Source organism: Rhinatrema bivittatum, chromosome 8, assembly GCF_901001135.1.
Source record: "Rhinatrema bivittatum chromosome 8, aRhiBiv1.1, whole genome shotgun sequence".
Lineage (NCBI taxonomy): Eukaryota > Metazoa > Chordata > Amphibia > Gymnophiona > Rhinatrematidae > Rhinatrema > Rhinatrema bivittatum.
In genome coordinates this window covers 28,301,924-28,428,552 of record NC_042622.1, presented here as the reverse complement: position 1 = coordinate 28,428,552, position 126,629 = coordinate 28,301,924, and the positions used below count along the sequence as shown (strand labels likewise).

Genomic DNA, 126,629 nt, shown 5'->3' with positions numbered 1-126,629 from the left:
AACTTACCGTTCGACTGCAGACCAAAGAAATCGATAAGGGGACCCCTGTGGGGTAAACTTTTTTGAAATTTTCAAACAAAGTTGAGGAAAATTCCTATCAGGAATCTCTGAAGAGCTCCTTAACCTGCGTGGCTACTCCTGCGTGGAAAAAAGAAGACTGAAGGGGGACCCCTGCTGGCTGCAGGGTTGATGCTATGCTGGGCATGCCCAGTAGGTGCCAGTCAAAGTTCTGGAAACTTTGACAAAAGTGTTCCGTGATTGAGCTCCATCCTGATGTCACCCATATGTGAGAACTACCGTATTTTCCGGCGTATAAGACGACTTTTTAACCCAAGAAAATCTTCTCAAAAGTCGGGGGTCGTCTTATACGCCGGGCACAGCTGCTCTCTGACCAGTTTCTCTCAATCACACACACATGCTCTCAATCAAATGCATTCTCGCACTTACACACAGGCAGGCTGCTTCTCTCTCTCTCTCACTTCCACCCCCACCCCCGAGCACAAATAGTAGCTGCATCCCCTCCTCCTCCAGCCCCCGCAGGCCAAGAAAGAAGAAACCCATCGGCCGCGGGAGGCTCACGCTGCTGTCTCCTTTCCCGATTACCAGCTCCTTCGACTGCTCGAGGCCGTTCCTGCTGTCGCCGCTGCAATTTTTTCATTCGGCACGGCTTTCTCCTTCCCGCGCACCGCACTGCCGTTGCCGCTGGGCTAAAAGCACGTTCAAGCCCAGCGGGAACGGCAGCGGTGCAAAAAAAAAAAAAAAAAGCTGTGGCATCCGCGGCTGGCCTTGTCTTCTTCCCGCCCCCCCCCCCCTTTGAACCGGAACAGGAAGTGATGCGCGGGAAGAAAGAGCCGTGCCGCGTGAAAAAATAGCAGCGGCGCAGCAGCATCGGCCCCCGAGCAGTCGAAGGAGCTGGTAATCGGGAAAGGAGACAGCAGCATGAGCCTCCCGCGGCCGATGGGTTTCTTCTTTCTTGGCCTGCGGGGGCTGGAGGAGGAAGCTGCTGCAGCTACTATTTGTGCTGGGGGGGGGGGGCGTGGAAGTGAGAGAGAGAGAGAGAGAGAGAAGCAGCCAGCCTGTGTGTGAGAGAGAGAGAGAGAGAGAGAGAAGCAGCCAGCCTGTGTGTGAGAGAGAGAGAGAGAGAGAAGCAGCCAGCCTGTGTGTGAGAGAGAGAGAGAGAGAGAAGCAGCCAGCCTGTGTGTGAGAGAGAGAGAGAGAGAGAGAGAAGCAGCCAGCCTGTGTGAGAGAGAGAGAGAGAGAGAAGCAGCCAGCCTGTGTGTGAGAGAGAGAGAGAGAGAAGCAGCCAGCCTGTGTGTGAGAGAGAGAAGCAGCCACCCTGCCTGTGTGTAAGTGAGAGAGAGAGAGAGAGAGAGAAGCAGCCAGCCTGTGTGTGAGAGAGAGAGAGAGAGAGAAGCAGCCAGCCTGTGTGTGAGAGAGAGAGAGAGAGAGAAGCAGCCAGCCTGTGTGTGAGAGAGAGAGAGAGAGAGAGAAGCAGCCAGCCTGTGTGTGAGAGAGAGAGAGAGAAGCAGCCAGCCTGTGTGTGAGAGAGAGAGAGAAGCAGCCAGCCTGTGTGTGAGAGAGAGAGAGAAGCAGCCAGCCTGTGTGTGAGAGAGAGAGAGAGAGAAGCAGCCAGCCTGTGTGAGAGAGAGAGAGAGAGAGAGAAGCAGCCAGCCTGTGTGAGAGAGAGAGAGAGAGAGAGAAGCAGCCAGCCTGTGTGTAAGTGAGAGAGAGAGAGAGAGAGAAGCAGCCAGCCTGTGTGTAAGTGAGAGAATGCATTTGATTGAGAGCATGTGTGTGATTGAGAGAAACTGGTCAGCGAGCTCATGTGTGTGAGAGACAATGAAAGTGACTGCTCAGAGAGATGACTGATGTGTATGTGAGTGTGAGAGAGAGAAAAAGCATGGAAGTGAGAAATCTGGGTATGTGAGAAAGCATGGGAGTAAGAAGCCTGATTATGTGAGAGAGAGCATGGGAGCGGGAGGACTGGCTGTGTGTGTGTGTGTGCATGAGAGAGAGACTGGTTGATAAGGTGACGGTGTGTGTGAGAGAAAGAGACTGCTGTGTGTGAATGTGAGAGAAAGAATGTGATTCAGGGAATGAGAAGCCTGTGCACGTGGAGAGTGAGCATGGAAATGAGAGAGAGACTGGTGTGTGTGTGTGAGACAGAGAAAGTGATTATGAGAGTGAGAAGCCCGTATATGTACGGTAAGCAGAACACAGGAGTGGGAAGCCTGTGTGTGTGTATGGCATGAGAGAAACTGTTCAGGAAGGTGTCTGGTGTGTGTGTCAAAGACTGTTTGGGAAATGATTGGTGCGTGAGAGACAGAAACTGGTCATGGGGGCATGACTGGTATGGTGTGTGTGTGAGAGACATGGGCCCTAAGGAAGAGGAAGAGGAATAGGAGAGCTGCTGGAGGGGGTAAGGAAAGGTGGCTTTTTAAGTTTATTTTTCTTGATTGACTGCCATTTTAATTATTTAATATTATGTGATGTATCTGCTTTTTTGAAATATTTTATTGGTGTTTGGAGAATGTTTAATAGTTTTTATGAGTTTTTAATTGTTGGATGTTATTCTGTTCATAGCTGTTTTGAAACATTTATTCTGCTTATTAGTATAGTTTTACAATTATTTATGTGTGGGGATCTATAGCTGCTTGCTAGTTCTGTTTTCCTAATAAGAGGTATATTGGTTTTTAGGGCCTGATATACGGTATTTGTAGTGTTGCCTTTTCATAGATAGGGTTGCTCCTGTTTGAGTGTAAAATTATTTTTTTTCTTAAAAATATGTATAAAAAAGGGGGGGTCGTCTTATACGCCCAGTCGTCTTATACACCGGAAAATACGGTACCATCCTGCTTGTCCTGTGAGAACACCAATGCCTCTGTACAAATAATTGGTGATAACTCTTCTGGAGTTCTGTGACTAGCTCTACAGACTATTTTCAATAGACCGTGAAGCAGCAGTGTAGAGAAGGGCTACCAAAACACATAAGAACGTGCACCATAAGTCCTCAGAAATCAGAGAAAAGAATGTAAATTTGCACCTCTAAGGACAGGAAGGACCTAAACAGCAGAGCTTCCAAACCCCACAACTAACTGGAGTTTCAGAGAACCCACAATGAATATGCATGAGATCAACTTGCACATCAATCTCATGCATATTCATTGTGCTTGTTCTGAAAACTCAACTGATTAGAGGTTTCTCAGAACAGTTTTGGGAAGCCATAAGAACATAAGAAAATGCCATACTGGGTCAGACCAAGGGTCCATCAAGCCCAGCATCCTGTTTCCAACAGTGGCCAATCCAGGTCATAAGAACCTGGCAAGTACCCAAAAACTAAGTCTATTCCATGTTACCATTGCTAATGGCAGTGGCTATTCTCTAAGTGAACTTATTAGCAGGTAATGGACTTCTCCCTCCAAGAACTTATCCAATCCTTTTTTAAACACAGTTATACTAACTGCACTAACCACATCCTCTGGCAACAAATTCCAGAGTTTAATTGTGCATTGAGTAAAAAAGAACTTTCTCCGATTAGTTTTAAATGTGCCCCATGCTAACTTCATGGAGTGCCCCCTAGTCTTTCTACTATCCGAAAGAGTAAATAACCGATTCACATCTACCCGTTCTAGACCTCTCATGATTTTAAACACCTCTATCATATCCCCCTCTCAGTCGTCTCTTCTCCAAGCTGAAAAGTCCTAACCTCTTTAGTCTTTCCTCATAGGGGAGTTGTTCCATTCCCTTATCGTTTTGATAGCCATTCTCTGTACCTTCTCCATCGCAATTATATCTTTTTTGAGATGCGGCGACCAGAATTGTACACAGTATTCAAGGTGCGGTCTCACCATGGAGCAATACAGAGGCATTATGACATTTTCTGTTTTATTTACCATTCCCTTTCCAATAATTCCAAACATTCAGTTTGCTTTTTTGACTGCCGCAGCACACTGAACCGACGATTTCAATGTGTTATCCACTATGACACCTAGATCTCTTTCTTGGGTTGTAGCACCTAATATGGAACCCAACATTGTGTAATTATAGCATGGGTTATTTTTCCCTATATGCGTCACCTTGCACTTAGCCACATTAAATTTCATCTGCCATTTGGATGCCCAATTTTCCAGTCCCACAAGGTTTTCCTGCAATTTATCACAATCTGCTTGTGATTTAACTACTCTGAACAATTTTGTGTCATCTGCAAATTTGATTATCTCACTCGTCGCATTTCTTTCCAGATCATTTATAAATATATTGAAAAGTAAGGGTCCCAATACAGATCCCTGAGGCACTCCACTGTCCACTCCCTTCCACTGAGAAAATTGTCCATTTAATCCTACTCTCTGTTTCCTGTCTTTTAGCCAGTTTGCAATCCACGAAAGGACATCGCCACCTATCCCATGACTTTTTACTTTTCCTAGAAGCCTCTCATGAGGAACTTTGTCAAACGCCTTCTGAAAATCCAAGTATACTATATCTACCGGTTCACCTTTATCCACATGTTTATTAAGTCCTTCAAAAAAGTGAAGCAGATTTGTGAGGCAAGACTTGCCCTGGGTAAAGCCATGCTGACTTTGTTCCAGTTCTAATGGTCATTTAATATCTTACAAGTAAACTAATGTACCAATCAAGCATTTCAGTAGAAATTAAACTCTAGATCAGAGATCCCCAAACTTTTCAAGAAAAGGGTCACAAACATTTCAGATTTGAGGGCCATGCAAGTTGGAGAGAGGGAAGGAAAGAGAGGTGGAGAGCCACCTCAGAGTTTGCTGAGTATTTAAGTGGGGACCACATCTGGCCCTTGATTTGAAATGCCAGGGAAATGGTGCAGCAAATAGAAATATTGCTGACCCTATTTTTCTCCAAAAGTTGGTAACCCTACTACTCCCCCAGCAACTTTGCCCCCTGCCTCCCTTCCTTATCCAATATCTGTCAGTCAAGGGGAATGGGGGCAGGGAACAATGTGGGATGGGGGATTTGTGTGGTGCACTCACACCCAGATAATCTTGCTTCCCCCTACTTTCTGCCCTTTCTCCCATCCCTTCTCGCAACATGCCAAATTTGTGGTACAAGTAAAGCCACCCCCCCCTGCCCCGCCTGGAGACTGTAAACCCAGGAACACTCAAATTTGGTATTTGGGTTATAATGAGGATTTAAGAACATAAGAAAATGCCATACTGGGTCAGACCAAGGGACCATCAAGCCCAGAATCCTGTTTCCAACAGTGGCCAATCCAGGCCAAAAAAACCTGGCAAGTACCCAAAAACTAAGTCTATTCCATTTCTGCACTCTGCACCTTCAAAGACTGCAGCCTTAGGGTGTAATGTTCATACCCCCCTTCCCCTACTCCTCCCCAAAAGATAATGGCATGATCAGGAGCTCCAGAAACCATCATCTATTTCCCCTGGTAGCCCCATGGCTCAGTATTGTCAGTGCCTTCCTCAGTGTAGGCTGCACTTCCAGAGACTGAAAACTCCTTGTGGCTATACTGCAGCCTTTCTTCCTGTTTTCAGACCCAGGGCCTCAACCTGCATAAGCAGTATTAAACAGTGGTAATGCATAACATAACCATTCAGCAATAGCCTTGCACCAGCATGCCCTGCCCACATAGCTCTGCCATGCTGATACTTGCTCTTATCTAAGCTGGTGAGAGTGACAGAGCACATTTCTGCTGTTGCCATTATAGGCCAAATCAAGTTTCTTTTGTCATCACTGCTGCAGGCTAGATGAAGCTTTCTGCTAGATGAAATTCAGGCAAGGTGCACATGTGGTCTGTGAGCCCTACTCTAGCTCAAAAGGCCATGCTACAAGATTCTAAAGAGAGTAGACAATAACAACCTGAGGAAATATTTATTCACAGAAAATATAGTGGATGCATGAATGCAAAAACAGTAATGGAATTCAAGAAAGGAAAGTAGCACACTAAGAATGAGGGAAGCCAGAGTTTGAACCCTATTTCTCCCACTGCCACCCCTTGACCTTGGACAAATTTCATCTGCATTAGCTTAGTCTATAAACCCTCTGGAGCAGGGTCCTACCTATTATAACTTAATTGTACCCTGCCTTGCATCAGATTTAGAAAGGTAATTAAATACAAATTCAAGAAAGAACAAGATAGTGACAATCTTTGCTTCAGAGAAGACAAAGCCAGAGCTCAGGTACACTAGGAGCTATTACAGCCAGAAAAGATAATAGACAGTAAATGAGTATGCATTTTTACTATCCTCTTCTAGGCTTCTATGTATTCTCACTTTCCAAGCTAACAGCTGGCCTGGGCTAGTCACTGGATGGTAAGGACCCTTTCCCTCTACAACTTTTTTTTTTTTTAGTGCTATAAAGGGCCTTTTGTAGACCTCCTCAAGCCATGCAAATTCAGCTGGGTGAAAAAAAAAAAAAACCAAGCACAGGTGCGCTCTACAACAGAGCCATTGCTACACAGCAAGTTATAAATTCCCTTCTCCAAGAGTAGCAAGCACACAACTTTGCAAATATGTTAATTTGTGCCCTTAATAAACTAGTTTAATTTACTCTTCTACGGAAGAGGTGTAGATATACTTGTGATTCTTTACCATTGAACAACCATTACCACTTTTGAAGACAGTGGTGCATTTTTCATGATCAAACTGAGAAGAGATAATGTAGTATTTGCCATGCAGCCATCTCTCCCACCTTATCCACCCTGATGAACACACACTTATACTATTACCAGATTTTTCCAAAGAATTAAAGTATACAAACAACTGAAATGTAAATAAAACTATATTGACATTTTGCACCTAAAGAAAATCTGTTCTATGGTCTTACATCTACTAGTTGGATCCACCAAAAACATCTTTATATGGTTCTCTGATACACAGGGCATTAAGAGAGGCAATATTTAGAGTTCAATATGATGTAGTAGAAAAATGCTCCCCATTCCCCCATCGAGCTATTGTGAAATCACTACCAACTTTCTGAAAATACTTTTAACAGAATGAACTCACAATTAGACTAGTCAAGCAATTTAGCTCATAGAAATACAAAACATTCTTTTAAAAAGGCTCACACTAGGATAAAAACAATTTTAAAGACATCCTACAGCAATGTAGAATATTTTGAAATTATGTATATTTTGTTTTCCTTAAAATTTCTTGGCTAGCCCAGTGGCAAATTCTGTGTACATTCATGTCGACTGTTCTTGGTTTGATTCCTAGATTGGGATCCTCCTTATTCCAGGTCAACAGGAGCAAGGGCTGGTGTAGAGGCAGTGTTCACAGCCCTGGGCGGAGTAGGGAACATCAATAAAGGTGACACCTGATGGTCAGATTTACAGCCCATGATCCAGGAAGCAGCCTAGTGCATGGCTACTATCCGCAGGACTACTGCTGCAATCACAGACTAGAAACAATGGAAGGGTCTATAAAAGAAAAGTGAAAAAAATCCCCATATGGGTATGAATTAAAGCTCATGATGTCAAGATTCCAGCCCTTGTTTCAAATGAGCTGGAGAAAAAAAAAAAAAGGAGAAAAGAACCAATGGGCCACCAATTAAAAATGTCTTAAGAATATATATGAATGTGAGAAAACATGCACTTCAACAGCATGCATAAATTATAAATACAAAAATTATGCATATATACATGTAAGTCATCACATAAAATTTCACACTAGAAAAATTATTTTCCCTACATATTAAACTAATTGCACAATTTTAAACAGAGAAGGTATTTTTGAGTTACATGAATACAAATTTTAAAAAGTCATGTTTCACAAGATCATCCAATTAATTTTACTCAATTTTGCCTGTGTTAATTTTCATATGCTTCAACCAGCTCCATTTTCAACCATGACCAACATATTTCTCCTCCTCCCTAGAGGATATTCACAAGATGAAAAGCAGCTTACACATCAATACACTTTTTCCTAAATGCAACATTAGGCAGGCAAAGACTGCTCAATGTCACTACTGTGCACCTTGTAAACAAGGTTCCAAAATATTTGGGTACATCTGCCAAATTTTACTTACAATATAGAGAATTGTTCTGCTTCTAAGACATCTCTTTTGTGCCCTACATTATCTCTTTTGTGCCCCAACCAAAAAGAAAAGTTAATATAGTCTACCATAATGTGCTGTTAAATATGTACATAATTATAGATTTACCATGGCTAATTTTGGCTCCAAAGAACTGTATGGCAGCTATAGATCAACAAGTCACTACTCAGTAACTTTTACTGCACATGCTGATTTAAATGCTTAGCCAAATGTTTTCAAGTGACCAACATATTTTGTAATTCTATTGGCAAAGATAAGGGAGGCTAAGTTCTCTACCTGGTTAGAATTTGTAAAAATTGTATTAGTTCTGTTTTTAAGATCTGTCAATACTACAAAATATATAAATGAATAAAACAAAATTCTCACAAACCCTACGATGGTTAAGAATAATGTTCTTCGACAGGCAAGTTGGACAAGTCAGATTGCTCAGCAGTAACCATGCATAAGATCCAGGCTCTGCTCCTTTGGTCTGCCAGGTCTGAAGATGGGCACAGCTATGAGGCCATTCTAATCAGTGCGAAACACCAAAACCTACTGGCCAGATTTAGGGTACATACAAGGTCCTGGAAGAAACAGCAATCTACGATTCCCGGTCAAGGATTTTTACTGAAATGTCTGTGCTAGGGGACCAAAAGGAGAGATAAGTGAAGGTGGGGGGGGGGGGGAAGGGGTCATGTTCACAGCCCCACAATTCATGGCAAATGAAAACTCATAGCACTCATAGCACTGTAGACACAGCAGATGCCACATTCAAAAAGAAAGAAAAATGCTAAGGCAGAAGTGTTTTTCCAGGAAAATGAATGACAATGGCAAAATATTTTCTAGTCAGTACAAGTCAATACCATCTGAAAGATGTTTACTAGCCTATGAGAAAGGACACTTTACAAATGGCACATGAGTTAGTCTCAGAGATCAAGGGCCACAGTACCAGGGTATTGGCCTGGCCTGTAAAGTCTGTCATACTGCTGCATATAATCTATGAATAAATGGGGACAGCAGTATCCAGTTCAAAAACTATCATGAAAAAAAAATGTGGAGCAGCCTAGTAGCTGAAAACCAGGGTTCAAGTCCCATTGATATTCCTTTGCAACCCTGGGCAAGTTGCTTCACCCACTGGGGCAGACACTGTACCAAACGTGCCTTTAGCTCAAATTTGGAAAGACAGCAATTAACTCTAAAATCTAAATGTAGTACAACTTATTTCCTTTTTAAAATATGGCAAAACTGCTGAAATGGTTATTTTATACAGGAGGGCTAAGTAGAGAACTGCACATTCCTGATTTAAACCTCACGACTTTTCTGTCAAAGAAATTAAATGGCATGACACTGAACTAAACTAAAGGGCTCTAAGAACATGTGTAATAAAGCACATATTTACATTAAGCACAATACAGCAATTTATTTAGATGCTTAAATGAATACAAAGGGAAATAAAGACCACAAAATTATACATACTACAACAGTGTGTCATATTAGATGGTAGAAATGAATACACCATTTTGGTGTTAACTAAAATAAACTAAATTTTCAAAAATGCAGCATTTTGATTTTGTAAGCTGCTTTGAACACATTTTATACAGATTTAAAAGGTGTGAAAATTAGTAGCTGCAAACTTGTTTTCTTGCATGTGATTTTAGCTTACAAGATTCCAGAAAACAGATTATCTGAAACACCAGTTTATCATGTCAAGAATATTCAGAAGAAAATTCTATAATACAAGAGTCCAGGTAAACTTCAAGTTGCTGGCCTCTATTTTGAGATTGTACAGGTTATGTGCAAAAACTAAGTTTGTCAAAAGTCCATACTATAGCAGTTTCAAGCTTTTTGCTAGGTAAACTAAATACAGCATTTATTACACAGCAGGGCAACACTAAAAAAGAGAAACAATTCTATGATGGATACACAAGAACAATATCATAAGCTTCACTTGAATAGGTCTAAAAGACTGTACAAATATACATTTCAGCTATTCAGAATGAATACATGGAAAAAATTATCAATTTTCCCCCCAAAGTGTACTATACACAATGACCTGGTAGCTCATATGTTGGCCCTACACTAACATGTGAAAAAAGATGCTTAAAAAAAAAAGGACATACAATTAACATAAAGAGTGTAAAACAAACAATAAAATGCAGATAAACATCTGCTCTTCTGTGAGTGTATTCTGGAGCCACCAGCATATCCAAATTTTTTCACATTGTTACTGTATTTGTTGCAACAGCAATCTCAAGTAACTCAGCAGACATCTTGTTTAGAAAGAACCACTGGAATAGTAGTGGCCGTGTCAATCGCCAAATGACTTAGCACTCCAAGACAGTACCAATTAGAATTAAGCTTATCAGTCATCATGAAATGAAAAATATTTAGACTGTTACAGATCACAGCATCACATTGATGTTTACAATGAACAGATCATGCTTGCTGGCTACTCAGCCCTACTCCAGTTAAGCTGCTGTGCATGGGCTCCGCGACACTGTTGGTCATTCTGTTAAACTGGTCACCATTTTCACTGTCAATTGTGCTATTTTGCCATGCCATCTGCTGATTTGACAAGCTTTCCTCATTTTCCGATGCATTTTTCCACTGTGGTCGATCTTTAGACCAAAAATCATCTGCTTTTCCATAAGAATTATCATTCCATTTTGAGTGCTCTTCATCAATGTCAAGCTTTGCCCCTTTTCTTCCTGCAGCTTGCTTGCTTTTACAACCATCTTTGCTACGGGATGAATCATTTGTCCAAGTTTCTGGTTTTAACTCTGATGAATTGTCTTCAACGTCAGATGCCTGCTGTGAACCTGGTCCACTTTCAGACTGAGATACTTCATCTTTCCATTCGGTAGGGTCTTCTTGATCACCTTCACTATTTGAGCCATCAAACATTGGTTTTGGTTTCTCAGCTGGTTCAGTTTCTTCTTTTTGGTCTTTTTCCAGGGACTCAACAGAACTTTCTTCAGTAACCTCCTTGTTTATGCATTCTTCTGGATTCTTTTTCAAAGTATCACCAGGAGTCTTAAGATCAGCACTAGAATTTTGCTCTCCAGCACTCTCATTTGATTCCTCTTCCACATTTTCATAGCAGTCTGAGGAGCTATCATCTTCATTGTCTAGGTTAATTTTCTTATCAACAGTCTTGCTAGCATTGACTCTAGAATTCTTCTCATCATGGTTTTCAAACATCCACTCGGCACCAAACTCCATTCGATGTTTCACTTTGTTCAGTTCTTTCATGTTAAAGCCAAGCAAGACTCCAGGTTTGTATTTTTCACAATCTCTGATACATTTCTTCCTTTTGTTACTAAAATGTGAAGCAATGTCATTCTTCCATAACCATAAACTGGCTGCCAATTTCTCAATTTCTCTTCTACTGGCATATGGCTGCTTATTAAAGTACTTTGTAAGAAATGTTTTTCTTGCTTCATAGGAATCATCTTCATGACCCTTGGGATCTAAAGCCAAAACTACTGGTTCTTCAGGCTTTTCCTCAAAGACAACAGGAGGGTCAATTTCATCTTCTAATTTTCTCTTTTTTGTCATACCAAATTCTACATGCTCGTAGGTACGTTTCAATGGTGCTACTGCTGGAGATGGATTTAGTCTAGCTGGCGCACTGGCTTTGTCCTGCCCATTTTGTGTTTTTCCAACACCTCTGCAATGAACCAGGTGCAAGGTTATAGTTGATGCAGTCATATTACTAGTATACACACCAAGGCAATGTATACATTTGTAGGTGAGCTTTTTCTCAACAGGATGAACAGTTTGGATAACCTGATGCCTCTCCCGTAGGTGATGTGCAAGAGCATCAGATATGGGTCCCTTCAGGATTGAAAAACAAAGGGGACAGAGAGTTTTGCCTACATCTTTTTTGTAGGGAACTGCAGTCTGAGGTGAACTCTTTACCGGTACATCTGATTTCTCCTGAACTTTGGGCTGTGGTTTAGGAGGAAGAGTAGCAGTATTCTGAGCATGATAAGCTACAGACTCAGCTGGAGCATCTCTCAGATTGTATGTTGTTACAAGTAAATGTATGTTAGTGTGACTACCCTGCTGTAAAGTCAAATCAAAAGTCAAAGTGGAATCTGTTTTAGGTCCCATTTCTTCATCAACGTGAACCATTCGCATATGAGCAGCCATCTTTTCGACATCATTGAAAGTTGAGCGGCAATATGGACAAGATAAACCATGGATTAACATATGATTAAGCAGCGTATCAGTGGGTAAATAGCGATTACAGTACAAACATTTGCTAGTAAAATTGTGTATTTTCATTATATAGTTGGCTACTGCAGGCACCTTCTCAGCTTTGTGCTCCTTTTCAAAGTGTACGCTGTACACATTTTCAGGAAACAACTCGTTACATATTGTACAAATTTTCCATTTTTGTGTAGAAGAATTATTTGCACTGTTTGCTGCAGTGGCAGCAGCTGCTGCTGCAGCAGCTGCAGCGACAGCTGCTGATGTAGGTGGTTTTGAGCTAACTTGAGATAATGCTCTTGATGCAGTTTGAGATGGAGTTAATGAAGCTGGTTTTAACTGAGCTGATGAAAGGCCAGCAGATGAATTGGCAGACTGAATTGAGTATCTTACAGGCGCTTGTGATCTTTGCTCTGTTCCAACTGTGTAAGGCCTTCCATTTCCACTTGGTATTAATTGTTTCATAGTTTGTGACTGCTGTGGAATAGAAACGGGAGAACTGCCACTCATACCTAATCTTACTTGCTGCCCAACAGCATAACCTGGCGGCATTGATTTGACACCGTAACTATTTTGTTGCATATGAACACCAGACATCATATTTACCCCTGCAGAATTTAATGTAGGCTTTGGTATAGTGAGTCGATTCACCATTTGCTGCGAGGGAAGAGGGCGCATATTTCCTGAAGACATTGGGCCCATCCTTTGAGGAATCCCTAGCTGTTTCTTCTCTTGTGGTTTAGGAGCAATTAACATCAGTGGTTTTGACCTTGGAACCACAACATTAGTATGCCCTATCATTGCAGTTACCTGATATCCTATGCGTTCATGATCTTCAATAACATGCTGTACTAAAGCTTCATATGACTTAGGCATAAAAAGGCATCGTTTACAGTGAATACTGTTATCATCCCGGGGATTCGAACTTAAAGAAACTGCACCATTGAGAGATTTTTCACCTGCCTTTGCTACATAAGGTGCTGCAACATGCTGAAAATGTTCCCTGTAAATGTGCTTTCTAACTATTTCATAGAGGGGATCTCGGTAAGTGCACTTCTTACAGTAATACACAGCTTGTTCTACACTGTCAGCCTGTTTAGGTTTAAGGCTTTCATGCTTGTTTTTATCTTTAAAAGTGCCCATGCCTCCACTCTGTGCAGCAACATTCGGAGCATGAAATATCTTAATGTGCATTTCCAGAGTCTTTTTGTCCCCGTTAAAAGTACAGTACGGGCAGTTCAGAAGGATTCGATTTTCAAAATCTTCATTATGAACATTCCGGAAGTGACTTTTGTAGGCAGAAAAGAACTTTGAAGAAAATGGACATGCACTGCAGCAGAATGGTTTTGTACGATAGTCCTTTAAAAAGAAAGGGAGACAAGACCATCAGAGTGTGTAAGAAAATGACATGCAACAAAACAAATTCTCCAGCATGCATATTATATATACTGTACACCTCATTTTTGGATTGAGAACATATAAATATTGTAACCATCTTTGGAGAACCATTTTTCAAATACCATAAGACATTAGAAGAAACTGCTACACTTCAAATATTTAAAAAAACAAAAACATTTCTGTAAATTACTACACCCAAAATAGGAGTTGTTAATCAAAGTAGTAATCTTCCAAACCTGATTTTTTGTAAGCGAAGGGTCCCATAAACCTACATCATCCCATGTAGTGTTCTTCATATAAAAGTCATTAGGTTCAAACTGTTTAAAATCCTGAATAAAAATATGGGGAAGAGGGGAAAAAAGTATAAGAGATTTTTCTTTGCCTTTCAAAAACAGATCTCGGGAGCTTAACAGAGAATGTCTAATTTAAGCAGTAGAGTATCTCTTGAAAACACAAGGCAATTGTGGAGGCAATTTAAAAAAAAAAAAAAAGTAGATTACGATTATAAAACCCAAAGCATATCAGAAGCCAGGATACCACTAAAGGAATTGAAAACAGGAGGTATGAAAACTGATATGTATTACCTTTAACAACTTTAGTTGTTTCTCCTTAGAAGAGACAAGGTATCAATCGTGCACACAGGGGAGTCAGATTCAATAAAGTTAGTTGAAAAACAAAATAAAACAAAAACAAAAGTAAAATCAGTAGACTCAAAGATGCAAAAATGTCAAACAAAGTTCAGCTGCTGGTATTTCAATTTGGAAAGCAACAGCAAAGTCACTAAGGTTCTCATGTAGCCAGCACCAAAGAAAGCAATATACAAAGCATACTGCACATTCATTGCTGGGATCAGGGAGACAGCTTATGTGAATTTATAGCTTTCATACAACAGGTTGCTTGATGATGTCTAAATGTAGTCATGAATACATCACATGTTTAGTACCGCACACTTGCTGGAAATACTAATGCAGCTTGCTACTAACCATTTATATAATATAGCGCATTATGTAGATGTACACAGAACTGTACCGATACACAAGACTTTTCTCAACTTTTTCAAGTGCAAGGCACACCTACATTAACAAAAATGTTGTATGGCACACCGACCTCCAGGGAACAAAGTGCAGACACTGAGAGGATTCATATGGCCAAAAGAAGAGCTAGAGAAGCACTGAAAGTCCCACCAGTCTCTCTTTCCAGTTTTAAAATGGAGAGAGGGGGCAGAGACATACGCACTCATCACAATGGATTATCTCCTGTGATATGGGCAGCTGGCTTGTTAGTTACCTTGACTGCTATATGTGGCTGCCAGATCTCTTCCACTGTGCTGTTCCCAATAATCAGCACTGAGCACATCCAGTGCTCAGTGCAAACTCTGCCTCACTCAACTTGGGGTTATATAAAAGAGAGGCTAGAACAATTCAAAGGAAGAAGCTCAGTAAGGGGAGTGTGTAATGTGTATACCGAACAAAGCAGGGTCTTGCTATCCATGCTCTGCATGCTGCCCCTTAATTACCACACTTCAGAGCCCATACTGTAACTAGGAAGAAGTGGTATATGAGATTACATAGGTTCTCAGGAAGGAGCTTCTACACATTTAAGAGCCACTGCTGGTGTTTCTGGTTGAGGCAGTGGTCACGTTTCCATGGCACACCTGATCAGGTCTGAAGGCACACTGGTTGTGAAATGCTAACATAACAATCCCTATTTTGTGAAGCTTACAATCTAGTAAAAAGCAAGATTGGAAGTGTTCTTTATACTGAACAAACATTTTAGTGTGTGCTTACACAAACAAAAAGAGGTCAATTTTGTGTGGAAGTGAAAGAGGCCCAAAGAGTTGTGGTTTGCTTGTGTGAGCATGTGTGAGAAATTGAGGCTATTACTCTGCCTCTCCACTTCAGTCTCCCCATCACCCCCAAATTTCATTTCTCTCTCCCCGGTCATTCCTCCCCTACTTCTTTCTAGAGGGGGAGGCAGCAGCAGCAGCAAGGAATACACAGATCACTTTGTTGGAGTGGCCCCGACCCTTGCTGCAAAAAGGGAAGGACCACACCAATTTCCAGATATGTCTAATGTGTGTGATTTTCCTAACAAAGGAAAATTACATGCAAGCTGAAAAAGGAGACGAAGAGAAATCGGCATCAACTTAAGATGCTCTCCTCGTACCGTAAAGTACGCCTAATAATTTGTAAAAGTAGTAATTTCCTTTAATTTTAAGTTCGATATAGGCATATTTCTGCTTGCTAGAAAACCTATGAATTTCTTGCTGTGCCTCAACTGATGTCTAGACATATTCTCTAACATCTACAGGGTCAGAGCAAAAGATGGGAATTTTTTATTTTTTTAATTCTCATGAAAAGGTGTAATGAAGTATAGCAGAGTTGCTTACCTGTAACAGGTATTCTCCTAGGATAGAAGGATATTAGTCCTCACACATGGGTGACATCAGATGGAGCCCGGCACAGAAAGCTTTGACTGGCACCCTGAGCATGCCCAACATGCCACTATCCACGTGTCCACGTAGGGTCCCTCTTCAGTCTCATAACTTAGAATTACGAAAAATCAAAATAATAAACCTAAGGAAACCCAACTCTGCAGGGTCGCAGGCGGGTTTCATGAGGACTGACATCCTGCTGTCCTAGGAGAACACCTCTTACAGATAGGCAAGTCTGCTTTCTCCTGGGACAAGCAGGATGGTAGTCCTCACACATGGGTGAATCCCTAGCTAAAAGCTGTTCCCGAACAATAAGCAAGACCAACAGGCACCTAAATATAACACAGGTGCTGCTGTTAAAAGTAAGAGGCAAAAGTGTGAAGAGAACTCCATGTCACAGCCTTACAGACCTCATCCATGGGGACCGCTCTCAAGTGAGCCACTGAAGTTGCCATGCCCCTGACAGAATGTCCCACAAGCTGAGGTCCCGCCTGAGCATGGCAGAAGGAAATGCAATCTGCCAGCCAGTTAGACAAGGTCTGCAACTGCAACTCCCAAACTACTCTGTCAAAAGAGATGAAGAGTTGCGTGGACTGCCTTTGGCCTGCCATTCACTTCAAATAGAAGGCTAAGGTTCTCGTGCAATCCAGACTGTATAAAGCCATTTGCCTTTGTGAGAATGAGGTCTGGGGAAAAACGTAGGCAGAATGATTGACTGGTTAAGATGGAAATTTGTCACCACCTTAGGTAGGAATTTAGGGTGTTTGCACAAAATCACTCTATCATGGAAGAATTTCATGTAGGGTGGATACGTCACTAAGGCCTGAAACTCACTGACTCTGAGCGCTAACATGACTGCGACCAAAAGTATGACCCTCCAGGTCAGGTACTTGAGGTCACAAGAACTGGGCCAACACCACATTGAGGTCCCAGTAGAAAGCGGGGGGCCTCAGAGATAGTTTTAGCTGTAGTAACCCCCTCATAAAAACAGCCCACAATGGGTTGCACAGAGATGGGCGAGTCCATCCACACCATGGTGACAGGCACTGATCGCACAGAGGTGTACACGAACAGAGTTGGTCTTTAAGCCAGCACTGCCACGATGCTCACTTCAGGCCATAAGACTTCCTAGTGGAAGGTTTCCTGGAAGTCACCAAGACTTGAGACACATCAGAGAGCTCCAGGGGCTATAGGATTAACTTCTCAACATCCAGGCTGTCATGGACAGAGTCCAGAGACTGGGGTGGCACAGCATTCCATGATCCTGCGTGATGAGGTCTGGGGAAGTCCCCAGACTGATCAGTTCCCGGATGGAGAGATCCCGCAAAAGTGGAAACCAGACCTGCCTCAGCCAGTGCGGAGCTATGAGGATCATAGTTTCCCTGTCCTGTTGAAGCTTCAGGAGAGTCTTCAGAACTAGGGGAAGTGAAGGATAGCATTACAGAAGGCCCTTGCCCCAACGGCGGACCAAGCCATCTGAGGCTGGTTTGCCATCCACCCTGTATAGGGAGCAGAACCGATCCACCTTCCTGTTGCAGGAGGATGCGAACAGATCCACGTCCGGGGTTCCCCAGCGACGGAAGATTCGATTCACCACCTCCTGTTTCAGGGACCACTCGTGGGGCTGGAAGGCACGATTCATCCTGTACGCCCACCACATTCTCCTCCCAGCCACATTCATAGCTTGGAGCACCATACCCTATGACAGAGCCCAAGACCAGATCTGAACAACTTCTTGGCACAGGAGGAACAATCCCATACCTCTCCTGCTTGTTGATGTACCACATTGCCACCTGGTTGTCGGCCTGGACCAAGAGCACTTTGTTGACCAGCCGACCTCTGAATGCCCGGAGCACATACCGGATTGTACAAAGCTCCAGGAAGTTGATCTGGCGATGTGCTTCCTGGGCGGTCCACAAGCCCTTGGTACGGAGCCGTTAGACATGAGCATCCCAACCCAGGTTAGATGCACCCGTAAGTTCACACAATCTGGACCAGAGGACCTTGAAAGGGTACTCCCACCAAGACAAGGAGTTCCGGAGAGGCGAAGTAATGCGAACGAGGGCGTGAAGGTCCTGTGTCACCTGCTGCCACTGGGACCACAAGGTCCACTGAGCTCTGCACATGTGCAAGTGAGCCAAGGGGGTAAAATGGATGGATGCGGCCCCCAATCGAAGGTCCTGCATCAAGGGTACCGGTAGTTGGCTTACGTCCCCTCTCAGCCAGTCAAAATCCTATAACAGTGCCCGACTGGGGCAGTAGCTGAGATTTGGGGGTCCGCTGCTGCCTAGAACAGCCCCTATATCCCTCTCGCTGGGCCCGGGTGCGAAAAGCAGGAGGATAATATTTCCTTTGGTGGTAAAAGAACCTCCTTGGGCCTTGACGCAAGGACTTCCTGGCCGAGGACAGCAGGTATGATATACTGGCAGAGATGCTGCAGGATCTCATTGATGTTCAACTGAGCCACAGCATCCCTCACTTTTGTCATTGAAGAAGTTGTCACCAGTACAGGATAGGTCTGCGTATTTCTCGGTGGAGATCTGAGGCCCTAAGCCAGGCCATCCTGTGGGCACCAATCACTGCGGCCTCCACCCTCATCGCCACCTCAAAACACATCATAGGTGGAGTGTACCTCATGCTTGCCGCATTCCAGCCCTTGCTGGATGACTGCCGCAAAGGCATCCTGCTTTGGGGCAGGTGCTCAGACAGTTCCTGGACTTGCTTCCAGAGATTCCAAGAATACTGTGTCATATACAGTTGGTAGGAGGCAATCGGGGCAATCAGCATTGCGCCCTGAAACACCTTCCTCCCCAGTGCATCCAGCATCCTATGCTCCTGCCCTGGAGGGCCGGAGGCATGGGTACGAGACCGCTTAGCCCTTTAAGAACTGACTCCACCACGACTGACTGGTGCGGGAGTTGACGTTTCTCAAACCCCGTAGCCTGCTGGACCAGGAAGAATGCATCGGCCTTCCTATTGACTGGAGACGGGGTATTCCCAAATTCTAAGCAGCAACTCCCTGAAGATTTTGTGGATGGGAACTGCCACTATCTCCTTTGGAGCATCCACAAACTGGAGAATGTCCAGCATTCTCCTCTGTTAGAAGCTGGAACGGAATGGCCTTAACTATGGCCCGTACAAACCAGGCAAAAGTCAAGTCCTCGGGAAGAGACGGATCAAAGGGAAGGTACGCGGAGTCATTATCACTACTATCGCCTGGAGGGGCCTGTAGGGGAAGCCCTCTCAAGCCCAATGGCTTGGGCACCAACAGCACCAAGAAGCCCCGAAGGACCCAGAACCGGACCAGGCAACGTTAGCTGTGGAACTGAGGGCCTCGATGGCTCCTCCTCCTCCTCAAAGGATCCCAAAAAAGGGATAGCATTGGGAGGAGGCATCCTGACCACCGGCATTGGCTGCGCTGGGAGGATGCCAAGGAGAACTTCTGAATTTAAAAATCTTCCTTATCCCACATACTCAGATCTTACTCCATCTTATAATTGGAATTCATTTGATAAAATTTCAATGGAAACAGTTCAAAAGATACTAAGTAAGCAAAAACCATCCAACTCTCCTTTGAATCCTTGCTCTGGTACTATCTTTAAAAGCTTAGGAGAACACTGTCCCGATACAATATGTTCAATAATAAATCAACAAGCCGTTAAGCCCGTAACAACGGGCTACATTAATTTTTTTTTTTTGGTTCAGTTTTCGGACACTGCACCCATCTACACTTCTTTTCCCTCACCTCCCACTCCCTCCCCCTTCCCCCACTCTCACCTCCCCCCTCATTCTCCCTCCCACTCCCTCCCCCCTTCCCCCACTCTCACCTCCCCCCTCATTCTCCCTCCCCTTCCCCCCTCATTCTCCCTCCTCTTCCCCAAGTCACTCCCCACCCTCTCTCAATCCTATCCCTCACTCTCATCCCCTCCCTTCCCTCTCCCTCTTGTGCTCTTCAGTGCGGCCCGCTCATGGAGACGGGAGGTCTCCGGGGATCCCTCCCCAGCGCGCACCTCAGCTGCTCCTTCCCGCTGCTGCATTTACTCCTGATATAGCTGCCGCTCCTCCCACCTACTGTAGCTCGGCACGCCCGATATCGTCGCCGCCACTCTGCCGCAGCTGCTCCTCCTAGCATCATCTTAGCTCCGCTCTGACCGACATGCTCTCCCGCCCGCGTATGCGCAGTAGAGCTGCTCTCTACTGCGCATTTGCAGGCCGGTCAGAGCCCATTTATAAGGTAGATCTTTAGAATCTGGAAACTGTCCATATCAATTGAAACAAGCCTCCATTACCCCAATTCAAAAGAAAAAATCAACTTCGTTTCTTGATGTTTCTAATCTTAGACCTATTGCTACTCTGACTTCTTTGTCTAAAACAATAGAATCATTCATTTAATATCAACTGAATGAATACTTGCTCGAACATGATATACTACACCCAAATTAACATGGGTTTAGAAAGGACTATTCAACAGAAACACTTCTGCTCTCATTTGACACATACGTTAGAGGATGTGATTCGAACACGGACTTCTTGTTAATATTGCTGGATATTTCCGCTGCGTTTGATACGCTGGACCATAAGATACTATTGTCCAGACTTCAAACGATCGAATTACAAAATACAGTATTCAACTGGTTCAGCAGCTATCTTAGTGACCGCTGCTATCAAGTAAGGCTTAAAGGCAAATCATCACAAATCTATACCCAAGCTACGGGAGTCCTACAAGGGTCTTCTCTGTCTCCAGTATTATTTAACATCTACCTTTTGCCATTGTGTCAAATACTATCAACATTAGATATCCAATTTAAGATCTATGCGGACGATATACAACTCTTTGTTCCGTATAAATCCTCATGGGCCGATACTAATCGCCTTATGTAAAATCTACATTAAGGCAATTGAGCAATGGTTAAGTCATAGTAGACAAACTTAACACCAAAAAAACTGAGTTCTTACTGTTAAGTGTAATAGAAAACCCTGCAAACTGTCCACCTTCATTAATTACATTAGGAAAGTGAGGTGATAGAAATTAAGAGAGTAGCTCGCAATCTAGGAATACAACTGGATACAAATTTATCTTTAACAAGCATTGTTTCAAACTTAGTAAAAAAACTCATTCTTCAAACTTCATACGTTAAAAAGATTAAAACCTCTTTTATTCAAATCCGACTTTCAAACAGTTCTTCAATCTCTCATTTTCTCCGGCTTAGATTACTGTAACAGTCTTTTCTTAGGCTTGCCTGACTCCACTTTGAAACCTACAGCAGATTCAAGATGCTGTAGCCCGTTTACTGACTGGATCACCAATGAGACATCACATTACGCACATTTTATCCAAATTACACTGGCTTCCAATTAAATTCCTAGTCAAATACAAAGTACTATCATTAATTCACTCGTTACTATATAATCCCGATTCAACCTGGTTATGCACCACACTGCGGCTTTATAAACCAACTAGAAGCCTCAGATCTCCTAGTAAAAATCTATTGGATGTTCCCACAATTAGGCTTGCAAGATTAAACATAACCAGAGAAAGAGCCTTCTCTGTAGCGGGCCCCCTACTCTGGAACTCACTCCCAAACGCCCTGAGACAAATCATTAACCACAAAGAATTTAAAAAATCAGTAAAAACATATTTATTCAAAGAAGCATTCGCAGAACAAGAAGGAATGAACACAATGTCCTGAGATCTCATATACTGTTTTTTGACTTCCAGTTATTCATACTACTGTAAACCAGATGAAACTTTTTGCGAAGTTTGGTTTGACATCTTTATTGAGTGATTTCTGACTTTATTCTGTTTTTGTATTAAATCTAGTATAGTTAATTTAAAATCTAAGGAGATTTAATTTAGAAGTAGGGCCTAAAGTATCCATTGTATTTTTTTCTTAACTTTACTATCTTTTGTTTTATATTTGTTTTGGATTTTATATTGTTTTATGTTTATATTTTTATTTACTTAATTAGTTGATATCTATTTTATTTTGAGAATTTTATAAACCATTTTGGTCAACTATTGTTTGTGAAAAGACGGTATAGAAATGTTTTTAAATAAAATAAAATAAATAAGATGCTCCAGGAGCAGTGCCAATATCGACGGGGCAGGCTCTGGCACCGGTGGAAGTGCTGGAGGGGCCAGTGATTCGATACCCTGCTGGGCTCGAACAACCGCCAACTGTACCCTACGCGTAAGCTCCTCCTCAAAAGCCGCCGAGGACAGGACAGCCTGAGTAGGCGGCGGCGTAACCAGATTTCCCTTGGAGCCCCAAGGGAAACTGGTACCCAGCCTCAAAAATCAGTGGGGAATGCCTCAGACCCCCGGCTTCGATGGAAGGCAATATCTCCTTGCTACAGGGTCACTTCTACGGTGCACGGCCTAGTCTTACCCTGGCGCAGAGGATGAAGGAGATGAACCTGAAGTCCTCAAGCAAGAGGAGACAGACAACTGCTGATCCCCAGCATCCCTCTCCACTGGAGGCCCCAGCGGTGGGATGAACACAGAGGGATCGGTGTCCATCGGTTCTCCATATCCTTTTGGCGTCGATGTTCCCAACGCCGGTGTTGAGGGTCAGACTTTTTCGATCCGAACAGCTTCTCTATCTTATCTAGGCAGGCATTCTGGCTCTTGGGGGTCCATCTGGTGGCAAATCGGACAGCCCTGGAGGTCATGTGATGCCCCAGGCATATAAGATATACACCTCGTGCGGATCTGTGAGGGACACAGTCTGAGGACATTGGGGGCATCGACGAAAACCCGACGCCATACAAAAAGAAGACTGGCGCACGTCGATAACCAGCAGACACCGGAGGACAGCACTGCCGGGAATTGACCACACAGAAGGTAAAATAAAATTTACCACACCGCTAACTAAAAAAAACCCAGATGAATCAAGAGGGCCCTGGAAGGGAAAGCTTTCTGGAAAAAAGAGCACAAGCTCCACAACTGCTCCATGGAAAAGAAGAGAGACTGAAGAAGGACCCTACATGGATAGTGGTACACTCAGTGTGCCAGTCAAAATTTCTAGAAAATTTGACCTACGTTTTTGATGCCGGGCTCCATCTGATAATGTCAGCCATGTGTGAGGACTACCATCCTGCTTGTCCTAGGAGAATAACATGATAACCAACTATGCTTAAACTATTTTTAAATATTCTAAATACCTTCAAATTCCAAATTCTTATCAATGTAAAAGGTTAATTACATATGCTAACATCCTGCTCCCAACACTGACAATGCAGTATATTTGCATGTGCTGCAATCTACATGAAAACCTTGAGACATTTTGTCCAAAATCAGACACTGCATGTTTTTTGCGCTCTACAAATAATTCAGCAGCTCAAACTTCTGTCAGCAGCTGTGGAATGCTTCACTAGGCCTTCCAACCTGGCCCCAGGAGTGCAGAGCCCATTGCTCCACTTACTTCTTTAGTAGGACTTAGCAGCTCAAAGGAATTAGCCTAGCACTGGTTCTAGGACGGCTGCTTGGCTGAAGTGCAATTCCATTTCCTTTGGAAAGCCTGGCAAAGCTTTAACAAGGTTTTCTTTATAAAAGCTAAATTTAAAGCAGCAGTGCTGGGTAAATTCTTCAAAATTCTCCTGTTTCAGGGTACACTTGCTTTTCTCCATTTGTTTTATTCTTGCTATAGTATATATTTCTTGAGGTTTATATCAGGGTTTCTCAACAAACCAGATTTTCAGAGTAAACAAGCTATGCAAAAATTAGCTTTGTTCCTACATAAACCAAGTGTATGCAAAAACATCAAATAAACATTCATTCTGGATATCCAGAAAGCCTCACTGAGAATCCACAATCTAGATATCACTACAAGGATGGATTGAAACAACTGTGTGTTTATCTAGTATGGAACAAAGAAGATCAAGGGACTACTTGATAATCTTCAAATACATAAAAGCGAAGTTACAATAAAGATCGGATCCTCTCCATTATTGTCAAATTGCAGCAGTGGAGTTTCAGGTTAACTTTCTGGGAAGGTTGCTGAGCACTGAAATATGTTACCTGCCGGTTGGAGGGTAGAATTTACATTCATGACAGTTCTTAAGAGCGAGTTTGAAAAACATTTATCTGATATGATATACATATCGTGGAGCCTACCTAGAGGCTAGGGTATGGACTAAATGACCAAGTTTTTTTCCAGTCCTATTAATCTGAGTTTGTGCTTCCCACAGATTTATTTAAGAAGTAGATACAGATAAGTAGAAGCTTTAAAATAATTATGTTTAAAAAACACATTTTCCCAGGAATATAAACAAAGGGTTTTAATGATTTTTTTTTCTTAACAAGTACTGCTGCTTTAAGTAACTTTAGAAAATAATTAAAAATCAAAAATGTTATATGAAATTCACTCCTAGACATCTGTTTCTAGTGACTTAATATAAGTTGCTGGGGTTAGGTTTACTGTACCCTCTCTGGCTTGTGTGAAAGTTAAACTGATCCAATCCATACACTGTGATGGAAGAAACTACATTGAAGTGTATTAGGCTTCTAATGCATCAGAGCTCAGTAATCAAAACCTCCATTATGTTGTCTATGGAAGACCAAGCTGCATCACACTACCATCTTGTTTCAATTGTATAGTAAAGATTTACTCTAACAAGATCTATGAATGAAATTCTTGAATTTAATACAGCCTGAATGTTACTAAAATTACTTACTGTCCCATAAAAGAGGCCATATCATTAATCTTTAAATAGCTTAAAATCAAGTTCTAATTAGGATATGGAACTTGGAACAATTATACTGCCAAAAGACTTATGTATTATAAATAAAATAAATTATACCACATTGTGAAAGACTGATTATCAATATAGTTAAAAAACAAAAAAAACAAAAGTAATCTCTACAAATATTTTTTCTAGTTCTAGAGGTGAGCTTTGCTTTCCCCAGATGTTGGGTGGAGGTGGGTCTAAAGGTTGATCAACTATGAAGGAATGCTACAAGCAAAAATACTGCTCAACTGGACAAACACTGAGAAAGTTCAATTGCTCTCCAATTTCAGACATAAAATTAAAAAACAAAAGTTCTGAACTTCGAGCCCAGTTACTGACTTATGTTTATCAATTACCTCCTGGGAATTAAAAAGCAAAGAAAAAACCCCACAGAGAGTAAGGCTCATTGGTCCCAAGGTTGTGAACAAGCACAGTAGTTATTTATTGGAGCCTCCATGAACAGAGAACACACATACACACAAATCAACCCTTGCTTACAAGGTATGAACTTGTGAAAAAAATGAAATTCAAGATTTTATGTTTTTGCAACTTTCCTTTATTTTCTACCTAACACTTACCCCATACCTCAGTAGATCAGTGTTTCCCAACTCTCTCCTGGAGGCACCCATCATAAGCTGGGTTTTCAGGATATTCATAATGAAAGGCTTGGGCTAGATTTCTATACATTAGAGACCCAGGGTATACAAAACTATCATGCATATTTACTATGGAAATCCTGAAAATCAGACTGGATAGGTGGGAAACATCGCAATAGATGACAATGAGGCAAATGGCATTCCTGAAACAGGTGTATATCTGCATAACGATTTTGCCTTGTCTTAAATATATTTGGGCTAGATTATGTACCTACCTCTATATGTTCTTTACAGTATTCCAAACCAATGTCGCTTAATATTTTTTTCACAGTCTTCCGGGCTTTTCTTAAACTGCCAAGGTTGTTGACAGGGAGCTGGAACATAATTTCTACCTGAAAAGCAAAAGAAAAATATGAACTGTTTAGTCTTTCATGAGGTTTGTACTTACCACACCACTTTTATTTGCAGTTTTACAGCACACAGCTTATATGTGCTGCAGCTTTTTTGTGGGTGGAAGCATTTTTTCTTAAAATTTAAGGCAGGCTATCATAAGCACTTAGGGAGCAATATTTAAAGTGTATACAGGGCCTGCAAGCAAATTTCAGTACCCAAAGACTATGCACCTGTTTTACAATATACATCTTGGTCTCCACTGTATGCAACTCTCTCTCATGTATATTCATTACTGATATCCTGAAAACCAGACAAGTTGTGCCTCCAGGAAGAGAGCAATTGTTTAAAATGGGATCATTATTTATTTTAAACTAGAACAAGATAAAATGTTTACAGGACTTTACTATGCCACTGAAGGAGTCCACTATAAATACAGTAATTAGCAATGATAGATTTTAGCTATCAAATTTAAAAAGGGGTTATTAAAATAGTTTATTCTTTTATAAGCAAACAATTTTCTCTTGTAAACTGAGGGCCTATGGTTTCAGAAGATACCATATACTGGACGTTTTTATGGTTTATAAATGCATATTATATAGCTAACCTTTAATACAGTATCCAGAGAAGTATCGTATTGTTCGCTCCATAAGAAGCACTTTTTTTTCCCCCAAAAGTGGGGGGAAAATGTCTGTGCGTCTTATGGATCAAATAAAAACAAACAAAACAAGCAAACAAAAAAAACCTAACTACAACCCCCACCCTCCTGACCCCTCCCCAAGACCTACCAAAAGTCCCAAGTGGTCTGGCGGGGGTCCGGGAGCGATCTCCTGCACTTGGGCCGTCGGCTGCCAGTAATCGAAATGGCGCCGATGGCCCTTTGCCCTTACTATGTCACAGGGGCTACCGGTGCCATGTGCTCCTACTATGTCACAGGGGCTACGGGTGCCATTGGTCGGCCCCTGTCACATGGTAGGAGCACATGGCACCGGTAGCCCCTGTGACATAGTAAGGGCAAAGGGCCATCAGCGCCATTTTGATTACTGGTAGCTGACAGCCCAAGTGCAGGAGATCGCTCCCAGAACCTCGCTGGACCACCAGGGACTTTTGGCAGGTCTTTGGGGGGGGGGGGGGTGTTTGTAGTTAATTAAATATAAAGGGTTGGGATGGGGGGGGGTTGGGTTTTTATTTTCCCCACAGAAAGAGAACGATTAAAGTTTTCTGATCTGGGGAGTGAACTGAAATGGCCCTCCCCAGACCCGAAAACGAAATGGGGGGGGGGGAAAAAAAAAAAAAAAAAAAAAAAAAAGTTATGCACTCCCCTAATTTACTCCAGAAGACATGCAGATGCCCAGGAACAGAGCCAGTTTAGCACACCATTTTTTTTTTTTTTTAAATTTTTCCCCTCTGAATCCTAGGTGCGTCTTATGGAGCGAAAAATATGGTAACTATGCTCCACAGAACAGCACACCTCATCTTGGATAAAACCTATACAAAACTATTCTAGCACAGGATTACCATGAAAGCTCAGAAACCTCCCACAGACGGAACTTCATTTTTCATGCTCCTTGTTAAGTACTGCACAATCTTTATGTAACACAACTGCTACTAGTCAACTATAAGCACAGCACTGCACACAAAATGAAAAATTATTACAAAAAAGGTGCAGTGAACAAGTTCACTTACTATATATAAAAAGTGGTATCAGATCAATCTTTGCACTTAATATAATCTCTCTTTCACCTGCAATGGGCTATAAACTGATTCATCAATAAGCAATTGCCTGAAATCATTTACTACTTTTCATATATCCTCCGTTTACAAATACTGTCCCAATTTCCACTATCAAATTCTAACTTCCATATACATAAAAAAAATCCAAAATACTTATCGATTTGTATTTTCCTTTATGTGCTCTCACACAATAACTCGAAACTGACAGTGTTTTGCAACAGTCTGCCTACATCAAGGATCACATTCCAATGTCTCTTCTTTCAGCAGATCACAAGGCAAAGCAATGAGGGACACTATAGCCCCTGGTGTGGCCAATTTGTATGTAGGTAATTTTGAGAATACATTACATTATGGCATTAATTTATTAATATTTTACATTTGTGGCTAAGAGATGCAGTATTATTACATGCATTTTTGACATGGCTCAACATCTGTGATCAGAATATGTATTTACATCTTCAGTAAGGGAAACAAGTGTTCCTCTGTTGGATATTGAAAATGGGGATACATTTGGGTTTTCTATTGAAAGCCAACAGGCAGAAACTTTCAGGCCGATTCAAAAAATCACGTGGGAGAGCCAGTGCTCCGAGGCGAGCACCCGCTCTCCCAACGCACGCTCAGGCCACTCTCCTGGGTGCGCGATTCAGCAGTTTTTTCTGCTTTTCTGCACACTTTCCTGGTGCCGGACAAAATTAACACCTGCCTTTGGGCAGGCGTTAATTTCTGAGAGTAAAATGTGCGGCTTGGCTGCACATTTTACTTTCTGTATCGAGCGGGACTAATAGGCTCATCAACATGCATTTGCATGTTGAGCGTGCTATTAGTTTCGGGGGGGGGGGGGGGGGGGAAGAGGGGTAATAGCTCGTGGAAAACGCGCATCCAAATGGGATCTAACGGTGCGCTTGGCCTGAGCCAAACCTTTTGTCATCCACAAAAGGTATGTAAAAATCTGTTTAGACAGTTTCTCCATTTACAGAGATTATGTTTGTCTACGGTTGAAGATAAAGTTAGAACTGCTGAAATGAAGGAACAGTTTTGTTGAGAGAGAACATAAGAAATTGCCATGCTGGGCCAGACCAAGGGTCCATTAACCCCAGCATCCTGTTTCCAACAGAGGCCAAACCAGGCCACAAGAAAATAGCAATTACCCAAAAACACTAATTAATAGCAATTAATAGCACTGGCTGTTCCCTAAGTAAACTTGATTAACAGCAGTTAATGGACTTCTCCAAGAACTTCTCCAAATCCTTTTTTGAACCCAGCTACACTAACTGCACTAACCACATCCTCTAGCAACAAATTCCAGAGCTTTACTGTGCATCGAGTCAAAAAGAATTTTCTCCAATTAGTCTTAAATGTGCTACTTGCTAACTTCATGGAATGCCCCCTAGTCCTATTAATCGAAAGTGTAAATAACCAATTCACATCTACTCGTTCAAAACCTCTCATGATCTTAAAGACCTCTATCATATCCTCCTCAGCCATCTCTTCTCCAAGCTGAACAGCCCTAACCTCTTCAGCCTTTCCTCATAGGGGAGCTGTTCCATCCCCTTTATCATTTTGGTTGCCCTTTTCTGTACCTTCTCCATCGCAACTATATCTTTTTTGAGATGCGGCGACCAATCTTCCAGTCTTGCAAGGTCTTCCCATAATGTATCACAATCCGCTTGTGATTTAACTACACTCTGAATAATTTTGTATCATGCAAATTTGATAACCTCACTCGTCATATTCCTTTCCAGATCATATTTTATATTGGGAGAAAGAAACAAGCACTCTCATTAATCAATAAATCATTCCAAAAATATGGTTTTTCTTAAAATTATTGCTGTTTTATTGTGTGCACCTTTCTGTAAAATCAGAATTATTGCTGTTTTATTGTGTGTACCTTTCTGTAAAATCAGAAGCCCACCTCCACGTGTATCAACCATATATTTTTTCGGGATCTCCAAACCCCTTAAATCGCACCTTGTTCCAAGTTGAAATTTCCAATCTTTAAAATGGAGTCACGTATCAAACGCTCAACTAACGCTTCGGTATTGCGCTATGGTGAACAACACGGGGTAAACCTTGTAACGTGCTAGGTTTATTCAAAAACTATCCCGGTTGTCCGCTGCCATTGCCGATTTACACAAATACTTCTCCATCTTGTAACCGTGTGTCTCCGATTTGTGTAAATCGGCAATGGCAGCGGACAACCGGGATAGTTTTTGAATAAACCTAGCACGTTACAAGGTTTACCCCGTGTTGTTCACCATAGCGCAATACCGAAGCGTTAGTTGAGCGTTTGATACGTGACTCCATTTTAAAGATTGGAAATTTCAACTTGGAACAAGGTGCGATTTAAGGGGTTTGGAGATCCCGAAAAAATATATGGTTGATACACGTGGAGGTGGGCTTCTGATTTTACAGAAAGGTGCACACTTGTATTCGGGAGCTTTTGTCAAACAAAACAATAGGAGCTATTGAGCCGGAGTGAATCGAGTGTGCTTTTTCTGATCCACTCCTTTATGTTCAGAAACAAGAGGTGGAAGTGATTATTTTCTGTTGATGTTTGGTCTCATCGAGTGCATTCCCCTGAGGAAGCCAGGTTGGCGAGACGAGGTCCTTGTTGGGATAGAAGATAAAACCATCTGAATGGAATACACTACTAACAAAAGAAGATAGTAATGTGATTTGAAAAGTTTAAGATTTAAAATTACATAATCACAGTGGTGTTTCCAGTATAAAAGACCAACCACAACATTAACATATTTAGGAAATGTAAAGTCCATTCAGGGCAAGATTGAGGTAAGAAGCAGGATAGGGTTGAGGGTTACGATCATTTGGACTTAAAACAAGATTTAGTGATCATGGTTATTAGGAGCAAATAAAATTATCAATGATATATTAGGGATAGATTTCATGAAATATTGACAAATTCATATTTTTATTAAATTTTCAATAAAACAGCAATAATTTTAAGAAAAACCATATTTTTGAATGATTTATTGATTAATGAGAGTGCTTGTTTCTTTCGCCCAAGTTTTATGTTGGGGTTTTTTTTTGTATACAATAGTTATAGCACCGGTGGAGACAATATTGCCTTTCTTTTTTGATATATATATATATGTATGTATGTATGTATGTATGTATTGAAAAGCCCCGGTCCAAGTACAGATCCCTGAGGCACTCCCCTGTTTACCCTTTTCCACTGAGAAAATTGACCAATTAATCCTACTCTGTTTCCAGTCTTTTAACCAATTTTTAATCCACGAAAGGACATCGCCTCCTATACCATGACTTTTTAGTTTTCGTAGAAGCCTCTCATGAGGGACTTTGTCAAACGCCTTCTGAAAATCCAAATACACTACGTCTACCGGTTCACCTTTAACCACGTTTATTAACCCCCTTCAAAAAAAATGAAGCAGATTTGTTAGGCAAGACTTCCTTTGGGTAAATCCATGTTGACTGTGTTACATTAAACCATGTCTTTCTATATGCTCTACGATCTTTATCTTGAGAATAGTTTCCACTATTTTTCCCGGCACTGAAGTCAGGCTCACTGGTCTATAGTTACTCGGATCACCCCTGGAGCCCTTTTTAAATATTGGGGCTACATTGGCCACCCTCCATTCTTCAGGTACAATGGATGATTTTAATGATAGGTTGCAAATTTTAACTAATCAGAAATTTCATTTTTTAGTTCCTTCAGTCTCCCTAGGATGCATACCATCCAGACCAGGTGATTTGCTACTCTTTAGTTTGTCAATTTGGCCTATTACATCTTCCAGGTTCACAGTGATTTCTTCAGTTTGTCTGACTTATCACCCCTGAAAACCATCTCCGGAACTGGTATCTCCCCAACATCCTCATTAGTAAACAAGGAAGCAAAGAATTAATTTAGTCTTTCTGCAATGGCCTTATCTTCCCTAAGAGCCCCTTTAACCCCTTGGTCATCTAACAATCCAACCAACTCCTTCACAGGTTTCTTGCTTCGGATATATTTTTAAAAGTTTTTATTATGAGTTTTTGCCTCTATGGCCAACTTCATTTCAAATTCTCTCTTCTCCTGTCTTATCAATGTTTTACATTTAACTTGACAACGCTTATGTTTTATCCTATTTTCTTCAGATGGATCCTTCCAATTTTTGTATGATTTTTTTTTTTTTGTGGCTAAAATAGCCTCTTTCACCTCACTTTTTAATCATGACAGTAATCGTTTTGCCTTCCTTCCACCTTTCTTAATGTGTGGAATACATATGGACTGCGTCTCTAGGATTGTAATTTTAAACAATGTCCATGCTTGTTGAACACAACCTTTGCAGCTGCACCTTTCAGTTTTTGTCTATTTTCCTCATTTTATCAAAGTTTCCCTTTTGAAAGTTTAGTGTTAGAGCTGCAGATATACTTAGTCCCCCTTCCAGTTATTAGTTTAAATTCAATCATGTTATGATCACTGTTGCTAAGTGGCCCCACCACCGTTACCTCTCTCACCAAATCTTGCATTCCCCTAAGAATTAAATCTAAAATAGCTCCCTCTCTTTTTGGTTCCTGAACCAATTGCTCCTTCAGTCATTAAAGAGAGCTTATACAAGGGCATGGTGGACCAATAAAGAAAATTTTCTCCACCCTCAAGTCTGACATTTGGACTCATGGCTACTCATGCAGATTCAAAGGAACAAATTAGCAAGGCTGCACTCTACCAAAGTATATTTTTATCACGACGAGTGCAGAATAAGTGTCACTTAGTCCACAGGTGTCTTCCAATATATTTATAATATCTTCATAATATTTACATGAGCGGCAGCTCCGTTCTGTGTGTTGTGAACACAGAACGGATTTGCCGCTCATTGCAAATATTATGAAGATATTATAATAAATATATTGGAAGACACCTGTGGACTAAGTGACACTTATTCTGCACTCGTCGTGATAAAAATATACTCATGCAGATTCATCATGCTCACCAAAGCATTAGGAAACATCTGTCAATTCTACAACTATCCAATTTTTCACAATGCACCCCTCTTTTTTGGATTATGTAGATGTAGGAAAATTCATGAGGTTGTACATTCAACATTTGGTAATGGATTTTCACTTGAGAATGGTTGATTATGCCTGTGGACAGTTTCCACCTGCACTACTAGTGGTATGTATCTGATATACGTTGGGAAAACTAAAAGTGTGTTATGGGTGTGCATGATTGAACTTTGGAGTTCTATTCATCAGCAGAGAGTAGAAACTCTTCTAATGGAACACTGCCTTGCTGTCCATCATGTTTCTGAGGATTTGAAATTTTCAGTTCTGGACAAACCTTGGGGTAATATACATAGTGGTTATGATTTAGTACACAAACAAATGGATCTATATATTGCATATAGTCCATCCGGCATGGTTTTAAGGAAATAGACTATTTATATGAACATTTTTTTGTCTAGGAGTTTCTAATTTTCCTGTTGAAATTTTGGTCTTTGGTGGCCTAGTTTGTGATGTCAGATAGACACATAAGGAGGGAGTCTCTTATTGATTCATTTTCAGTAACCAAAAGGCTTGAAATTGAGGAAGAGAATAAAGCATTTTCAAATGGAATTGCCATGCCTGACATGAGATTATGGGTCCAAGTTAAAGAAAAGAATTGATTTGATAGGTTATTTCTTTTTTAATAGCGTTATAGGTTTCAGTAGTATAATTTTTAATAAGCTTTGACTCTTAATGCAGGCAGACCGTTGCCGAAACAGTGTGTCAGAAGTGTGCGAGCACAAAGAAAAAGGGTGATGGGTGAGAGCTCATGAAGGAAAATACATATCTTGAATTTTTTGATGAAATGAAGGTGAATATCAATATTGGAAATTGGGACAGTATTTGTTAAACAAAGAATACATGAAATGATAAATGATTTTAGGCAAGTGCTTATTGATAATTCTATTTATAGCTCATTGAGAGCAAAAGACAGCATATTATATTAAGCGTAAAGATTTTTCTATATGGTCAGTGGATTATTTAGTGCACCTTTTCGTAACAATTTTTCAATCTGTAAACAAGAGCCCCTTCAATGAAAATGAATGTTTTAACAGTATTCTTCCAATGGTTAAATGAAAATTCTTGAAATTCAGCTGACCTGAATATTAAGCACAGTCGCTTACCTGTAACAGGTGTTCTCCTAGGACAGCAGGATGTTAATCCTCACATGTGGGTAACATCATCCAATGGAGCCTGGCACGTAAACCTTCTCAAAGTTTCTAGAAACTTTGGCCAGCAGACTGCATGCCCAGCCTAATATAGCAGAACAAACAAGCGAAAAAAAACCCCCAAAACCAACAAATCAAAGGTGAACCCAACATCGTGGGGAGGCGGGCAGGATTCCCAAGGACTAACATCCTGCTGTCCTAGAACACCTGTTACAGATAAGCAACTGTGCTTTCCCCTAGGACAAGCAGGATGGTAGTCCTCACATGGGGATGAGTACAGAGCTCCAGACTGCCCTTTTTAAGCAGAGAGACCAGCAGTGGTCGAACAAGGTGCCAATGGGCACAAAATTGCGGCGTTGTGGATAAAACAAGGGGCGGTCTTGTCTCACAAGGAGCACGAGTAGAGAGAGTTGGGTTCAGGTTTGGAACAGGTTGTGCGGGACGGACTGACCAGAGGCATTGTCCTGGCGGCTATCCCTGTCAAGGCAGTAGTGAGCTGCAAATGTGTGGCAAGAGCTCCAGGTTGCAGCCCAGCAGATTTCTGTGACAGGGACTGCCCATGGGCCACTAACACTGCCATGGCCCACACAGAGTGAGCTGAAGGCCTGGCTGTGCGTAGAAGGCGATGCAATCCGCTAGCCAGTTCGAAAGGGTTTGCTTATCCACCGCTGCACCCAGTCTGTTGGGGTCAAATGACACGAAGAGCTGGGTGGACTGTATGTAACTCGCTGTATGATCTAGGAAGAAGGCTAGTGCCCGTTTGCAGTCCAGGATATGGACAGCACGTTCCCCAGGGTGGGAATGTGGCCTCAGAAAGGTGGGTAAAACAATCATCTGATTAATGTGACTATCAGTCACCACCTTGGGCAGGAACTTAGGATGCGTACGCAGGACAACACGGTTGTGGAAGAACTTAGTTACGTAACCAGGGCCTGAAGCTCACTAACCCTGCGAGTGGAAATGATCGCCACCAGGAACATGACTTTCCAGGTGAGGAACTTCAGATCACAGGACTGTAGAGGCTCAAAGTCTCACCAAGACAATTTTGAGGTCCCAGGATGCTGCCGGTGGCCAAAGAGGGGGTTTCAGTTGGAGGAGACCCTGCATGAAATGGCCAACGAGGGGCTGGACTGAAACAGTGCGTATCACTGAGGTGCTGTTGGTACGCCAACAGCACTGAGGTGTACCCTGACTGAACTGGTCTAGAACCCAGACTCAGACAAGTGCCACATGTAGTCCACAGCAGTCAGGGAGGGGGCTCGAGAAAGGGTCCAACCCATGTCCTCTGCACGAGATGGAAAAACGTTTCCACTTTAGAGGTGTAGAAATTCCTGGTCTAAGGTTTCCAGGATTCGATCAGGGCCCGGGAAACACAGTCCGAAAGCTGAAAGGGCTAGAGAATCATACGCTCAACATCCAAGCCGTGAAGGCCAGTGCCCAGAGGTTCGGGTTGCACAGGGTACCCGGGTTCTGTGATATGAGGTTGGGCGCACGCACCGATAGGACCTGGAGGAATGGGAACCAAACCTGCCGAGGCCAGGAGGGTGCCACAAGAATCATGGTCCCCCCATCCTCCTGAAGCTTCAACATAATCTTCGAGAGGAGTGGGAGAGACGGGTAAGCATACATGAGGCCCTGTCCCCAGTGAAGGGAGAAGGCATCGCAGGTTGGATGGTCGTTCCCCATTACTAGGGAGCAGAACCTGCTCACCTTGTGGTTGAGAGGGGATGCAAACAGGTTCACATTCGGCGTCCCCCAGTGGCGGAAGAAGCTGGCCACTACCACCAGGGTGAGGGACCACTTGTGCGGCTGGAAAGACCGGCTGAGACGGTCTGCAAGCATGTTGAGATGACCTGGCAGATAGGGCAACCTATCTGCCAGTGTAGGTCTGGAACTGGGCAACTGCTGTTGCGGATGAGGGTAGCCAGCGAGGCGAGGGCAATCGCCTGGTCCTTGGGCAGGAAAGCTTCGCTTGTGCCGTGTCCAACCCGGTGCCTATGAAGTCTAGCTGCAGGGAGGGACAGAGGTGCGATTTTGGGAAGTTGATAACAAACCCCACTGATTGCAGGGTCTGAACTGCCTGGGCCAGAGCTTGCATGGCTCTGGAGCGGGTGTCATTCCTGACCAGCTAGTCGACCAGGTATGGGAACACATAGACCGAGCAATGCCCGAGGTAGGCAGCCACTACCACCAAGCATTTGGTGAAGAGGGGGGGGGGGGGGGGGGGGCTGATGCCAGCTCAAAGGGCAGCACTCTGCATTGAAAATGTGCATTCCCCACCAGGAAGTGGAAGTACTTCCTGTGGTTGGAGACAATTGCAATGTGTGCATATGCCTCTTTCATGTCGAGGGAGCAAAGCCAGTCTTCTCTTCGGAGGAGGGGAATCAGCATGCCCAGAGAGACCATCTTGAATTTTTCTCTTATGAGAAATCTGTTCAGCGCCCTGAGGTCGAGAACGGGGCGCAAGCCACCATTCCTTTTCGGGATGTGGAAATACCTCGAGTAGAACCCTTGGCCCTGTTGTTCGCGAGGGACCAGTTCCACTGCGCCCGCTGCGAGGAGGGCGGAGAGTTCATTTTGAAGAACAAGCAAATGGGCAGATGAACAATGAACATAGGGGAGAGATCTCTGGGAGCTGGCTGAAGTGCAGATGGTACCCCTGGTGGACGATGGAGAGGACCCAGTGGTCTGATGAGATCCCTTCCCAGCGCCAGGCAAAGTTGAGGAGCCTGCTATTGACTGGGAGATCAAGCACCAGAGGAGCTGCCAGCAGACTTAAGCTCCCTCGCCGCCAGTCAAAAGCCCGTGGCTGAGGCTTGCTGGGGTGCTGGTTGGGGTCTGGGGGCCCGCTGTTGGCGGGGAAGACCCCTGGAACTGGTCTGGGATGTGTCAGTTTGAGTGGCCGGAGAATAATATTTCCTCTGCCGGTAGAAGGGCTTACGAGAGGCTTGCCTGGAGGATTTCCTGGCAGAGGATGGCCCTTCTGAAGGACTAGCGGATAGCTAGCTGTTGGAGGGTATCATGATAGCTCATCAGCTGTGCCATCGCATCCCGGACCTTGTCCCAGAACAGATTCTCGCGCCTGTGCATGGGAGATCGGCGAGCCTATCCTGGACCTTCGGCAGGAGATCTGAGGCCCTGAGTCAAGCCATCCGTCAGGTACCGATGCCCATGGCAGCTAAGCGGGCTGCAGTTTCAAAAACATAAGTGGAATGCACCTCATGTTTCCCTGTTTCCAGACCCAGCGAGACAATGGCGGCAACCACTTCCTGCTGTTGCTGGGGAAGGCCCTCCGCAAAATCCTGCACTCGCTTCCAGAGATTGCGGCTGTACTGAGTCATGTAAAGATGGTAAGCCACAATGCAGGCGACCAGCTTGGTGCCTTGGAAGATTTTCCTTCCTATGCTCACGCTCCAGAGGAGCAGAGGCATGGGTGTGGGAATGCCGGGCCTTTTTTTTTTAAGGCGGACTCCATTGCCACCGACTGGTGGGGGGAACTACCTCCTCTCGAACCCTAGGGCCTGTTGCACCAAGTAGGCAGCATCGGCCTTCCTGTTAACTGGAGAGATGGAGTACTCCCACATACGGAGAAGTTCCTTAAAAATATTGTAGATCGGAACTGCCACGATCTCCTTAGGTGAGTCAATGAACTGGAGGACTTTCAGCATTTTGTGACATGCATCCTTCTCCGTGAGGAGCTGAAAGGGGATGGCCTCAGCCATAGCCCAGACAAACCCCTCAAACGACAGGTCCTCAGGCGGTGACCGGCACAACTCCTATGGGGGCGAAGTACTCAGAGGACGAGTCTGTGGAGAAATCACCCCTGGAGGCTCTCTTATTCCTGTCCTCCGGTAGGCGCGGCAATGGGGACTCGCCCCATTTGTTAGCCAGTTTCTCTAGTTCGCTGCTGAACAGAAGGGATCCTTTGAAGGGCATCCTTGTGAGACGCGTTTTGGAAGATGCGTCTGCTGACCAGCTTCGGAGCCAGAGTTGTCTCCTGGCAGCCACAGCTGATGACACTCCTCTGGCCGACGTGCGCACCAGATTGGAGGCGGCGTCCTCAAAGAATGATACTGCTGGTTCCATGGCCTCTCCAGGGGTGTTGCTCCTGGTCTGAGATAGACATGCATGTGTCACTACGGTGCAGCAGGACGCTATTTGTAGAGACATAGCGGCGACGTCAAAGGACTGTAAGGATGGATTCCAGACGTCTGTCCCTGAGCATCTTTGAGCGCTGCTCCTCCCCTCCACTGGGATAGCTAGTGCGCTTCGAGACCGACGCAGACCATGGCATCCACTTGTGGGCATGTCAGAAGGCTTTGGCCGCCGGGTCCAGGGGATACATGGCTGCCATAGCTTCGTCCCCCTTTGAATGTGGACTCTGGAGGCACTCCATTCCAGGTCAATTAGCGGCTAGACGTCTTGTAAGAGAGGGAAATGGCGAGAGGTCTGACGGAGTCCGTCTAGTAGGGGGATTCGTCTTAGGCCTCCCCCGAAGCACTTGCGCTCAGGATAGCGAGCTCTTTCAGGTTGTGGGTGACCAGGTCTGGGAGCTCGTCCTTGGTGAAGAAGCATCTCTTGGTTCGGTGAGGCTCTGTCCCCCAGGGGGAGTTCCCCTTCTTCTAGGGGCTCTGCTTCCTCTTCAGAGTTGTCCGTGTCCCCATAGGTGGAGCTTCTGGGTGGTGGAAACATTTGTCTAGGCCTAGCATGGCCTGAGGGATAAAGGTCTTCTGGTGGAGACTGTGGCTGTTTAGCCGGAGGCTCAGTCTGCAAGTGGACGAAGGTGTTTAGCCCTTTGAAGAATTCCACCCATGAGATAGACGCTGGGTCCAAGCTAAGGGGCGTTGAGACCCTAGAGGTCCCCGACTGAGGAGGTGTCCCGCTGGAATTTGCTAGGTCCGGGGAACTTACTGAGTAGCTAATACTCTGTCCTGGGTGGGACTGGCCCTGGCCTGGATCTCCCAGGTCCTCCTCGCACTGGGCGCACAGGGCGTTGGCCTCTTCGCTTTGTGCGGCTCTGATATGGCATGCTGGGCAGAGGCCTTGAGCTCCGTTCCCGGTGGTACTATGGCTATAGGAGCGTAAACCCTTATGCGCTCCGGCGCATCTAAGATGTGCGTGCGGGTTGTGTGTGTAGATGTGCGTCTAGTTCGCAGATATGCGCTCAGCCTGATAGGCGAGCGAGTTGCGTATATCTTATGTGCACATGTCCCTTGTGCATGTAACTTTATGCGAGTGTAACTTTATGCGCACATGTATTTTGTGCACCCGGATCGAGACGGAGGACAGAGGCGGCGAATAGGGCCATATGGCGACAGCGACCAGGCGGACAATATGGCGACCACCTCGGAGGGTCTCCATGTGGGAGGACCCTTGAAACTAACCAGGGCCTGGCCCTGCTAGGGTGGATCAACCCGGCAGCACAGGTCCAGGCCGGTGACCTGTGCGACTCCTCGAACCTCGGAGACCGGAGTCTATGCTGAAGATTTCTACCTCGTCTTGTCTTCGGCGCTTCCCAGTTTCTTCCCGGACGGTCTCCGGCTGTGGGGGGAAGAGGGCAAATACCTTCCCCGCCGCCTCTCAGCCACACCCGAGATTGGGGGCTAGGTCCTTGCCGCTATTCGGCCGTCAGACCGAGGGACCACGGAAATCACCTCGGGAATTCTCAACTGGGGGAGGGACCCGAGTGTATCACCGCAGGAGAGCGGGGCTCGTCTTCAGAGATAAGTTGGGTTTTCTCCGTTGAATTTTGTTCTAATGCTGTGAGAGCGTGCAGATAGTCTGTAACTGCTATAGAGACGGAAAATACTGAAGAGCTGCACTTCCTGCAGGGGTATATGTACTAGGGGCTGACGTCAGATTGAAATCTGATCCATCTCCAACTGCTATCAGGAGTACACTATACCCATTGGTCCTGAGTCCATCTGCTACTCGCTAGGAAATGCAGCCATTTTAAAATAGGTAGTTCAGGTGTGGAGATTGAGATAAAAAAAAAAAAGCAACCCAAAACACACATTTCAAAAGTTGTAAATATAAATATATATTTGCAACTTTTGAAAAGCACCCTCAGTACTCCTGGGGGAATACTGCAAAATTGTGCAGCACAGAATTTCCCTCCTGCCCAAAATTTTAATATTGTCTTGAACTTGGAGGACATCCAGTGGACCCTCAAGCAGAGCCCATCCCACTCTTGGCTGAAGATTAGACCCAGAGGAAGAGAGAAGAAAGAGGCCCAGGATAGCTGCAGGTCAAGCTCATTCCACCTACAGCAATATGAGTGCTTGAGAGTCTATGCACATGCACGCAAGAGGAATTGTGTGTGTGAGCCTGTGTGAAGGTAGGCGAGAGACAGAAGGAGCCTGGTTGAGAGGGTGTGCGTGTGTGAGGGAGAGGGAGCTTTGTGTTCGCAAGAGAGACAGAGGGAGCCTCTATGAAGGTGTGCGAAGGAGCCTGGGTGAGGATGCGTGCACCAGAGAGAGAAGGAGCCTGTCCTGGGGAGGGGGGGGGGGGGGGGGGGGGGGTATGTGTGTGAGCGCACGCGAGAGAGGAGCCTGTCCTGGGGGGGGAAGTTACTCTGATAATACTGAAAGCTTGAACCTGTAAGTATGTTAGCTTCAAAAAGAAAGTTTAATTACCTGACAACTTTGTTAGCCTTATACTCACTCAATGGACCTTATCAATATAATGCCATTTGCTAAGGTTGGAGCAGCAGAATTTGGAAAATTTAGCTCATCGCCTGTAGTCAAGGTGATGCCACTCCCTCCACCACACCAAACCAAGATCATTGCACTTTCATTTAAAAAAAAAAAAAAAAAAAAAGTAAGGAAATCTTAAGCCATTTACCAACCCCATACTGCAAACAGAACTGAGCAGGCTAGGCCATGCTTGGTAGCTCTATGACAGTACTATGCAGTGCCATGCAGAGGACCAGGGCTCAAATCCTGGGTCAGGTCCTTCCATGCCCCAGGGACTAAGAATGATGAGAAGGCAGTAATTTTTTTTTTTTTAAAGCCCCAGAAAGGGAGGAAATGCAGTCACTGTGCAAGAGCGATATTTTACTGCCCGATTTAGGGCTCAGGATTGCAGCATGCCAGAAGAAGCTTTATGGTACATGGTCCCCAGTCAAGGGCTATTGCTGCCATGGCTGGGCTAGGTGAGCTGGCAAACATATAATGATGAAGAAAGTTACTGGGTAGTTGGAAATGAAGGCAGTGTTATCCAAGGTCAGCTGCTGCTATTTTGTCTTTGGTACTGGCACAAGATAGTTGAGAACAGAGTTCTGTGCTAATTCATTTTTCACAAATAGTATGGTTGGGGGAGAGAGGAAAAACATGTGTCTTTTTAAGGACCAGGAAAGGGGAATGGTATAGAAGAGGGGATTGCAGCTTGCAGTAAGATAGCTAGACTAATGCAGAAACTTAAAGCACCTCCTGAGATGCAGTTAAGTATTTGTTACCGGGCATGGGCGTGGGTTTGAAGCACTTCACAGGATTTTCTTTAACTCAATTTAATATTGGGCTGCTTTGCATGTGAAGCAGATTACTATTTTTAGCATGCTACTGGGATTTTTCTGCATTAACAGTTAACAGAAATGCATATGCTTCTATAACATTCTCTAGTAGTTACTCCTTGGTGAGCCTGCAACTGGAAGCTTATTGAAAGAAAATGCTGAAGTATGTGATATCTAATCACTTGCCTAATCTGGTCAAAGGAATTCTCTTATTTTTTCATATACTGCAAACAGACAAAATCAGAAGCAGGCATTGGAAGAGTAGGTGAAATAAGAATCAGAGGCTGAAGGCAGAGTCCAAGAGCCATAACTGAAAAAAGTAAACAATTCCACAGTAATAAAAAGTAGAACAGAGGATTATGCTATTAACCATGAGTAATTTGGGAAGCAAGACAGCAAAGAAATTCATCAGGCAAGGAAGAAGACCATACTAAGACAACTAGGGGCATGACAATTCCACATTCAACCAGAAAAAAATAAAGCTGGGACACTACCAAATCTCAAATAATTTAACCCCTATGAACTACGAAAAACTGCCACAGCTTACATTTAAGAACATAAGAACATAAGAAAATGCCATACTGGGTCAGACCAAGGGTCCATCGAGCCCAGCATCCTGTTTCCAACAGTGGCCAATCCAGGCCATAAGAACCTGGCAAGTACCCAAAAACTAAGTCTATTCCATGTAACCATTGCTAATGGCAGTGGCTATTCTCTAAGTGAACTTAATAGCAGGTAATGGACTTCTCCAAGAACTTATCCAATCCTTTTTTAAACACAGCTATACTAACTGCACGCTCAGCTTGCTGCAATTTAAAAAACAGTACAGCAGGTCTAAATTGAAAGTAGAGCATATAAAAGTTTGCTGTTTGGGGGTGGTATGTGCACATACACTGTACTCCTGTCGTGCCATTTCCCCTAAAGAAATTAATTGGTAAGGGGGATGAAGTCACAGATCAGACAGTAAGGGGTACCCACATCCATTTAGCCAGAGGAGTTAGTTTGGAGTGGTTTGATTTTGTATTTATTTTTAAAATGTCATCCATAAATCCTTCATTGTTCAATGCAGATTATACATATTGGGGTAGATTTTCAAAGGGTTACTTGCGTAACCCCAAAAACCTGCTCCTGCGCCCTCCGAGCCCTGTGTATGTCCCGGGGCTTTGAAAAAGGGGCAGGAAGGGGGTGGGAGCATGGCGCCGGTCTGGGGCGGGACGAGGCCTCCAGCACAGCGGCTGTGCCGGGGATGGCGTGCAAGATACCCCAGCCAGAGGCAGGCGTAAAAAGTCAAACAAGGTAGGGGTGGGGAGCGGAAGAAAGGTTCCCTCCGAGGCCGCTCGGAGCAGACTTGGAGAGAATGGGGAAAGCCATCGGGGCTTCCCTAGGGATCGGTGCGCGCAAGGTGCACAAGTGTGCACCCCCTTGCGCGCGCATGTTATAAAATCGGGTGTACATTTGTGCGCGCAAATGTACCCCGCACGCGCTTCTTTAAAAATCTACGCCATTACAAATTGTAACAAAAATATACAATAAAAACAAAATTACAATTAACATCATACACAGTCATATCAGCGGGACTATGTCTTAAAAGTAGATTTCAAGAAGAATATGCCTGAGCAAATAAGACTAATTGTTTACAAAAACTCATCAGAATCGAGATGCAGCTCTAAAGGGAGAATATTCCATTGTGTGGGGCCTACAATGGAAAACACTCTTAATCTTTTGTGCTGTAATCTAAATTCTTTACTGGAGGGAATACACAATAACTTTTGAGCTTCTGAGCATATAGAATGAATGGGTAAATACAGTGTGACCTTGTCAGATAAACAGTTATACTCATCATAAATTGCTTTATGCACAAGAGAAAGTAGCTTGAATTGGGATCACTGCATAATTGGAAGCCAATGCAAAACTTGCATATGTGGTTTCACATCTCCCCATCCCCAATTTTAAACCAAAAATCATTACAGTTGCATTCTGGACAAGTTGTAAAACTTTCAAAGAAGAATTACAATAATATAATGGTTGTTGAGCCACTGCTGTGATAGGATCGAACCAAACCTCTTCTATCTTGACACAGAATTGAATGCCATCAGCAAATAGGCAACATTCAACATTGAAGGTTTGGATGCGTTTCCAGATCAGACAAATGTGAATGTTGAAGCGGCTCGGGGAAAGCACTGTTTTGAATAAGGATTATCCGTTTACTCAAGATGCAAATGGAGTCTTTTTATCCAGGAAAGATTCAAACAATTTGAGGACTGAGTCTTCAATGCTGTTACTTAAATTTTGTAATGGAAGCTGGTGATCGACTGTGGCAAAAACTGGCAGGGAGATGAAAATAGGACTAGGACTCCTGTGCATATGGTTAAGGACATTCCTCTCTGGCAAGTAAGTCCTGGAAAAATTTTTGAATTCCTGTAAAGGATTCTACTTAATTTTTTTGGTAGCAGGGTTAATATTATATTATCAGGTGTTAGAATAGACTGAATCTTCCCTGTGTGTACAATCCCATGCTGTGTATGAGTAGTAATATTTTCCTTAAAAAAATGCAAAGAAATTAATCTTCATTTTTAAAGGGACCTCAAAAGACTATCAGCTCTTGAAAGGGTAATGAAAAAAAACATGTATTTTGAAAGACTTTGAATCCTCACTTTACATTTCTGATAACAGAACTCTCCCTTCATGCTTTATCCTTGATTGTAAACAAAACAAACAAAAAAAAACCACAAGGCAGGATTTTATTTCCCCCTTTATAACTGCATGTCATAAACCCTATCAATTAATTTACACAACTCTACAAAGCAGCACTACTTGCTGAGCACACTGAATGGTATTCTAGGAATAATTGAGTTCATATCCCCAACATTTTGCCTTCCAGTAGGGCAAACAGTTGAATTTTGGGTTTTCGCCAAAAGTCTACTGAAACAGAAAGCGAGATAAGACAAATAAGACTGGAAGTGAGGTAAACCTCAATCGATTTTTCAGGAAATTGTGTTCATGAGGAGCTGACCAAACTTAAAGTAGACAGGGCAATGGGGCTGAATGGGATACATCAGAGGGTACTAAGAGAACTTAAGAGAAGTTATGGCAGCTACGCTGGCTGATCTTTCAATGCTTCTTTAGAGTTGGGTGTAGTTCCAGAGAACTGGAGACAAGCAGATGTGGCTCCTATTCATAAAAGTGAAAGCAAGGAGGAGGCTGGGAATTACAGGCCAGTTAAGTCAGATCTCTGTGGTGACCAAATTAATGAAGGCACTATTAAAACAGAGTATAGCACAATTTCAGGAAGCCAATGGATTGCAAGATCCATAGTACCATAGTTTTACCAGAGGTAGATCTAGCCAGCCAAATCTGATCAATTTCTTTGATTGGGTGACAGAGGGAGAGCACCAGATGTAGTGTACTTGGATTTCAGTAACGCCTTTGACACTGTTCTGCATAGGTGACATATAAATAAATAGAGCACCTTTGATATGAACCCTAGAGTGACTAGGATCCAGAGAGACTGGTTAAGTAGGAAGTGACAAGGGTACTGGTAAATGGAGTTCACTCTAAGGAAGGTGCATTACTAGTGGTGTGGCTCAGGGATCAGTCCTTGGATGGTTCTTTTCAACATTTTTGAGTGACATTGAAAAAGCATTGTCGGGAAAAATTTTGTCTTTTTGCTGATGATTTATTTATTTATTTATTATTTAGGAAAGTCTGGAGAACATGAGGAGGGATCTAATGAAGCTCAAGGAATGATCTAGAGTTTGGCAGCTGAGATTTAATGCAGCATCCTTCCTCACTGACGCAAGCTCAGATCTAGTACGCACCGCAGCCAGGAGCGTTGCCTCGGTAATGGCAGCCAGAAGACAACTATGGCTACGGAATTGGTCTGCAGATGCGACATAAAAACATAAAAAATTGCCATGCTGGGTCAGACCAAGGGTCCATCAAGCCCAGCATCCTGTTTCCAACAGAGGCCAAAACCAGGCCACAAGAACCTGGCAATTACCCAAACACTAAGAACCACCCATGCTACTGATGCAATTAATAGCAGTGGCTATTCCCTAAGTAAAATTGATTAATAGCCATTAATGGACTTCTCCTCCAAGAACTTATCCAAACCTTTTTTGAACCCAGCTACACTAACTGCACTAACCACACCCTCTGGCAACAAATTCCAGAGCTTTATTGTGTGTTGAGTGAAAAAGAATTTTCTCCGATTAGTCTTAAATGTGCTACTTGCTAACTTCATGGAATGCTCCCTAGTCCTTCTATTATTCGAAAGTGTAAATAACCGAGTCACATCTACTCCTTCAAGACCTCTCATGGATCTTAAAGACCTCTATCATATCCCCCCTCAGCCGTCTCTTCTACAAGCTGAACAGCCCTAACCTCTTCAGCCTTTCTTCATTGGGGAGCTGTTCCATCCCCTTTATCATTTTGGTTGCCCTTCTCTGTACCTTCTCCATCGCAACTATATCTTTTTTGAGATGCGGCGACCAGAATTGTATACAGTATTCAAGGTGCGGTCTCACCAAGGAGCGATACAGAGGCATTATGACATTTTCCGTTCTATTAACCATTCCCTTCCTAATAATTCTTAACATTCTATTTGCTTTTTTGACAGCATACTGAGCCGACGATTTTAAAGTATTATCCACTATGATGCCTAGATCTTTTTCCTGGGTGGTAGCTCCTAATATGGAACCTAACATCGTGTAACTACAGCAAGGGTTATTTTTCCCTATATGCAACACCTTGCACTTGCCCACATTAAATTTCATCTGCTATTTGGATGCCCAATCTTCCAGTCTTGCAAGGTCCTCCTGTAATATATCACAGTCTGCTTGTGATTTAACTACTCTGAATAATTTTGTATCATCCGCAAATTTGATAACCTCACTCGTCGTATTCCTTTCCAGATCATTTATATATATTGAAAAGCACCGGTCCAAGTACAGATCCATGAGGCACTCCACTGCTTACCCTTTTCCACTGAGAAAACTGACCATGTAATCCTACTCTCTGCAGGACCAGGGACATCTAAAGCGAATCTCACGAGAATGCCTTTTAAAGGATCTCTCTTGTTCGGAAGCGAATTGGAGAAGTTAGCCAACAAATGGGACAAATCTCCAGTACCTCGACTACCTGAAGACAGGAAGAAAAGATCTCTGCGTTCCTCCCCTAGAAGAACCCAGGGCAGAGGATCGCAGTGCTTTAGACCCTACAGGAACACACAGTTCCAGGCATCCCGTCCCTCCGGAAGGTCCCCAGTCCTTTCGGAGCAGACAAAACAAGAGGGGAGCAGGACCAGGAACAGGCTCCAGTCGTGTTTACTAAAGAGTATGTTGGGGAGATACCCGTTCTGGAGAAGGTTTTCATGGGTAATGATTCAAGATGGACTGAACCAAATCACGGTGAACCTAGAAGATGTGGTAGGCCTGATCGATAAACTGAAGAGTAGTAAATCACCTGGACCGGATGGTATATACCCCACGGTTCTAAAGGAACTCAAAAATGAAATTTCAGACCTATTAGTAAAAATTTGTAACCTAGCATTAAAGTCATCCATTGTACCTGAAGACTGGAGGATAGCTAATATAACCCAAATATTTAAAAGGGCTCCAGGGGCGATCCGGGAAACTACAGACCAGTTAGCCTGACTTCAGTGCCAGGAAAAATAGTGGAAAGTATTCTAAGCATCAAAATCACAGAACATATATAGAAACATAGAAATGACGGCAGAAGAAGACCAAAACGGCCCATCCAGTCTGCCCAGCAAGCTTCACACATTTTTTCTTCTCATACTTATCTGTTTCTCTTAGCTCTTTGGTTCTTTTTCCCTTCCATCCCCACCATTAATGTAGAGAGCAGTGATGGAGCTGCATCCAAGTGAAATATCAAACTTGATTAGTTAGGGGTAGTAGGGGTAGTAACCGCCGCAATAAGCAAGCTACACCCATGCTTATTTGTTTTACCCAGACTATGTTATTCAGCCCGTATTGGTTGTTTTTTTTCTCCCCTGCCGTTGAAGCAGAGAGCTATGCTGGGTATGCATTGAAAGTGAAGTATCAGGCTTATTTGGTTTTGGGTAGTAACCGCCGTAACAAGCCAGCTACTCCCCGCTTTGTGAGTGCAAATCCTTTTTTCCACATTTCCTCTTGCTGTTGAAGCTTAGAGCGATGTTGGAGTCACAGTAACCATGTGTATGTTTATTGAATAAGGGTATTATCTCCAGGCCGTAGCTGTCATTCTGATGAGCCACCCACTCTTCATTGACGGCCTCTTGACTTTATGGATCCACAGTGTTTATCCCACGCCCTTTTGAAGTCCTTCACAGTTCTGGTCTTCACCACTTCCTCCGGAAGGGCATTCCAGGCATCTACCACCCTCTCCGTGAAGAAATACTTCCTGACATTGGTTCTGAGTCTTCCTCCCTGGAGCTTCAAATCGTGACCCCTGGTTCTGCTGATTTTTTCCTACGGAAAAGGTTTGTTGTTGTCTTTGGATCATTAAAACCTTTCAAGTATCTGAAAGTCTGTATCATATCACCTCTGCTCCTCCTTTCCTCCAGGGTGTACATATTTAGATTCTTCAATCTCTCCTCATAAGTCATTTGATGAAGACCTTCCACCTTTTTTGTTGCCCTTCTCTGGACCGCCTCCATCTTGTCTCTGTCCTCTTTGGAGATACGGTCTCCAGAACTGAACACAATACTCCAGATGAGGCCTCACCAAGGACCTGTACAAGGGGATAATTACTTCCCTTTTCTTACTCGATATTCCTCTCTCTATGCAGCCCAGCATTCTTCTGGCTTTAGCTATCGCCTTGTCACATTGTTTCGCCGACTTCAGATCATTAGACACCATCACCCCAAGGGCTCTCTCGTACTCCGTACATATCAGCCTTTCTCCCCCCATCGAATACAGTTCATTCGGATTTCTACTCCCCATATGCATGACTCTGCACTTCTTGGCATTGAATCTCAGCTGCCATATCTTCGACCACTCTTCCAGCTTCCTTAAATCCCATCTCATTCTCTCCACTCTGTTGCAGATCTTAGTGTCATCCGCAAAAAAACATACCTTACCTTCTATCCGTTCCGCAATGTCGCTCACAGAGATATTGAAAAGGACCGGTCCCAACACTGATCCCTGCGGTACACCGCTTAAAACTGCTCTCTCTTCAGAGAGAGTTCCATTTACCATCACACATTGTCTTCTGTCTGTCAACCAGTTTGCAATCCAGGCCACCACCTCGGCACTCACTCCTAAGCTTCTCATTTTATTCACCAGTCTCCGGTACGGGACAGTGTCAAAAACTTTGCTGAAATCCAAGTAGATGGCAGAGTGCTCTTCCTCGATCCTCGATATAGAAAGACATGGTTTAATGGAACAAAGTCAGCATGGCTTTACCCACGGCAAGTCTTGCCTCACAAATCTGCTTCACTTTTTTGAAGGAGTTAATAAACATGTGGATAAAGGTGAACCGGTAGATGTAGTGTACTTGGATTTTCAGAAGGCATTTGATAAAGTTCCTCATGAGAGGCTTCTAGGAAAAGTAAAAAGTCATGGGAAAGGTGACAATGTCCTTTCCTGGATTACAAACTGGCTAAAAAGACAGGAAACAGAGAGTAGGATTAAATGGACAATTTTCTCAGTGGAAGGGGGTGGGCAGTGGAGTGCCTCAGGGATCTGTATTGAGACTCTTACTTTTCAATATATTTATAAATGATCTGGAAAGAAATACGTCGAGTGAGAATCAAATTTGCAGATGATACAAATTTGTTCAGAAGAGCTAAATCACAAGCAGATTGTGATAAATTGCAGGAAGACCTTGTGAGACTGGAAAATTGGGCATCGAAATGGCAGATGAAATTTAATGTGGATAAGTGCAAGATGATGCATATAGGGAAAAATAACCCATGGAACCTAACATTATGTAACTACATAATGTTAGGTTCCAGATCTAGGCGTTATAGTGGATAACACATTGAAATCATCGGTTCAGTGTGCTGCGGCAGTCAAAAAAAACAGAATGTTGGGAATTATTAGGAAGGGAATGGTGAATAAAACGGAAAATATCATAATGCCTCTGTATTGCTCCATGGTGAGACCCCACCTTGAATACTGTGTACAATTCTGGTCGCCGCATCTCAAAAAAGATATAATTGCAATGGAGAAGGTACAGAGAAGGGCGACCAAAATAAGGGGAATGGAACAGTTCCCCTATGAGGAAAGACTAATTAGGTTAGGACTTTTCAGCTTTGAGAAGAGACGGCCGAGGGGGGATATGATAGAGGTGTTTAAAATCATGAGAGGTCTAGATCGGGTAGATGTGAATCGGTTATTTACTCTCACACATAATAGAAAGACTAGGGGGCACTCCATGAAGTTAGCATGTGGCACATTTAAAACTAATCGGAGAAAGTTCTTCTTCACTCAACACACAATTAAACTCTGGAATTTGTTGCCAGAGGACTTTGTTAGTTCAGTTAGTATAGCTGTGTTTAAAAAAGGATTGGATAAGTTCTTGGAGGAGAAGTCCATTACCTGCTATTAAGTTGACTTAGAAAATATCCACTGCTATTCCTAGGGCCTCTACCATCAGCCGGTCAACATCTAAGCCGTGAGGGCCAGGGTCTGCAGATTGCAGTGGAGGAGCCTGCCCTTGTCCTGGGTAATGGGGCCCGGTGCCATTCCCAGACAGACTGGGGGATGCACCGCCAGCTCCCGAAGTGTTGGGTCCCAGACCTGAAGGGGTCAAGAGGGAGCAATCAGGATCATGGAGCCTTGAACCTGTTGCAACTTCTGGAGTATATTGGAGATGAGGGGAAGGGGCTGGTAAGCGTATAGCAAGCCTGTCTCCCAGTACATCGAGAATGCACCTACTATCAATCCTTTGCCCATCCTGCCGCGGGGGCACAACGGTGTACTTTCCTGTGGAGGCGGACAAGTCTACATCCGGGGTTCCCCAACAGCTGAAGAGGCGGTTCGCTACCTCCTGCTTGAGGGCCCAATCGTGTGGTCTGAATGTCCGACTCAGGGCATCGGCTAGGGTGTTGTCCACTCCCGGAAGGTATACTGCCTGGAGAGTTATACTGTTGTGGATGGCCCATGTCCAGACCTGGACTGCCTCCTTGGCAGAAAGGCAGTTCCTCCCTACTTGTTCAGGTACCACATGGCCACCTGATTGTCAGTCTGCACCAGGACTACCTTGTTTATGAGAAGCTCCTTGAACACTCGTAGGGAATAAGAAGACCACCTTCAGCTCCAAAAGGGTGATCTGAAGTCACGTCTCCTGAGGCGACCAAAAACCCTGTGTACGATATCCCAGATCATGTGTTCCCCACCCTGTCTGAGAAGCGTCAGTGGTGAGCATAGCTTGGGGTGGAGCTGCCGAAAACTGAAAGCCCCGCACTAGATTCTCAGGAATTGTCCACCATAGAAGGGACCGCCGTAATTCAACAGTGACCTTGATGCAGGCATGCAGGTTCTGGAGTGCCTGAAACTGTCCACTGCGCATGGCGCATGTGTAGCCGAGTGAATGAGGTGACATGCACTGTCATCGCCATTTGACCCAGCAGCTGGAGCAAGTGGTGAGCAGAGACCTGATTGCAGCTGGAAACAGGACGTGCAAGAGCCACTAAGGTCTCTGCCCTGTCCTGAGGTAGGTAGGCCTTGTTCTGGACAGTGTCTAGGTGTGCTCCAATGAAGTCCAGTTGCATGGCCAGCTGAAGATGGGATTTGGGATAGTTGATCAGAAATCCCAGGGCCTCCAGCGTGTCAATAGTGAGGCACATGGCAGTCTGAGCCCTTTGGTGAGAGCTGCCCTTGATGAGCCAGTCATCGAGGTAGGGGAATACATGAATTCCCTGCCTTAGAAGATGGGCACAGACAACTGCCAGACATTTGGTAAAAACTCGGGGGAGGGGGGGGGGGAGGGCGGGCGGCAGATGCCAGGCCAAAGTGAAGGGCTTGGTATTGGTAAGGTTGGTGGCCGACCAGAAATTGGAGGTGCTGCCGATCCCCGTGAAAAATGGTGATATAGGCGTACATGTCTTGCAGATCGAGGGAGCAGAGCCAGTCCCCCCCCCCCCCCTGAGAAGGGGAATTAGGGTGCCCAGCAAGACCATCTTGAATTTCTCTTTTACCAAGAACCGGTTTACAGCTCTCAGGTCCAGTATGGGCCGGAGTTACTCCTGGGGGAATTCTGTGCAAAAAAACTGAAAATTCTGCAAATTTCTGCAAACTTTATATTCGTCAAAATAACACAATTTACATGAGTCTTTAAATAATTACATTTTAAATTAATATAGAAAAATGTTATTACTTAAAGTTGCAGAATTTTAAATATGCGGAGCAGAATTTACCTAGAAATTCACTGTAAGAGTGTCCCTTCCACATACACACACTCTCATACAGGCTCCCTCACTCTCTCGTACACACACATCCCCTCATACAGGGCCCTCTCTCTGCATACACACCCACACATGCTCCCTTTCTCTTTCACACATACATCCTCACATAGGCTACCTGTGTCTCTCTCACGCAGCCCTTCACACAGGCTCTGTCTCACACATACACAATCCCTTCACACAGGCTAGCACCCTCACATACACGAGCTCCCAATCTCTCACACACATACACACTCCTTCACAATCTCCTCATATAGGCTCCCTCTCTCTGAAACCCACACTCAAGCATCCCCTCACTCCCCTTCTTACCAACCAAGCTGTGTCTCACCCTCCCCCACACCCCCTCTCCTCTTTCACACACACATTCTCTCACCGGCATCCCGCTCCCCTCATATAGGCTCCCTCATTCTGAAACCCACACGTAAGCATCTCCCCACCCACCCTCTCTAACCTCCCATGCTCTCTCATATACCCTCCTCTCTCACCCTCCCCATCCTCCTCTTACCAACCATGCTCTCTGTCACCCTCCCCTCTCTCTCTCTCTCACACACATTCTCTCTCACCAGCATCCCCCCCATGCTCTCTCTCACCCTCCCCAACAAACATTCTCTCTCACCAGCATGTTCGCGGAGAAGATGAAGGCCCGGCGTGCCGTTCGCAGCAAAAAGGGAAGGCCCTCGTGTGCCGCACTATTTTCTGTGCAGAATTTGACAATTTTGAGGAAGTGACGTCACCCCGAGGGCATGGCAGCTTGAGCTCTCGGCTCGATGTAGCAGCGGGAGGAAAAAGCATGTAAAAGCGGCGAAACTGCACCCCAACGATTAAAACGAGCAGGGCGACAAAGGGGAAGTGTATGGCTGCCTGGAGGAAAATAATCGATTTGTCAGTGTTTGCCTATAGCGAGAACGCTGAGGCGTTGCAGGGAGTCCCTCAGGTAGAAGAAGATAAAATGGCGTCGGGGCATGCTGCAGAGCCCGCGATTCACATCGCGTGGCACACTGAGACCAGCCCAGCTAAAAAGGAGCTTCAGACTTGGCTGCAGGACATGAAAAAAGAAATCATACAAACTTTAAAGTTAGAAATAAAAGAAAATATGGGGGCTCTCCGAGTGGAGGTGGAAGAACTAGGAGAAAGAGTCCACGTGGTGGAGCAAAGTGTGGACCAACAGGCAACGGCCATTGTACAGCAAACTAAAGTCATTCAATCCATTCAGCAAGCTACGGAGGATTTATTGAATAAAATAGAGGACCTGGAAAACCGGCAAAGGAGATGTAACATCAGGATCAGAGGTATCCCGGAGGGGGAGGAAACCACAGATTATGTGGCCTTAGTGCAAGGCATCTGCAAGTCCATATTAAATACGGACACTGAGAAACCGTATGGGCAACAAATCACAATTGATAGAGCCTACCGAGCGCTAGGTAAACCCCTTAATAACAACCGCGGATATTGTGGCCTGCCTGCACAATTTTCCCACAAAGGACTTGATAATGAATAAAGCGCGCACTCTGGGGCGTATTGAGTGGAGAGGTTCGGAGATTCAAATATTTAATGATGTGTCCGCAGCTACACTGCAAAAAAGATGGGCAATGAAAAAATATTACAGATACTTTGAGAGCGGAGAATGTGAGGTACAGGTGGCTATACCCCTTTGGCCTCATGTTTAATATTAGCGGGACTTCATGCGTAGCAAAAAACCCAGAGGGAGCGGAGAAATTTTTGCGGCAGCATGGCATTGAAGTGAAAACACAGTCTGCAGGAACACAGCCCACGAGAGGACCCACACCCAGATGGCAACGCATGGGGAAAGTAGGAAAGCGGCTGCGCAGACAGGATAACAAGGAAGGAGCTGGATCCAGCGACGGATGAAGAATCACCTGTCTGCAATTGGAATACAGCTCTACAAAGGAGGGGGTGTTGGTATTTAAGTTTCGGGCCTGAATATACTGTCAGGGGGAAAGTGTAAATGTTTTAGGTATCGGCAAATACAGTATATAGCAGGCATGAGAACAGAGGGTATAAAGGGGAAATGCAATTAGTGTTGATTGCAGTGATTGTTGTGTTGGGGGGCAGTTTACATTATTAAAATGTATAATAAATAAGCGTATTAAGATATGAGGAACGACGCTACACGGGATGGGGTCATTCCTCCTTTTCTTAAGGTGAGGATGGGTACCTCACAGTTGAAAGTTGGGGAAGGGGGAGGAGGGGGGGGGGGGGGAAGATGTATGAAGGTGTGACAACATGGAGGTTAGGGAAGGAGGGAGCCCAGAGTATTAGTAGACATTCAAGAATAGGCACTAAAGGGTGTGGAACTTATGGCTAATTTGAATATAATATCTTTGAATGTTAAAGGTCTGAATCATCCAAGGAAGCGACAATGGTTATTTAAGGATGCCAAGGCGCATAAAGCGCAGATTTATTTTGTGCAAGAGACCCATTTGCTGAGAAGGGATGAGCAGTTACTGAGAGACAAAGCATATCCGCATGTCTTTTTGGCTTCTAATTGTGAGGAGAAGAAGACATGTGGCGTCGGAATACTGCTGGGGAAAGAGTTGAGGGTAGAGATACTTGATTTTAGAAAAGATCGGAAGGGCAGATATATAGCCTTAATAATTAAAATTGATAATGTTTTGATGACACTACTCAAATGTATACGCACCCAATCAGAATCAAGGGACATTTTTCACACAATTGGAGCAATCCTTAAGTGATTTTATACAGGGACCTGTATTGATGGGCAGGGATTTTAATACCATTTTGAGTCCTAATATGGATCATAGCACTGGCCAGGGGGGGGGAGTTAAAAGCCATAGAGAAAGACTAAAAATTTTGATGGAACATTGGGGTCTCCTGGATATATGGCGAAAACAACATCCCAAAGACAGGGACTACACTTTCTTTTCCTGAGGGCATGGGACCTATTCCAGGATAGATATGTGGCTAGGAAGTAAGCAATGGTTAGTGGGATGTGTAGAATCCAAGATAGGACACATAATATGGTCAGATCATGCTCCAATTCAGGGATCCTTTCGTTTGCTGCAGGACGAAATGGGGGTTAAATACTGGCGGCTCAATAATAAGTTATTGGCGGATGTGCAAACATGTGAGTCCCTACGGACAGACATTGTAGATTACTTTGAGAATAATGATAATGGGGAAGTACCAACACGAACGTTATGGGACTGCTTTAAAGCAATGATCAGGGGTCGGCTGATAGCTAAAGAAGCGGCGAGGCTGCGAGAGGCGAGGATGCACAAGCAGGCGTTGACAAAAGTTATTGGAAACTCTGAGGATAGGCAACTGAGAATAATAGATCATCAGCGAATAATGTTATTTTATATTGCTCTCCCCCACTTTCAATTCCTATTATTTCCCCATTCTGACGAATTAAAGCAGCAAGGGGCTCCATAAACAATGCAAATAAAAGTGGGGGATAGGGGGCACCCCTGTCTGGTACCTCTCCCCAGATCAAACTGTGATGAGTAGGAGCCATTGACTTTAATGCATGCCGTGGGCATGGAATACATTGTCCTGAGCCACTGTTGGAAATTGGAGAAAGCTATTTAGCCTTAATTATATCCCATTAATGGAGCAAATGGTTAGAGACCTCGATATTTGGTATCCATATAAGCTATCTTGGCTGGGGAGAATTGCAGTGATAAAAATGAATGTGCTGCCAAGGTGGTTGTATCTCTTCCAGACGCTGCCGATAGCGGTGCCCTCTAAATTTTTGAGGACCCTGCAGACCAAGGTATTTCATTTTATATGGCGCAGGAGGCCCCCGCGAATAGCGAGGCAGGTGCTGTATAGAAATCGGGCGGAAGGGGGGCTTGCGGTTCCAAATTTTATTAAGTTCTATCAAGCAGCCCAGCTAAGGGTAATTCCTGAATGGTCTGCAGGGAGAATATTGAAACCATGGGCTAAACTTGAGCAAACTATGGGTGGAGGAGTACACTTGTATTGAGAGTGAAGGATAAGGACGTGGAGAACCCCTTTACTCAGGTATCGCTGAAAATTTGGCGTCAGTGTAGGAAGATGCTGACGGGGACAGAAATGGTTACGCCCCTATTACCTATTGGGCTATATAAACAAAGGTGTTGGGTTCATGAAGGGGGGGCTTGGACCTATTAGGTGGAGTAAATGGGGGATTTGGAGTTATGGACAATTGTTTCAGGACTCTCACATCTCTACATTTGAAGACTTGCAACGCCGATATGGTCTCCCGATAGGGGAGTACTATCATTACCTGTAACTAAGACATTGTCTTCAAGATCCATATGTTATGGAGAATGTGAGTAGGCAGAGGTCGGCCTTTGAAAGTTTGTGCACCACAACGGAAGACTTGAAAGGCACAATTTCAAACATCTATGTGTGGCTGTCCAAGCTGGACCCGACCTTACATCGATTTCAGCGGGCTTGGGAAAAAGACTTAAATCTAAATTGGACTGAGACACGATGGAGTCATTGCTTCCTTCAATTATCTCAACGATCTATTTCTGCTAACATAATGGAAAGCAACTATAAAGTACTGTCGCGGTGGTACCTTACTCCTGCTAAATTGCACACTATTTATCCTATACAGGACGAGAGGTGTTGGAGGAAATGTACACAGGAGGGCTCCTATTTGCATATTTGGTGGAGCTGTAACAAGATAGTACCTTTTTGGCAGTGGATACGACAGCTGATTTCGCAAATGTTACATATTACGGTGTCTTTTGAACCGGCAGTTTTCTTATTGTCTGATTATCCTGGGACGTGGACAAAGAAGGTGAGAATGCTGATACATCATGTGTTCAGTGCGGCCCGACAGGAGCTGGCGGCACATTGGTGACAGGATAGACCACCAGCGGCGAAGACTGTTATACAGAGACTGTGGCTGATGCATTCTTGGTACTATATGAGGGCTCAACAGCAGGACACTGTGGCAAAACATGTCTTAATTTGGGAGCCCTTTTTACATTGGTACAAAGAGAACTGAGACGAGGTCGAACTCTGTGGGACTAGGAGGAATAAGAGAAAAGTTAGACCCGTCGTGGATGAATCAGCAAGGACAGATAATAATAAAGGGTTAATATCAGGCAAGTTGGAGAAAGAAGAGTATTCGGCTCTCATAAAAGGAACACTCATACATCGGGGGAAATGGGGGGGGGGGGGAGAATGAAAAGGCAAGGAATTGGTTGTAAATGCTTTATTGAAGGTTCCATTTGTATGTATCTTTGGCATTTATGGCTATGTTATTGGTTAGGTTGCCAATAAAATTTAATTGAAAAAAAAAAATTTGACAATTCTGCACGGGGTGGGGGGGGGGGGGGGGGATTCTGCACAGGTTCTGCAGTAGCGCAGAATTCCCCCAGGAGTAGCCGGAGGCCACCCGTTTTTTTGGGAATAAGAAAATACAGGGAGTAGAACCCTCTGCCATGTTGGCCGGTCAGCAGAGGCTCAACCGCTTGCGTGGAAAGGAGGGCAGAGAGCTCGCTCTAAGTATTTGATTGTCTCTTGCTGTTCCCCAACCAGGAAATGGCAGGGAGCCAGGTGGAAGTCACTAGAAATGAAGCCAGCAACCCTGGCAAACAATGGACAGGACCCTGTGGACCAACGTGATCGAATCCAAACGATTCGCAAACAGTTGGAGACACCCCCTCCCCAACAGGGGGGCCAGGGTTCCATGGCTGGCTCTTGCTCCCTTGCTGCCAGTCAAAATCCGGTGGTGGGGTTTTATGGTGGAGCCGTGGGCACCTAGACTGCCTTTGCCTGGTTTTCACAGCTGGTCTCTGAGGCCTGGACCTTGCAGCGGAAGGATAATACCTGCGAGGCTGGTAGAAAGGCTGCTTCGGATATGGCCGAGCGGGTTTATTAGTGGGCTGGGTGTCAGATGTACTAGCTGATAATTGCTAAAGGGTTTCTTGATAGTCCTTCAACTGAGCCACTGCCTCTTTAATCCGGTCGCCAAACTGGTTCTCCCCAGTACAGGGCAGGTCGGTGGCCCGTAGCCATGCTGTGCACTGGGCCCCAATGCCCGCTGCAGCTGACCTCATAGCTGTTTCAAACACGTCATAAACTGCACGGACATTGTCTTTGTCACATTTCAGGCCCTGTTGGACAACAGCAGGAAATCCTACTAGAACTGCCGAGGAAGGCACTCACTGAATTCCAGGACTTGCTTCCACAAGTTCCGAGAATACTGCCCCATGTAAAGCTAACAAGCTATGTGGGCAATCAGCATGGTGCCCTGAAACCCTCGATGGCCCAAGGCATCTAGGGCTTTGTGTTCATGGCCTGGCAGGGGTATGCACGCCCTCTTAACCTTTTTGAGGGCTGACGCTACCTTCCACCAAGTTTGACTCTGGTTAAACTTGGTGGAAGGCTGAACCAGGTACACTGGGTCAGTTTTTCTGTTGACTGGAGGCACAGAGACGGGATGCTCCCATAAGTGGGTTACCAGGTCCTTGAAAACGTCATGGACGGGTACCGCCACCACCTCCTTCGGCGCATCCATGAACTGCAGGATCTCAAGCATTTTGTGTCTAGAGTCCTGCTCCATTAACAGTTGAAAGGGGACAGACTCTGCTATGGCTTTGACGAACCCTGTGAAGGAGAGATCGGGGGGGGGGGGGGGGGGGGGTGGGGGGGGGGGGGGGGGGGGTTTCAGAAGGTAAATCTTCCTGTTTATCTGAAGATACGGATGCTTCCCCTTCCCAGGGGTCGTAGGGGGCCTCCCCCTCGCTGCAACCCTCCAGGGATGAGGGAGGATGAAGGCTCACCTGGATATAGGGCCTGGTCCTCAATGGCATTGAGGGAGGTACTGGAGGGCCTCAAATTCTCAAGGGATCTGATGGTTTCATCGGCAGCAGGGACACAGAGGGAATTGGTGGGATCGACTGACCAGCATATCGAGTCGCTCCAGCAATGGTGCAAGCACCGGTGGAGCAGGCTCTTGCAGCGGAGGCAGTAACTGGGGAACCGAAGGCTCAAGACCCTGCAGGGCCCAGCCGACTGCCATCCACACATGCCTTTCTAGCTTGTGAAGAAAGCAGTCTGAGGAGGAGCTGGTGGAATCAGGAAACCGATCCCTCCACCAGAACCGGTGGGGATGTCGTTCTCCGCCATCGACTGCTTTGTGGGAGGCACAGAGGTCGATGCCCTCTCACGGTCTGGCTTGGAAGATGAGAAAGATGCTGATGCTTCCTGGACATCCCCACAATCCTTCCCCAAGGCTGATGGAGACAGACAGACATCGAGGAACTCTACCCGAGAGCAGGTTGTGACGGACCATGGCCAGTCTCCTGTACCAATTTCGGGACCAGGTCCGACAAGAGATGGGGAGCTCGGGGGCACCGAAGCCAGGGTCTCTTTACTGAGTGAGGTGGAGGTCCCCAACCCAGAGGACTGCTCGGAACCTTTGGCCCCGAACTATTTTTCCATTTTGTTGAGGCAGGCCCTGAGACCCTTCAGGGTCATTTGGGCGCAAAGATCACAAATGCAGACATCATGAGAGGCCCCCAGGCAAAGGACACAGACTTCATGTGGGTCTGTGATGGACATAGTCTGTGGGCACTGGTGGAAGCCAGACGATGCCATCGGAAAAAAGAACACGATGTGCGGTCGATGGTCAGTTGGGTACCCAGAGGGGAGCGCTGTCGGCAATCAACCACGATGACCCGACAAAAAACTTACCGATCTCTGAACGAGAGGGTAAGAGACCCTACGAGATGCGTTGGAAGGAAAGAGCACAATTTTTGGACAAAGAAGCGCGAGCTCCTGAACCACGTGGCGATAGCTTCGTCTAAGAGAAGAGACTGAAAGGGACCCTCAAAGTTTCTAGAAACTGACAAAAGTTTTCCGTGCCGGGCTCCATCTGACTATGTCACCCAGTTGTGAAGACTATTACTCGCTTGTCCTTGAGAAAAAACATTTTATTTACCATTTCTCCATGTCCATGGTGGGGAGGAAGAAATAATTGCTTCTCTTTGTCCAACGTTGCACAGCATGCAGTTTTGCTTCTTAGGCTTTTCACTTCAGTTCTTCTCTGCATATTTCTAATTTGTGGTCACATATCCTGTATTTGGAAAGGATCTGTCTTGTACTCTTGCTTATGTGACCAAGGTGAGGTATTCTGCTAGCCAACTAGCATATTGTTTGGGATCACAAGCATTTAGCAAGGACAGCAGGTTGTTAGTCTTCACACATGGATGAACATCAGATGGAGCCCCAACATGGAAAACTTATGTCAGAGTTTGTAGAACTTTGACTTGGCCACATTGATCAGGCCCATCATGCCCTATATACCACATGTCCATGCGGGATCCCTCTTCAGGTCATAACTAGAATTAGACAAACCAAAAAAAACAGAAGAACAGAAACCCAATCCTGCAGAGTGGCGGGAGGGTTTTGTAAGGACTATTTAATTTATTTTTTAAAGCAGAATTCATAAAAATTTTGGTAAACAATGGCTCGAGTTTCCAATTTGGGTTATTTATAAATCTATTTATAAAATTTATGAATCGCTTTCCAGGTTTTACTTTTAAATAAATGTTTTAATTAGTATTTTAATCAGAGTAAAATATATGTACTATTTAATGTTGATAAATATGAAATAAAATTTGTATGCATATCTGAGTAATGAATCTGTTACATATTAGGTTGCAATGAAAGTCACTGTGGGAGTTGAGACATGCAGTACAAGAAGAGAGTAGAATAAGAAAGAACAGAATAGGTAAAAGCAGAAAACCAAAGGAAAAGAGCAAGGAAGGATCAAAGAGGGTATAAAACTAGATGTGTATGACAAACAGAGGTGGAGGTGCTGAGCTTTGTTGTTTTTGGTGTGCAACTGATTCAAATAGAAAAATTGTGTTTTATGGCATTCTGTTGAAAAATCAAAAATAAACCAAAGATGTATCCACAGTGATGGGCAAGCTCATACTTGGTGTCTTCTTTGCTTAAAAAAAACCAAACCCATTGTTGGAACAGAAAAGGGAGAAAATAAATATTTGAAAAGAAAAGATTCACATTTCCACATCCACTTGTGGAGATGAAGACTTGAGCAGAAGAAAGTAAAAATGGTTAACAGACAATTGTGAGTTATTTGCATCATGGATTTTCTTTCACTGGTGTACCACCTTACCCTATTCTGCTAGGTCTTGTTTTTGGAGAGAAATTCAAATTATGCTATTGTTTCAAGTGAACTGAAATATCTTACAACCAAGCACTTGTTCTTGGCTAACAGGGAAAAAGATTTTACGTGTTTCATGGATCAAAAATTAAAAGCAGTTAAGAATGATGAAAGTGTTACACTGGAAGCAAACTACCTGTTTTCTGAGCTTGTTATGAAGACAAAAATCATATAATCGTAGAGTCTTTAATTTACCAGGAAATAAATGCATTGTGAGAGCAACATTAGGTTCTCATGCAGTCAAAGAAATTGCAAAGGTTTCCTTTATAACAATACAGTAAATGCCTCATTCATGATGCCTGCGACACTGAACTTTTTGTTCAGAAAAAAATACAATTAAACAGGAAATTTGCATTGCAGCTTAAGAAATGACATTAGTGATCATCCTCAGCACTTGGCTATTGTCAGATGCACCGATGGAGATTACATAAAAGAAAATGCAGAACAAACACCTGCTAGAGAAGAATTTTTCAAAGCGACAAGTTTTCTGAACAGGGAGAACTACACTAAAAAAAAAAAAACAAAAAAAAAACTTCGAGTACTTGCACAGATAGAGGTCAGGAAAGTAGAGAGGACTTGTAAGCAGGATCAAAGAAAAGAAGCCCGATGTATTGATGACCTACTGTTTCTGAATTCCTGCACCAGGAAGAAGTTGTGGCTAAAACATTACATAAAGAATACTCATTTTGAGAGAGCAATACAAGCAGAACCTACGAAAGGTGACTTTTCTCCTTGTGAGGAGAGATGGAAGGAGAAAATCAGAATTTGCTATTGTACATGGAAACACATGGGCTTTCCCATCAAAACGTTTAATCATGCAACTACAAATAGAGGAATCAGCATATACAGACTTGCTTGCTGATATAGAATAGCTAAAAATCTTGCTTATCTAGCAGATTATTTTCCAAAACTTCAATGATCTAAGCAGGAAAATGTAAGGAAGAAATGAAAAGCTGGTCTCTGGCACTGAAACTGCATACATTTAGATCTAAACTACCTTTCTGATGTGAAAATATAGTAAAAGGTAGGATGTGCATGTTTTTTTCCATTTTGTTTCAATTAGTGCACCCTAAAAAAACAACAACCCAAAAACCCACAAAAATGGGGGTAGGAATGAAAAAACCCAAGAGCAAGAAAATGTTAAAACGAAACTAAAATGTATCTGGCTATTTAATTCTAGTAAAAGGTACAACTGTAAATGCCCCCCCCCCCCTTGCAAATTCAGAAGATTTAACTAGCAGTATTTTTTTTTATTTCCTCTTTATTAAATATTATTCAATTTATAATAACAGCATCACATTGCTGTGCATAACATAGGCAATTCAGTGTGAAAGCAAATAAACATTCAAAAATTCTCACATTATCCATATCTCTTCAGCCATCACACCGATAACAATAATAATGGGAGCCTAAAAGCTAAACAGAAAAATACTAACAACAAAAAATCAGAGAGGGGAAGTTGCTGCTTCTACATTATTGGACTGAACAATTGCTGACATAGGTGTTCCCATATTGGCCTCACACTTATCCCTTAAAAAGGTTTCCAGGTGTGAAGGTTCCACAAATATATTTTTTTTCCCTTGAAAATTTATAAAACTCTTGCTAGGATATTTCAAGAAAAAAGTTGCGCCTAATTCCAAGGTTTTATTTTTCAAAAGTAAAAATGTTTTTCTCCTCGCCTGAGTAGGCTTGGAGACATCTGGAAATATAAAAACCTTCTGCCCGCAGAATAGTATATCTTTATTCTTAAAGAATTTCTCTAATATGATATCGTTATCCCTTTCTAACACAAAAAAGACACAAATAATGTTGCTCTTGTTAATTATAATCAATGGATTCCTCCAAATAAGTAGATACACCTAAGGTATTCTCCTCCTCCCGCCCAAGTGAATTACTAATTGGAACAGGGAAATAATATATTTTAGAGATTAGAGGTATCTCTTCACAAGCCAAATTTTCCCTTAGATATTTCTGAAACATCTCATAAGGTGCTAACAATCTAGTAATGGGAAAATTCACAAAACGCAAATTCTTAATTCTGATAATATTCTCTATATTTTCTAACTCATTATGTAATAACGTATTATCAGATATATGAAGATTTTCCATCATTTTTACGTTTTGCACCTCTAAAGTCAATTTTTCTACTGATAATTCCACATCTTTCAATTTCTTGCCTTGATCTTGAATAGCAACTTTATTCCCATTCACAATAGCTGAAAGGGAGGAATTCATCAAGGAAACATTAGAGTCCACCTTTGTCAGCTTCCTCCAAAGATCCTCCATAGTAATCAGACTCATCGACTATGTTAGGCCGTATGCCGTCTATTTTTACCGTCAAAGTTCCTTCACCTGCTTCATGCTGTTCTAGCCCTGAGCAGGGAGGAATCGCATTTTTCAGTGACTGAGATAAAAGTTCAAAGCCACTTACATCAGCGACTTCTTCAACGTCGGATACTCCTCCTGATCTTCTTCCTGGGGGCTGCAGAGGCGTCGGTCCCATGCCAGGACTTAAAGAGACATCGGAGATATCTCTATCCATGTCCTTCTGTGGCAAGTTCCTCCTGTTAAGGTGTGCATCCATAGAGCCAGTTATTTGAGGTGCCGGAGAGGAAGTCACTAACTTAGCTTTCCTTTTGCGCCCCATGTATTTCCAGTAAAACCAAGAGCTAAAAGGCAATCAAAGCCGATTTAAGCCTAGCACGCCCCTTCGGCGTGTGCGGCTTAGGCGTCGCGCCGGTGGCAGCGATGCGCCGCAGCACCGCGGGCTTTTATGCTCGCAGTCCTCGATTGATGTCACTCAGGGGGAGCTCCACAGGTGCAACCCGGATCTCAATCGGTCTCCTCTCCTTCAATCGGGCAGGTTAGTGGCAACCCCTTCTCTCCACAATGACAGGCCCCTTAGCTAGCAGTATTTAACCAATGTAAAGTCTCAACATTTGAAAAGCCGTGAAGAGAAATTTAGTTTTATTTCTCTTTACCTCATACTGAAAATTTTGACCGGGTCCTTGATACTTACAGCTTATCTGCAATGGGAAATATTAAAAGTGTTTCAAGAGCAACTTACCAAATTAAGGATAGATGGCAGTTTTAAATATACTTTAGTAACATGCCACTGGATCCATTCTGGTGCTAATATCAGTAGTCTCAGACAATGATATTTCAATTTTGTTACCATTTTGACAGCCTACCTGTATGAGTTAAGATTTGTAAGTTTGCCTTACATAAAATACAACAGAACATCTGACATCACCATCATGAATTCTTGCCAAGATAAAGTGACTGTGTTCTTCGAAGCAAGCTCAATTTTCACAATAAAAGATTTTATATGTTAATAATAATGTGCTGTGGTCAGTGAGGTGTGTATGTATTTGGTGGGAGGACACAACAGTGTGTCATGGGAGGGAAAAGGTTGAGAAACACTGATCTAAAGAACAGACTTGCCCCCAACTGTAGCAGCACACAATGGACCCATCTACAGTGTAAGGGATCCTATCTTTTTCATACAGAAAGACAGGTGACAAGACATGCCAGACTTAGAAAAGATGGTAGGAAGAGCTACCAGGAGCTGTCCTCATCCTAGTGTAGGTCCCAGAGGACCAAAGGCAGAAATGTAAGTAGAGGTCATGAAGCTGAGATGCTGACTGCCATTCTGTTTCTCTCAGGTAATGAGCATGTGATGACTGTATGTTTATACCATCATCACCACAAAGTGGATGGTGCACTTCTAGCATTTAAATGTTTGTGCTACCTAGACACAGCTGTGTCCATTCGTTTACACATGTATTTATTTATTTAATGCTTTTTTATACCGACATTAATGATGTAGGTCATATATCGGTTTACAGGAAACAAAGTATCATAAACAACCAGAAGGATCAAAAAAAAGTTGCAGTAAAACAGGGATATGTAACTGGGAAGAAGGAAATGCAGAGGGAGACAGTTAACTCATGTCACAGTTGTCTCCAAGTATACTGACATGCATACCTATTCAGATCAATGAAAGCAGGTGGTGTGCAGGACATCCTAACAAGGCCTGATTTATCTTCAAGGTGCTCCTGGGTATGGAAAGGGACGGGAGAAGGAGGCAGAGACGCAGTACACATAGGTCACCCTATCCAAGTGTGCTGCAAAGAAAAGGCATTTCCAACATAGCCAATGACACAGTTCTTGAAAATAGTCCAATGATTAAAACTCTTTCCTATTATCTACAGTTTTGTCTAGAAACTATCTAGAATCCAGTCATCTTTACTAACGCCATCAACACCACACTAACTGAACATAAACTTTTCAGATCCTGGATGCAGGTTAGGCCTGGCTAGTGTTTGGAAGGAAGACCACTTGGGAAGACCAGATGCTGTGTTGTAGCAGGCTATGGCAAACACGTTTTTTTTATTTTCTTTTTAAGACAAACTGCTTAGTTTATTTATACTGCAAATATAGAACTTTCTCCTGAAAAAAGGAAAAGAACAACTAGAACCACTGGCAAATTAAGGGCTGGAGTTCAGAACAGAGCAAAAAAAGGGCAAAATCCTTTGTTAAATTTGTTTGCACTATTTTGAAATTTTACATATTTCCCCCCAAGGTTTTAGCTTCTTTTAACTTTTAGAAGGGAAAGATTCCACAGAAAATACTGCAAACAAATTAGATAAAAGAGCCAAAGATTAAGAAAAACTCCCACAGTGCTTTCTGCACAAGGATTTTGCTTGCTCAAGATTATCTGGGAAAGCAGGAAACTAAAGCTTGAGGCCTATGTGCAATTTCAAAATAGTACATATGGAGAGACTTAAAAATTGGTTGCCCTATTTTAACCTATCAGAAGCATGACCCCCATAAAAAGTATGAACTGCAGTCTTCACTACAAAAAGGTTTAAAAAAAAAAAAAGGAAACAATTTTAATGATAGGCTACAAATTACGTAATAGGGTTACAATTTCATAAATAAGATTATCGAGTAAAACATTAATACCTGAAATTTGGAACTAAGAGCTGACATATAGAATTTGCATTTAACTGTTATATCTGAAGATTGGAGAGTGGATACTATATTGCCAATCTTTAAAAAGGGATCCCCGAGTGATCTGGGAAACTACAGACCGGAAAACCTGCTGTCAGTGCAGGGAAACATTATAGAAACTATTTCTAAAGAACCAAATTGGTTTAATGGGACACAGCCAACATGGATTCACCCAAGGAAAGTTTGCCTCACTAATCTCCTATATTGAACAGTATGAAAGGCCTTACTGAATATCATACTTGACCACATGCAGGACTTTCCCAAAGCAAATATCTTGGTAAGTTAGTCTATGAAAGTTCCAAGATTAGGTTGAATCCAAGCTGTACTGGACTCTAATCTACTGGATTCAAGATATTCCACAAACCTTTCCAATAGGATTCCATTAATTTTCTGTATTACCAACTTCTTCCCACTTTTCTGAAAAGGACTGTATATGAATTTAATTACTCCCCTGTAAGAATGCACATCTTTGGCAAGTGACTGAATAGGGCTGCAGAAATGCAGCAAGCACTTCTGGAAGATCTCTTAATATCTTATGACAGTGCTCCCCAAACTTTTACCAAAATGACCTATTTTAACACTTGAAAATTCACAATTCACATCACTCCAAATGACAACCAAACGAGATAAACTTCCCTTTCTCTCCCCCCCCCCCCCATTCCAGGCACAGATTTCTACTTTCCCCTCCCCCAAAGCAGGGAAGCAATGGCGACATCAGGAATCCCTATGGGATCAGTGTGCGGGTTAACTCACAGACCCATACCCTCTACAGATTTCCATGCTAACAGGAAGTCTGGGCAGGAGGAGGGGGATGGGGCTATTGCACACAAAATTTATTAGCATAAAGAGAAACATCTGAGGTATTGCAGAGATACGGTTAAACTTTAAGTGCCAATATTAAGCACAGGCCAGATAAAGTTATGTGCACAAGTCTGATCGGAAAAAACAGCTATCCTAAAAAGTAATCCTAATAAAAAGTTATCAGCAAAACATTACCCAGGAATATTCAGCATAAGCAATATTCAGCATAAGACATAAAACAGGCATACCCAGAATAGAATTCTTCTCCCTCTCCCCCTGGTATCCCCCCCCCCTTTTGCACCATTGTTTCATAGTATATTAGGCTGATCCTTTCTACTCCTTTCTAGCCACATTGTCCCTTCCTCCCATATTAGCAATACCTTGTATTATATTATTACCCTGTATTATATTTGTGTTTGTTGTATCATATTTTTACCTTGTATCATATTTCTATGTTAAACCATTCTTACTCCTTCCATCCACTTTTCTCCTCCTCCTCATATATGCATTACCTTATACTATATCATTACCATTGTATTATATTTCAATATGTATTTCTAAAAAAGTATGATTCTCTTTTAAAAATGTAAACCGTTGTGATGGCATGTCTGAACGAACGTATAGAAAAATTGATAAATAAATATGTGCATAAGTTCAGATGACATTTTGAATAAAGTTATATGCGTGACTTTATCTGGCTGATTTTCTTCTAAAAATTTTGTACCTTTAACTGACGCGTAAGCCCTTCTGAAATCATAAGTTGCTCATTCCTCCTGCTTTTGTTTACTTTCCCCAAATTAAAGGTTTGTTACCCCTACAATGGCTTTGCCACATGGTTCATATTCTAGCAGTCCCCATGGGAGGTAACCCAAACTCAGTGAATGGATCAAGTGAAACCAAGCCACTCCCCCACCCACAGACATCCACTGCCTCCTGCCTTCAGACCTCCACTCTGAACTGTGACTGGCAGCAGGCCCTGTGAGCCTACGTACACTTGAGGCCGTGCCCACTCCCTCCTGCACGAGCTTCCCCATAGATCAGAAACTGTGTGGACTGAGTCACAGGCCCCAGCTGACTGATGTCACTACTGTTTCCCCACTTCAGTAAATGGGGGGGGGGGGGGGGGGGGGGGGGAGAGCCATAAAGATCTGCTGGTTTGTTTTGGTTATGATCTTAGCTCTTGGTCCTAGGTCACCTTTCTATCTTACTATTTTCTGTTATATTTTTCCATGATTTAAGAATTTTGAAAAGATATACATTTCTGGACCTTGTTCCAGCTGTACCAGTGCTTCACATTCGTCAGCATTAAGCAGTAATTTACTTAAATTTATCATATTCAGTGTACCCAATTTTCCTTAACTCATGACCAAGGCCTGAAAATCCCCCTACCACCACAATCCCCGTAAGCTTTTTGCCCAGGCAATGCATCCTTATTTGTTACTGCCCCCAATCCTACAACAGCATATGCTTTTCTGTTTGCATTTTTTCTGAACTTTACATTATTGATACATTTTGGCAAGGGTAGAAATATTAAGAAAACAGGCACCAGACAAAAATATTCAGCAGCCAGGAAAAATGTTCTTGCTTTTTTTTTTTTATTTGGCTTTTTCGTCTTTGTTTCATTTTTTTCTTTTCTGAATTTTAGGCACCTAGGTAACCTGTCTCCTAGGATTTTTCTACACTGCATTTTGGGACTGAGGAAAGAGCACATTACAAGCAAGATGTTGGGGGAGGGGACAACAGACACCAATGGAAGAGATGGCAACTAGAAAAAAGGGCATAGGAAAGACTGGAAAACTAGAAGGGATGATGGAGGGCAAAAGGGACTATGGTGGAAAAAAAAAAAAGAAGAGACTTCAGTGGAAGAAACATGAGTCTGGTGATGGTAGAGTAGACAAGAAAGGAAAAACAGAAGGTGGGAAAAGATGTTAAATGGAGAAAAATACAAAAAAATAAAATTAACCAAGCACAGAAAGAAATAGTATACCTTTGAATGGAAAAGTGTTGGAAGACCTTACATTTATAAAATGGCTTTTTGTGTTATTTAATTTAAAACTATATGAAAAATGTTCATTAGAATACTAAGATGTCAGAATTTTGCAACCCTTGCCACAGAATTTATCCATGAGCTGCAGCCTTGATAATAACAGAAATGGCTAAGAAAAACAAAACCACCCCACCCCCAAAAACACTTTTTAAAGATGAAAATCCTTAGGAATTAAAAACTGAACAACATAAGGATTTTAATGCCAACCTTAAGTATAGCATCTACAAATAAACCTGCTAGTACTCCTGCTTTAAAATTCCCCCAAACACAATTCTTGTTGGGATGGTAAACTACTGTGTTGATAAAACTTTGGTGTGACCATTAGAAGAGCAAACTGGTATAAGAAAGAAGTTACAGCTGTCAAAAGTATTTCTCTAAACATATGCCCCTTGGGCAGGTAAATGGAAGTTACACCCTTTCTGAAACAAGTTTGCCTGTTATAGCCTACTTTAGTTTTTCAAAAGATCCTTCTCCCAAAAGATTCCAGATACTGAAAACATTTATATTTTTGAATGATATATTTTATCTACATAATTCATACAGAATGGTATGTCTCTTTATGCAACATAACCAAGTTCAGCTGTCACCTTTACCTGTCAACACCTCCCTCCTGCTCATTACATATATTTAATGTTTAATATAGGGCCTAAGGTTTTTCTCCCATTAAATCTCTATAGGAAAAAAACTTAAGGAAAAAGAAGAGATTTTCCCATTTTGTGTCTGCGATAATGGTTTGAATATCTAGCCTGTACTACTATAGAATCAATGCATTGCAAATTATTAATCTGTATAATCAAATGTAAAAAGTGAAGAGCCAAGAGAAAGATGTAATTAATCAATGTCTGACCTTTGGAAACAACTTACATAGTAGCATATTTTAGTTTTTAACTAGTAGGAAATTTGCAATGAGAAAATTATGTAATTTTGGCTATCCTCAATCATAATACAGAATATACATTTTGGCATTTCAAGACAAAAGATTATTTTGCAAATTATTCCTATGCTCAGCACTATGGAATTGCCTCATGACATTAACAACATGGACTGTTTATTGAACTAACTACTTGTTGCAAAGGACACACATACTAGAATTTTGTATTTTCTGGATTACTGACTGATTACTGGCAAGTATGTAAAAAAATAGTAATCAGAAGTATGGTTTTCCAGGCTGAAAAATAATTAGAGATACTTGAATTACTGACCTTAGAACATCAAGCTGGATGAAATATTGGCCTACCCAAAGTCTCTCTAAATACCCACAGTTCCTTTTTTAAATATGGTGGAGTTTACTACATTCACTTCTAGTCAAATGTTTGCATCTATCATTGACTGACTCCAGCTTCCCTATATCTAATGTAATTACACTTAAATTAACACTTTTGTGAATTCAGTGTAGGATCTTTAAAAAGTAGAAATTACTATAAAATTATTTCTGTATTTTCTAGGTAGCAAAATGATAGGGGGAAGGTTGCATAAAGAGTGAAGAGCCCCCTTGGTGGTACTGAGAATAGCCTCTCCCTCTGAGGAACAAAAAGGTTCTTTTACCCATAGTTTCACAATAAAAGGGGAACATACTACAACTAAACCACTTGGATCTATGCACAAACTTCTGGTGCTCCCAACTGTGTATGGATCACCCTTCACAAACTAGCTAAATATGCCCAATATTTTTAATTCATTGGAAAAGCAGAGGTTACAAATAATTCATCTGTAAACAAGTGCCTATTTTTTTTTAATAAGTGTTCTGACACCAACCAAAAACGACTCGCAAGCTATTTATTAATGCCTTGCTGATTATCTAAATATATTTGATTTATTCAATTGAATACATAAACTTTAATTCAAATAGCAAAAAAGTGTACACTTTTGAACCAATGGTTTTCCTCCTGCTCCTCAAGTTCAAATCAGGACCATTGGTGCTATAAGCCAGATTCTTCCTCTATTTTACATCCTCTCCCAACTTACAGTTCAGTCATTGCAATGACTGTCCTCTGCCAGAGGCTTCGCACCAAGGCTCCTTCTTGAACCCTGCCCTAAATAGTCATTAAGTGTTGCCACCTTCTTCTCCCAGTAGGCTATGGGTGCTGCCTTTGTAGTACCCCTCCTCCCCCAGGAAGCAGAAGACCTTAGCCAAACCCAAGTCCACACTGGCCTAAGATGTACATTTTTAAGTATATGCAGTACTTAATAGCAACTAAAAAGTCCAAGAAAATCTAGGTCAATGAATCACCATCAACTGGTACAATACATAGTTGCAAGGATACTACTATGATTTGCAGGTCCCATAACATTCCGTGGATCAACAATCTAAATATGTATGTGTTTTTAAGATCACATATGCTTCTATTTCAAATATGAAGGAACTAAAACTCTTCATTACTGAAAACTATTTTACTATCTTCTATACTATATTCTTGGAGCTACAAAGGTTAAGGACTATGATGCCACCCAAACAAGAAAACCTTTGTGATATACTTAAAAGGCAAAAAAAAAAAAAAAAGACAACAAAACATTGAGAAATAAACTAAGTAAAATATTTTGGGTCATTCAAAAGAGATTTTTCCATCATTTTGCATCTATGGAGGGAAAAAACTATTTAATAAGGTTCTTCATGTTGAATGTTATATATTTGTATATACAGAATGGGAGAAAATTTTAGATAAATCAAGTTGTCTGGTTTTCCCATTTAAAAGTCATGCATAGGATTTGAATAAAGTAAAACAAAAAGCAAGAAAAGATAAGGAGCCACAATTATAAACAAACTGTCCAAGAAACCGTGGCACTGGCCCTAGTGGCAATACTGAATTCAAGTTTTTTTTGCAATGTATATAATCAATGCAAGATAAAATACATTCTAAAAGACACCTATGTAGTTTTGCAAAAGCAGGTGCCACTATCTTTTTAATGAAAGTTTATACCCAGTTACAACATTGTCATTAAAAGTAGCTAACATGTTGATCCACCAAAAGCTCCCATATACATGGTTTGTTTCATCAGGCCCAGTCATTTGTAAAAAAAAAAACAAAACAAAAAAATAAAACAAACAAACCCAAAACCATTTCACATTGTTGACTTCAGGATAATTTCAGAAGAAAGCATGCTTACTGCCAGTTAGCGTTGGCCTAGTGAAGCTTAATTGAGCATTTGCTCAGAGACTATCCTTGCATTAGACTTGCACAGGTAAATCACTCTTTTAATGAGTAAAAATAAGGAATATTTCTAATACACTGATTCCTACCCTTGCATAGTACTGCTGTGAGCACAGCTGTGTAGCAAACTGCGATAGGCCTATTTTTCTAGGTCTGTAGAAGGCGCTATTTGGCAGCTCCTTTTTAATGCTTCTGGGGCCCTTCCCCCACTCTGCAGCCTTACCCAACGTACAAAATGCGCCCCCTACTGATCCAAAAGAGTATATTCCACAGGACTTGGCAGCGGTGCATTTTGGGTGGGGGCTTGCTGGTATTTTATAGCATGCTCAAACTAGAACAAAAAGATTAAAAATACATATGCAAGAAATAAAATCATGTTTTCAAGATGCACCTCATACATTTACTGTACAGTATAAGCATAAAACTCCAGTTACTGGAAAAGGATTTGACTATTGCAAATACAGAACGATTTTTTCCTATCCTTGCTTTGTCTGCTAGCGCGTTGAATCACGTGCTCCTCTAGGGAGATGGCTATATTTTCGTTCTGCGTGATTATATACACCCGCCTATTAACGAAACTCCCGGCGATGTTTATATTCTGCTTGGGAAGGGCTATAAACGATCACACCTTTTCCAGCAAAATGTGCTATCAAGCTACCACAATACATTAACCTTAGTAATATTTGCTATCCGCACTGTCATTATGATAACCCTATTGGCATCTCTGAAGACCAACTCTGCAATAACCAATGTTCACGGCCGGCATTTTTTAAATGGGTGGGGGGATGCCTACAAACTCACTTCAACAGAAAAATACATGTTTTTTACTTTTCTAACATGCTTCACATAAGGAAAAACTCTCTAATTAGGTATAACTCCCATCAAAACATCCGATTTCCTACTAAGAAAGAAAAAAAATAATCAAGATCGTTATTCGGTCCCAGTCTGCACCGACAACTCATCATGCCGGTGAATCTTCCTTGGGATTGCAGCCTGGATGCAAGCAAGGGCCCAGAGGAAGAAAGCCGGTAGCCATGCAAAATACAAAAAGGGGACAAGCCGCCGCTCCGGTTTCCAGTTACCCTTTTTGCCTAAAACAGCTGTTTTTATTTATTTATTTTCTTAGAAACACCCGACACTCGAACAATCCCACCACTGCAGTTTAGATTAAAATTAAGATTTAAAACCCACTCACATGCCTACTTGTGTTAAAAGGCAGGGGGATGCAAATGCACAAACTAAAAAAAAACAAAAACCAAACAAACCCCTATTGGGTAACGGTGGCCCAAAACCTACCTGTCTTTGGTCACTGTGATCTAGCGTGGAAAGCTTTTTCCCGGGTCACACTGCAGCAACAGCCGCTGAACGAGGGAAGAGGGTAGGCGGCAGGAGGGAGCCGCGGATCGGGCTCCCCTGCCCAAGAGGTCGGTCTCCACCGGAGGAGGAGGATAGTAACGCGGGCTCTTCCCGTGATCGGGGGGGGGGGGAAGGGGGAGGGGAGACGCAGGGGGCTTCGGCCGGATGGCGGCGGCTGCGTAGTCGTCCGTCGCGCGCGCGGTCTTAGCCCCGTCTGCGAGTGTCTGGAGGGCCGGCGCGAGACTCCCGCCGGAGGAGGAGGAAGGAAGAAAATGAGGGAGGAAGAAAGGGGGAGGGGGGGCCGAGGAAGAAGAGTATTAAAAAAAACAAAAAACCCCAGCGCGAGATACCCCCTGAAATGGGAGCGGAGACAAAGGGCGGCCTCTCTCGACCCTCACCCTCCCTCCTCCTCACCGAGGGACCAAAGCGCCGCCGCCGCCGCCGCCGCTACTGCTTCTCACCATCGGCGGCGGGAGTGAGGGGGGGGGGAAAGGAACGAAAAATAAAAAAAAAATAAAAATATATAGAACCGAAAGAGGGAGCTCGCCGAAGTTTGAGGAGACGCGAAAGGGGAGGGGAAGGGGGGGAAGGGGAAAAACAAAAAAAAAAAAAAAAAATAAGCGCCGAGTGTGCCGCTCAGAGCCGGCGAGAGAAGAGGGCGGTCCGTTTCACCTCATCCAGCCAGTTCACGCCGGGTGACGGTTCGCCGCGGACGAATTAATTTTTTATTTTTTTACTTCACAAACTTACTTTAAAAAATTTTTAAAAAAATGTTCGCTCTTTCTCTCTCTCTCTCTCAAGACAATACACTCGGATCAGAACCTGCCCTGGTTAAAATGGCGTCCGAGAAAGATCGGATGTGACGTAAGCACCTCATTAGCATAAAGGGACTCATTGTCCGACAGAGAGCAGAGTTGAGTAGAAGGGTGCGGTGGAGCTCCCTTCTATTCCCACCTGATATTTCTCCTGGGGTGCCCTCGGCCCCGGGGAAGGCAGAGAAAGGCTACGGGAGAGGGGGTTGGCCGGGGAAGCTGGATTATACCATGCCACTGGGTGTGTTCTCACGAGATTTGCGGCTGCTGCGAACATGGGATTTGGGAAGGACCCGCTAGGAGGCGCCTCGGTCTAGCAGTGTCTCTGCAGCACTGCGCATTCGCTGCTGATGGAGCTGGCGCCTTCCTCTGGCCAGCAGGCGGATGTATACTGGGCCTCAGCACTGCTAGGCAATCACAGTCAGGTGGCTCTGTGCTATTACTGCGCCCTGCAGTGCCTGGACTAGATTTAGAGGGGGCAGGCTCACGTGGGTACTCCCTGCAAGCTCCAGGCGTACAATAGCCATGTGTGAACAGCGGGGTGGGGTGGGTGAGCATGAGCTCTTGAAATTTGTTTGACTGTGGTTTGAGGGCAGATTCCTCTGGTTGGTTTTTTTTGTCACTGATCTGCCTGCACGTGGATCTGGAGTTAAAAGAGTGAGCAGTGCACTTCAAGACCCATGTGGTGTGAGCCACAAGCAATTCAGTTCTTCTGTGAAGATCATGGATGGTGTCTTCCATCTTGATTTTATCACTCCAGACCTTATGATACTTTGGTCATATTTACTTTTCAACTTTACAGTTTTAATAGTTATACTTACAAGCTCTCTGTTGGGGAATGGGTTAACAATAAATGTAGATGCATTTTTTTTTCCCTGTGAAGTTGCCAGATGCTAAGTTAGTTCTTCGCTTGAAACCATGGGGGAGCTGTTCTGTTACACAGGTTCTGTACAGTAAGATGACTTTCACTGTTAGTTTGTGTGCCACAGGAGTGTGCAGATTGTTTAAGTTTAGGCTGGAGTGGCACCTGCTGAGGTAAAGTATCTTTCCTTGGGGTGGGGCTGGGGGAGAGAGAGAGTGGTTGGGGAATGAGATATACAGCTTTCAAGTATTTAACATTTTGGTGGACTCCAGATCTTTCAGCCAGTAGATTCAGGATTTAGATGTAGCAGTCTGATGTTGGATTTGAGTCTCCAGCATGCACTGGGCTTCTACATGAATTCTTGAAAATTTCCAACATAGCCTTGGCCAATGAAGTGATGGTGCTGCATGTGTGAGGGGGCAGTAGGGGCTGACTAGGAAATGTAACAATGGTATACCAATTTTAGAAATGGTAACAACTGGGATTCTGAGGAAATAGATGGGGGCATTATATATCTCCCCCCCCCCCCCCTTTGGGGATGTTTGCTCTCTCTGTACATGCCCGCCACCCATAACCACAAGTAATCCAAAACTGTTGTGCAACACACTATATGGACTTTCCCTTGGCTTGTCACCCATTTTAATGTGGTCCAATCTAGAGTGGAGCTAGTCATTAGTAAGATAGGAAGTGTTGCATGTTTGGCACATGAAAGCAGTAAAAGCTAACATTCTGTCTTCAGCGTAGATAACTCCGAAGACTAGAAACATTTAAAAATATTTCTGCCTAGGAAGTCTTAAAATTTTATTTTTAAATCAGAAACACAAAGTTTTTCCTCTCTTTCCATAGATAGCTCCAATCCAAAGAAGAAATGTCTATGTTGTAAAATTTGCTCTGGAATGAGCAATGAACTATCATATGGGGACAGAAGATGGACTTGGTGTTCAAAGGCATAGTTTAAAAAAAAAAAACACAATCGAATTTAAATCCCCTTACTCTACCTCTTCATTCAAGTGACATTACAGAGTAGAAATAACATCCCATTCTTCATAGTACCATAGTCCCCAGGTGTGATGTAATAAACATCATTAGGATGGTATTGGAAAATAAAAAAGCTAAGGGCTTAAGGAAAAGGTTGTTCTTAAAAACAATATTTTATCAGTAAGATGAATATGGAGAATTCTAGACAAAGTAAACTCCTTGTTGTCATTCTACTTTTTTTTTGGGGGGGGGGGGGGGGGGGGAGGGATGACAGGAAGAATTTGGTTATGGTGATGTTAGTGTTTGTTTGTTTTTTTCCTTTAGTTTTAGAGCTTAATCAATTTGTATTTAACTTGCCTTGTTTTCATAAATCCTTAACCTAAACAGCAAATGACACAACGTAGCAACTAGTGACATATAATTTAGGCTGAAGGCATAGCATGGGTGATTTATTGACCTGGGGGGGGGGGGGGGGGGGGCTGCACACGTGTTCACTAAGTCCTGAGAGATGACTCAGGGCTGCTCATCCTTCCATCTCTGGAAAAAGGACCCTATTTCCAGAAGTTTTTCTTCCAATCTGTGCCTGGAGCGAAGCTTTTCAAAATAAAGACAAACCCTTTCATTCTTCCTCTGCATGATTTGCAAAACAATTATCAAGTGAGGCTTGTGCGCTCTTTATTTACACTGAAAGTTTCCTAGGGAGTTATCGTCCCTTAATATAGCCAGGCAGAACATCACGATTTGGCTTGCAACTCTGTTTACATTTGATATCAGAATGATTATTTGTTCATTATCTACATATGTCATTTTTATGTTAATAGATATGTAGTTAAGAACAGAAGATACAAGGAGAAACAAATGCATATATTAGTGATAGCACAGCTATTCTATTGGATCCATTTTTAATCAGTGTTGCTGTTTAGGTGGTATTTTTAGAAAGCTTTCTGAAAATGGCCTTTGTAGAAACACATAACACAATTTTATTGCAAATCTTGCACCACTTTACAAGATCAGTTTATCTTGACAAGTAATTACTAACTTGAGATTGTATTTTATTCTTTCTCCAATCTGTTTATAGCTTGTGATTTCCATCACAGGAGGCAATATATTTAGTTTACAATATTGCTCAGTCCTGTTACAGTTTTTAAGCAGGTGGAGTGTAAAAGCAAAGCTAAAGAAAGCATCCTGATATATAAATCTATACAAAAGAAAAACGGGAGTGATTTGGCAGCATACAAGATTGCTGAGCTTCCAGGGTTCAACATGAAATCTCTTTTCCCTTGCCTACATTAGAGCTGAAAACCAGCACTACTCTTACAGTGACACCTAGTGGTCAGTCAAAGACCTTCCCTGAAAGTAACTTCTAGTAAGCTGCATCCTTTGTGTCACATAATTACTATTATTATTTATTAAATTTGATATAGTGCTGATCAATAGATGCATCATCAAAGTGGTGTACAATAGTGTGACCATATAGGTGCAAGTCAAGGGGAAAAAGTTCAGCCAGGGAAAAAGTTCAGCCAGTCCTGGTTTGATGCTAATGTGTGCATGGAGGTCTAGGGTTTTTGGGTTTTTTTTTGTAATTTAGTAAATCAGAATTACAAGTCCAAGCATTCAAGGGTGCAAAGCTAGGACTGGCTCAGATTATCCCCTGTATGACCTTACCCATCATGTCACTGCAGTATGGGGGCAGTAGGGCTGGAAGGGGAGCGAGAGGAAAGAGAGGCATTCTTTTGGGAGTTGTGCATGCTGCTGAATGAGGAGAGCTGATTGAGCAAGGAGTGAGAGTGACCTTGTAAAAGAGGTTTGCCATTGCACTCCTATCCCTCACTCAGGAGCTCTCTCCCTAAAGTCATGACTCGGCAGCTTCCAGCTCACTTCAGAAGCAGGGCTAGGATCTGGTGCCATGGGCCTTCATTTGCAACTACCCTGGGTTTCTTCCCCGTATTTTTCTCTCTCCCTCACCCAATTTACTTTAGTCATTGCGGTGACGGGTTCTCTGTCACGTGCAATGCATCAGGGCTCCTCCCAGAATCCTGCATCAATTGGCCACTAGATGTTGCTATTGTGTGATATCTGTTACTCCCGGCCTCTTCCCCCACCTCCCAGGGGCTGTGAATGCTACCTCTGCAACATTCCCGGGTCCAGCTGACCCAAGGAGTTGGAGACCTGAGCCAGGATTAAAATTCCAGGTCCCTTCCCATGGCAGTGCACAGCCCTGCCGCTGAGACAGGCTGGCCAGAGTGAGAGTTTTTAATTGGACTTCAGCACTGAAGAATGTGTCAGAACATAGATCACTGCAAATGGTGGTCAATAGAACAGAGAGTCTCTTTTTCTGTATTGCTGCATTATTAGAACATAAGAAATGCCATGTTGGGTCAGACCAAGGTCCATCAAGCCTAGCATCCTGCCTCTAGCCAAGGCCAGTCTGGGTCACAAGTATCTGGCAGAGCCCCAAAAGTAGATATATTTCTTTTTAGTTTTTGGGATAGCAATAGCTTTCTTTACTCTACCTGGCTAATAACTGTGGACTTTTCCTCCAGGATCATGCCCCGTCTCAGTCCTTTTTTGTTTTTCCAATCTGTTTAGCTTTTCTTCATAAGGGAGCCATTCTATCTTCTTTATCATTTTTGTCACCTTTCTCTTGTGCTTTTTCTACGTCCGCTATGTCATTTTTTGAGTTGGGGCGACCAGAACTGCGCACAATGCTCAAGGTGCAGTCGCAACATGGATTTATACAGAGGCTTTGTGACACTGTGATTTATTCTCCATTCCTCCTTAAATTATTCCTAACATTCTGTTTGCTATTTGATTGTCCCCAAAAAGCACATGGGTCGTTGGGATTATTTTTCCCTCCGTGTATCACTTTGCACATTCAATTTCATCTGCCATTCAGATGCCCAGTCTCTTAGTCTTGCAAGGTTCTTCTGCGGTTCCTCACAGTCTTTTAACAACTCTGAATAATTTTGTGTTTTCTGCAAATCTGATCACCTCATTTGCTGCTCCCTTTTCCCAGATCAATCATGAATATGATAAACAGCACAGGTCCCAGTACAAATCCCTGGGGCACTCCACCATTGACCTTTCTCCATTTCATCCTGCTCTCTCAGGCCAATACAGTAAAGACTGGCAGAAAACGGGTGCTTAGTGTTCAGCACCCGCTTTCCTCACCTGTGCACAGCCCTGGGTTAGGAAAATGAACACTTGTTAATTGAGTGTCCCTTTTCCGCCGGCAAACTTTTTTTTTTTTTTTTACCCTTTTGGTTCCTCCGACTTAATATCGTGACGACTAATGGACTCTGCGTTTGGTTTCCAGTGCTTCAGTGTGAATTTTGAGCATGCACGTTGTCCAGTTCTTCATCTCTGGCTAATTATGTCTACCTTTTGGAGCTGTTATGTTTATGCTTAGATCTTGCAGTTTTTTCCTCAGAGGCTATTCCTGTTACTGTATCTCTGGTCTTTTTTGTGTGCTGTTATGGAATGTAAATGATAATAAACAACTCTAATAAACTGAGAAAAATTCAAAACTGAAAATGAAATAATTGCTTCCTGATTTACCAGCAGAAGAGGAATAAATGAAACCACGTAACCTCTTATTTGTATATTCTTTTTTAAAAATGTAATCAAGTCTAGCTCGGTAGATCTCTGGATGAGTGGATGGGTTCCAGGATTTTTTCTCTTAAATTGGGGGGGGGAGGAGGAGGAGGCGGAAACGCGTCATTTTAAGGCCTTGCTGGTGGTTTCTGCCCGTCTCAAAGAGCAGGGAAACAGTAAATGGAAAAATCAGCTCCACACAGGTCTGTGTTCCCGAACGGTCTTTTACTTAGAATGATCTGAAGATACAGCAGACGTAGAAGATACAATATTTGTATTTGCAGTCTATTAATTGCACTAGAGACGCGGAAACAGGACATACTTTACTGTAGGTAAAAGGTCATTCCCTTTGTCCACTGATCTCACCACTTGTTGTCCACCCAAGTGATCACCTCTAGGAGGATGGTGTTTTTCCACTATGATAAAATCATGGACAGTTGGGGGAATTTTTCAGTTCTGGATGATCTATTTCCTGACTGGTATCCCACAGTTAAAGTGTAAATACTCACAAGTCCAGAACGGGGACGATGAAGGAATCTGCTCAGCAAAGTCCATCCAATGTTCTGGCAGCAGATTAAGAAGACATTCCCTACTGGGTCCTCCCTCTACCTCCACTGGCAAGCAGAATAGTATCCAGATAAAGATGCCACGTTCTTCCTCTCACTGGCTCCAAATGCTTGTACCAGAAGTAGGCAACTCTGGTCCTGGAGTGCTAGAAACAGGTCCATTTACAGGATATCCCTAGTGAAGAAAACAGAGATCGGTGTATATAAAATGCCCTTTATTGAAATTTGCCCGACTCTAGCCGAGTTTCGCTCTTTGGTCGAGAGCTGCCTCAAGGGCAAGTTAGCAGTGCTTATCACGTGCCTGCAAAGTTGATGTAATCGTAGTAGTGTATCCACTTTTTAAATGATCTTTTTGTTCTTATTCTGCATGGCTATGGCACAGGCTGCAGAATAAGAACAAAAAGATCATTTAAAAAGTGGATACACTACTACGATTACATCAACTTTGGAGGCACGTGATAAGCACTGCTAACTTGCCCCTGAGGCAGCTCTCGACCAAAGAGCGAAACTCGGCCAGAGTCGGGCAAATTTCAATAAAGGGCATTTTATATACACTGATCTCCGTTTTCTTCACTGCTATACAGCCCACTGGATCGGCTTCCGGTTTGTTTTCTGGGTCTATCCCTAATGAATATGCATGAGATATGTACATGCATTGCTTCCATTAAAATGCAAATATATCTCATGCATTTTAAGAACATGCCATACTGGGTTAGACCAAAGGTCTATCAAACCCAGTATCCTGTTTCCAACAGTGGCCAGTCCTGGTCGCAAGTACCTGGCAGGGTCTGAGAAGGCTGATAAATTCCATGCTGTTTATCCCAGGGATAAGCAGTAGATTTCCTCAAGTCCACCTTAAAAATGCTTTGTGGACTTTTCTTCCAGGAACGTGTCCAAGCGTTTTTAAACCCAGCTACACCAACACCTTTTACCACATCCTCTGGCAACAAATTCCAGAGTTTAATTATGTGCTGAGTTAAAAAAATATTTTCTCTGGTTTATTCTCCATTCCTTTCTTAATAATTCCTAGCATTCTATTTGCTTTCTTGGCCTTTGCCATACACTGAGTAGAGGATTTCAATGTATTATCCATGAAGATGCTTAGATCCTTTTCCTGGGTGGTAATTCCCAATGTGGAATCTTGCATCTTGTAGTTATAATTTGAATTGCTCTTACCTACTTCGTACTTGTCCACATTAAATGTCATCTGCTGTTTGGATTTCCAGTCTTGCAAAATCATTGCAATTTCCCACAATCCTCTTGTGATTTTAACAACTTTGAATAATCTGTATCATTATCAAATTAGATCACCTCACTTGTTGTTCCCATCTCTAGGCCATTTATAAATGTTAAAAACAAGTGGTCCCAATTCATATCCCTGGGGCACTCCACTAATCACCTTTCTCCACTGGGAAAATTGACCATTTAGCCCTATTCTCTGTTATCTTTTAACCAGTTCTCAATCTACATTAGAACACTGCCTCCTATCCCACATCTTTTTTTTTAATTTCCTCAAGAGTATCTCAGGTACTTTGTCAAACACTTTCTGAAAATCTAGATAACACTGTATCAACCGGCTCACCTTTATCCATAAGCTTATTAAAGACTTCAAAATAATGTAGCAGATTGATGAGGTAAGACTACCCTTGGCTAAATCCATGTTTGCATTTTCCCATTAAACTATGAGAACATAAGAAATTGCTTTACTGGGTCAGACCAAGGGTCCATCAAGCCCAGCATCCTGTTTCCAACAGTGGCTAGTCCAGGATACAAGATCCCATGCAACTAACACCAGTAATAAGCAATGGTTATTCCCTAAGTTAACTTGACTAATAGTTCCTTTTTGCTTAGATGTCATGGAGATATAGATTGTGAGGCATCATGTACTGGAAAATCTCTACTGGTGGGGGATGGAGAGCGATTCAATCGAATTCAGGCTTGAAGTACTCAGGAGCTCTTTTTTCAGGCTGCCATCTTGTCCAGTGATCGATCACACACACACTATTTACACTCTTAACCTTTGTAGCTGTAAATTTCAATTTTTTTTCAATTTTCTTCATTTTATCAAAGTTTTCCTTTTGAAAGTTTAGTGCTAGAGCCATAGATTTACGTATTGTCCCCCTTCTAGTCATTAATTCAAATTTGATCATGTTAACATCACTATTGCCAAGTGGCCCCACCATGATTATCTATATCTTCAGTAATTTTGTTCTTTATAATAGCTTCAACCATTTTTCCTGGCACTGATGTCTGTAGTTTCCAGGATCCCTGGCATTATGTTGACTACCCTCCAATCTTCAGGTACTGAGGCTGATTTTAATGATATTCTACATATTACTGACAGTAGGTCTGAAATTAAATTTTTCAGTTCTTTCAGCACTCTGGGATGTATACCATCTGGTCTAGGTAATTTGCTACTCTTTAGTTTGTTAATTTGCCCTATTACATCTTCCAGGTTCACTAAGAGTTTCAGTTCCTCTGAATCATCACCTATAAATATCACTTCTGGCATGGGTATCTGCCTTACATCTTCCTCAGTAAAGACCATAGCAAAGAATTTATTTAATCTTTATGCAATGGCCTTGACCTCCTTTAGTGATCCTTTCACCTATTGATCAACTAATGATCCAACCGATTTCTTGACAGGCTTTTTTTGCTTGAAATATATCTGAATAAGTTGTTATTAAGAGATTTTGCTTCTATAGCAAGCTTCTTTTCAAATTCTGTTTTTGCCTTCCTTATCAATGCTTTGCATCTAACTTGCCAGTGTTTATGCTAATTCCTGTTTTCTTCATTCAGATCCCTTTTCCATTTTTGGAAAGATGTTCTTTTGGCTAGAATAACCTCGCTTACCTCACCTTTTAAATATACTGGCAGTTGTTTATCTTTCCTTTAACTTTTTTAATGCATGGATATCCTGAAAACCAGACCTGTTTGTGGCACTCCAGGACCAGTGTTGCTTACCCTTTACCTATACTATAACCTTTGAGTCAGTTTCTCTAGCAACACTAGTAGTACTTCAAGTACCTTCTGTTATTTTCAGCCAGATTCATTATATCTCTCTATACACAAGTTAAGACAAACTCCTCTAATGGCTTTCTTCAGTTGATTTTCTTCTTTATTTACCTCTCTTTCTCCTTCCAGCTTAAATGCTCTACAGGGTTCTGAAGGAACTAAAAAAAAAATGAAATTTCAGATCTATTAGTAAAAATTTGTAACCTATCATTAAATTAATCCATTGTACCTGAAGACTGGAGGGTGGCCAATGTAACCCCAATATTTAAAAAGGGCTCCAGGGGCAATCTGGGAAATTATAGACCAGTGAGCCTGATTTCAGTGCCGGGAAAAATAATGGAAACTATTCTAAAGATCAAAATCAAAGAGTATATAGAAAGACATGGTTTAATGGAACACAGTCAACATGGATTTACCCAAGGGAAGTCTTGCCTAACATCTGCTTCATTTTTTTGAAGGGGTTAATAAACATGTGGATAAAGGTGAACCAGTAGATGCAGTGTATTTGGATTTTCAGAAGTTCCTCATGCGAGGCTTCTTAGAAAACTAAAAAGTCATGGGGTAGGAGGCGATGTCCTTTCGTGGATTACAAACTGGTTGAAAGACAGGAAACAGAGAGTACGAGTAAACAGAAGATTAAACAGAAGAAAATAGGTTAATGCATAAGCATTGGCAAGTTAAATGTAAGACATTGATAAGACAGGCTAAGAGAGAATTTGAAAAGAAGTTGGCCGTAGAGGCAAAAACTCACAGTAAAAACTTTAAAAAATATATCCGAAGCAGAAAGCCTGTGAGGGAGTCAGTTGGACCGTTAGATGATCGAGGGGTTTTTGGTTAAAGGGGCACTAAGAGAAGATAAGGCCATCGCGGAAAGATTAAATGATTTCTTTGCTTCGGTGTTTACTAAAGAGTATGTTGGGGAGATACCTGTTCTGGAGAAGGTTTAATGGGTAATGATTCAGATGGACTGAATCAAATCACGGTGAACCTAGAAGATGTGGTAGGCCTGATTGATAAATTGAAATGTAGTAAATCACCTGGACCAGATGGTATACATCCCAGGGTTCTGAAGGAACTAAAAAATGAAATTTCAGACCTATTAGTAAAAATTTGTAACCTATCATTAAAAGCATCCATTGTACCTGAAGACTGGAGGATAGCTAATATAACCCCAATATTTAAAAAGGGCTCCAGAGGCGATCCGGGAAACTACAGACCGGTTAGCCTGACTTCAGTGTCAGGAAAAATAGTGGAAAGTGTTCTAAGCATCAAAATCACTGAACATATAGAAAGACATGGTTTAATGGAACAAAGTCAGCATGGCTTTACCCAAAGCAAGTCTTACCTAACAAATCTGCTTCACATTTTTAAAGGAGTTAATAAATATGTAAATAAAGGTGAACGGATAGATGTAGTGTACTTGGATTTTCAGAAGGCGTTAGACAAAGTTCCTCATGAGAGGCTTCTAGGAAAAGTAAAAAGTCATGGTATAGGTGGCGATGTCCTTTCGTGGATTACAAACTGGCTAAAAGACAGGAAACAGAGAGTAGGATTAAATGGACAATTTTCTCAGTGGAAGGGAGTGGGCAGTGGAGTGCCTCAGGGATCTGTATTGGGACCCTTACTTTTCAATATATTTATAAATGATCTGGAAAGAAATATGTCGAGTGAGAATCAAATTTGCAGATGATACAAAATTGTTCAGAGTAGTTAAATCACAAGCAGATTGTGATAAATTGCAGGAAGACCTTGTGAGCCTGGAAAATTGGGCATCGAAATGGCAGTTGAAATTTAATGTGGATAAGTGCAAGTGATGCATATAGGAAAAATAACCCATGCTATAGTTACACAATGTTAGGTTCCATATTAGGTGCTACCACCCAAGAAAGAGATGTAGGCATCATAGTGGATAACACATTGAAATCGTCAGTTCAGTGTGCTGCGGCAGTCAAAAAAGCAAACAATGTTGGGAATTATTAGGAAGGAAATGGTGAATAAAAAGGAAATGTCATAATGCCTCTGTTATCACTCCATGGTGAGACCCCCCCTTGAATACTGTGTACAATTCTTGTCGCCACATCTCAAAAAGATATAATTGCGATGGAGAAGGTACAGAGAAGGGTGACCAAAATGATAAGGGGAATGGAACAGCTCCCCTATGAGGAAAGACTAAAGAGGTAGGACTTTTCAGCTTGGAGAAGAGACGGCTGAGGGGGGGGATATGATAGAGGTGTTTAAAATCATGAGAGGTCTAGAATGGGTAGATGTGAATCGGTTATTAGTCTTTCAGATAATAGAAAGACTAGGGGCACTCCATGAAGTTAGCATGAGGCACATTTAAAACTAATCGGAGAAAAGTTCTTACTTCACTCAACTCACAATTAAACTCTGGAATTTGTTACCCAGAGGATGTGGTTTGTGTAGCTGTGTTAAAAAAGGTTTGGATAAGTTCTTGGGGAAGAAATACATTCCCCTGCTATTAATCAAGTGATTGAGAAAATAGCCACTGCTATTACTAGCATCAGTAGCATGGGATAGACTTAGTTTTTGGGTACTTGCTAGGTACTTATAGCCTGGATTGGCCACTGTGGAAACAGGATGCTGGGCTTGATTGGACCCTTGGTATGACCCAGTATGGCATGTTCTTATGCTCTTATATTACCACACTAACTCCCCTCCTCAGACTTCTTCACCAATCACTGTGTTATACGGGAACACAACAAAGAATGGGTCATCTCAACATCTATATTTAATCTGGTAGGGTGAAGTACCTTGATGTGAGGCTACAAGCTCCTCTAGTGTGCCCAGTTTACTTCTTCTTGCAATACCATAGAGTCCACTTCATCTGACTTTACCTTCACTTTTTTTGCAGCTAAGGATTTGTGCTTATCCCTTGCTTTTTTAAAATTCTCTTACTAGTTATGAAAAGTTGTTAGAGTGACAGCATCAGATAGCAGAACCCTTCCTTTATCCATAAAGCAGGCAACACAAAGAGTGGCAATTAAAGCTTCTCCATTAATGATTTCCATTACACCATTCTTTCCAAAGAGATCACTCCCGGGGTCAAAAGGGTAGTTCATTCTTCCTGTGGCTTCAAGCCTTGGTTTCTCTAATTAGAAGAGTTATATTTTAAGTCCCCACAACAAACTATTCCTATACTGAGAAGGGGTATAATGGAGTGAGCTATGTTTCTGGCTATATTTAAAAGTGACATGTAAAGCGTTATACAAGGTGGGTAGGGCAGGGCATATCCAAGGAGGCATACGGGACCCCAAGCAAATCTGCCAAAACTGGCCTTGACATGAGATTGAGCTTTAATCAAAGTATGGATGACTGAGCAACCTTGCATTGGAATTTGTTTAAAAGCTGGCACAATATGATCAGTGGCGTAGCCAGAATTGAGTTTTTTGGGTGGGCACAAGTTTAACATGGGTGGGCTGTAGGCATGCAGGTCTGAGACCTACTAGTTGTTTTCTTATTGATAACTAATGCCATATACTGCACCCTGCAATGGCTTTCTAAGTATTTTGCAACAGCCATTATGCATCATGCATGAAACTTTAAAATATTTTACCTCAATTATTTAAAACACTTACCAGTATTAACAATTCCTAATTAATCTGTATTAATTTATATTTTTTGCAGTTTATAAATGCACAAATATATCATGCAAAAAGCAAAGAAAAACAATCAGATCCAATCATGTAACAAAAATTAATGTATTTTTTTCATGAATCCTCCTTGTAGAAAGCCAGAAATCCTCATAATTACAATAAAATATCATTAATCAACAGAGCAGGTACAAAGCAGAGCTAGGACAATTCACATTACAACTAACACCTTACCAATTCACATTACACCCCAGCAAAAAATATCCCTCCACTGCTATTTTGTGAAGTAACACAAACTCCTACAAAGAAAGAGGCATCTAGAACCTTGCCATACAGTCACAGCACTGACTCTCAGGATTCAAATAACAGCAACCTTATGAAAAAGCAGCAATGCAAATACTACACCAGGCCCTAGAGCATTAATACATCACCTACTGGAATAACAGAACAAGCTGGACTACTACTACAGAGAAACTACATGTGAGCAGAAACACTGCACTTCAGTTACACACACACACAGGCAAAACATAAATTAACCTTTACTTAATATAGAAATAAGAGACCACAAATTAGAAACATGCAGATAAAACCAAAATAGAAAGCCTAAGAAACGAAATTCTGAACAGTGAATACTGAAGAAAGAGCAAAATACAAAAATATAAAAAATGCATATTCCCAAAGAAGGCATATTGAAATTGCTAAAATCTTGAAATAATTTTTTGTTTTTTACCTTTGTTGTCAGATCTTTGTATTTTTCTAATCAGTTGGTCCTGGTCTCTTTTTCCCATTTTTCCCTTGTCGCTCATTTCCTAATTCCTTTTCAGTGTCTCTCCTTCTCCTACTGTCTTCTTCCCTTCCTCCCTCCCTCACACACATACACTTTCTCTTACAGACTCCCTCACATTCACAAACTCTCACTCTCATATGCTCTCTTTCCCCGCACAAGCTCACATTCTCCATACACACACACACACACACACACACACACACACAAGCTATCACTCTCTCACCCTCCCCAGGCTCCCATTCTTATACACACAGAGGCACACTCCCAGGCACCCATTCTCACCCACCCACACAGGCTCTCACGCAGATACACACACACAGGCTCACTCATTCACACATACATACAAGCTCACACACAACATGGTGTCCTGTTATCATTGGGTCGTGGTGAGATGAGATCCACTTTGGCCCCGAGGGCCTCCTGTTATCTTCGGGCTGTGCGGCAGCAGGCAAGGCTACGGGCTGCTGGCAGATTAGGCTCTACTGGCAGCCCACGGCCTTTCCTGCTGCCATTGGCCCGCTGCCTCCCCGGGTGTGCCATGCTCACCCAGTAGTGCCGGACCTGGCCTTGCAGCTCTAGCACTCCTCTTCACCAAGAGGATGGGAACCCATGACAGCCTTGCAGCTCTAGCACTCCTCTTCACCGTCACGGGGATGGGATCCCATGACGGCCTTGTAGCTCCAGCACTACTCTTCGCCATTGCGGGGATGGGATCCCACGACGGACTTAGACTTAGTTTTTAGGTACTTGCCAGGTTCTTATGGCCTGGATTGGCCACTGTTGGAAACAGGATGCTGAGCTTGATGGACCCTTGGTCTGACCCAGTATGGCATTTTCTTATGTTCTTATGTATTGCTCTAACAGGCCTCTTCTGGTTGGGTAAGCCTGGGTCCAAATTAGGTGGACAACTACCCACCCAGGCCCACCCGTGACATGGGAAGGGAGCAGAAATGTGGGAAAGTTGGGGAACACCAGAAAGGGAACAGGATAAGTGGCTGTGATGACGAGGAGAGGAATTCCATTCATCCATTCGTACATTCTCCAAGTCTCTCACCAGTTGTCTTTGTGACTTCAACACCACCATCCCTTATTATCTGAATGTGTAATATTCTGACAACCTTTATTTCAGATTTAAGAACCTTTGCCATTGTATAAGCACTAGCAGATAAACAGTGTGTTGCTATGGGATCAAACATGACATCAAGATCTTAATGACCTTGATGTCTCCTCCTTCATGGTGTAAATTGTAATGTTCAGATGGATAAATGGAAGGCAGTAGTATCTCTCAGCAACTCAAAGAACATTCTCAGTTGTGGATCCTCCTCTTTCTGAAAGGGAGAATGAAAAATATTCAAGGTGCAGTATTCAAGGTGCAGTATGATTTTAAAGGTATTTAACAAGCCAACAGGGTCATTTATCATTTCGCGTTAGGGCCTTATCACGCGCGATCACGGCATAACGCGCATGATAAATACCGCATCGCAACAATACTGCAATGTCGTGGCCCAGGGTAGCGCCAGGCACACAGGCTGCCACAGCGCAGGAGATACAGGGAGCGCATCTTTCCTCCACGAACATCCTTGCTGCACATGCCAGAGGACTATGTGGTTTGCAGATATCGCCTCAGGTCTCAGGCTATCCTGGGATTATAAGAAGGAAATCAGAGGGGATTTGGATCCCACGCTGTGCCGGGCCCCAAACTGTTGGTCACCCTGCATTTTATGGCAAGTGGCTTCTTCCAAATGACAGTAGGGGTCATGGGGGGAAATGTCCCAAACTATTTTTTCCCCACTGTCTGGGCCAGGTCATCACAGCTGTCTCTGACTGCATTAATCACTACAAAGCATTTCCTCGGGACAGGCAGGACTTGATGGACTTGAAGAGAGGCTTTTATGCCTTTGCAAACTTTCCCAATGTTCAGGAAGCTATCGACGGCACTCACATGGCCATCGTTCCACCCCAAGACAGGGAGGAGGTCTTCCGCAACAGAAAGCTCCTCCATGCCATCAATGTGCAAGTGGTCTGTGATGCTCGAATGTGCATCCTAGATGTGGTGGCCAGGTACCCGGGAGCCGCACACAATTCCTTTATATTTAGGCAATCAGAGCTCTTTGAAAATTTTGAGGACGGCCTATAAGGTGACGGTTGGCTCATAGATAAGAGAGAGGCTTCTTTCTATATTCCATCTCTGGCTATGGGTTTGGGGCAAATGGCACGGAAATGGAGAGTGGCTGGGGACGCCTGCTAATCTTGTGAGGGCAAACAATGCACCTGCCCTAAAGCTTGGGGTGCGAGCAGGCCCTATACACTCTCAACGTGTTCATTGTCAAAATGGCCCTGTTCCTATCTTCCCATCAGGAGCTATTTACATCTCGCTAGTTAATGGCAAGCTTGAAGTGTCCACCCTGCTGGCACTGCATGATCACATGGGGCCGGTTAGTGAGGAGTCATCCAGATTGTCGCCCACAGTTTGTCTTGAGCCTCACACAGCTGAACCAGAAGCAGTGTCCTGTGCATGGTGGTGGCCTGGCATATTCCCTGTGTCGGGGCTCACAAATGGCTTTCTAGAGAGGACATACTGCCGAGCCTGCAGGGACATTCGCAATCACACCATGAGGCAGCTCTTAGTATTGCTTCAAGGTTGGCAGCCTGCTACACACCAGTAACCTTAGCTCAGTTACGAGGGCCTGGCATGCAATTGTTGGAATACCCAGATGCGATTTAGTATTCTGAACAGCCGAGTTACTTTTGCCTGCTGCTATCCTGCACATATACTGGCCCACAACAATGTGATATCCACTTAGGCTCGGCCAATTTGCCTTTAAGACTCAGGGAAAGGTACAGGCTACCTTATACAGTCTTATAGGATGCTGTGGTGTGCCAGTCTTATAGGATGCTGCGGTGTGCCAGGGCTATGATTGATGCCTTAAATCTGTCGTTGCTGCAGGAGATTCTGGGTACGGTTGCAGGACCTGGCTTCTCACCCCCGTTGCCATTCCCAACACTCCGGTAGAGACGAGATACGAGGCCTTATGTGCTACCCGCTGTGTCATCGAACGCACCTTCAGAGTTCTCAAAAGTCGCTTTCGCTAATTGGACAAGATGGGTGGAGCTTTAAGGTATGCCCCGCCCAAAGTTGGAGATATAGTGCTGCTCTGCTGTGTCTTTCCCAATCTCGCTCTACGCCATGGAATGGCGTAGAGCGAGATTGTGGGCGACAATCTGGATGACTCCTCACTAACCGGCCCCATGTGATCATGCAGTGCCAGCAGGGTGGACACTTCAAGCTTGCCATTAACTAGCGAGATGTAAATAGCTCCTGATGGGAAGATAGGAACAGGGCCATTTTGACAATGAACACGTTGAGAGTGTATAGGGCCTACTCGCACCCCATTCGTTGAGAGTGTATAGGGCCTGCTCGCACCCCATCCGGATGTATCTCCATTCGATCTCGTAGAGCGAGATCGAATGGAGATACATCCGGATCCCCCATGTATCCCCACATGAGCCAAGGACACCAGGCTGAGTGGCAGCCAGCTTCGCCAAAACCTTATACAACACTACTTTGCCTAATAGCCCTCACCCAACACATCCCCTTCCAGGAAAGGCAGGCCAGTGGACTGTTAGCTGCTGCTGTCCTCGCTGTCATCTTTCTTTCTTTCACTGCTTCTCTGTGTAGGTCAGTGTGTGACCAAAAACAGTTATGCCTACTCAGGATTCGACTTGACAATGGAGCAGTTGACTATACTTGAAAAACTGTTGTGAAAGTAAAGATGACATCAAATATATGTGGCTGCCATAATGTGTTCTGCCTGATAGTGACACTAAAAGAGGCATGTGTGGCACGAGAGTTTGTGGCCTAGCTAGCACTGTGTGGCTTGCTGGCCCTCCCCAGCGGACCCCAATCCTAGCACTCGCATGTGGATGAGATAGTGCTACAAATGTGATGCCATCCCAGCTGCTCCTCAAGCATGGAGAGCTACAGCTCTAGAAATGCTGTAAATCTCAAATAGCTCTGAAGCTTAAATGCACAGCCTAAAGGTACAGGTTTCACCGACAGATTTCCCGTTTTACTGTCTCATTCTGTAGCTCAAACGTGTGCATGTCAAGTGATACTCCTGTACTGGATATGCTTACTGTCACATGGGCGTACCAAGACACAGCTGACACCACTGCCTCACCAGTTTCAGAACCACTGCTGCCTAGGATTTCCAACTGGCTCCAGATTTACAGGACATGTTGATCCAGTCCTGGTCTTATTATCATGCATGCAGGTATTGATAGTCTTGGTTTTGCTCAGAAAATCTATAGGGAAATCAGTTGAAATCACAGCATGTAATGGGTTCCAAACCAGGACATGATCTACCTGTCCTGAAAATTGGAACCAGTTGGCAAAACTACTGCAGACATCAGAGTGCTCTAGTAGCACACCTTCCCTTACAGCCTTGGGTAAATCGCCTGTGTTTCCTGGTGCCATTCCCTCAATGCACACAGCTCCTTCCAAGGTGGCATTCCTCTTGGTAGTTGCATGCACCCCAACACAGATGCACCGTACCACACCTAACCGTGCAATTTAGAACTGATAATGTGCAGAAGGTGAGGGCCGTGACCATCAAGATGTCATGTAGGTTCCGTAACATTCTCGGGGAACCTACACAAGGATGCACATCTGACTCTGTGAAGGCAGGATAGGGAATCAGATGGTGCCCTGCCTTCACTTGTCTTTTCCAATGACCTCTGAGATGTCACCATCACAGTATAGTTTCTAACCACTCTTACAGCACCAACATCTCTCCTTAGCAAACGTTGACACCATAGAAGCCAACGGAAAGGTGTGTTTGATCCTCCTGGATTCAACTCAGCCACCACAGGTAGCCTTACTCAGATATGGAGATGTCAGGGTGCAGCAAGGCCTCTGGCTGTTATGGGTCACTGATAATCATGTGGTGCAGCTGTTTTGATGGTAGTATGTACCCAGAAAATATACAGAGAGTCTTTTGCTTTTAGCTATAGCTAGTATCTTTTACAGTCCTGGTGCGATCTGTAACCATCCTTAAAGCGCATAGGCTGAGCACTCCTGCGCCAAACAGCTTGCAGATTGTTCTATTCCCAGCATCACATGTTTCCAGGCTTTCATGCTTGCCGGCCCTTGCTGATCTACATACCTGTCAGGACCTGTGTGGAATGTGAAAGAGCTGCCATCCTCCAGGCTGTGCCTCATGTGGTGCAAGCCACTTTTATAGTGTGTGCTCCTACACTGTGAATGATCTGCTCTGTGTATGGCATTAAGGCTAGAGAAACCGTTGTCAGCTGATGACTTGATGAGCGTGCAAGCTGGCTCCATTGTACACAGGACACCGTGCTGAATGTGTAGGCCTACTGCTCCCAGAGGTCTCATGTGGTTGGCATGACGTCTGATGGCCTTTATGTGTTGGACTCTTGCCACACACCCCCCCCTCTACAGGCACCTAAGTCCTTGAGGGGCCCATGTCACAGCCTCAGACAAAGTAGGTGTCATATATGCCTCTGACATGTGTTTGATGTGGGCAGGCATAGATAATCATTGCCAAGGAAGGACTCTGACTCCCTAATTAGCTGTTATGGACAAGCAGCCACAGACATCAAGGTGGTTTGATGACAAACATTCCAGGAACATACACATTGCCCATGATGATGGCTTCCTGACATATGCAGTCAGATAGCCAGAGCAGGGGTGGGGGAGGGGGATGGTTTGCTTGGCAGGTGCTGCAGCCTGGCGGACGTCCTATTTGGCAGTTCCTTTTTTGCTGTCTCTGGTCTGCTTCGCCTCCTCACCGTTGATCATAATCATGCACAGTTGACATAGAGGCTGCCACCCCAGGACGCATCATTTCACTCTCACTATATCCTCTGTATATGCTGGGAGGGTAGGGCTACTTTCTTTCTACCATATGTAAGCCAATAGCTTTCCTGTTCATACAGAGCGGTGATGCACCCATATCTGCTGTTGAATGTAGGGGACAGGGTTGGCTTAGCACTTTAGCTGCTTCACTTCTTCACTAACCAACCTTTCCCTTCAACACCACTGTGAACTTGCTGACTGTTGTAATCCAGTGTGAGCTGCTGTGTGACAACTAGGGAAGAGGAGTGTATTGTCGACAATGTAGTGCACAGGCAAAGAGCACAGGGCCTAGAGGACTGCTGTTGCTGCTGCTTGGGACCAGGCAGACTTCCACAGACAGACAGACTGCCATCTCTGTAGTGGGCTGCCTTTGGGATCTGGATGCTACCTGTAAGGTCATCCTTACCTTACACGTATTATACAGATCCACAAGCCGTGCCAGCCAGTCTGTGGAAGTCTGCCTGGGATCAAGCAGCAGAAGCGCTCTAGGCCCCGTGCACGTTGTCGACAAGACATTACTCCCTCAATCCTCCTCCCTAGTTGTCATATAGCAACTGACACTCTGTTCCAACAGTCAGCAAGTAGACGTTGTATTAGGTTTACTGTGAAAGTGTCAAAGGGTTGGTTAGAGATAGCCTTTCAGTCATTACACAAGTAGGGGGGTCCAAAGATGAAGTCTTGTATGATGATTACTCAAACTTCCCCTTAACACCACCCAAGCTCTACATTTACACAATAAACTGTGTGCAGCAGCTACCTACTGCCCATCTCACATACAGGTCCATGTAAGCAGGAGTTAGCTAAGAGTATGAGTGTGAAGAAGGCAACACTGAAGGTCTCCAGTAATGAGCTTCTTCTTTACCTCTTGCTGTCTTCCTTAGGAGAAAACACTGAGCGTTCCATTATATGGCCTAGGCCTTATGGTCTTGCCTGCTAGAGAAGTGGCAAGTTGGAATGTGCAAGGTCATATGGAGGCCAAACCTTGTACCTAGTGAACTGTTCACACAAGACCCACACAATGAAATAAGCCAACCAGGAAGTGTAGTTTTCAAACCAGTGACTACTTTATTAGTGAAGACATGTAGTGCACTGTTTGAAATAAAGTCAATGACTTAGGAAAACACAAACTGCAAGGACAAGATAACAAATAGCACAAACCATTGTAAATTTAAAGAACTGGACATTCTGTCCTGCTTCCTGGCTTCCAGAAGGGGGTGCCACTTCCGCTTCCAGAGAGGTATCCTCCCTTTTCTAACTCCCTCCCACTCCCCTCTCTTCCTCCCCCTCTGCCCTGCCAATTCCCTTTCCCTCTCTATCCCTAGCCTGCCATCCTCCTCCCTCCATCCTTACCTGCCTATTCCCTTCCCCCTCTCGCCTCCTCCTATCCCTTCCCTCCTGCCTCTCTCTGCTCCTGACCCTACTCCTATTTCTCCTTCCCCTAGTACTCCTCCCTTCGTCATCCTGCCTCCTCTCCTCCCTCCACCCCATCCTCACCTCATGCCTCCCCTCTCCCCACACTTCTTATGCTCCATCCTCTCTGCAACTCCCACTCACTTCTGCACCCCTCCTCACACTTCCTCCACATACTTCCTCACTGTCCTCCTCACTCCTCATTCCTCCACAGAAAATGACAAACAAACTTTCACACACGCAGACAAAGGTAAAGGTAAACAGAAGGAAAAACAGAAAAGGACAGGACAACAAACTCAGAAATCACAATACCAACTAACTACTAATCCACTGACCATCACTCACCTCCTCTCCTCTAACCCATGCCTCATCACACCCTCAGAGATGTAGCTGCAGGAAGCTCATATATATAACCTGGAAAAAGTAACGCACCACGTGCTGACGCAACGCTGCATGCAGTATTTCCTCTGCAATGTGGCAGGCTGCAAATTATCCTAAACACGCCCTTTTATTTTTTTATTGTAAGCACTATTTCCATGATATTTCTAAGTCCAATATAGAAATTGTGCAACCATAATTCATCAAAATAAAAAAAAATCCTGAGATAAATTCTCAAAGTTTATTGTAGTCATAAATAAATAAAAGGGTAGTTGTAATAAAGATAAGAGTATGTCAATAGATCTCTTGGTAGGCAAAACACTTTTTCTGAGAGACTGTCCATTAAGCCAAATATTAAGATTTTTAGGTCCAAGAATTTAACAGGAATTTAAAAAATATATATTTGGGTATGCATAGCCTTTCCAGCTATCCAAAAATGTAAAGATCCATAGTGAGCTGAACTGCAAACCATTTCACTCAGTGAGTCTTTCCCTGAGCTTTGGCCTAGCTGCTGGAATAGTTGCTCCTCATCCTTCCTTCTTTGGAACTACGAAGCATTACCCATCTTGATGACATCATTTGTCCCCCAGACTGGCATTCCAAGCATTCACGCTCTGCTGACGATGGGCAGGCCATGTCACCAAGATGCTGGGCGAATAATTGCCAAAGAAAAAAAAAGAGATACTAGAGCGAGCCAACGGGGAACATTTCAAGGACTCCCTCAACTCATCCCTGAAACATTTCAGTATTGACCCAAGGATGTGGGCAGAAACGATCACAGGTGAGACCTATCTGGTTTCTATCTGGTGGAGCCTTATCCACACTGGAGCAAACTTCTCAAGCAGAAGAGAACTGTTGCAGGAGAGCAAAAAGGCCAGCGACACGGCCGCTGTTCACAGTAATACAAAGTGGCATCCCAGTGCCACACCACTCGCGTGTTCACACACAGAAACCAAACCAACCTGTGATGTCCTGGCCATCTTCAGTTTGAAAAGGTGCCGTACGGTATTTATCAGCATCCAGAAGCGGGGTCTGCAGACTCACACACGAGGCTGAAAGGCTTGCGATGCCTTTAAGGAGGAGGCATTCCTTTGTTATTTTGCAATTGGCTCAGAATTTACAAAGACATAAGTTGTGACTTTTCATAAATTGGTACTAAAAGAATTGCTATTGGGGTAATGGAAATTCAGTGGCCATCTGTCAACCACGCGCGTAAAACTAAGTCACCAGTTGATGGTTGATCAACCAGACCACTGATGAATTTTTGCTGCAAACCTAATGGTCATTGGTGATGATAAAAATTCATGAGGGTGGTCTGTGCCTTTGCCACACGAGGAACCCAAGTTCCATTCCCAGACCTGCTGCTTGGGCGAGCTGGAAGACGGCGCATGCAGAGCCTCCAGGAGGGAAGGATCCCCAGTCATTGCTCAGCAACTGGATGAGTGCACGTGTACAGTGGGTCCAGAGGGTCTCACAGTCTGTACTAGGGATGTGCAGGGGAAAAGTTTTCGTTCTGGGTTATTTTTGGATTCGGTTTGTTTGCCAAACTAAAATAAACATTACATTAAAAAAAACCCCTCAAAATATGTATTTTACCCCAAGCATGCAATCCAAAACATTTGTTATCTAGGCCTCTCAGGGACTATGTCAGATCCCACAAACGGTCAATAATGAGGCTGAGATGTGTGAGTTTCAGGACCCTAAATGCTAATATAATGAGTGGGAAAGGAATTTTTGTTTTGCTTATTTGCACTTAAAGACATTATGTAGCAACTTTAGGTAGAAATAATCTGAAGGAAGTACAAGAATGGGAATCAGTCTCTGGGATAAAGAAATAATACCTTTCAGAATTGGAGAGGAAGGAGCTGCGGGGCCACCTGGCACTCCCAACCTGCCAAACAGCCAGAAGAAAACAAAGCTGCAAGGCAATTCCTGACCTTCCCCGTGGCAGAAGTGAAGAAGAGGAGGGACCATGGCTGCTGAAAGAATCTGTGGTGTGTGAGAGAGAGTGAGCCGATATGTGTATACCCCCAAATATTTAATTTTGGAATGGGCCCCATTTAAACAGCATTCGTCTTTTGAGAAATGGAGTCTCATCGTTTGTTACCGTAATGTTTAGAATTTCAGATTTGTCCCAGTTGATGTGGAACCCAGCTACTGATCTGAACTCTTCTAATCCCACTACTGTTGCTGGTAAAGAGTTTTTAGGGTTTGCTAATGTGAGTAGCACGTCGTCTGCAAATAGCAAAAGTTTAGAGGAAACGTTTCCCACTTCAACACCTGAAATTGCTTCATTAGCTCTAATTTTTATCGCAAGGGGTTCCAGAAAAATTGCAAATAAAAGAGGTGAGAGGTGACACCCCTGCCTCATACCTCAAACATATTTGAATAGCCTCTATTTACCTTTATGCAGACTTTAGGTGAAGTATGTAGCTGATTTATCCATCATCGAAAAAAAGCCTCCGAATTTCATCCTCTGTAAATCTTCAAAAAGAAAGGACCAATGTACTAGGTCAAAGGCCTTTTCTGCATCCAGTGACAAAAAGAGGGATGGGGATTTTGCAATTTCTCACTACCCACATGATATCTATTATTTTATAGACATTATTGGCTGCCATACGTCCCGGTATAAAGCCTGCTTGGTTAGAGTGTACAAAGTTGGCACGGTTCCTCCAGTCCGTGCCCTCCCGACTGCGTCGTTTCCAAGGTCCAGCCCCTGAGAGAGCTTTTCTGGTCCCTTGAAAACTCACATAGAAGTTCTTTGTAATTTATCTTCCCAAGTCCCCAGGCAGAGGGCCTCTGCCTCCCAGCCTGGCTGGAAGGCAGAGGCCCTCCCCAGTGAGCCAGCAACTCACCCTGCAAAGGCTTCAAAAGTTCATCTTAAGTCTCTAACCTTTGTGTTCTTTCCTCTAGGTCATTCACGAGTAAGCAAACAACATCAAGTCCAAAGTTCAAAAGTCTGGCCCAATGGGCCTAACTGCCACCTCCCACAGTATCTCTCGGGATATTTTCCTTGTCCCTTCAGATACAACCACCCGCCAGCAGTCTCTCAAACAATATCCTTAACTAGGCACATCCGGATAGTAAAACAGTCTTTAGCTCCCAGCTCACCTTTCTGGAAGTCACGCCAGCCATCCATCATCCATCTAAGCAGGAGCACCAAAGTTCCAGTCTTGCAGAACAACCGGTAGCATGGTCCTTCTCCTTCAGTCCCCAGCAGGAGACTGAAACTGCTGGGTTAGGGAGTCTCTCTTATACTCCGTAAACTCCTCCTCCTCTGCCAACTGATTGGCTCAGGGGGAGTCCCACCCTTAACCTCCCACACCTGTGGTTCTTCTGTCTTTGTAACATTCAGGGGAAGGAACCAGGGGACATCCCTAGCTTGGTGTTGCTGTGTTTTCCTCCCCCCCCCCTCCTGGATCTTTGGTTCCGGGGATTTTAACTGACCTCTCGGGTTTGGGACATAGACCCCGTCACACCTAGAAGCCAATATCTTCGCCAGTAGTTTCAGGTCTGTGTTCAATAAGGAGATAAGCCGATATGAACTGCAGACCGTGGGGTAGCCTCCCGGCTTAGCTAATATAGTTATTCCTGCGAGGTTAGAGTTGGACATCAAATTAACCTGACTTCGAAGAGAGTTAAACATGGCTGTAAGCGGGAGTATCAATATGGTGCTAAATTTTTGATAGAAATATGATGTATACCCATCTAAGCCAGGTGATTTTCCCAATTTTAAAGATTTTATAGCAGCAGCAACCTCTGTCTCCGTGATCTCTTTGGGGCGGATTTTCAGAGCCCTGCTCGCGTAAATCCGCCCAAAACCGGGCGGATTTACGCGAGCAGGGCCCTGCGCGCCGGGAAGCCTATTTTACATAGGCCTCCCAGCGCGCGCAGAGCCCCGGGACTCGCGTAAGTCCCGGGGTTCTCGGAAGGGGGCGTGTTGGGGGCGTGTCGGGGGGCGGGCCCGGTCGTCGCGGCGTTTCGGGGGCGGGTCGGCAGCGTTTTGGGGGCGGGTACGGGGGCGTGGCTACGGCCCGGGGGCGTGGCCGCGCCCTCCGTACCCTGCCACCTCCCACAGTATCTCTCGGGATATTTTCCTTGTCCCTTCAGATACAACCACCCGCCAGCAGTCTCTCAAACAATATCCTTAACTAGGCACATCCGGATAGTAAAACAGTCTTTAGCTCCCAGCTCACCTTTCTGGAAGTCACGCCAGCCATCCATCATCCATCTAAGCAGGAGCACCAAAGTTCCAGTCTTGCAGAACAACCGGTAGCATGGTCCTTCTCCTTCAGTCCCCAGCAGGAGACTGAAACTGCTGGGTTAGGGAGTCTCTCTTATACTCCGTAAACTCCTCCTCCTCTGCCAACTGATTGGCTCAGGGGGAGTCCCACCCTTAACCTCCCACACCTGTGGTTCTTCTGTCTTTGTAACATTCAGGGGAAGGAACCAGGGGACATCCCTAGCTTGGTGTTGCTGTGTTTTCCTCCCCCCCCCCTCCTGGATCTTTGGTTCCGGGGATTTTAACTGACCTCTCGGGTTTGGGACATAGACCCCGTCACACCTAGAAGCCAATATCTTCGCCAGTAGTTTCAGGTCTGTGTTCAATAAGGAGATAAGCCGATATGAACTGCAGACCGTGGGGTAGCCTCCCGGCTTAGCTAATATAGTTATTCCTGCGAGGTTAGAGTTGGACATCAAATTAACCTGACTTCGAAGAGAGTTAAACATGGCTGTAAGCGGGAGTATCAATATGGTGCTAAATTTTGATAGAAATATGATGTATACCCATCTAAGCCAGGTGATTTTCCCAATTTTAAAGATTTTATAGCAGCAGCAACCTCTGTCTCCGTGATCTCTTTGGGGCGGATTTTCAGAGCCCTGCTCGCGTAAATCCGCCCAAAACCGGGCGGATTTACGCGAGCAGGGCCCTGCGCGCCGGGAAGCCTATTTTACATAGGCCTCCCAGCGCGCGCAGAGCCCCGGGACTCGCGTAAGTCCCGGGGTTCTCGGAGGGGGGCGTGTTGGGGGCGTGTCGGGGGGCGGGCCCGGTCGTCGCGGCGTTTCGGGGGCGTGTCGGCAGCGTTTTGGGGGCGGGTACGGGGGCGTGGCTACGGCCCGGGGGCGTGGCCGCGCCCTCCGTACCCGCCCCCAGGTCGCGGCCCGGCGCGCAGGAGGCCCGCTGGCGCGCGGGGATTTACGCCTCCCTCTGGGAGGCGTAAATCCCCCGACAAAGGTAAGGGGGGGGTTTAGACAGGGCCGGGCGGGTGGGTTAGGTAGGGGAAGGGAGGGGAAGGTGAGGGGAGGGCAAAGGAAAGTTCCCTCCGAGGCCGCTCCGATTTCGGAGCGGCCTTGGAGGGAACGGGGGTAGGCTGCGCGGCTCGGCGCGCGCCGGCTATACAAAATTCATAGCCTTGCGCGCGCCGATCCAGGATTTTAGTGGATACGCGCGGCTCCGCGCGTATCTACTAAAATCCAGCGTACTTTTGTTTGCGCCTGGAGCGCAAACAAAAGTAGGCTATTCGCGCGCCTTTTAAAATCCGCCCCACTATCTATGAACTCTTTTGAGTGTCTGATAAGGAAGGTAGCTCCACTTTGTCTAAATAATTGCCTATATCTTCTTGCTTAATGGTAGTGTCTGCTGCATAAAGGGCTGTATAAAATTGGTTGAATCTCCGTCTAATATCTTTAATATCTGTTAGAATATTCCCATTAGCATCTTTAATTTTAATCACATTATTCTGTGCTGCTCGTTTGCGGAGTTGGTTTGCTAATAATTTGCTCGCCTTATTGCCCCCCTCAAAAAATCTCTGACGCATAATGAATAAAGAATGAGCAATACAGGCGGAGTCTAGCCGATCCAATTGTTGGCGCAATTTTTATGGTCAGAAGTAGAAAGAGATTGTTTAAGTCTTCTTTCTAAATTTTTGATCTGTTGCAAAACCAACTCTCGGTCCTTCCTATTTTTACGGTTTACGTAGGTAGCCCTGGATATAAGATGGCCCCGTATTACTGGTTTCAGGCAATCCCATCACACTGGTGGTGAGATTTCGTCAGAGCTGGTATGTTCTAGGTACTCGGTTATAACCCCTTCTAATTTTTTAATGACATCAGTATCTTCTAGTAGAGCATCATTTAGTCTCCAATATTGCCGTCCCTGGTCAGATTGATTGATGGACATTGTAACCCAAACCAGAGCATGATCTGACTATGTCATTAGATCTATCTCAGCCTTTCTAATTGTATTTGCTATTTTTTTATCCATCAGAAACAAATCTATTCGTGAATATGATTGATGATGCATATTCGAATAAAAAGTATAATTCCGTGATTTAGGAAACCTTGATCACCATACATCTAGTAGGATCTCATGATATCATATGTTTTAAGGCGGCTCTGACAATTTGCTGTGTTCCCCTTTATCCAGACGAATTATCTAGGGGCGGGTTTAATGTTATGTTAAGGTCCTCTCCCATAATTATTATAACTTCTTTTTCCCGCACTATCTTATCTATGCTGTCAAAAAATTTCTCTTGGTGACAGTTGGGGGCATGAACGTTAATAAGTGAGTAGATGTCTCCCCCCAGTACAATATTAAGCAGCATATATCTTCCCTCTGGATCTGCCTGCCATGATTTAAGATCAAAAACCACATCTCGCCTTATCAATATCCCCACTCCCGCGTATTTTGCTTGTTGTGAGCTCAAATCTCTTTTTGAGGTGCGTTTCCTGAAGAAATGCCACGTGGGCGTGTAGTCTATCTAGTTCTTTGTAAAGCAAGTGCCGTTTTTTTGGAATATTTAACTCTTTGACGTTAATGGATACAATTTTCACCAGATCTGGATTCACTGACGACATTCATCCTGACCTCTCCCTTAGCACAGAACTTTCCAAACTTTTCATGTTGGTGACACTCTGTTTAGACAAACTTAATTTCACGACACAGTAATTCAGTCTACTAGCAAACCAGGGGTTAAAAGTTAAACGAACGAAAAGTATTTCGATAATTTATGTATGTTTCCTTAAATATATACATAAATGAAATGTTCCACGACACAGCCTATCTCATGAAACCCTTTCGTTTATATTAAAAATATATAATATTCCAAGATTAATGTTATTGTTATAATTTATGAGTAACAATAATAAAACAAATAGTCTGTCCCCACACACTCATCTCTCCCCCCCCCCCCCAAGCACATGTCTGGCCCCCACACTCATGCACCTCTTCTTTTTGATTGTTGCCAGTGTTTCATGAAAAAACAAGTGCTATTTTCCAAAAAACCAAGCATGTCTGTCCCCCACACACTCATCTCTTCCCCCCCCCAGCACATGTCTGTCCCCCACACACTCATCTCTCTCCCCCCCAAGCACGTCTGCCCCCCCCACACTAATCTCTCTCCCCAAGTACATGTCTGTCCCCCACACACTCATGTCTCTCCCCCCCAACCACATGTCTGTCCCCACACACTCATGTCTCTCCCCCCCAACCACATGTCTGTCCCCACACACTCATCTCTCTACCCCCCCAGCACGTCTGTCCCCCACACACTCATCTCTCTCCCCCCCAAGCACATGTCTGTCCCCCACACACTCATGTCTCTCCCCCCCAACCACATGTCTGTCCCCCACACACTCATCTCTCTCCCCCCCCCAGCACATGTCTGTCCCCCACACACTCATCTCTCCCCCCCCAAGCACATGTCTGTCCCCCACACACTCATCTCTCTCCCCCCAAGCACATGTCTGTCCCCCACACACTCATGTCTCTCCCCCAACCACATGTCTGTCCCACACACACTCATCTCTCTCCCCCCCAGCACGTCTGTCCCCCACACACTCATCTCTCTCCCCCCCAAGCACGTCTGTCCCCCACACACTCATCTCTCTCCCCCCAAGCACATGTCTGTCCCACACACTCATCTCTCTCCCCCCCCAAGCACGTCTGTCTCCCACACACTCATGTCTCTCCCCCCCCAACCACATGTCTGTCCCACACACTCATCTCTCTCCCCCCCCCCCCCCCCCAGCACATGTCTGGCCCCCACACTCATCTCTCTCCCCCCCCCCCAGCACATGTCTGGCCCCCACACTCTTGTACCCTTTCTTTTTGATTGTTGCCAGTTAAGTGCTTCACTCCCTTCAGGGTTCAAGCCTGCCGTGGTGCATAAAACCTTCCATGATCACCAGACACTGCTACTTGCAGTCAGTACTCCTCGTGGCCAGGCCTCATCGGCAGCAGCAGCCAATGACAGGGACAGTTGGGCTCAAGTCCCACCCACCAAGCCCAAAAAAACCATGATTGACATCAAAAATCGCCCAATAATAAGCAACCCACGAACTGAAAAAAAAAAAGTGAATCGCTAGAAAAAAAAGCCCAAACCCGCACCTGAGTTGACCGGGCTTGCGCGACACACCTGCACACTGCAGGCGACACACTAACGGGTCGCGACACACAGTTTGGAAAGCTCTGCCTTAGCACTTATAACCCCATAATAGGTCGAATGCCCCCTTTAGACATAAACCTAACCTACTGTGAAAATTATCATGTAAACCCACTCGTACTTCATTCCTTGATTTACATTTCAGCTTAGCAAAACTAGCCCCTTCCCCTCCCCCCTGCTCCCCACTTCCCCAAACCTATCCCATCGGCGCTGTACCCAACCCCCCGCCAAACCCTCCATTAGAGGACCATATCGGGCTAGAGCTGCTGCGCCCCTCGCCAGATCGCCGTAGTTTATGGCTGTATATCATTTTAACGTAGCATCTAAAGATGGTCTACAAAACAACTAGAGTTTCACGCATTATTCAATTGTTATCCTTGTCTGATCAATGGTTGTCACAGTCATTTGTAGAAGTGAAGTAACTTCTGCACAGTCGCGGTCATTTTCTCAGGCAGCTTCCTTCGATGAAGATGCCGAGCTCGTTGAGTTGCGCCTAAAGTCGCCTGTCCCCTTTCGTTACCCGCTGCCAGCGGGGATGTTCTTCTAAGGCGGGCTTTGTGGGGGGGCCTGGTCAGCGGCGGGACTGTGATTGTGAAGCCCATTTCTTTTAGAATTGTCGCAGCCTCTGTAGCAGTTTTTATCCGGTATGAAGTTCCCTTGATCGTAAACCACAATCCAAATGGGAAGAGCCATCCCTAATGAACGTTTTCTTTCCGTAGACAACCGGCGATCTCTCTTAAATCTTGCCGCTTTTTTTTTTACTGTGGTAGAAGAAATGTCAGCAAACACTGCAATCTCATTGTCTTCCCAGCTCCATGCATTCTTCTTTTGTGCGCTCATTAAAATCTTTTCCTTAGTAACAAATGAGAGAAAGCGCACGATGATATCACGGGGTCAATTTGAATTTCTGGGGCCCAGCGAGCGGTGCGCTCTTTCAATCTGTAATGTGAGTGAGGCATTGTCATCGGGGGTTTTCTGCTGGTAAAAATAAATCAAAGCCTAGTTTAGCGGCCACTGCGGCGCAGTCAGCGTATTCCGGAGTTTCTGGGATGCCGCAAAATCTTAAGATTACCCTGCGGGTGCGATTTTCCATGTCTTCTAATTTTTCGGCAATCCTCTCAGCTTCTGTTGTCGCAGCCATCGCTTCCTCCCTGATCCGCTGCAGCTCTTCCACGTGTGTGACCGTGCGGATTTCGGTTTCATCAATTCTGCGACCTAGATCTGAGATTTCCTCTCTCAGGTCATTAATTAGATCATTGGTCTCTTTTTTTTTATAATTTTTAATATCTTCTCTTAAGTCTTTAAACCATCTGTGAAATTCATCATGATTGGGTACATCCGTGTTATTCTGTCCTTGAGCAAGCTCACAGCCTAGTTCTTCCTCCGAGCCCTCCCTGGGCGCAATGTTCCCCTCAGCGGCCTCCTTCTCCTCAGAGGTTTTGAGTAAGAAAATTTGAGAATGTCTATTAATTTCTTCCTTACCAACATCACTGTGACCCACACAAAATATGCGAGTTAAAGTCACTGTTCAGCAGCCTCGGATGCTCTATTTTAAGCTTAGATCGGGCATCTGGTGAGGGACTTCAGTTCTAAGCAGCCGTTCACCCCGATGATGTCATTTTTTCTCTCATCAGTGTTTTGAAAAATTATTTTTATTAGTATGTTTATACCATTATGATTTATGTATTTATTATATTTCTTGATTTTATTATTTAATGGCTGAGGATTGGTGATGGTTCTGTTTTTCCTTTGTTGCACTGCATACAGAGTCTGCCTTGTGGTTTCCAATTCAGTTTTTGCCTATTTATACTTTATGGTTTCTTTTTTTCTGTATTTGGTGAGGGTCTGCCTGTGTTCTGCATATGTGACCAAGGAGAGCTATTCTGCTAGCATTTAGGGATCCATAGCAGCTTGGTTTTTTTCTGTTTTTCTAAGAGGAGGTGTACTGGTGTTTTAGGGCCTAGTGTAATATTTGCAGTGCTGCCTTCTCATTGATAGGGTTCTTACTTTTTAAGTGCTGGCAGTTAGTGCTGTTTTGTTATGGGAGGTTTATTATATTTTAATTGTAATTTACTCATGGCTTTTTGAGGATCAAGCCCACACCCTGTCATAGGGGTTCCAAGTGTCTTTTTTTGTAGGGTTTTCTAGTTGGCACCATAGCAGTGCATGTAAATATAATATACAGGTGAATTTCTTTTTTTTTTTTTAATCTCTGAAGGCTGTACTTTGAATATTCTTTTTCATGTAAAGTCTGTTATTATGAATGCATATTTTTAACTGTGTGTGTGGAGAGGGTGGGGGTGGGATGCAAGGGTATAAGGTTCACCTAGGGCACTTAATACTCTTGCACTGGCCATGGGTTCCGGGGGGGGGGGGGGGGAAGACCTGGGGGGTGGGGGTGACAGCTTTTAAAGTTTAGGTTGCTGGAAGGAGCTGGGCTTTTTTTTTGGGTGGGCCCAAGACAAAGACTAAATGAAAATGTGGGGGGGGGGGGGGGGGGGGGGCGGGGCATGCTAGGGTCTCCTCTGCCATTTTCTGCGCAGAACTGACAAATTCTGTGAAGAAAATGGCAGTTCTGCGCATGTTATAAAATCGGGCATAGATTTAAAAATTTACCCCTAATTGCACTAACCACATCCTCTGGCAACAAATTCCAGAGCTTAATTGTGCGTTGAGTGAAAAATAACTTTCTCTGATTAGTTTTAAATGTGCCCCATACTAACTTCATGGAGTGCCCCCTAGTCTTTCTATTATCCGAAAGAGTAAATAACCGAGTCACATCTACCAGTCCTAGACCTCTCATGATTTTAAACACCTCTATCATATCCCCCCTCAGCCGTCTCTTCTCCAAGCTGAAAAGTCCTAACCTCTTTAGTCTTTCCTCATAGGGGAGCTGTTCCATTCCCCTTATCATTTTGGTCGCCCTTCTCTGTACCTTCTCCATCGCAATTATATCTTTTTTGAGATGCGGCGACCAGAATTGTACACAGTATTCAAGGTGCGGTCTCACCATGGAGCGATACAGAGGCATTATGACATTTTCTGTTTTATTCACCATTCCCTTTCTAATAATTCCCAACATTCTGTTTGCTTACCTGACAAATTTCATTGCCTTCCCATTGATCCACAAGTCCAGTTCATGCTAATTACCTGATTTTTAGGATCATGAAGGCAAGCAGCCTTGTTTTCCTTCAGTGTAAACTGAGATGGTATCAACCAGGTCAGAGGGTAGTCGGGGAGTTTTATTACAGGTGTTTTCTTTTCAGGAAGTATGGAAAGTTAGATTCTGTAACTGGATGTTTTCTGTGGCAGGTCCTCTACTTTGGAACAGGGATCCTCTTGCCATCAGGCTGGAGTCCAATTACTCAGCTTTCAGGGAATAAAATGTTTGTTTCCTCTTCTATATCCCTTAGTTGAGTTAGGGATGTGGTTGGGTTACAGTTGCAGGGGAGGAGTCTATTTTTATTGGTAAGGTCAGGATTTTTATTTTTAAGGGTTGGAGTTATTTATGGGGATTTTTATTATTAGGGTTTCTTCTGTACCATATTCTTTGGGAATTGTGAGGTTTTTTTCTTATATATTTTTTTCTTATATATTCTCTTTATTGACATTGTTTTGTAATTTTTATCATGTTGTTCACTGCCTTGAGCAAGTCTGGTACCTGCCCAGTGAGGAAATATATAAAAAATAAATAAAAAATAGTAATAAACAGGGCATTGCTGCTCAGAACCATTTACTAGCACTAGCTATCTCTCATAAAAGTCTTGGACTCAAGTAAAAGAAACTTCACCAACTAAACACCAGATGCATCCTGGCACTTCTGACAGGTAACTTTGCCTATGGGCATCTAGCTCCATGGACCAACTTTCCTTGCCAGTGGGCAAAAGGTACTAAGGCATTTTCTCATTTTGCACCTATGGGAAAACAAATATTTAGTGAATCTGTAACATGGTTTCACCTGCCATGCAGCCTCCCCATCAGCAGGGGTTTCCAGTGGGCTCTGCACAGCCTACCCGAGCAGTCTGCTCACTGGCTATCTGTCTGTAGTGCAACCTCCTCTCCACCAGGGGGCCTCTGCGAGCTTCAACTCCATCATTGCCAAAGGACCTCCTCGCTGCTCGCACCACACCCAAGCTCCAGACCCATTTAGCCCAGCCTTACCAGAACAAGCTTGCCATTTCATAGAGTCATGTTTAGCTCCTTGACCTGGTCTCTGTCTCTTATTTAAAGCCTTGTGATCCCCGGGCTTCCTGTTTCCTTGTCTCTAGTTCTGTGGTCTACTCAGGCCTTCCTCACCTTGTGGCCTGTGGGCCTTCTGTCCTCCTGTTCCTTGCTCTGTGGCCTACCCAGGAGTTACCATGCCTGGTGGCCTTCGAGCTGTAATTTTCCTTGTTTAGTGTTGTCTTTTCCAATTCGGTCTGCCTTGCCTAGTCTTGTGATGTCCTGTCCCAGTCCATTTTGCCATTGTCTTGTCTGGACCCAGTCTCTGTTTCTATCTTGTCCCAATCTTTGTCTTGGCCTTGCCCAAGAACCAATCTTGCTCCAGTTCAGATCCCCCTTCTTCCAGCACAGCCCAGCCTGTTCCAGCCTCCCCAGCTTAGTCCAAGATTCCAGTCTTGTATCAGTCCAGCCCAGTCTGTTCCTAAATCATGTTCCATGAATAAGATTATGGAGAAATGGGTACTTATTCAGTTGGAAGAGTTTCTGGAGGAAAATCATTTTAGATAAAGAACAGTTTGGATTTAGGAAGCATACTGTAATGGAAACACTGTTGGTTGGCCTTTTTGATGATATATTAAGGGCCATGGATAGAAGTCAGACAGGCATCTTGGTCCAGCTTGATGGGGCATCTGCCTTTGATACCATCCCTCAATCTTCGTTGCATTCCAGATTGAAATTGCTTGGTAGAGGAGGAAAAGTACTTGAATGATTCACTTCTATGTTGATGGGCAGGAGACAGAAAGTAAGATTTGCGGGGAGTGAGTCTAAGTGGTATGAGGTTAAGTTGGGTGTCCCTCAAGGGTCAGTCTTATCGGCTACACTTTTTATTATTTTTATGCAACCATGGGGGTCTTTGATGAAAGCACTGGGGTTGGTTTATAAACTGTATGCTGACAAAATAAATGTATAATGCAGGGAAATTTTGCAGAATAAATATTTTTAAAAAATTAGAATTGCATTAAAGAGTGGTTTTTGGCAAATCAATTAGCCTTAAAGTAAAACCACAATTTTATGGGTAGGGAATTTAGAGAAATAAATAGGGTTGGGATGCAAAATTTTCTGATTTTAGAGAAGACTCATAATTTGCAAGTGGTAATTGATAGCAAACTATCATTTAACAACCAGCAAATGCCTAGTTATTCCCCTATTCCCCTTCCCTGTGAATTTTTGTCCAGACTGAATCAATCCCCACACCATAGATGCCATTCTTCCTGCTGAAGAATTACCTAATTTGTAATCCAACCATTATCGCAACGCTAGCAGATTGTTCCTGGCTTTGTTATTGAGAGACATCAGGTACATGCGCCAAATATCCATGGGCAATGCATGGCATTTTGGGGACATGCGACGGGCTGTCAAGATCTCGTATGTAACCATTCTATGTAACCGTATTCTCCAATACGTATGGGTGGAAGTGTCTCCTACGGTCCAATGTTCTAGGATTGCTTTCTTGGCTAAAAGAAAGACTTTGCGCAAGAACATCCACTGAACATCTGAAATAGTTTGAGTAAGTCCCGCCCTTTCTTCAAATAGACATAACGATGTCTCAATGGGTATTTGAACACATAGCAAGCTGACTGACATATTGTAAAATCTTACCCCAATATTCTATAATTTTCGGACATTTCCAGAATAAATGATATTATTGTTCCTCTTTCATCCTGCAGAAGTTGCCTGACCCTCAGCAGCTAATGTTAGCTTTTTATAAACTCCATTTGGTGAGGGCTTTGCATAATTATTTAACACCTATGGAGTCTAGGATAATGGTTCAGGCTTTAGTGCTGTGTGCAGTGGACTACGGTAATGCTTTCGATGTGGGATTACTGAAATATTTAATAAAATCATTACAGTTGATTCAGTCCACAGCAGTCAGGTTGATGTATTGGTTGCGATGGGGAATTGATGTGAAACCATATATGAAATAGCTACATTGGTTGCCAATAGTCCAGTTCAAAATGTATACTATTTCAAATAAAGATGTTTATAAGGAAGATAACTGTCTAGCAGAAAGGGTATCTGGCTATGTTTCAAGATCACTGAGATCACACACTCAGAAATTGCTTGATATTCCTACTATGAGGGAGTTTAAACTAGCTTGTACCAGGTTGAAAGCTTTTTTCAAATAATGGGCCAGAGATGTCGAATAAGCTTCCTTTGGAAGTGCATTCTGAAAATAAGGTTTTAGGAAAAAGCTGAAAATGTTTTTATTTTTGCAAGCCTACCCAGAATAATCTACAGCAGTATGTGATTAGGGAAGCGCTATTATGCAGTTGCATGTATTGTAACTTTGTATGTTGGAGAAATTACTTACCTGATAATTTCCTTTTCCTTAGTGTAGACAGATGGACTCAGGACCAATGGGTATAGTGTACTCCTGATAGCAGTTGGAGACGGATCAGATTTCAATCTGATGGCAGCCCTAGTACATATACCCCTGCAGGAAGTGCAGCTTTTCAGTATTCTCCTCGAAAAGCATTGTGGATATATGTGTGACTGACTAACTTAAATAATTTTAATAACTACATAACTTGAAAAACTTTAGTAACTTTATAATTTGGTTAACTTGATTAATTTGAACTGGTTGAGTTGGCTATAGCTGGAGACCGCCAGTGCCCTCAACTGAGAAACGTCGACACCCGGTAGGGTGGATGTTCTAGATGAAAGAAGCATGGCTTACCTTTGAATCACTCGCTCCCAGGGATGTCTCCCAGGAATACCATAAGTAACGGCAGCCGTGGGTGGGATGCTGAATCCATCTGTCTACACTAAGGAAAATGAAATTATCAGGTAAGTCATTTCTCCATTTCCTAGCGTGTAGCAGATGGACTCAGGACCAATGGGACGTATAAAAGCTACTCCGAACCGGGTGGGAGGCTGCCCGTGACCCACTTAGTACTGCCCTTGCAAATGCCGTGTCCTCCCGAGCCTGAACATCCAGGCGGAAGAACCTGGAGAAGGTGTGGATAGAGGACCATGTCGCTGCCCTGCATATCTCGGCAGGTGACAGCATCTTGGTTTTCGCCCAGGACACTGCCTGGGCTCTAGTAGAATGAGTCTTGACTTGTAGAGGCGGCGGCCTGCCTGCTTCTACGTAGGCCACCTTAATGACTTCTTTGATCCAGCGGGCTATGTTTGCTCGCAAGGCCGCTTCCCCTTGTCTCTTCCCGCTGTGGAGGACGAATAGGTGGTCCGTTTTTCGTACGGGTTCCGACATTTCCAGGTATCTGGATAGGAGTCTTCCTATGTTGAGGTGGCGTAGACTTCGAGCCTCCTCCGAATTTCTATGCTCATCTGGTGATGGTAGTGAGATGGTTTGATTGAGGTGGAAGTGAGACACCACTTTGGGGAGAAACGAGGGAACCGTGCGTAGCTGGATGATCCTGGGGATGAGCCTGAGGAACGGCTCATGGCAGGACAGTGCTTGTAGCTCGGATACACGACGGGCCGAACAGACTGCCAGCAGGAAGACTGTTTTCAATGTTAATAGTTGGAGAGACAGGCCACGGAGAGGTCTGAAAGATGTTCCTGCTAGGAAATCCAGGACCAGGTTGAGGTTCCAAAGGGGTACTGGCCACTTTAGGGGTGGTCGGATGTGTTTGACTCCTTTCAGGAAGCGGGAAACATCCGGGTGAGAGGCTATGCTGTTGTTCTCGCTTTTTCTTCTGTAGCATGACAATGCGGCCACTTGTACCTTGATGGAGTTGAGGGACAATCCTTTCTGCAGGCCGTCCTGTAGGAATTCCAAGATCGCCGGAATTTCAACTGAGTGAGGTATGATGTTGTGGTCCTTGCACCAGGCTTCAAGTACTCTCCAAATTCCCTGACACTCACTAGTCTGCCCTTCCTCTTTGCCTGAAGGACTTGACTGAATGTTTAGCCTTATCTCCTGCCTGGACAATAGACTCCGATACTCCTAAGCACCTTAGGCATTATCTTAATAATAGTATTATAGTTATAAACTTCAGCCTGCTATAACCTATCTTTCCAGCTGATTAAGCTTCCAAGTTCCATATTCCTTGTTCAATGTAACTTTGCCTCTTCCACACCTTTGTTTTAAGTTTGTTGTCACTACAGTTGTTTACCCTTGTTCGATGTAAACCGATCTGATATGGTTCTTACCCATGAAGGTCGGTATAGAAAAGTGTTAAATAAATAAATAAATAAATGTATGTTAGAGATGTGGAGAACTTGCGTTCTCGGAGCAGGGTTTTAATGACTGCCCCCGAGTATCTGTGCTTCCTAAGGTGTGCCCTCTCAAAGGCCAGACCATAAGAGAGAATCGAGCTGGATCCTCATGGAGGATCGGCCCTTGTTGGAGCAGTTCTCTGTGTGGCAGTAGTGGCAGGGGTGTCCCTGTGAGTAATCTTCGCATGTCTGCGTACCACGGTCTTCTTGGCCAGTCCAGGGCCACAAGAAGTACTGGTCCCCTGTGTTGTTCTATTTTGTGAATGATTGCGCCCAATAAGGGCCATGGCGGAAAGGCGTATAACAGAGTCTCCTGTGGCCAGGTCTGCACCAGGGTGTCGATCCCCTGGGACTGAGGTTCCCGCCTGCGGCTGAAGTAGCTGGGTAATTGGGCATTGGACCGGTTTGCCAGCAGGTCCATGGCTGGCGTTCCCCACCGGTTCACTATCAGTTGGAAGGCTGTGGTCGATAGCTCCCATTCTCCTGGGTCTAGACTTTCTCTGCTGAGGTAATCCGCTGTGATGTTGTCTTTCCCGGCGATGTGGACGGCCGAGATCTCCTGGAGATTCGCTTCCGCCCACATTAGAGGATCTATTTCCATAGAGACCTGTTGGCTTCTGGTTCCTCCCTGAAGGTTGATGTAGGCCACTGATGTGGCGTTGTCTGACATTACTCTGATCGCTTTGTCTCTGAGTCTGTGACCGAACCGTGGGCAGGCAAGTCTGACTGCCCGGGCTTCTAGGCGGTTGATGTTCCATCCCGACTCTTCTGCATTCCACTGCCCTTGGGCGGTTAACTCTTCGCAGTGTGCTCCCCATCCTCATAGGCTGGCATCCGTGGTGAGTAGGATCCAGGTCGGTGAGGATAATCATGTTCCCTGGCTCAGGTGGCCGTCTTGTAGTCACCATCGTAGTTGGGTCTGAACTCTGCCCGGGAGCTGTAGACGTACGGTGTAGTTCTGGGACAGTGGATTCCATCGCGATAGAAATGAGCGCTGTAGGAGCCTCATGTGAGCTCGTGCCCATGGCACTACTTCCAGTGTGGATGCCATGAGGCCGAGGACTTGTAGGTAATCCCATGCTGTGGGGCGAGGTTCACTCAGCAGTGTTCGCAACCGGTTCATCAGTTTTGATCTCCTTGTCAATGTCAGGATGACATTGTCTTCTTTGGTGTCGAATCGGACTCCTAAGTATTCTAGAGACTGTGAGGGCTGCAGACAGCTCTTGTTTGTGTTGATCACCCATCTGAGGCTCTCCAGTAGAGTTTTGACTCTGTTGGTTGCCTGGTGACTTTCCTCTGGGGATTTTGCCCTGATCAGCCAATCGTCTAGGTAAGAGTGTACGAGGATTCCTTTCTTCCTTAGTGTTGCCGCTACAACAACTATGTTCTTGGTGAACGTCCGGGGTGCTGTGGCTAACCCGAAGGGTAATGCCCGGAACTGGTAGTGACGGTCCAGGGTTTTGAAGCAAAGGAAGTGCTGATGTTCTTGGAGGATCGGAATGTGTAGGTAGTCTTCCGACAGATCTAGGGATGTGAGAAACTCTCCCGGTTGTATCGCCCTTATTACGGAGCTTAGGGTTTCCATGCGGAAGCGGGGGATCCTCAGGTGGCGGTTGACCGACATGAGGTCCAGGATGGGCCTGATCGCTCCCTCTTTCTTGGGGACGATAAAATAAATGGAATAATGCCCCGTATTTATTTGCTGTTGAGGTACTGGGGTTATGGCCTTGAGGGCCAGTAATCTGGTCAGTGTAGCTTCCACTGCCACCCTCTTGGAGGGGTCGTGGCAAGGGGATTCCACAAACTTGTCCGGAGGTGTTCGGAGGAAGTCTAGGAAGTATCCCTCTCAAATGATGGTTAGGACCCATTTGTCCGAAGTTATCTCGACCCATTTTTGGTAGAATAGGGCAAGTCTGCCCCCTAAGGCTTCTTCCTTTGGACGGATCGGCTGAATCTCATTGTGGGGTGCGGCTGGGGCCTGGAATCGAGCTGGTTCCCCTTTTGTTGTGCTTGTTCCGAAAGGACTGGTTCCTGCCTGTAGGACGGGGCGCTTGATAAGTGTTTCTGTATGGATTGAAGCGCTGTGAACCTCTGCCCCTGGAGGATCGGGGGAAGGGTCACTGTTTTTTCTTGATCCTGTCCTCCGGTAGCTGCGGTAGTGGGGACTCGCCCCATTTGTTAGCCAGTTTCTCTAATTTGCTGCTGAACAGGAGGGATCCCTTGAAGGGCATCCTTGTGAGTCTTGTTTTGGAAGACGCATCGGCTGACCAGTTTCGGAGCCAGAGTTGCCTCCTGGCTGCCACAGCTGATGACACTCCTCTAGCTGAGGTGCGCACCAGATCGGAAGCAGCATCCGCAAGGAATGATACCGCTGATTCCATGGCTTCCTCAGGGGTGTTGTTCCTGGTCTGTTATAGGCCGGGCCCATGTCACGAAGGTGCAGCAGGCCGCTATTTGCAGGGACATAGCGGCAACGTCAAAGGACTGTTTAAGGATGGATTCCAGACATCTGTTTTGTGCATCTTTGAGTGCTGCTCCTCCCTCCACAGGGATCGTAGTGCGCTTCGAGACCGTGCAGACCATAGCATCCACTTTTGGGCATGTCAGAAGGTCTTTGGCCAACGGATCCAGAGGGTATATGGCTGCCATAGCCCATGTCCCTTTGAATGTGGATTCTGGAGCAATCCACTCCAGGTCAATTAGCTGTTGAACGGCTTGTAACAGTGGAAAATGGCGGGAGGTCTGACGGAGTCCCTCTAGCAGGGGATTTGTCTTAGGCTCCCCCGAGGCACTCGTGCCTGGGGTGGCAAGTTCCTTCAGCCTGTGGGTGATCACGTCTGGAAGTTCGTCCTTGGTGATGAAGCGTCTCATGGTCCGATGAGGCTCTGTCCCTGGAGTGAGTTCCCCCTCCTCCAGGGGTTCTGATTCCTCCTCTGAGTTGTCCATGTCCCCATAGGTGGGGCTTCTGGGTGGTGGATTCCCTTCTCTGGGCCTAGAGGGGCCCGGGACGTAAAGATCCTCAGGTGAGGGCTGTGGCCTTATTGGATGCTCCGTTTGCATGTGGACGAAGGTGTGTAGGCCCTTGAAGAATTCCACCCAGGAGATAGACACTGTGCCCCTATGGAGTTTGCTAGGTCCAGAGTGCTCACTGAGGAGCTAGCACTCAGTCTCGTATGGGACTGGCCCTGGGCTGGATCCCCTAGGGCCTCCTCACACTGGATACACTGGGCGTTGGCCTGTTCATGTTGTGTGGCTCGGATGTGGCATGCTGGGCAAAGGCCCTGAGCCTTGAGCTCCTTTTCCGGTGGTGCCATGGCTGTTAGGTGCATAAGACTGTTATGCGCGCTTGAAAGAATGTGCGCTTAGGATGTGTGCGCAGGTATGCGCACAAGTAGTAGATATGTGCCCGGCCCGTAAGCGCATGGTACGCGCGCAACTTCTGCGCACCATACTTGTGCGTGCGAAGTTGTGCGCACAATAGTTTTGTGCGCCCAGCTCGCCCTTTGTGCGCATGGGTTGAAGCGGCGAACAGGACGGCGACCACGTGGGCAAGATGGCGACCACCTCGGAGGGTCTCCATGTGGGAGGACCCTTGGATCTTACCGGGGCCTAGACCTACTGGGGCGGATCAACCCGGCGGCACAGGTCGCGGCCAGCGACCTTTGCGACTCCTCGAACTTTGGAGACCGGAGTCTTTAAAGAAGATTTCTACCTTACCTTGTCTTCGGTGTTTCCCGGTTTTGTTCCGGGCGGTCTCCGGCTGCCGGGGGGGGGGGGAGGGTAAATACCTTCACCGCCGCACTTGAGGTTGCACCCACTGCTCCAGTCTCACCCGAGATTGGGGGCTAGGTCCCTGCCGCGAGTCGGCCGCCGGACCGAGGCTCACCTCTGAGGGACCACGGAAATCACCTCGGGAATTCTCAACTGGGGGAGGGACCCGAGGGTATCACCGCAGGAGAGCGGGGCTCATCTGTAGAGGTAAGAATCTTATTTTCTTGGGTTTTCTCCATTGGATTTGTTCTCACGCTATGAGAGCATGCAGATAGTCCCTAACTGCTATGGAGATGGAAAATACTGGGGAGCTGCACTTCCTGCAGGGGTATATGTACCAGGGCTGACGTCAGATTGAAATCTGATCCATCTCCATTGGTCCTGAGTCCATCTGCTACACCAGAGCTTTCCAAAGTGTGTGTCGCGACACTTTACTGTGTTGCCTGAGGTGTGCCGGTGTGTCGCGCAAGCCCGGTGCACGTGACACACCGGCAAGTGCAGGGGCCGGGAACCCATGGCTCCGAGCCAGATATGGCTCTTTTGAGGGCTGCATCTGGCTCGCAGACAAGTGTCGCCACACTTTCCCGCTGACCCAGCTGCTCCCCGGTCCTCCTCCGCCCGGGCAGAACGCGGCAGGACAGCTGGAGTCAGCGGCACCGGCGAGCTCTCTTCTTCCCGCCCACCCCCCCCCCGTGGCCCGGAAGAGGAAGTGGGGAGTATCGGGTGCCTGCGCAGCAAGAAGAGGCCACGCTAGTGCGCTCGGCATCGGCCCGAAGAAAAGAAGACTGCAGCGCGGCTCTGAGGAAAATGAAGAGGTTCAACCGCGGCCGATGGGACTCCGCCTCCGCGAGGGCTGAAAATGAAGAGGTTAGCGTTGGGAGGAGGCTGCTGCTGCCGCGAGTTCCCGGGGTGGGGGTGGGGGAGAGAGAGAGTGAACTCGCTCATTCACTCTCTCTCCCCCCCCCCCGGGAACTCGCGGCAGCAGCAGCCTCCTCCCAACGCTAACCTCTTCATTTTCAGCCCTCGCGGAGGCGGAGTCCCATCGGCCGCGGTTGAACCTCTTCATTTTCCTCAGAGCCACGCTGCAGTCTTCTTTTCTTCGGGCCGATGCCGAGCGCACTAGCGTGGCCTCTTCTTGCTGCGCAGGCACCCGATACTCTCCACTTCCTCTTCCGGGCCGCGGGGCCCTGTGTGTGTGTATGAGAGAGTGAGAGATTGCATGTATGTGAATGATTGAGAGCCTGTACATGTGAAAGAGAGTATGTCTGTGATTGAGAGCCTGCCTGAGAGAGAGAGCATGAATGTAAGTTTATCATTGGGAACCTGTATGTGTAAGTTTGTGATTGAAAACCTGTTTGTGTGAAAGAGTATGTGTGTATGATTGAAATCCTTTGTGTGTGAGAGAAATCATGTGTATGTATGATTAAGAGCCTGTGTTTAAATGAGAGAGAGAGACCATGTGTGTCTGTGTGTGATTGAGAGCTGGTTTAGGTGATGGAGCATGTGAGTATGTGATTGAGAGCCTGTGTTTAAATGAGAGAGAGAGACCATGTGTGTCTGTGTGTGATTGAGAGCTGATTTAGGTGAGGGAGCATGTGAGTATGTGATTGAGAGCCTGTGTGTAAATGAGAGAAAGAGAGGACATGTTTGTAAGCATGTGAATGAGAGTCTGTGTGTGAGAGAAAAAGACAGCATGTATGTGTGTGATTGAAAGCCTGTGTGTGTGTAAGCATGAAAAGATAGACAGCATGTGTGTAAATGTGTAATTAAGAGCCTATATAAGTGAGAGAGAAAAAACATGTGTATATGTGAGTACTGAGAGCATGTGTGTATAGGTGTGTCATTGAGAGCCAGTGTGAGAGAGAGCGCTGGTATGTGACTGAGAGGAGAAAGTTCCAAGCAAACCACCCCTCCTCCTGCTAATTCAGAACAATCTCAGGAGACCTGGATATCAAACGTTCCCAGGTATGCAGAGCAAAAAAATGTTTGTATCCTTATTATTTTTCATTACTGGGTCTTTGTGTCTGCTATTTTGAAATATTTTGTTGGTATCTGGAAATGTTTTATATGAGTTTTTAATTATTGGATATTCCACTCATCAGCTGTTTCGAAATATGTTCTTTTTGTTAGTACAGTTTTACTGCTGATGATTTTATATTTCTTGATTTGTTTTATAAGGATGGGTGATGTTTCTTTTTTCCTTTGTTACACTGCATACAACCTCTGGTTTGCTAGTAGACTGAATTACTGTGTCCCGAAATTATGTTTGTCTAAAAAGTGTGTCACCAACATGAAAAGTTTGGAAAGCTCTGTGCTACACACTAGGAAAATATTGTTTTTGTTTTAATTTGTATGTATATTGCCACCGACACTGAATTGTTGTGAATTTGCAGGCTATAAGTTTGTAAAACAAATAAATATTAAAGCAACAGAATTACAGGACTTATGCAGTAAGGAAGGTGCACTATGTGTTAATCTGGAAAGAGGGAATGGCACCTCCAATTATACTGATGGGATCTACAGACCTTTTTCACAGGCAGAAGAAATGGAGATGTAACTGAAGAAATTTACAAAATTGCTAAGAAAAAGAAGGTGCTATTTTTTTTTTTAATTGTACAGTTTTTGCTTGTATATGTTAAATTGTATTATGGAAGTGAATTCTAATCCACAATGGAAATAGTTGAATTGCAGAATATAATTTATTTTAAATAATAAATAAATGATATAGGGTATTTCAGTCTGCTGGATACCGATTGGGATATCCTGGCTGCAGTGTCATCTAGAAACAGGGAGGTCCTGGATTGTCTGCAGAACTGTTCTGGCAACTGGTAACAGAACCAACACATGAAAAGGTGATAATGGACCCGCTGCTTACAAATGGGGAGTGTGTTTCTGATGTCATGGTGATGGGATCACCAAATGGTGATGTTATAGCACAAGCTGCAGTGCTTTATTCAAAGGGAGGGAGCCTGGCATTCAGGAAGACTTAACTTTAAGATGGAGGAGTCTCTTAAGGAGTCATTAACAAGATGGAATAAACTAGGAGAAAAACTAAAAGGGAAATATTGTAAGGACAACAAACTTATTAGTTATAAAGGTAAGAGGAAAAGAGGCCACTGGGTTTTTTTTTGTTGTTTGTTTTAAGAAATGGCTAAAAAGGTAAAGGGAAAAATATTAAGTGTTCACAAACTACAAGAGACCACATGAAGAAGAAGACAAGTTCCAAAAAGCCTGCTTCTGAGGAGCTAGCAAAACTAAAAGTAGTTAAAGAAATGGGGATGGATGAGATAAATACATATTAAGGGAACTTAGAAAAGTTCTGGCAACTCCACCGTCTGACCTTTCCAGCACTTCGTTAGAGCCAGGAGTAGTTCCAAAGAACTGGAGCCAGGCCGATATGGCTTCTCTTTACATAAGTGGAAGTAAGGAAGAGGATGAGAACTATAGGTCATTTAGTTTGACCTCTGTGGTGAGTAAATTAATGGAAATGCTGCTAAAACACAGGATTGTGCAGTTTCTAGACTGCAATGGATTACAGGATCGAAGGCACCTAGGTTATACCAGAGGTAGGTCTTGACAGACTAATCTAATCAATTTCTTTGATTGAATGACTAGCGAGCTATATCACGGAAGAGTGCTAATGTACTTGGATTTCAGCAAAGCCTTTGACAAGGTTCTGCATAGCAACTTACAAACTGAGCACCCTAAGTATGGGACCTAAAGCAAATGATCGAATTAAAAGATAGTGGAGTGCCAGGTAACAAAGAGAGTAGTGGTGTAGTAAACATGAGGGCTCTAGGGAAGCTTGAGGAATGATTTAGAGAAGGGGTGCTTCAATCGGTCCTCGGGCCTCCCAGCCCCCCGGGTTTTCAGAATATCCATAATGAATACACATGGGAAATATTTGCATACCTAGAAGGTAGTGCATGCAAATGAATTTCATGAATATTCATTAGAGATATTCCAAAAACCTGACTGGCTGGAGGGTTCCCAAGGACCAGTTTGAGCATCCCTAGTCTAGACTCTGGCAGTAAAGATTTAATATTAAAAAATGCAGAGCATTGAATTTGGATTGCATAAACCCAGGAAAGCAGTACAGGTCTTCTGTGCACAAAACATGTAGGTAAAGCAACAGCAAAAGCAACAAGAATGCTTGGGTGCATAGGGAGAGGAACAGGCAGCAGGAAAGAGGAGGCAATATTACTTCTGTATAAATGTGGCAAGAGCTCAGTTGGGGTACAGTGTATAAATCTGGAGAATGCATCTTCAAAAGGATATAAATCAAATAGATTTATCCACTAAAGCAGTCAACAATCTTTATCATAAAGCATATGGGGACAGACAAAGATCTAAACATGTCTATCCTGGAGGAGAGATATGATTTAAATTCCCCCAAAGAATAAAGGCATAGGAGGTTGACCTCTTTCAGCAGAAAGGCAGGCTCTGGAACACGGGAGCATGGGACCAAGGTGAAAGAGGGTAGTGTAATTAAGGAAGTTTTATTTACAGAAAAGGAGGTGGATGCATAGAGGAGCTGGAGATGAGGGCAGTGTCACACTTCAAGAAAACATGGGACAAGTGCAGAGGATGGCTGAGGGCTAGGAAGGGATGCTAAAGCTGAGCAGACGGGACAGGTTGTATGGTCATCTACCATCGGGGTAAGTAAGTCAAGTGCTACTAAAGTCCAGTTACACATACAATTCTAGGACAGCTCACCTGGTTCCTGCACTACTTCCTGGTCTCCTGCTTTGGCTAAGTCTAATTTAATCTAACTTTATTGAGTCTATTCCTAATAGTGTTTGCTTTATCTCTGCTGTTTAGTCCCTCCCACCTTCCCCTCTCTCTCCCACTCCTAGAGTGTTTCTTTGTTAAATATTTCTTCTAAGGACCTAGGACAATTGTTTAATACAGGCCTGAGATACCAATCTCTCACCTAGCTTATTAGTCACTGTTAGAAAAATGTCCTTTATTCAGTTCAACAGACCCAGTGCTTATAGCCCAAAGCTCAACATTTGGAGAATTAAGGGTTATCTAATTTGCCTTCAGCTGTCAGCTATGAATAAGGAACTAATGCACCTGAAAGAGATATTATACAAGATTCAAATAATCTTCCCTTCCTTGCAGCTTTCAGAATCTCTCTCCCAACTCTCACAGAGGAGTCAGAAACCCAGATATAAATGGTTTACAATGGGGTCCAGTAGAACAAGACCTGTGATTTTAAGAGACCTCGTTTCCTCAACCTTGAAGCACCCCCAGTATCCATCCCCACTCCCACAGAGAAGACTGACATCCAGGATTCAGATTCCCAGGCATAATTTGATTACAGTGGGTTCTAGTAGAATAAGGCCTGTGATGAAGAGACACCCACTCTCTGCACCGTTAGCCTTACATAAGCACCAGAAAATGACGAGGTCCCAGTATCAGAATATGAAATGTCTGAAAGGGAAGTAGTCACTCACTGGTCACAGAAACCCTTCAATATGATCAAATGTCATAAAAGAAAGCTGCTTCTGCTGGGGGATTCAATCATCAAAGGAACCAATTTGGGAACTCATTTTGATGGGGCCACAACAGTTAAATGCCTTCCAGGATCCTCAGATAGCAGAAATGCAAACCAGGTGGTGAATGCAATTATAGAAGAAAGTAAGAACATTGCTGTTAGAGTTATCATCCATCTGGGGACCAATGATCTTGCTAGTAACAATGTCCATAAAGTATAGAAAAAGTTCCAAAATCTGGGGGAAAAGATTAGACACGTGGCAAAGACTATTGCCTTTTCAGAAGTATTACCTGTTTATGGAAAGAGAAAGGAAAGGTTATGCCATAGAGAGAATTCAATGCCTGGCTCAAAACCTGGATTTGGATACATTGGAGGCTGGGGCCCTGGATGGAGCAATAAGAGATCACATGGTAAGGATGACCACATTTGTCACTGGCAAGAAAGAGGATGCTAAGTGAAAAATTCAGATCATACATTACCAGTCATTTAAACTACGGAGCGGGAGTGGCAGGAGGTGGCTAGTGACTTCGGTATGTTACCCCCACGCAAAACAGGAAAAGGGAAGAGTAAGTCACAAAATCAATCAGTTCAAAAAAGCAGAAAAGGTGAATAGGAAGAGCAGTTGGAAAGCTATGACTACAAATGCTCTTAGTCTGGGGAACAAAACCCCAAACCTGCAGGTCTTAAGGGTGGAGGCAAACAGACATTGTTGCTGTTTTGGAGACCTGCTTCACTGATTCTCATGACTGGGATACAGCCATTCCGAGCTCTAACTTGCGGAGAGAGGACAGAGAACAAAAGGGGGAGGAGTAGCTCTTTGTGTCAAAAACAATATACAAGCAACTGAAGTGCTTGGGCTAGAGAAGCACTCTGGACAGTCCTAAAAAAATAAAATAAATAAAAATAGAAAATGGTGCATCCATTTTACTGGGCCACCGACTCAAACAGAAGTAGTAGACTGAGAACTCATTGAAGACATCCAAAAGGTGGGAAAGGGCAAAGTGATGCTCATTGGAGATTTTAATCTGGTGGATATGGACTGGAGTATCCCTTCTGGGGAATCTAAAAGAAGTAGAGAGATAGAGGATGCCCTTCAAGGGGCTCTGCTCAAACCAATGGTAAAGGAACCCACGAGAGCGGGTGTGTTACTTGAGTTGGTGTTCACTAATGTGGTAATGCCTCTAATAGTTGGGTAAGAGGTCACCCAAACACCAGTGATCAGACAGTATGGTTCAATTTTGCAAATAAGACACAGAGAAGTCACACGAAGACCCAAAATTTGAATTTCAAAACTACACACTTTGTCCAAATAGGAACATACCTGGAGGAAGAACTGGGAGAAAATGGGTGAGATGGAACAACAGTGGGCTCAGTTAACAGGCGCTATTACAAAGGCAACAACTGTATGTGTTAGAAAAGTAGAGTAAGAGGAAAAAGAAACCAACCTGGTTCTCTAAGGAGGTAGCTGAAAAAATACAAGGCAAAAAGAATAGTGTTCAAGAAGTATAAAGGATCCCAAAAAAAGGAACACAGGGAAGAAAATCTGTTAAAATTGAGGGAGATGACAAAAGAAATAAGGAAAGCATAAGGTCAAGCAGAAGAAAGGATGGCCAAACAGGTAAAGCAAGGAGACAAACGTTTTTCAGATATATCAGTGAAAGAAGTTTCACTATACCAGAAGTGGTATAGTGAAACTGAAAGGTGACAAGGAACAATGTCTACTCTAGAGCATAACAAAGTAATGGCTGAAATATTAAACAAATACTTCAAGTCTGTGTTCACTGGAGGATTGTTGCTGGTTAATAAGACCGTAGATGGGGATGGAGTAGACAAAACTCCGTTTACAGAAGAGAATGTATGGAAGGAGCTAGATAAACTGAAAGTGGACAGGGCCAGATGAGATACACCCCACACTACTGAGAGATCTCAGAGATGTGCTGGCAGGTCTGCTAAAGGACCTATTTAATAGATCCCTGGAAAAGGGATCAGTGTCACAGGACTGGAGAAGAGCTGGAGTGATCCTGCTTCACAAGAGGGATTGCAGAGAAGAGGAGGCTAGAAACTACAGACCGGTTAGCCTCACCTCAGTGGTGGGAAAATTAATGGAGACCCTGCTGAAGGAAAGGATAGTGAACTATCTACAATCTGGTGGGTTATTGGACCCGAGCAGTGGCGTAGCCAGAATTGATTTTTTGGGTGGGCACAAGGTTAACATGGGTGGGCTGTAGGCATGCAGGTCTACTAGTTGTTTTTTTACTGATAAATAATGCCAAATTATGCAGCATAGCATTCACATCTACGCCTAAGTATGAGGTTTACTTAATGATACAAACATAATTCACGGTGATTTGTGGTACTTTAGCCTTCTTATTATTACGATTTTATACACGGCTCCTACCTGTCCATAAATTTTGAGAGAGCGGTTGTGTTGCTTATATTTATTTATTTATTTGAGTTTTTTCTATACCGGCATTCGCGAAGGGAATCGCATCATGCCGGTTTACAAATAACAAGGAGTGAACAACAATAAAGTGATAAAAAACATTAACAAGTGCTAAAAGAAGGGAAAAATTGCAGTTACAATAAAACAGGGACATATTACAACTTGGAACAGAAGAAAAGGAGATAGTAATTTAACAGTGGAGAATAACTGGGAAAGCCTGCCAGTTTAAAAGGGATTGTACAATTGATGGGATTGTCAAAACTGTTGATTATCCTGAAGGGTGTTCTGAGTTAATTATATTGATTTTGGGTTTGATTGTTGTCTGGAAAGGCTTTCATAAATAACCAGGTCTTTAGTCTTTTTCTAAAAGTTGGAAGGCAGGGTTCCTGTCTCAGGTCTGGGGGGATGGAATCCCCCCAGACATCTTTTTTTGCTAACATCTCAAAATATAGATATATATTTTTACCTTTGTTGTCTGATCTTTGTATTTTTCTAATCAGTTGGTCCCAGTCTTTTTTCCCCATTTTTTCCCTTATAGCTCATTTCCTAATTCCTTTTCAGTGTCTTTCTTCTATTACTGTCTTCTTCCCTTCCACACACACACACACACACACGCTTTCTCTCACAGACTCCCTCTCACACACTCAAGCTGTCACTCTCACTTGCTCTCCCTCCCCCCCCCAAGCTCACATTCTCTGCAGACACACATACAAGTTCTCACTTTCTCACCCTTCCCCAGGCTTATATTCTTATGCACACACAGACGCACATCCAGGCACCCATTCTCACCCACACACATAAACCCAGACTCCCATTCTCACCCACAAACCCATGCTCCCAGTCTCACCCACACATATTCAAGCTCCCATTCTCATCCATACATATACACATTTAAGGTCCTATTCTCACCCACACATACACACATTCAAGCACCCATTCTTATCCACATATTCAAGCTTCCATTCTCACCCACCCACACAAACCCAGGCTCTCATTCTCACCCATATATACACACATTCAAGCTCCCATTTTCACCCACCCACAAACCCAGGCTCCCATTCTCAACCACACATACACACATTCGAGCTCCCATTCACCCACATATTCAAGCTTCCATTCTCACCCACACACACTCCCATTCTCATCCACACATACACATTCAAGCACGTGCACAGCTGCCGCTTTCTCCCCCAGAGCAGGAAGATCAGCTGCCTCTCCTGCTGCCACCGGCCTCCTGCTATCTTCGGGCGTCGGGCCGTACTGCCCGCCGAACTTCCTGTCGGGGGGGGGGGGGGGGAGCGGAAGCGCAGCGCACAACGTCCGCTTCCTCCCTCCCCCCCCCAAGCAGGAAGATCGGCGGGCCATACAGCCCGACGCCCGAAGATAGCAGGAGGCCGGTGGCAGCAGGAGAGGCAGCTGATCTTCCTGCTTTGGGGGAGAAAGCGGAAGCTGTGCGCGGCGCTTCCGCTCCCCCACCCCCAAACAGGAAGTTCGGCGGGCCGTTTGGCCCGAAGATAGCAGGAGAACGGGTGGCAGCAGGAGAGGCAGCTGATCTTCCTGCATTGGGGGGAGGAAGCAGAAGCTGCGCGCGGCGCTTCCACTCCCCCCCCCCCTCAACAGGAAGACCGGTTGGCCATATGGCCGCAGCAGCTCTTCCCCATGTGTGCCGTGATGGCGCGCGAGGCGTGGGTTCTCTTGTTCGCTGTCGCGGGGATGGGATCCCGCAACAGCCTTGCAGTTCCGGTGCCAGTTGGGTGGGCCTGGGTCTAAGTTGGGTGGGCACCTGCCCACCCAGGCCCACCCGTGGCTACGCCACTGGACCCGAGGCAGCATGGATTCACCAGGGGAAGATCCTGTCAGACAAATCTGATTGATTTTTTTGATTGGGTGACTAGAGAATTGGATCGAGGAAGAGCACTCGATATGATCCTCTTGAATTTTAGAAAATTTTTGATATGATCCCACATAGGCGGCTTTGAATAAAATGAGATAAGGAGTGAGTGCCATGGTGATAGCATGGATTACAAACTGGCTGATAGGAGACAGAGTGTAATGGTAAATGGAACCTACTCTGAAGATAAAATAGTGGTAAGTGGAGTGCCACAGGGTTCAGTTCAATATCTTTGTAAGCGACATTGCAGAAGGGCTAGAAGGTAAAGTTTGTATATTTGCAGACGATACTAAGATCTGCAATAGAATGGACACGCCTGAAGGAGTAGAGATTGAAAAGGGATTTAAGAAATCTGGAAGAGTGTTTGAAAATTTGGCAGCTGGGATTCAATGCCAAGAAGTGCAGAGTCCTGCATCTGGGGTGCGGCAATCCAAAAGAGATGTATGTGATGGGGGTGAAAAATTGATGTGCATGGACCAAGAGAAGGATCTTAGTGAAATAGTGAGTAGAGATCTGAAGATGGCAAAGCAATGTGACAAGGCAATAGCTAAAGCCAGAAGAATGCTGGGTTGTATAGAGAGGAATAATCAGTACAAAAAAAGGTGATAATGCCCTTGTATAGGTCCCTGGTGAGGCCTCACTTGGAGTACTGCGTTCAATTTTGGAGTCCATATCTCAAGAGGGACAAAGTCAGGATGGAGGCAGTCCAGATAAGTGTGACCAAAATGGTGGGGGATCTAAATGAGAAGACCTATGAGGAGAGGCTGAATGATCTGAATATATATATACCCTGGAAGAAAAGAGGTGCAGGGGAGATATGATACAGACCTTCAGATACCTGAAAGGTTTTAATGATGCACATTCGACAAACCTTTTCTGTTGGAAAGAAAGCAGAAGAACTAGGGGTCACAAAGAGGGTGGTGAATGCCTGGAATCTCTTCTGGAGGAAGTGGGGAAGATAAAAACAGTAAAAGAATTCAAAGGGGCATGGGATAAACTCTGTGGATCCCTAAAGGCTAGAGGATGGAAATGAAGAAAAGAGTGCATGGGGGTAACTTGCTGGTGTGGCGGTCACTACCCTTAACCCATAAGCCTTCATACTCTTCATGCAACTCCATCATGGCTCTCTGCTTCAACGACA

At 44.1% G+C, this 126,629-nt stretch overlaps 1 protein-coding gene across 6 annotated transcripts; it reads right to left on the bottom strand.

Annotated features, from left to right (window-relative positions):
* Positions 1-9,418: 9,418 nt before the first annotated feature.
* On the bottom strand, positions 9,419-74,119 carry ADNP (activity dependent neuroprotector homeobox). Of its 6 annotated transcripts, none has more exons than XM_029611694.1 (5): positions 74,094-74,112; positions 25,662-25,778; positions 14,211-14,234; positions 13,863-13,955; positions 9,419-13,587 (listed from the first exon to the last, which is right to left on the bottom strand). In XM_029611694.1, exons 2-5 carry the CDS (start codon positions 25,767-25,769, stop codon positions 10,450-10,452), a joined length of 3,363 nt encoding a protein of 1,120 aa, XP_029467554.1. In that variant the 5' UTR covers positions 25,770-25,778; positions 74,094-74,112; the 3' UTR covers positions 9,419-10,449. The 6 variants fall into 6 exon arrangements, with proteins under 6 accessions (XP_029467554.1, XP_029467558.1, XP_029467557.1 ...); XM_029611698.1 differs by lacking the exon at positions 74,094-74,112 and adding an exon at positions 73,890-74,019; XM_029611697.1 differs by lacking the exon at positions 74,094-74,112 and adding an exon at positions 73,080-73,998.
* Between the last annotated feature and the right edge of the window lie 52,510 nt (positions 74,120-126,629).

Coding starts and splice junctions, on each gene's coding strand:
- ADNP (XM_029611694.1), bottom strand. CDS start 25,769: ATGTTCCAGCTCCCTGTCAACAACCTTGGCAGTTTAAGAAAAGCCCGG. Junction 14,235..25,661: donor ACTGTAAAGAACATATAGAG/GTAGGTACATAA, acceptor GTCTCTTCTAAG/GAGAAACAACTAAAGTTGTT. Junction 13,956..14,210: donor AACAACTAAAGTTGTTAAAG/GTAATACATATC, acceptor ATTTTTATTCAG/GATTTTAAACAGTTTGAACC.